The following is a 143,651-nucleotide window of genomic DNA, read 5'->3' on the forward strand; positions in this document are numbered from 1 at the left end:
CTACCCAGGGATAGGAGTGTAACGTTACCCAGCCAGCCATGAGGCCCGCCAAGTAACTTGTCCAGGAACAACAAATCAGCCAGTGACAGAGCCACAGCTAGAGTCAGGTCCCCGCACTCCATCTCCCACAACCAGGGGTCTCCAAGGAAAGTCAAGACACGTGCCCTGGGGGCTCTGGAGGTGGCCTCTTCCTCCTCCTGCCCCTCCTGAGACCTCAGTGGGACCTCAACCCTGGACTTGACAGATGACCCTGGCCCTGCTCGTCTCCTGCCCATGCTTTCCCAAATAGAGTCACATTCACAGGACCTAGAATTTAACTCACGGACATTGCTTCTGGGAGCCACCCTGGAACTGGGCCAAGTGAAATTCAGGTCTCTCTCAGCTCCAAAAGCCTCCCCCACAAAAATGATGACGAGCAAGCAGCGCTCTCTCCCACAGAGCACGCTCCCAGGTAGGCACACAGGAAGCAAGCGGGAAGCTGCTGGAAGATGCTCTAATTGGCAAGCATTTGCACAGGCGACATTCTGCCTTCCTCATTTCACAGGGTGGCACCCTGAAACCAATCTTGGATGTGCTTAGTCTAAGAAAATTAAAACCTAATGCTGGCAAGGTTGTGCCGAGACTCGCACGTCAACCCACCCCTTATTCCTAGGGCGGGCTCAGGGACTCAGAGAACAGATCAAATCGCTGACTGCTGTGTGGATTAGCGAAACTCCTTGGGGCAAAACTGTGGCAGCATCTCCCAAGAACCTGGAAAAACAAAGGGGCCCTCTGGCCAAAAAGTCCACCATGGGAATTGATCCTAAGAAAATTATCCTGCGAGCCCACCCTCATCCCAGAGTTAGGCAGTGAGTAACCAAGCCTTCAGCAGGAGACCAATGGTTTTGCACAGACATCCCACAGCCATGAACATGACAGGAAAACAGGGGAGGCAGAGAAGGAAGCAGGAGCATGGGCTCACGTGCCTTGCTGGGGTAGCCAAGAGTGCCAAGCTTTAGCGTTACTTCCTGGAAGTCCATGTTCAGGATGTGTGAACTTTTATACTGGAATCATCCTTTACAACAGAAACATGACTGAGAGAACAGTGCTTTGTTTTGTTTTTGTTTAAAAGAGGTAGATTTGCCAGCTCTCAACTTGCCTTGAAAGCCCCAGTCCTCGTAGGGAGGGTGTGGCCCTAAAGAGCTCCCAGAATCCTCTGTGAACTACGAGAGACTTTTCTCCTGCTCTTTCAAGAAGGCCCCAGTGCTGGGCACAACATACTCGAGTCTGCAAGAAGCAGAGGAAATCTGCAAGGTTTGCTCTCTAGCCTTTGGTAACCATCCCCGACATGCCCCCATCCAGCTGGGCCCGCAGGGACTGGTCCTCCACCCAGGCAGGGCTCCGGTTTCTACACTGCATGTAGTATATACCCTGCAGCAGCGCCTGCCCCATGCGACCACCCCCTTAATAGCACCCACACCTGTGACCACTCACCTGCAGAGGAGCACCTGCCCCGGCCTCGGCTTCTACACCTGGATGGGATCACCGGTAAAGCTCTGTGGGTCGCACACCTGCTCTGGCGAGGGGACCAAGCAGTCACAGGCATCATGTTGTCTGGGTTGGTGACCAAGGTCCGTCCCACAGCCCTGCCCCTTCATCTCTCTTATCCCCCCATCCACCAGCTTTGTGGGCCCTGTTCCTCTTGCCACCTCCTGGGCCAAGACCCCAGCAGATCCGTGAAGGGTCAGGTCAGAGTGCCCACAGAGGACTTTGCCCTGTGGTTCTCACAGGGGGTCGCATGAAGGAATCTTCCTTCCCAGGCTCCCCAGATTTCAGAGTGGGTGTTGTCACTCTCCAGGAGGCTCCCCAGAGCTCTGTGAGACTGGTTAGAGGGGGAGAACTGTGTGTGTGTGTGTGTGTGTGTGTGTGTGTGTGTGTGTGTGTGTGTGTGTGTTCCAGTGCTCCCTACCCTCTATCCCAGCCTGGTCCTTGTGCCCCACCCTCTTCAACCAGCATGACTGGCCTTACTGCAGGAGAAGGGGAAGGGAGATGGAGAACTGAGCACCCCGACACACACACAGACTGCCTTCCAGCCCCTCCTCGCCCAGCAGCCTCCTTCCTCTCTCCCTCTCCTCTCCTGCCCTCCCCCATCACCGCCAGGCCACCTGGATCTGCCGCTAGGATCAACCCTAAGTCACCCAAATGCCAGGGCCTCCAGGGTGCTCTTGTCACCCAGGCAGAGGTGACCTAACTACTCGTGGTACAGACCCTCTGGCAGGGCTACCTCTGACCTTGCCCCGCTGAACCCCTGCTGGGCTGGGCCTGCACTGCAGGAAGCTGGGGTCCAGGGCCTCCTCGGGAGCTGTCAGGTGGTCACCCAAGTAAGAAGCATGTGAGATGTCCTGGCTCAACCACCCCATGAAACAGGGCTCCAGCACGCCAGGGTGGGTAGTGTGGAACCACAAAAGGTAAGCAGATGGTCCTCAGGGTGGAGCCATAAGGGGGCCCGCACCACCCCATCCCACTGGACATAAGCAGCCAACGCCCTTGTGTTGTATTTTGAGAGTGACCACCACGGTTCTTTGTCTTAGCTGAGTTGAACTAAGCCTTTAAGGGGCCGAGCTGCCTTGTGGGTGGGCAAAAGAAAAATACCACGTACCACTCAGGGGTGGATTGACTTACACAGCGGCAGGGGAATCCTGGAGCTGGCATGCTTGCTGCCTTTTCAGGTGTCCCACCTGGGCTTCTGCCACCTACAAGGAAGCCAAACGCTGCTGGAGCTGAGATGAAGCAGGCCCCAAAGGCCTGGTGCTCAGGCGAGGCATGGGGTGCAACTGAAGGTGTGTCAGAGGACAGCTTGTCGGGAGGAAGCCCCGGGTGGGAGGCCTGGCCACGGTGTCCTGGTCAGAAGCCAGGGGGATCCCGACTCCAGGTTTGCGGTTTTGACCAGGAGCTACCAGGAGTTCTCTGCCAGAACCTGTAAGATTAGCCATCAGCGTTACTTTTTGCACCACTACCCTCTATGAGGAGCAAGTGGAGGGGAGCCTGGAGGCCACCAGACAGAACCTGGGCCTACAGGCCCTGACACTGCTGTATGTAGCCAGAGAGAATTCAATAAACTTGACCTGGTACCAAAGCCTCATGGTATGTGAACTAACTCTTCCTGCACCCACCATCCTGCCTTTTTCAGGAGTTACTTGCTAAAGAGTGATGGGTTCTTTAACCCGAGAGAAGCCTTCACAAGAGAGGGGGATGCTCCAAGGACACAGAACACCCTTGTTCTTTTTGTTCCTCTCCCAAGAATGAAAAAAAATGAATAGTTCTAGCCTTGAGGACCCAAATAATGACAGTCAGGTGGAGTCTGGCAGTAAACCACACACTTGCCATAAATGAGATCTCCCCCAACAAAGTTTCTGAGATGGACTCTTCAGCATCGCTTTTGGGGTTCTCTCCCTTCCCTGGTCTCCACTGGTGGAAGCAGGTGGAGGAGTGGTGCTCTAGCTCACAGGGGCAACATGGGTAAACGCTCTCATGACCCTCAATGCACCGACCTTCCCTCAGTGGTCCCCAGGTGACCACAGCCACGGCTCCGCTGGGCCCAATCTTTTCTAACAGCCTAAGGCACTTTTTGCTTGAAGAGGTTTCACATGTAGAGCTGGGAGAGTGCTAATGGTTCCTTGGCCAAGAAGTGCCTGGCTCTCACCCATCAAGTTCGTCTAGTGTCTGGCTATGCTAATTTGCAGGCGTTTTATGAGACATTTAACAAGTCCAATTATCCTTGTAGAAGAAGGAAGTCTTGGAGGGAAGTCCAGATGAACCCAGAAATCTTGGGCTTTCCACTACAGTGACTCCATCACCCCATGCCCACCTCAAGCTCAGGCCAGGCAAATGGACTTGACTGTCCAACCTGGGCTTTGGGGTTAGTACTTGCTAAGCCAGGAGACCAACACCCAGACTTTGTAAAAAGTATGTAGCTTGAGACAGGTCCCACCCTGCAACCATGTGTTTCTTCTCTTTAGAGGGCAGTGCCTGGGACTCCTGGCCACAGTCCTGCCTGGCCACCTGCTTCCTGATCACAGTGGCAGCTCATGGGCTCCTGTTATCCAAGGTGACCTGTCAGTTATCCTGTGAGTGACAGGAGATTCTGAAGGTCATAAACTCACACCGTACAGATGCCAGCCCCAATGTCCTGTCAGTAATCATCTAGTTGAGTGGCCTTGCTCCTCTCCAAAAGAGGAATAACTCACAGCATCCCACCGAGAGGCTCTTGAATTTGTAAAATGACCTAAGCGTTGGTGTGTGATGTTTAAGGTAACAAGGAAGACACACAAGAACAAGGCTAGCTCTGGAGTAGGCATTGCTGGCGCAACAATGAGACGCCGCATGGGATAGTCATGTCCTCTGTGGGAGTGCCTGAGTTCAAGTCCCAGATCCTTGCTAACACACACTCCAGGAGGCAGCAGATAGTGGCTCAAGTAGGTGGCTACTGCCGCAAGTCTGAGCTAAGTAAGGCTCAGTTCCCAGCTCCTGGCCTTGGTCTGACCCAGCTCTGGTTGTTACAAGTGTTTAGAGTGTGAACCATTAGATAGAAGGTCTCTCTGCTTTTCAAATAAAAATAGCCTTTTTATAGTGCATCCTAGGATCATTTAGTGGAGAAAACCACCCCAAAGGGCACACCAGCCCCTACAGGTATCCCAGGAACCCAAAGCTCTCAATGAGCACTGTCCTCTGCATGGGCAGCCTGACTTCGCTTCCTGCTGAGCCTGCCTCGCTGCCCAGGGCTGAGCCCCACCTTGCCCACTTCTCCTCATGCCTGCTTTCTAATGACCACATCCGGCAGCGCCCCCAGGTGAGTGGCTCACAGCTCTGGGAGCTAACAACACAGGGTGACTTTGGAGCTCCCCTGGCATGAACCTTCTTCCTCTCCCACATGTGTGATCTGATCATTTGGAGTGTAGACCACTTGTTTGGGGTCTTACTGGCCAGGTCTCCAAGAGGAGTGGTCACAATGAATTCCTGGAGCCTACCTCCCTGCCAGACCATGCACCATGAGCTAAGCACCACCTCCCTGGCCACCTGGCCCACTCTTTCCTGGCTGTGTAGCCAACTCAAAGAAGCTGTGCTTCTCCCAGAACCTCAGGTGATGCATCTGTTAATGTAACTGAGTGTCAGGTGGTGCTTAGCTGAAAGGGCATCTACTGGGGGTGATGAGCCCTAATTGCTCAAGTCCCTGTGGACCTGGCCACCTGCTGCGCCACTAGGGACTTCTCAACTCCTGTTCATCTTCAGAATTTTAGAAACACTGCAAACATCAAACAAAAGGCAGAGCTGTATAAGTGCAATGTATTGGCTTAGAAAAAGGATAGCCTTATAAGGCCCCTGATAAAGCGGGCTTTGCGTGTGTGTGTCTGCCTAAAGTTCAAACTGCTTTACAAAGCAAACGGCTTGAAATAGAGGGTAGAACCCAGTGGGTACACATACTCAGAGCAGGAAGGAGGGCTCCTAGGAGTGTGGGGGCAGCTTTGGCAAGGTCAAGGACGAAGCAGGTGGATCTGCCTTGGAAGGAGACGAGCTCTCTGAAGGCCAGAGGTGCTGCCATGTCACACACCTGAGGTGGTGGCCAGAACCAAGACTCCTACAGTGGCGGTGGGAGCCCAAGGGCTCAGCCCTTAGGAGGGGGAGAAGTCATGGTGTTCCCTAACTCTGTCAGCCAGCCACTCCCTGGAATATAAGGGAACTTCAAAAACTGCATGGGAAACAGAATTGAAAGGTAAGTGTATTTGGGTACAAAAACTTGTGTTGAAATCCACACAGTTCTTCGGTAACATAAGCTTACGGTGAACGCTGTGAGATCTCCCCATGTGCCATGGCTGCTTCCACGCAGGATCAGGACCTCATGCTGAAATTCTGCAGCTGGAGCCACACCCTCCCCCAAGCTACATCTCCTCGACCATTCCTTCTCCCAGAAAAGCCACCGCACACACAGTGCCAGCCGCCGCGCCCCTGAGGACCCTGGCGAGGCCAGGCTGAGGTGCCTGACACTGGTCAGGGAGCTGCGCACACCCCCTCCTCCCCAGTGCAGATCTGCTTGTACAGCATCTCCCTACTCCCATGAACCTTGGATCTGTTAGAAACTCCTTGAGACCGGAGCTCATTCTAAGCCTCTGGCCCTTTTGCTAAGTGACGGAGGCAGGGACCAGTGATGGAGGCAGTGATAGAGCAGGGGCCAGCTCCCTGCTGGCTGAGTCACTGGTCTCCTTTTCAACTTTGCCTGGGCCTGTGTGAAGACAAAACAAGGTCGGCAGTGCTCCTGAAGGTGACCCATGCTGCACAGTTAGAGTGGGATGGTGGCTGGTGAAGCTGCAGCCAGCCTGGGACTGTGGGCACCTCTGACCCCCATCACTGGCCCACAGAACTGATGGCCGGCACTGGCATCAACCCGGGGACCCCGTGAGGTCAGTATGGCTCATGTCTCTAGGTTGATACTGGACAGAGTGGGCTCAGGGGCTGCTGAGCTTCCATGGTAAGTCTGAGGAAGGGCTAGGTAGACAGGGCCAAGGCAACCCCCTGCAGAGGGTGGTCATGTGCAAGGAAAAGGATCTAGGCTCTGTCAGCGTGTCCTGCAGCTTTGCTGTCCTTCCAGGAAAACCAGGAATGGTGGCCTGGAGGGACCTTCCCCAGGCCTAACTGGAAGCAGATGGAAGCAGCAAACATGGCCTCCCTGCGAGTTCTCCAAGCAGCTGCCACCCTTTTTTCATCCTACTGCTCAGGCGTGCCTTCCTCTGAACCCCTCCTTGATGCTCTCCTTCCCATCTGGTAAGTCAGATTGTAACATCCGTCACTGAAAACCCAGCTGTGTGTCTACACTCCCTCATCTGACAAAGTTCCTTATACCGGTTTCCCCTGCTGCACCTCCTGGCTCAGGACCTGTGCGCCACCCTTAGCCATGCCTTGGTGTCCTGGCTACTGCAGGAACATATTTTCTGTGCCCACATGTCCCCTCCACCTTAGCTTCTAGCCCAAAGCTGGGTATTGGGCTCCAATCTTGGAGAATGTTCTTGAGCAAAGAATTCAATCTTGAGATGGATCTAGGGTTTGCTATCAGGATTCATGGAAATAAGTATGATGGGGTGCTTTTCTACATAGAAGTCAGTGTTACTGTCCTTAAAAAAAATTTTTTAGGGGCTGGCCCGGTGGTGTGCCAGGCTAATCCTCCAGCTGCAGTGACAGCATCCCACATAGGCAGGACTCTAGTGCAAGCTGCTCCACTTCTGCTCCAGCTCCCTGCTGGGTGTGCCTAGGAAAGCATCAGAGGATGGCCAAAGGGTGTGGGCTCCTGCACTCATGTGGGAGACCCAGAAAAAGCGCCTAGCTCCTGGCTTCAGACTGGCCTAGCTCTGGCTGTTGCAAAATTAGAGATGGTCACAGATGGAAGAGGCTGTCTCCTCCCTCTCTCTCTCTCTCTTTCTGACTTTCAAGTTAAAAAAAAAAAAAAAAGCCTTTTAAAATTTTTGTTTGAAAGGTGGAGAGAAATATCAAGTACTTCAATCTGGTGGTGCAATGTCCAAATGGTCATCATGGCCAAAGCTGGCGCAAGGATCCAGATATCGCAGAGCAATGGGGACTTGAACTGGTGCTGCAATGTAAGATGCTAACATTTCAGGTGGCAGCTTAGCTCACTGCACCACAACGCAGGCCTCAAGTTGCTGGTTTTTGTTTTTTGTTTTTTGTTTTTGTTTTTGTTTTTAATACTATTTATTTATATTGAAAATTCCGTTTTTTACAGAGAAGGAGAGATGAAGATCTTCCATCATTGGTTCATTCCCCAAGTGGCCAAAGCTGAGCTGATCTGAAACCAGGAGTCTGAGTCTCCAATGAGGGTGCAGGGTCCCAAGTCTTTGCGGTGTCCTTGACTGCTTTCTCAGGACACAAGCATGGAGTTGGATGGGAAGTGGGGCAGCCAGGACACAAACTGGCACCCATATGGGATCCCGGCACATGTAAGGTGAGGTCTTTAGCCATTAGGCTACCATATGGGGCCCTTGAATTTTTTTTCAAGATTTACTTACTTTTATTGGAAAGGCCAATTTACAGAGGAGAGACACAGAGAAAGATCTTCCATCCACTGGTTTACTCCCCAAATGGCCACAATGGCCAGAGGTGAGCCCATCTGAAGTCCAAGAGCCAAAAGTTTCTAGTAAGTCAATATGGGCACAGGATCCCAAGGCTTTGGGCCTTCCACATCTGCTCTCGAGAACATCAGCAGAGAACTGGATGGAAAGTGGAGCAGCTGCGATACAAACCAGGGGCCATATGTGATCCTGATGCTTACAGGGGTACGATTAGACAATTGAGCCATCACACCAGCCCCAAGTTGCTGTTCTTAAACTGAGCAGCAGAGAGACTGGATCCAGCCATGTTTCTGCTGTTAGCCAACTCTGTGCCCTTTAAGCCAGATCCTTCCCCCTGTTTACCTATTAACAAGGAGATGATTTCTGCTGCCCAAGCGCCCTGTGACTCTGATTAAAACTGTACGCCCATTAAGCAATTCAGAAGGAATTATGTCTGGCAGCATGAAAGCCAGCAGCCAGCAAGCAGGAGCAGCCCTGGAGGCTAGGAGAGTCTGCTGCGCAGCCAGGCCCTGCTGGCGGCCACGGTGGTAACTGACGATGATAGAACACAGTCTCGATTTATGGATGCGCGTGCATAAGAAGCCGGAGCAGGCTCTACTTTTAGTCATGTCTGAAATTCCTCCTTGCCAGCCTTGCCAGCCAGAGCAGTCAGAAACAGCCACTGCCCAAAGGAAGGGCCTCCTCCTCCAGAATGGAGAACAGGCAGCCAACTGGGCTCTGTTTGCTTGCTAGCAAGTAAAAACCATCTCTTCCAGGGAGCAGAACCACACAAACCAATCAGAGGCAGAAGCCTGATCAAGCCAGACCCAGGCATAGGGGCAAAGTCGTATGGCACAGATGATCTCCATTAGAGAGGAAGCAGAAAGCTCCTGAACACTCAGACCACTCAAACTCAGGGAGACAAGTGAGTCCTTCCTTCATCTGCCATGTCCTTCTGTCCCCACGCCCTCAGCCCCCACCTCCTGTGTGGAGCAGGTCGTAGAAGCAGAAACTGATCATTGTCCAAAAGACACAGATCGGCCTACCCTCAGGGCTGGGCCGAGAGCCAAACACACAGACACATATACAACCAGCATGGCCCCTAACCCCTGGTCCCTAGCCCAGCGGGGACTATGAGAACACAGATTCCAGGCAGGATCATGCATATGAGGAGTTCTCAAACTTGAACTTACATGGAAATCTCTGGGAAGACTTGGGACTTAACCCCTGAGGCATCCAGTCAGTCGCTTTCAGATGGGGCCCAAATTATCTATTTCTGATAAGTTCCTGGGTGATCCAGCCGCAGCTGGGTCAGAGCTCACGCTCCAAGAATCAGCACACCAGAGTTATGCTGCCTCCACCTTAGTAAGCAGAGGAGTCACACGCAGGCCTGGTTAAGAGACATCTTCAGATCCAGAGGGTCTGGCCCAGGGCCAGGAGTCTGCAGGGCATGCCAAGATTGCCAGGCTGGAGACCACACTGCTCATGCCAGACCATCTGGGGAGCAGAAGTTGGAGAGCGAGAGGAGCTTGGATCACTGTGTGTAGGGAAGGTGTAACGGTAGGTGTCATTAGGCCAGTCTTCGAAGAATGAGAGAGAAAAAGAGGGCATCTGGGGAGAGAACAAAGACAGGGAAGTGGGAGTGAGAGCAGCAGGAATGGGGCAGAGCCTCTGGCCACAGCCACGGGCTGGTTTAAGTGGAAGATCAAGGTTGGGGCCACACAAGTAGGTGCCTTACTCCATTTGCCTCCACCCCTCACTCTGGGCACACACAGTCCACTTTCATCATTTTAACTAATTGTATCGGCATTTAAGTCCATTTCCAGGGTCAAATCCTGACAGGCTGCTGTTTAGACCCCAGTAGTATCTTCTGCGAGGGACACAAATCTGTAACACATGCGGTTACAAAGCTGTTAACGTACAGGCTTAAGGTGGGCACCGCAGGTAGGTCACCACTTGGCTGTCACATCCAGTGTCAGTGTGCCTGATGTGAGTCCCCGCTCCGCTTGCAATTCCAGCTCTCTGCTAATGCATTCCCTGGGAGGCAGCAGGCGATGGCCCACGCCCCTGAACACCTGCCACCTATGTGGGAGACCCACACTGAGCTCCAAGTCCCTGGCTTTGGTCTGGCTCACTCCCCCACTGCTGCAGACGTTTGGGGAGTGAATCAGTGGATGCAAACTCTTCTATCTCTTTCAAATAAAGTGAAAATAATTTTTCAAACTCTCTGCTACATTTGACTTTCTTTTCACGGGGAAGCAGACTTTCTATAAATTAAAACAGCGAGATGTCTCAAATTAACTATAAATGACTGTAAAAATGAACTCTAAAAAGGACCCTGTCTTCAAGGTCAACTAAGACGGGGTCAAACTCATACCCACCCCATACCCATAATGGAATTTGTGATTTTAAACACAGTGGTCCTGGGCCCAGAGTGGTAGCCTAGTGGCAAAAGTCCTCGCCTTGCATGCCCAGGATCCCATATGAGCGCTGGTTCATTTCCCAGTTGCTCTGTTTCCCTTCCGGTTCCCTGCTTGTGGCCTGGGAAAGCAGCCAAAGACAGCCCAAAGCCTTGGGGCCCTGTACCTGTGCGGGAGAGCCAGAGGCTCCCGGTTCTTGGCTTTGGACTGGTTCAGCACCAACCACTGTGGCTACTTGGGGAGTGAACCAGCAGATGGAAAATTTTTACCTCTGTCTCTCCTTCACTCTGTAAATCTGGCTTTCCAATAAAAATAAATAAATCTTTTTTTTTAAAGTAAAAATAAAAACAGGGTGGTACAAGGGCCAGGCAAGCCAAAGTTGGAGGTGTGGGAGGGAGCAGCTGGCATGCACAGTGCCAGCCCTTGCTATGCCATGCTAGAAGCCATGGCTCAATGGAGCCCTCCCCAGAGAGAGAGGCTGTGCTGGGAGGCAGGGCTGAGGCAGGAGGGAGCCACATCTGGGCAGGGGGCCTGTTGCTGGAATGGGGATGGGCGCTAGGATTGGCAGTCGTCTGCTGCTGGGTGCCCTGGGATGAGTCTAGCCTTAAGGGTGAGTGAGTGGAGACGCGGGAACCAGCTGTAAAGGGTCCCCCTCAGCGCACACTACATCACCTCTGTAGTCTTTGAGAGCTTTCTAATGAGGTAGAAAGAGGATCAAATACTTGCGGTGTCAACAGGGATGGATGCTCGACAGAGTCACAGTGCCTGGGGGAAAGAGTCCTCGCTCAGGCTCTGCCAGCAGGACCAGGGCCCCATGCAGGCTGTTTCCACTTGCTCTGGTTAGAAGCAGTTACCTCCAGAGGAGAATGGGATGTCTTCACTCACACCTCCAATGACCAGAGCTGAGTTGATCCAAACCCAGGAGCCAGGATCTTCTTCTGGGTCTCCCACACAGGTGCAGGGGCCCAAGGCTTTGGGCCATCCTGCACCACGTTCCCCCCAGGTCATAAGCAAGGAGCAAACCAGTGGCCATGTGGGATGCCAGTGTTTAGGGGTGCAGGATTAGCCAGTTGAACCAACAATGCTAACCCCAAGCTTCATTATTTTAAAGTAATAGGCAACAAAAAACCAGAAACTTTTAGTCCCCCTTCTTTCTCCTGCTGGAAATGACAGACATGCAGAAGAATATGCCTTGCTTAAGACAGCTTCGGCAGCGATGTCAACACGCATCTTTAAAAGCTACGGAAGTCTCCAGAACGAAGCCAGAAGGCCAATGTGACAGCTGCTGCATTTATGAACAGAGACTCCCCATGGTGGCCAGAGCATCTGAGAAACAGAGTGGATACAGCTAACATAGAGGGCCCAGCTCGACAGTCTAGTGGCTAAAGTCCTGGCCTTACTTGTGCCAGGATTCCACATGGGCACCAGTTCATGTCCCAGCTGTTCCAGTTCCCATCCAATACCTTACTTGTGGCCTGGGAAAGCAGTCAAGGACAGTCCAAAGCCCTGGGACCCTGCACCTGTCTTGGAGACCCAGAAGAAGCCCCTGGATCGACTTAGTTCCGTCCATTGCAGCCACTTGGGGAGTGAATCAACAGATGGAAGATCTTCCTCTCTGTCTCTCCTTCTCTCTGTATATCTGACTCTGCAATTAAAAATGAAATAAGTCTAAATAAATAAATCTTTAAAAACAGAGACAACATAGAAACAAGCTTGAGATTAAAGTTGCCCACTCAGATACAAAACAGACTAATGTTCTTTATGGCAATAAAACCATAACCTATGGGCTTATCTTTTCCAATGGACAGAATTCATTTCATCCCCTTTGAATAAAAACAGTCATGTCACACAGCCTGGGCCCGACTCCAGAATGAGAAGAAAATCCAAGGAGGATGACACACCTCCCAGAAAAGCAATGTTTCCTCAGTGGGTCTAGACTGCTGGTGCAATTCTGAGAGGCCACAGGCTCTTCCTCCTGCCTTCTTTCAAAACCTTGGATGATCTTTCTCAACATCAGATACAAATTTACATATTGGCAGCCTCAGCTTTCGAGTTTCCAACTGGAGTTTGCTCTTAATATTAATCTGCTTTTCACCAGCCTTTGTGTCTGTTTTCAATCAGGAGGAAAATGACCTACAAGCAATTCCAGAACTGCCATAATGTTCCATTATAAAAACTAAAAATATTTTACCATTGTTTTGATACTCACCTTGATGGACACTAAAAGATTTTATGAGCAATTTAAATTTTTTATCAAGACTGAAAAAAAAAAGTCCACCTATCTACTTTGAGTTGACGCCAGCAATAAAAAAAAAAAATCAACTGATACTAATTGTAGTTTCAAATGTTTATATGGGTTTTCAACACTGGACAGGATTCTGAATTGCTTAGTCTCAGCTTCTTCCTCCGGGAAAAATCAGACCTTCTCCCCTGCACTGTGGAAGGCATGGTTGTGTGTAGACTCGTGCATACCTACAACCACGCCAAGGCATTCTTAGCTTTTCACGAAACACCTGCTCACAGACCCTAGCTTCGGTGGGTTTTTGGACTTCTTCAGGTTTTCTGCTTTTTACCACATATCTTCTGTGACTCAGGTGCATGCTTCTATCTTATGATTTTCCAAAGCACCAGCTATGTTTTCTAATCCTAGCCAAGGCTTTGTGTTTCCACTGAGCACAAACTGGCTTTATCTTCTTTCCTTCCTTTTCTGAAAACATGTAACGATGCCTCTAGAATTCCTCTTACACTAGATATGAGACCGACAAACTGCTCCTTCCCGACCCAAGGCCACTTCCAGCTGGAATCGCATTCCTGTAACTTACTGTCAATCTCAAGAAATGCACAAAGCAACAAAGTGTGAATTTATATAGAACTTATTAAAATTCCATACTTAGTTCACATAGCAGTTGTTCGGTTATTTTTTTATTTTGGTTAGACTCTTGAAAAATTTATTATGGGCATGTCAACAATTAATTTTTTATAAATAACAATCTATTAATCTAAATACAGGAAATAAATTCAACATCCTAATTTCAGGCAGGGACATACCCTTAATTTCCTAAACATGAGTTCCTGGCAAGAGAATACCACATGAAACCAACTGGCATTGGGCTGTGTGCTTGAATGAAACCACTTGTTTTTTGCGTGCGCCATTACACTTTTGAAGCACCCTCATATCTAGTCTTCACATTGCCTAAAGATGGTTTTTTCTGTTATGATTTTATTGTTATTTAGTGCACTTTGCATGCAAGAAAACTCATGTAAAAAGCTTGAAAAATTGGCTTTTAAAAATGGTGCAGAAGTCAAACGTGCAAGGTGTTGGACTTTAACTAGGTGATGATAAATGAAGTTCAATGACAAGTTTATTTTGGTGCAAGAAATATTTTAAAATCTCTGCATCTTCCCGAATTATTTATTTTCCATAAATGAAAACCTCTTCATATTTTAAAACTACTGAATTGTGCGCTTTAAGTGGGTGATAAATTACATTTCAATAAAACTTGATTTTTATGCTTCATAAAAGCAAAAAACAGTATACTAAATATTTGTGATATTTTAGTTAATACATGATTGTTTAATGAAAATCACACATTTCCTTAAAATTTTTATTGTAATAAAATATACATGATATTGATACTCCTTATTTATACTTTATAAATGGGGTTATATTCAAGTTTTTCAACATGAAGTTAACAATCATAAACACTCAACATTCAGCGATAATGCACAAATCTCTTCTAAATGTCAATATAAGTCAGACAGATTCAGGAGCAAGGATCATGAGTTAATAGTTCCATCAAGTTTAAATTTTCAGTAATTATTTTCAATATTTCTTCTTCGCTTTTCTTCTTTGTCTAGAAGAGTCTGCTTTAAGCTCAAAGTGGCATCATGAAACCCAGGATTTAAGTCTAATACCTTCTTGAAATCTTCCAACGCATCATCAAAATACCCTGTATTTAGAACCAACAAAGAAAAAAAAAAAGGAAAAGAGAAAACAAGCTGAGTATTTCTGTATAATCAACAGGAGAGCTTGGATATGCATCTTTTAGCTTTTAATTGACAAGCTTTCACTCGTCCGTGTATGGCAGTGCGAATACATCTACAACCAGCAATGGGTTTATTTACGGGATTTAACAGGCAAGTGGCATAAATGAGCATAAAATGCCAACAGGTTTTACATAGTTACCATAAACTAAGAACCAAATTTTACATAATTATCATAAACTAAGAACCAAAAATCCCTCCCGCACCCAGGACCAGCTTCCACAGGCTCAGCCGGACTGCCCTCCGCAAGCCTCGGACAGACGCAGCGTGGCTTCCTGTACTCCCAGCTCTGACCCTGGCAAGATTTCCTGCAACTTTCCTCCTTGGAAATAATAGGGCACCACAGGTGACAAAGGCAAAACCCAATTGGCTTACCCAGTCGATAGAGGATTAGCCCGCGGTTGTAATAAGGAATTTCGAAACTGGGACGGACTTCTATGGCTCGCGTGTAGTCATCCATGGCTTCGTAAAAATCAACCCTCAAGTACTTAATTTGCCCCCTGTTGTTATATGCAGTGGCCAAATCCTCGGGGCTGCATTTGCTTGGAACAAAAAATTCTACATTAGAGAGAGCATGGTAGCAAATGCGTTTCTGGTCAGATTTCATCGTCTGTGACATGCATTATCTCTAAGGAAAAGTCCGACAATAACCAGAAAACTCAGCACCCCATCCCAAGGAGGTGACCTCCAGGGCCGAAGCCACCTACCTCCTCACCTTGGCTGGGTTCTGCAGAGGCCAGGCTAGTTTCCCGCTAGGTGAGCCCGCTCCTTAACGCCCCTAGGCTCAGGACCATTTTGGGGGTGCCTCTGATGTGGCCAGAGGCTGCCCACCCCGTCCTGGCCCCCCACGCCCTCCACCGCCCCAGCTCTACTGTCTACAGCAGATTCTGCCATCTCACGGCCCAGACAGCCGGACAGCAGTTTCAGTTCAGCGGGTCACAGCCTCCCGCCTTCGGCCTCCCCAGAGGACAAATCAGCCACCCATGGAACACTAGGCTCTCTGGCCCAGGAGGCAGGGACCGTGTTTCCTCTCTGCCCAAACTGATCCTCAAATTGGAAACAAGAACACCGGTTAAACTTGTCATCTGTTGTACCTTGTCATGCAAAGTACCATCCTCAGAAAAGATGTGGGAGTACAGCAGGCACCACTGTACCTCACTTTTCTTTCTCAACACATTGGTCCTTGAGGTGGCACGCAGGGGCTGTGCTGCCGCCCCCGTGGGCAGTCCTCACAGCCCGGGACCTCCTTCAAGGCTGGGCTTGCTGGTAATGGAGAGCAGCTGCTCAACCGTGGGCCATCTCTCTGTTCCTTGAGCCAGCTTGGGGAAGACGAGGTCCAACCACACTCTGGGTGCTTCCCACACCCCATTAAACCTAGAGTGCTGGTCATGCCTTCATCTCAGTTACAACACTAGGGGAACCGCTGACCAGTAAAATGGAAGGACAGTGCAGCCAGAGCTGTTGTGTTGTGTGTAGCAAGTTAAGCCTCTGCCTGCACTGCTGGCACCCCATGTGCGCTCAGGTGCTCAGGTTCTAATACCAGCTGCTCCACTTCCCATCCAGCTTCCTGCCAATGGCCTGGGAAAGCAGTGGAGGGTGGCCCAAAGCCTTGGAACCCTGCACCTGCGTGGGAGATCAGAAGAAGCTCCTGGCTTTGGACAGGGCCAGCTCTGGCCACTGTGGCCATTTGGAGAGTGAACCAGTGGAGCGAAGATTTCTTTCTCTACTTCTCTCTCTGTACCTCTGCCTTCAAATTTTTTAAATGCAGCTGCAGATCATCAGTAAGGTTTTAGTCATTAAAATCTGAAGCTTCAAAACTTTGTTGCAAACTCTCAGAGGATCGCAGAATGCTAGATTTAGAATTAGAACTCACCAGGACAAATTCTGACCATCTATATTTCACGCAGAAGTTTTATTTCATATTTTGAAAACTTGTGCCAACAGTTAAGCTGAATCGTTTTCAATATTGAGATCTGTTTTGGTAACAATAGTATTTCTTGCAACAAAATGTAACCAAGTTACCAAAGCCAAACATGGATTTATTATTATTATTATTATCGTTCTCATTATTAGTAGCAGTAGCAGTATTTGCTAGCTTTGGCAAAGAAAGAGTACATGGAAGTTGGGTTCATGGCTAAGGCTGCACCTTTGGATATTAGACTGTTATAAACTAAAGTGAGAGGCACTCAGAGACAGTAAATCTTTGTCAAACACAATTCAATATCTCAGTATTTTAAACATGAGGTAGGGAGGAAAGCTGAAATGACAGAAGCTGGTTCCAATCCATGAGATCCTCGAACATTCTGGAATTGTAGGGAAACCGAATGCTCATCTCACCTATGAGAAGAAGCTGAGGGGGAGAAAAGGAGACAGAGCCCGCTCAGGGTGTGGCCATGCCCAACTGCCCTCCACCAGGGCCCTGCAGGCCTGCACCGCTGTGTCAGCAACGCTGGTGACAGGCAGAGAGGACACTCCCCGCAGGCACCTGCGCACCAGCGCTGCGACGCCAGAAGAACACAAGATGAGCTGCAAGATTCCCTGAAATCTACCGGACAGGCTGTTGCACCTGGAAAAAGCCCAGGGAGGGACTGCTCTCTGCGCTGCCTCATCTGGAGAAAGGACGTTGGGTGTTACCATCTGCTCGCCTGCTCCAAAACTTCTGTTTCGCTGCTGTATTATGGAAAGGAGAAAGCAACTGTATCTTGCGGGTTTAATTCCATGAGCGTTTCATATAAAAGAGGTCTTTAGTGTCGAATCTCAGACAAAAGCTGAGCAAAGAGCAAAGCCTGGCGCAACGCGTGCTACACAGCCCTTGAACACCGCAACGCAGCTGTGGACACGCAGACACCTGCAGATTCACAAGCGAAAGCACCCAGACATCACACACTTCCCAGCAGAGCTTCAGGTGCCCACCTATGCGCCTGCATTAATACTAAACGTTAAGGTTTAAACACAGGGGCGGATGCAGCATTGTGGTGCAGCCACCCGCACGGCCAGCATCCCGTTCCACAGCACGGGACCCCGTCCAGCTTGCTGCTGCTGCACCTGGGTAAACAGAGCGAGGTGGCCCAAGCACTTGCGGCCCAGCCACCCACCCGGGTGGGTCCCCAGCACCCACGCAGGTGCCTGCGCTCCCCGACGGCACCGCACCCGCCGCCTCCCCGGGAAGGCAGGGCGCTCCGCGTCCGCCTCGCTCCCGCTTCTCGCGATAGTTACCTCCCGGGCTCGGCGCCGCCGGGGCCCGCACAGGCGCACTGGCCGATGTACGCCGAGTACAACGCCTCGGCCTCGGCGTACTCGCCTCTGTCGAAGTGCGCCTGGGCCAGCGCCACAGCGGCGCGGCTCTCCGGCTCCGGCCGGCCTGCCATGGCGCTCGAGGCACTGGCCTGAGGAGCCGCTGCCGTCGCCTGACGGCCGGGCCCGGCGCTGAGGAGAGGGAACCGGTGCCTTCCGGGGCCGCGGCGTCTCGCGAGATGACCGGGGAGCGCGTCGCCCGCAGGTGGACCGTGTCCAGCGCCGTCCCGGGGCCGGTTGGCCGGCGGTCCGCGGCCGGGGACACCCGCCCGGCCGTCCTCCAAAGGGGCTACCGTGTCTCCGCGACCCTCGGCAAGCGCGCCCCCTGGCCCGGAGCTGGAATTGACCCTTTGGGATTTTGTGAGGCTTCAACAGCAAGACATTTTAAAAACGGCTCATCGCGGGTCCTTAAAGCTGTTTTCACTTTGCAACCCATTTCAGCACCTTCTTATCTGGGAAAAAAAGAAACTTAAGATCGGAAGTGCCCTGGAGGTATCATTCAGCATTGACAGGAGCAAGAACACAAGTTCACAAGTTTGCACCTTTGGGGGCAGGTTTAGGGAATAGGGAGTTGTTGGCACTTCCAACCCCAGTCTCTGTGTTTCCTTAGGCCGGACTTGCTCCAGGGACCTGAATGCTGGTTGGTCTCCAGGGTCCCCTGCATGTCCCGCCCCAACTAGGACAAGTCCAGCCTGCAGAAGGACTAGGCCTCTGCCACGTGGTCCTGCCATCTACCCCAGGGGCAGATGGTCGCTCTCTTTGAATTGATTAGTAAGTTCAGCTTAGCTGTGAGTTGGCTGGCTGTTCCTTCTGTTTCTGCCCCTTTCCCAACATTTGGTGCCTGTTTTCTATGCCACGTTCCTAACCAACAGGATATAAACTCTTTCTTTTGCTACTGCTCAGTGTTTTTTTCATTTGTCACTACTAAAATACGTTTATTAATGTTAAATAAAACCACACAAGTATAATTAAGATGGCAAGACTACAAAAAGTAAACTGATTTTCTGTCAAGAAGATAAACAGAACCACAGAGCAGAAGGCCCAGAAGCCACGTTCCAGATCAGCCCTTGTTAAGTCATGTGACATATGAGGGTTCTTCCAAAAGTGCATAGAAAATGCACATGACTAAAGAAAAAAAAAGACTATGTATGGTTTTCAAAATGTTTGCAAAAATGATTTTTTTGATTCAATTTTCCATAAGCTTTTTTAAAAATGTATTTATTTCAAAGGCACTGTTGCAGAGGCTGAGAAGGAGTGTGGTGAGGTAGGCAGCTGGTTCAGGGTCACTGAGCCGGGAAGCCACTCTCTCCTGCCACCTGTGCCGCTCCCCTACCGGGAACCTCAGAGGGGGCCAGCCTTGCATTCTGACCACACCACTCACAAACTGTTCCTCTTGGGGTTTTAATTGACTAGATTGCTATATGGACTTGTGATTTGCTATTTCTAGTGGGCCCTATTATCACCAAGCTTGGTTAATAAAGACTCCTTAATAAACTCAGACTTGTCTGGTGTAATCTCACTCGCACCCCACAACAACAGAGACAGATTTTCTCATCCGCTATAGCTGGGTCTGTCCCACATAAGGGGCTGAGAGTGCCCTCAGGGTCTCCCACACAGGCGCAGAGGCCTAAGCACCTGGGCTGCGTTCCACTGCAGCCCATCAGCAGGGAGCTAGATAGGAAGTGAAACAGAACTCAAACCAGCGCCCACATGGGATGCCAGTACAGCAGGTAGCAGCTCTACTTGCTTTGCCACAATGCTGGCCCCTTCCAGGAAAGAACGAAAAAGAATATAAGGGTAAAGAACAAATCACTCAAATGAGTACTATTGGAAGAATTAATCATTTAGAGGAAAATACATTTATGAATATTTAAGATGAGTTGACACAATAATCAATTTCAGGTGAATTTAAAAATTAATTTTAAAGAAACTCAAAAAGGAAGAAAACATAGATAACTATTTCAAATAGAGGCAGGCCTTCCTGAACTTAAATAGAAAGGAAAAAGTTATAAACCATCTCCTAGAATTAGCTATAAAGGTCAAAGAGGAAGGGAATTTGTGACTTGTAGATTGTTAGTATAGAGTTTTCGCTCGATACATATTTATCAGGCAACAACAATGTCCCGGATGCAGTTTTGAAAACAGTAGACAAAGGAAGTAGTCTCTGCTGTCACCGAACTTAGACCGGAAAGAAAAACAGACAATCGTTAGAAAATCAGCATGCAGTCAGTGTCACACAGAAAAACAGCACAGCAGGTGACCAGGTGTCCGCTCCTCTCTGTCAACCTGCCTCTCCAATAAAAACAAATCAAGAATCAAGATCAAGTGGCAAGCCAAAAACTAACAAAGTAAGGAAACAAAAAGATTATGAAAGAGATAAAAAAGTAGAAAACGATCAAAACTTCAAGGTTAGTTCTTTGAAAAGATGGACAAAAACTAATAAACCTGTACTTGAATTAAGAAAAAGAGACATTACTAAAATCTAAAATGTGAGTGGGGACTTGAGTAGCTATGAGTCCCCGCTGTTCCACTTCTGATCCAGCTTCCTCCTAATCCTTCTGGGAAGGCGGTGGACTGTGATGTTGGAAGCGTTTGGGCCCCAGAGCCCACGTGGGAGATTCAGGAGAAGCTCCTAGCTCCCTGGCTTGGAAGCAGCCCAGCTCTCGCCATTGTGGTCATTTGGGCAGTGAACCAGCAGATGGAAAACCCCTCTATGTCTCTGTGTTGATTCTGCCTTTCGAATAAATAAATATATTGCTTAAATTAAAAGAAAGTAGGGATATATTCAAGTTCACAGAAATGAAAAAGAATGATAAGAGTACTTATGAATCGCTGTACGCCAAAAACTTGGATGAGATAGAACAGGCAAATTCCTGGAAACAAAAGGTCTACCAATAATGAAGTATGAAGAATGGAAAATGAAAGTAGACCTGTAACTGGTAATGAGGTTGAGTCAGACAAAACAAACAAACAAACAAACAAACAAACAAACCTCTCAGCCAAGAGAAGCCCTGGACTTGCTGGCTTCACTGATGAATTCTACCACCAAGCACTTAAAGAAGAAAGACCTCTAATCTTCTTAAACTCTTATTTAAAGGAGAGAAACTCTTCCTAACTCATCCTATAAAGCCAGCCTGGTCTGCTATAGTAGTCAAAGAGACTAGAAGAAAATGACAGACATTATCTTTTGGAATATTGAGGCAAAAATCCTCAACAAAACACTAGTAAATTCAATTTAGTAGCATATTAAAAGCATTATATACCATGACCATTGGCCAGTTATCCCTGGAATGCAGTGATAATTCCCCAATGGAAATCACTCACTGGGAATACACCACAATAAAAGGAAGCAGAGACGCGGGAAAACTAGCTGATCATCTCAATTGATACAATAAATCCTTTCAACATGCAAAAAAATCAGCCAGCTAAAAATGGGCTGCATCTACTTCGACGTAACAGAAGCCATTAAATCAGGAACACCACTCCTAAGCAACACAGCACTGTAAATTCTAGCCCTGGAGATTAAAAGGTAAAAACCACATGAATTAGAAAGGAAGAAGAAAGAGGATCTGCTCTCAGGAGTGATATGCTATTATGTGAGAGGCCTTCAAAAAGCCCACGAAAAAAAAGATATTATGAAAACACTATGCCAGATTTTAAAAAATAATGCACTGAAATAAATATGTATTTCCTAATTGTAACATCTGAACAGGATCCAATTTGAAAGACAAGACGTTCCTCTGAGAAGAGCAGGAACTCTGCTGAACTTGAAGCAAGGATAAACACAAGCTTGAGTACAACAGTGAGACCACAGAGGTCTTTTTTTTTTTTTTTTTGACTTATTTTTGTTTCAAAGCCAGATATAGAGAGGAGGAGAGACAGAGAGGGCCTGACCACAGAGGTCTTATAGAAAGTTTAAGGGGCCCGATGCAGTGGCCTAGAGGCTAAAGTCCTCGCCTTGAACGCGCCTGGAATCCCATATGGGCGCCAGTTCTAATCCCGGCAGCTCCACTTCCCTTCCAGCTCCCTGCTTGTGGGCTGGGAAAGCAGTCAAGGACAGCCCAAAGCCTTGGGACCCAGCACCCGCGTGGGAGATCTGGAAGAAGTTCCTGGTTCCTGGCTTCAGATTGGCGCAGCACTGGCCATTGAGGTCACTTGGGGAGTGAATCATCAGATGGAAAACCATCCTCTCTGTATCACCTCCTCTCTATCATCTGCCTTTCCAGTAAAAATAAATCTTTTTTTTAAAAAAAGTTTATGTATGTAATTCCCAAATCAACCAGCGGTTTACCAATAAACGTCGCATTTTAAGAAAGACCAAGATGGGGCCTGGAGCTGTATCTTAGTGGCTAAATCCTCACTTCACAACTGCCAGATCCCATATGGGTGCTGGTTCCTGGTCCTTCCTGGTCCCAGCTGCTCCACTTCCCATCCAGTTCCCTGCTTGTGGCCTGGGAAAGCAGCAGAGGATGGTCCAAGGCCTGAAGACCCCACACCTGCATATGATACATGGAAGAAGCTCCTGATTTCAGGTCTGCTCAGCTCTGGCCAATGTGGCCACTTGGAGAGTGAACCAGTGAACCAAAGATCTTTCTCTCTGTTTCCCCTTCTCTCTCTTTCTCTCCATCTCTCCTTCTCTTGGTTTCTCTCCCTTTGCAATAATAAATAAATAAATCTTAAATAAAAAAAAAAAAAAAGGAAAGGAAAAGGAGTGAAGTTAGACCAAGACTGGAGTTCAAGTTCGGCTACTCTGCTTCCCATCCAGCCTCCTGCTCACGTGCCTAGCAAGGTAGTCGATGGTGGCTCAAGTACTTGGGCTTCTGCCACCTACATGATATGCCTGGTTGGAGTTTCTGGTCCCTGGCTTCAGCTGGGTCCATCCCTGTATACACAGCCATTTGGGGATTGAACGAGTGATGTCATCTCAATCTCTCTCTCTCTCTCTCTCTCTCTCTTCCCCAAGTTTCAAATAAATTCTTTTGAAAAAGGTAAATTACATTTTTTAAATTTTTTGTATAATCTTTTTTTAAAAATTTTGATAATCTTTACATAGTTGATTAGGGCACAAAGTGCCAAGGGTTACAGGAAAGTGGTAAGATCATTGTTTCCACATTTTTGTGTGTGTGTATCTGAGGTAAAGAGGGAGAAAAAAGGAGATTAAAAAAAAAAGAGTGATGACAAAACAAAACTGCAGTAGTAGACAGTCCAGTCAATTTGCAAAAGGAAGAACTAAAGTTTACAGATCCTAGCTGAAGAGCACAGTTAACTTTCTGTTCCATGGTTAGCAAAAATGCGGTGCTCAAATAAGCTGCAGCTAAAGCCTTTATTGAAGCTTTGGAACAAGTAGAATCAGAATACTGAAAGATTTCTCCAAAAAGTTGGAAAAGGTTGGATGGTTTTAATAATACAACCCTGAAAAGAAAACACAGCCATGAAAATGGCTACCAAGAGGTCAGTCACTCAAAGCCAAAGCGGACCAGTCAAGAGGCAAGGACATGGCAACAGTTTTGAGGGGTGTTCAAAACATTAATACACTTATTAAAAGATTTGTTTGAAGGATAAAGTGACGCTGGGTGTGGCAATGGGAAGTTTCCATCCACTTGTTCACTTACCAGTTGGCCAGAAGAGCCAGCACTGGACCAGTCTGAAACCAAAATTAGGAACTCCATTGGGTCTCCCAGATAGCTAACAGGAACCCAAGTACTTCAGCCGCAATCTGCAACCTTTAGGGCATTTGAGCAGGGAGCTGCATCAGAAGCAGAGAAGCCAGGACTCGAAGCAGTAGTCCAACATACACTGAAGGCATCCCGAACAGCGTATTAACTCATTGCACCACAGCACCTGTCTCCCACAAAGTGCTTTTTGAGTATCAAACACCCCATCTGAGAGTTCCTTCCCCAGATGCCCACAATGGTCTTGTCACAGGATGAAGTCAGGAGCCAGGAACTCAATCCAGGGCTCACATGGGTGGCAAGAACTTGATTACTTGAGCCATCATTGCTTGCCCCTCCAGGTCCACATTGGCCAGGGACTGGTATAGGAAGTGTACCCAGCCTAGGCACTCTGATTTGAAATGCCAACATCTTACCTCTGGACCAAACGCCTGTCTCCATCAAGGCAATGCTGGATGGCTTTCTTGGGACCAGAAGGGAATGTTTGAGACTGTCAGCCATGAAGCAGAAAAATGCCCAGGGATTTTCACAGGAGTCCCTTCCACAGTGGCACTCCTCACAGAGCAAAGGCAATTTTGTGAGAACTATGATGGGACATTATTAGACATCCACCTGATTTGGTTTCTGTTGCTTTCATGTTATTTCCTAATACCAAACAGCATATTTGAAGGGTGCCTGTTTTTCTTCAGTTAGTAACAAAATAAGGTAACATTGTTTTTTTTCCCAGGCCCTCAGTTCCTTAGTGATGGACTAAATGGGTTGGATTCATTGCTTAGAAAAGTGTCTTGGGAAATATTAAATGTCAGTATTTTTGCAAAGGTTCTGTTGAGACAGCAATATAGGGCAGACCAGGCAGGGTGCACATTCTTTTTCTTTGATAGGAGGCATCTCAGAGCTCTTACCTGGCTCTAGTTCCCGAAATGAGGCTGGAAATGAGAGGCACAAGTTTCACCTTGGGTGAAAAATGGTACAAAACTATTTTTGGCTAAGAGGGAAGATGGGCTTGGGAACTAAGGGCCCTGTCTAAAGTCAGCAAACTCAAGGGGAGAGGAAGAAGCTAAATTCATATCTTCAATCTCAACACAAAAGATTTGATGGTGCGGCAGCAAGTTCCCATTTCTTGAGCAACATGCAAAGAGATTTGTTAAGGAAACATGTGAAAATAGAAAGTGGTTTGCAATATTCCATGGCTGAGGTTTCATTTTGCACATCGGCATCCATAAAATACTGGGGAGAATAAGCACAGTGGATTCAGCCAAGTGTGTTGGCTTCATTTGACTGGCAAGGGTTATGGAACGGGAACTCGCCATGGATTGAAACATAACCATATGCTCGTAGTGATATGTAATTGCTTTAAAGCATTTGCTTATGAAATGCCTTTGCATACTTTGCTTCATTGATCTTATACTTGGTGTTTTTTATTTACGGATGTTATGGATGATAGGAATACAAATGTTCTCAGCCTTGCCTGAGCTTTGTGGATTTTGCACTTTAATCCTTTTGGGTGGTTTTCACTTCGCCTCCTGTAGTTTCCTCTCGCCTTTGAACTGGTCCGTCCCCAGCTGATAACAGAGGAGCACCCTGCACACGTTGCTTGCTGTAAGCTCTTCCAGCAGCTCTCTGCTCTTCAGTATGCTGCCCTACAAACTCTAGCTTGCTTGACATTCCTAGACTCCTAATTAGGTTTCCTGAACTCTGGGAGAGTCTGAGGATTCACTTAGGTTTTACTTTCCTATCTTGAGCCCTAGAAACTTATACACATTGACACAATTTTAACTGGGTCCACCTCATTTGTTTTTGTATTTAACAATCTTCAGTTCTACACTGCCTTGGCTCCAGTCTCTAAAAACACATCACTTTGTTGGGCTCCAGAGTTATTTCTGGTGATCTGTGTTACTCCAGCTTCGTAGCATGTAATTGTACAAATAATCTCTGTGATTGTCAAATATCTCTTCAACAACAAAAAACCTGTGTGTGGGGGGGGTTACTATAATTAAATCAACAGTTCATCCCAATGGCATTTTAGAGGTGATGTGTTATTCAGGATTTTATAACAGCTCTTCTAGGTATAGATTGCTCATTTAGTACATTTTTCCCCCCAGGGGTAATGTACTCATGAAAAAATCTCTACAAATAATATGAAATACATATTACATGGAAAATAAAGAACAGCCTTAAGAAAAAAAAAAAAGGTGTCCTGTGGTAGGAGTTGTGACACAGCTCAAAAAGCCATTACCTGTGATGCCAGCATCCCAAATGGGTGTTGGTTCAAGTTCTATCTGCTCCACTTACAATACAGCTCCCTAATGTGCCTGGGAAAGTGCTGGGGCCTCTACATTCACTCAAGAGACCCAGATCTCTGTTTTTAAACCAAATATTGCTTTTTGAATATCTACTTTGATGTGTACACTGGCTCCTTGCAGGGAGGAAAGCTCAGCAGGTCTCCAGGACCACCCCATTCTGGAGGTTAGATTTTTTTGACCTGCATGGGTACCTATAGCTGGGCCATGTGGCTCTCCCTAGAAGGACCTGGGCAGCCTGGGTGCCAAAGCTGGTGGGTGAAGCCCCTTGGCCACTCGGTGGTGCACCCTCAAGGTTAGAGGGTCTTAATTTACAAGGGTATGATGGAATTTCACAGGTGATAGTGAGAAATGACCTGTGGTTTTCATGCCCATGTTGGGAATTACAGTTGAGGAATTTCCATAGATAAATCCATAACATGTGTATGTGAGTAGGAGACTGACATCAAATTGGTTTGGAGGGGAGAACAAGCGTGAGAGAAGTGAGTCTGATAGCAGAATCTGTGGGGGCACTGTGGGCTCACACCCGTTGAACTGCGATCTCTGTTGGCTTGCCCAAGAACTGCAGATGGAGTTAGACCTTGCTCGGGAGCTAAGGGGGTACCCCAGCTGGGTTGGGGTTTCCCACTGGTGAGAATGAGAATAGGATTGAGAACAGCAGGCATGGCTGTACATGACTAGACTGCACAGACGTGGGTGTACACTGGGACTGTGCAGCGACAGATTGGGCTTGACTCCAGCCCCCACTGGTACTCACACACCAGGTACTGCTGGACTGCAACACCCAACAATAAGAACCAGAATGGGTGTGGCCAGTGAACAAGACCCCTGTTCTTATCAGGACAAGAGGTGGACAAAGTCAACCTGGGTCAATGACCCACTGATGTGCATGAGAACTGCCACTGGGAGAAGACTGGATGGAGGAGCTTGGGAAACTCCTTCACTGGAATGCAGTCCCTGCAGGTGAAACCAAGAAGCAAGGCAAGGAGCAGCCCAGACAACGCCAGTTACAGTACCTGCCAACATACATGTGGGTCAGGTCTGGGGACAGACCAGTGTGTCTGTCCATAACACCCACTGGCAGATCTGAGAACCAGAGCAGGGTACAGGAGAAGCCAGATTGGACTGCAGCATCAGCCAGTTCACATTAGGACCAGGACAACAAACAGGTTGGGCTGGGATAGGCTGCAGCACCCACCAGCAGGAGCTGGAATAGAGGCCAGACTAGACTAGGCCAGGCTGCACAATAAGATTGTGGACGCTGAGGTGAGGTAAGTCAGGTCAACCTGGGCCCAGTGGGAGCCCAGTATGTGAGTCCCAGGGACAGGGAATCTGACACAGCTCAGGTAGCTTGGCTTAGGACCTGGGGCCCACCTGTATGGTGGGGGCTGGGTTACTGAACCCCAGGCACAGGGGAACTGGTGGGGCTTGGGCCACTTGGGCTCAGATCCTGGGACCCACCTTCTAGGTAGCTGTTGGTTTCGTGAACCTGAGGATGGTAGATATGGCAGGGCTTGGGTCTCCTGGCCCAGGAGACCTACTAGGTAGGTGCCGGGTTTATGAGCCCCGACCCCTGGGTCTCCTATCCCCGGTATTTGGACTCGCCTGCAAGAACATGTCCTACTTAATGAAAAAGGTTAAGCAATGGACACAGGCCCTGTGGTAAAAGGAGAATATGGCAGCTCATTTGGTGCTCTAACAGAAGAACAGAACTGGACAACTAACCCAAACAAACGAAGACAACAAAAAATCTTGGCAAATGGAGCCAATGGACATTGGGAGGGTGAAAGCATCCTTGGATCTGTGAAATCGGCAGCATTTCAGAACTATCCAAACCACCTGGACAGAACCCTTGGGATATGTATACACTGAAACTCTGGGTTGATATGAGATGGCGGTTCTTCATCCCTGGGTGCTGGGATGTGTGGAAAGTCATTAATGGCTTCCCCCTTTGTCTCTCCCCTTCCCCCAGGAAAAAAAAAAGAACTGGTATCTTGTTATAATACTCATATAGCAATTTGAGTCCTACGGAAAGCATTTAAATTTAGAAGAAAATATCAAACTTCTCCACAATGGTGGGACTTATTTTGTATTTCCATAAGCAGTGCATCACTTTCAAATGCTTTATATCTTCACCAACACCTGTTTTGTCAGTTTCAGTTTGAGCTACTGTAGAGGCCATGAAGTCCCTCATTTTCCTCTAAGTTTTGCCATTTAAACTAGGTAAAACAAAAAAATAAGTAAATAACCCTAAACAAATCAATCTTGTCTTAAAGGTCTTATTTGTAACACATCAATTTCTTCAGTTTTACTTTTTTTTTCTGTTAAAGTTAACTAAAAATTTTATTTTTGAAAAATGTTAAGATTTCGCATCAATAATAAAAAGTTGATTTCTAACTTAACTTACATTCTTTTATTTAAAATATTTATTTACTTATTATTTAAAAGGAAGATTTACAGAGAGGAGAGACAGAGAAATCTCTAATTTGGTTCTCTCACCAAATGGCTGCAATGGTCAGAGCTGAGCTGGTCTGGGAGCCTGGAGCTTCCTCTGGGTCTCCCGTGTGGGTGCAGAGGTCTAGTGATCTGGTCTTCCTTCTGCTTTCCCAGGTGTATTAGCAAAGAGTGGGATTGGAAGTAGAGCAGCTGGAACTTGAACCATATGGGATGCTGGCACAGCTGGTGGAGGCTTAAGCTATTACATCACAGAGCCAGCCCCACTTTACTGATATTCTTGAGCATTTTTCAAAATTTCCTACCATCAGCATGTTACTTTTACACTCTAAAAAACAATGAAAGTTAGTCTCTTAAAAGAAAAAAATTGAGAAAATAATCATAAAAATAGACAGCAGGGGGCAACATAATATTGTTCTTTTCTTTTTAGAAACTGGCAAGGTTTTGAAGCTACAGCATTATTAAATTTCACGCTCTTCATTTATCTTATGTGGTAGAATAATGTTTCCTTTTTTTACATTCTTAGTACATAATGCCTTATCACTAGAAATACATATATACACACGGTAAAACCAGAGCTTTGCCTCATCTCCAGAGAATACTTCTCTGTAATTTTAATTATTTGACATGTGCCTAGTGCCTTGGAAAAAAATTCACCACGTTTTGTTTGAAAGGCAAAATGACAGCCACAGAGAGCCCTTCCACCTGCTGATGCATTCCTCAAATGCCCGCAACTGCTGGTACTAAACCAGGTTGATGCCAGGAGCTCAGTCCACGTCTCCCATGTGCGTGGCAGGAACTCAAGTACTAGAGCCACCAGTAGCTGTTGTATAGTGCTCACTAGCAGGAAGCTGGAGCAGAAGCAGAGGAGGACTCAACCCTGGACGCTGATATGGGATGCAGGTGTCCCCAGTGGTGGCTCAACTTGCTGCACAACAATCACCCCAGAGTAGTACCTGATGGAGTTTGGTTTTCCCCCCATTTGGTATCAAAAAGGATATTGCATGTCTATTCTACTTCCTAACCCCCTTTTTCCTTTTCCATTTGGAGTCAAATAACCTCTTAACCAATGTCTATGAAAATATTTACAAGAAATTAAGGCAAGCTCTGTGTTACCCATAAGTCATAAAGGAAAACAAGTCATTATTTTCAGGACTTGTACTTTTCACTTAATACTTCATAAGACCTAGGATTTCAGCTCTGGGAATACACAAATACCATATCAAAATGTATTGGAGCACAACAATTTAAACAAATTAGCATTTGTGAATGACAGTGAGTGCACTGCTAGGTATACTGTCTACAGCTTTATAAGTTGATTCATTCCATCACTTTAACATTTTGGCCTACCCTACTACAAAATGTAACATAATTATAGGTAGGTTTTATGATAAAAGAACAACTCAGCATTACTCAAAGTGAGCCAGTTCAGGTCCACTAAAAAGAGGGAGCATATCAGCTTCTTTTAGACTTCTCAAGGTGCTAATTCTGTCTCCCCAACTTGTTTCCAAGTACTTGTCTTATGTGGATGATTTTGCTTCTCTATGGCAGGAGAGAGTTTGTTAGTGCTGCTGGCTTAAAGTTCCCTTCATGATGAATAATCCCAATTGAATCACTTCATTGTATGGGATGGGTTCTCGCCCTCTTAACCATTTTTGACAAGAATCCATGAGATAATATAGTGGTAGAAACGATGTGTCTACTCATGCATGTATATGGACATACACACACATGTACATGGTAAGCAGGAACAGAGGTTCTAAAGGGTTTTATTGTTTTTTTAAAGACCTTTTGGTTTCTGAGTTAAAACTGAACACAAAGTTCAGTTATACAGGAACTCAAGGTCTATAGGAAATAATCAGTTGAAGGAAAAATCACAGGGCTCAAACAGCAGAGAATTCATGATAGACCAGAAGCTCCAAAATAGAGTTCCCAAAAGATAAATTAGAAGCTTGACAAGTCAGCAGATGATTCCGGAATTCAAGCAAACAAGAATGTAACCAAAAAATGGCAATAAAGTCTAGAGGCATGACAATCCAGCAAGGTCTCAGCTGATTCCTGGGACAGTGAGGGGAAAAACAGACACTCGGGCATCCGCCAACAGAGCAAAAGCCACAGCTCTGGACAAACTGTCCTGCAGGCGTGTTTCACGTGAGTGACCCATCCCTACGACCCAGACATCTCTTTCATGAATGAGGCAAGGAAATTCAAAGTCCTGTAGAGAAACATAACGAGATTCAACAGGAGACAGCCTCTTAGGTAAGTCCCTTTGCTAGGACTTGGTTTTTTTTTTACATAAGCAAATATTCCATCCTACAGAAGAAACCAAGTAGGACAGAGGAAATTCATTATGTTTGATTTAGATAAGTAATTTTTGAGACATTTTAGACTCAGTAAATGGAACACATATGCATGACAGAAAGAGCATGAAGCATTAAAAATATAAAAAGCAACAAAGGCACTGAGTACTCATGAGCCACTAAGTATGCCTGAACCTATGAAGTCCTCAGTATGTGTGGGGTCTTGATTCAACCACCCATTGGTCATACTGATTCTGGCCTGCCCTCTGCCCAACAAATAAAATAAAGTCAATCCCTGCTCAGCAGACTAGCTGGCAAGTCACAGCTCTGTGGTCAGGTGTACCTGCCCTGAGGCTCCTCTGTCGAGCAAGTGTGCTTTTTGGCCTCAACACTTGCCATCTGATTGAGTTCCCTGACTCAAACCTCAAATCTTGATGTCTTTGGAATTTTCTGTTAGGGGAAAGCTCATACAATCGAATGAGAGGACACAGAACAACGTCCAATCCTGGATTCATGTACTGTGTCCTTTCTAATACTCAGCATTCTGCCCAATATTATTAGCCTACCCTATCCCTTCCTTTTTGAATTTAAATTGCTTCAATAAGCTACATGTTTAAAGCATTCTCCCAAGCCTTTTGGTTCTGTGACCTCTGGGATGGACTGCCTGGTAGCCTGTTTGTGGGCTACCACTGCACCAAAGTCACTGCTTACAAAGCAAAGAACACAAAGACCTCAAAGACTCATCTCATTTTACTTAGCACATGAGCCCATGGCTACTGGGAATACATTACATTTACAGAATAAATCTGAGCATTGTGGTTACAACACCAATGTAGCACTTTTTTTTTAAATTTATTGTCTCCGAGAGATATCAGGCGATTAATCTTGATGAAATTGTGCTAAATCCTGATGCGAAGTTACTAAATGAGAAGATGTGCATTCACAAAACAAAATAAAGAGAATATAATTAACTACATAAAAAGGTCAGAAGTAATCCACTGCCGATCACAATTCTTTTACATTAATGATACTAAACCGAAACAGATGCCAATCAAGAATCACTCCTGACAGCAGAATTATTTCAGTGTAAGGTCCAGCCTACTGACAATGTTTTACCGAAACTGTAACTACAAAATAGATACATCTTTGTGAAAATTCTTGTCATTGGGCCCTGCGCGGTGGCGCAAGTGGTTAAGTCCTCGCCTTGCACGCCCGGGATCCCATATGGGCACCGGTTTTAATCCCGGCAGCCCCACTTCCCTTCCAGCTCCCTGCCTGTGGCCTGGGAAAGCAGCTGAGGACGGCCCAAAGCTTTGGGACCCTGCACCCACGTGGGAGACCCGGAAGAGGCTCCTGGCTTCGGATCGACATAGTATCGGCCCGTTGCGGCTCACTTGGGGAGTGAATCATCGGACGGAAGATCTTCCTCTCTGTATCTCCTCTCTGTATATCCGCCTTTCCAATAAAAAATAATAAAAATAAATCTTTAAAAAAAAAAGAAAATTCTTGTCATTATAAATACAGTCAAGTTTTCTGCTCAATGGAATGAAGGAGTAACTATAAGATCCTATCTTTTGAATGAGTTGGAGATTTTTTAAGGATGAAGAATAAGGCTCTTAGGTACAATTCAAATTATAAAATGTTCCTAGGGCCCGGTGCAATGGCTCAGTGGTTAGATCCTCATCTTCAATACCTCAGGATCCCATGTGGGTGCTGGTTTGTGTCCAGCTGCTTCACTTACCATTCAGCTCTCTGCTTGTGGCCTGGGAAAGCAGTAGAGGATGGTCCAAGGCCTTGGGACCCTGTACCTGCATGAGAAACTTGGAAGAAGTTCCTGGCTTCAGATCGGCTCAGCTCTGGCCATTCTGGCCACTTAGGGAGTGAACCAGCAATTGGAAAATCTTTCTATTTCTCCTTATCTCTTCCTTTCAAATAAAAATGAATAAATCTTTAAAATGTTCCTAAAATGCCACCTCCTCACTTTAGAAAATATAACACAGAAGATATTCAAAAGCTAAGGCCTGTGTTCTTTTCAACACTGCAACAGCTAACTTCCTGGTAACACAGCTTAATGTCAACTCTCTGGATCAAATTTCACCCCATTCCCACACCTCCTTTGTCCCCCACTCCCAAGATGTTTAAATGAACTAAAGCTTTGATACCATAAGAAAAGTATTTCTTATTTGAAGTATTTTCCTGGAATTACACAACCAACTAGAAAGATAGGAGAGACAGAAAATAACACAGATTGCCATACAATTTATATAAAAATCAGCCTTATTATGTCATAGTTATAATTCTATATGTAGTTATATTGTATTGTACTACCATATATTTTGTGCAAAAATATAACTATAAAATATAGGATTTATGGAAATCAGCCTTAACACACTCTTAGACACACATATATTCACAGTTATTTACACTGTCCATTATTCCTTAGCCCACTGAACTGTGGCACAGGGGACAGAAGTTGTAGTTACTTATTTCCTGAGCAAGAACGCAGTGCTTGCACACATTGCACATCCAGAATTGATATTCGGTGATGGGGCTTCCTGTGGCCACGCAGGTGGGTAGCTTCCCCTCTCCACTGCAATAACAAAGAGAACGGAACAATTATACTTTAAAACAGTACCTAATGAACTTAAAAACTGAATTAAAGAAAACTTCAAATAAAATGCCATGATTTCAAAAAGTTTTTGTTTTCCATATGAAAAATTTTTCTCCCAAAGAAAAAATAAAGTATTAACATACTTGAAAGACTACATTAAATAGAAGAAAATGTTAGGGTGAATTACTTCAAACTTCAGTCACTTCATTATATCAGTCTTTGTGCACACAGAAATCCAAGTTTCCTGCCTCTGTGCCCCCTTTACCAGAGGCTCAGAGGAAGAGTAGTGAGCTAGGCAGCAGGAGGTCCACTAACGTGGCTTTATACATTCATCTGCTCTCAAGACAACCCAGTCAGGCCAGTCCACATCAAGCAGCATCTGCTTGCAATGTGGGACGCCAGAAGATCAAGCAAACAGCTACCCATGATCAAAGCAGCTTTCAAAAACCGTGTCAGCTCTGCCAAGAGCCAGCCAGGTCACTAGAAATGGAACGATCCTGGGGGTCAATGAATTTCTGGGTTAGAACCACAAACGTCCACAAGCTAAAGAGCCATTTGTTCTGCTTAGTTCCCAAAGCATCCATCGCTATGGATGGATGGCCTAGGGTCAGCCACATCACAAGTAAAGCTGTATATTTCCAGCTAGAGACACCTTCTGCTCTGTACCAGCCTCCAATTCCAGCCAGGTATTGGGGGTAAGTGGGACGTCTCCCCTTAAAGAATTCCACAGCTGTCTTACAATGTCTCTTCCGGTATCCCATGTGAAAAGATAAATGTTCCTTGGCCTCACATACACTGGCCAGGCCCTAACACCCACCTAATTATCAACTCCCTCCTGTCAACTTCTATCTGCCTCCCAGTGGGAGAACTTCTGGATTTGGGTAACAGCAGTTCCTGAGTGCCCTCAAGGTCCCCTTCTGCTGGAGCCCTGCCTTACCGCAGGCCCCTACTTGGCTCCTACTCAGCTCAAAAAGGCCCAAAGAGTCACCCTAGCTCCTGAGAGCAGCCAGAGTCCCCGTGAGCAGAGAGGAGATTGGGGGGCACAGGACTAGAAGTAGGCCTGACTATCTGCTCCACAGCTCCTTATTGGAAGAACACTATACAATCAGAAGCATTTCTTTTCCCACAGCCATATATATTATTTTTGTTTGTTCTTTTTACATTCTGTTTCTCAAGGCCTCACTAAGCAGTGTTTTAACTAACTCTTCCTAGGCCAATACAAGCCTCTGCTCATGCATGGTCTAGCCTAACCCTCCCACCAGTACCACAGAACAAAAGCCTGGCATATTGGGGCTGAGCAGAAGTGACCCCAGCACCCCACCATAGCCAAGCGGACACTCCATCCAAGAATGTTTGCAATGCTGAGTCTGCACAGGTCAACACCTGCCATGATGATCTACCTGCCACCACAGAGGCACCCCCTCAAAAAGCTGCTCATCAAAAACCACCCACAGACTATGTATTCCTATGAACCTCAGGAAGAACTCAAGCTACCTTATCAAAAGGACTTCTAATAAGTAACTCCTCCCTCCATTCCTATGTCATCCACTCATATGCAAAAAGTATTTTTTTTTCTAATTAAACTTTTAACCAGCCCTTTCTGCAGGGATACCAGCCTTTTCAGAGCTCCCACTGTGTCCCCAACCACTGTGAGACCGCTGCCTAGAGAGCACTGCACCCAAACTCAGCTTGAAGAAGCTATGGAAGAGAACAATGCCCCTTTTCCTTTAAACATTACAACAGGGAGGAATGTGAGGAGTGACTCGAACATCAGCCCAGCAGACCCCTGCCATTTTGGACTTGACAACATTTTAAGTAACTGTGCCCCTAGGTCTCCGCTTCTTTAAGATTCATGCACCTTTTAGGTTCAAATTTTGTTGTCTGCCAATCAACTGTAACTTCATAACCCTATTCCAACCAATCCACTATAACCTTATGGCACCGTACCTGATGGCCTTATCCACCAATCCCTCGTGGCCCCTCCCCTCGTCCTTACCCACGGCTGTACCTACCAACCCCCTGCAGCCCCAACAGTCCTATCCACCAGTCCCTTGTGGCCTACCCACAACCCTACCTACCGATCTGTCATGGCCCCATGACACCCACCCCAGCCATAAAAGGGCACACTTGCACGTGCATGCCCCTGCTTCATCTTGCTCCCCCCTTCTCTCTCTCTTCCCTTGGAGCCCCCTCCTGCCACTATGGCAGGAGATGGCTCTCTTATTCCCTCTCTACCTCCACTCTCATCCCATGGCCATCTTCCGTGCTGGAATAAAACCTTCTGCATGGTTCAAAAAGAAAGAAAGGAGGAAAGAAATCCAAGCTTCCACCAGGGGCAGAATTGTGTCCACCTCTAGAGTTTGCCTACCCTTCAAGAAGGCTGTCCAGTTCAGATTTTCTGCTATCTTTTGGAGCGTGTTTGGTGAAGATTTCTAGAGCAAGATCTTCATATTGCTGCTTCTGCTCTGGATTGAGAGTCTCTAAAGATTCCAGCTTAATAAAAGCTTTTGAACAAGTACCAAAGGCTCCGCTGGCACAGGCACAGAGGGCCAGCAGAGAGTAGATCTCCACCGCAGGGATGATGTCTTCATAGTCTCTCAGGTGAAGAGCTAGGGGAAAGCAGACAACCTGGTATTGTTAACAGTCATGATAGGAACGGACCTGGCAAAGAATCCTGGGAAGCGGGTACAGTTTAACTGACACAAATGTTAACAAACTTAAGGGAAAGCAGGCTGGAAGGCAGGAGTGCTGTGCTGCCCAAGGGCTGTGAACCTGTGAACAGCCTGGGCTCTAGGAAAACAAGGACTGCCATTTAAATGGTGCGCAAGGTCATGCCACTTTATGAAATTCAGAAATACAGACAATAAGAGATATTGATGTCAAAACAACACCTTTTGTTCCACTTACATTAGAACTGTCTGTGGCACTCGAGACATTACTTTTTAAAGTACATACATATATATATGCTTGGTACATATGTATATCAAAAGAGATCAGAGAAGGACAGGAAGCATTTGAATGGGCAGCCAGTGTATAATGTATGTTCTTTATACCAAGCTCAAACTTCTTCCTGTCAACTATGTGTTGCTTTCTATGTAAAAAGAAATGAGTTCAAAAAGAGGAATTCACAAAACAAACTACATATATTATAACCTCAAACACATGACAACAAATCCGTAGGGGAAGATGCTATGGAAACTACTAAGCAGGCAGACAAAAGGAGCTGTCTCCCTCACACTGAAAGGACTCCCACAACGGGCCCACCTGTCTTGAGCGCAGTATCGACGTAGCCCTCGTACAGCTGCCTCTGAGCCAGTATGAAGAAGTGGTACGCCTCGGCCCCTCGCCACGCGTTGTCTGTGAGACGGTTAGCTGGGGACAGAACCTCCTCCTCCAGCAAACCAGCCAGAGCAGAGGTGGCCTGCAAGTACACAAAGCCACTCTTTAGGCCAGTACAGACACCACCGTGTCAACTCCCACCTCACCAGTCACCAAAACAAAGGTAATGTCTGAGTTTACAGAGCAGTAAAATTTCAAAATGAGCAGATTTTTTCTCCTTTTTTATTTTAAAGGCACAGAGATAGAGTTCTTTCATCTGCTGGTTCGCTCCCCAAATGCACGCCACAGGCAGGCTGAGTCAGAGCGGTCAGGAAGTCAGATTCCATCAGGAGGGTGTGACACGGGTGGCAGATGCTCAGCTCCCTGAGCCACTACCTGCTGGTTCCCACAGTGGGCCTGAACAGAAACTGGACCAAAAGCAGAGCAGCCAGCACTTGACCCCTGCACTGCATTATGGAATGCAGGGGTCCCAAGCAGGCCATTTAACCACTGCGCCAAATCCTCACCCCTTTAAAAATGAACAGAATGTATGATTACAAAACCATAAATATATAATTAAATTTTTCCATTGTAGTTCACAATTTTGTCAAACCCATACAACCATATTTTTAAATAGAATTGATTCAACTTTAACTGAATGTAGGTCCATTGACAAACTCCTAGATAGTCATACGTATGTACATATGCATATTCCAAGAAAGTTTTTAAAACGCACCGACTAGGGATAGCATTTCCTGAGGTCACGAGGCAGACATGCAAGCTGAACAACATGTCCATAAAGATAAGGAGATGGAACTTCTTAAATTCTTACATACTTCGGATGATCCGATGTGATCTAACGCTACTGACCGTTCATTCTCACCTCAGAGTTCTTTCCTTTCCCTTTTCCTCGCTGAGCGTTTTTGATTTGCTCGTGGTATTGCTCTATAAGCAGAGCTGCCAGCACGTAGAGCTTCTTGACGCGCAGCGGTTTAGTTCTTTTCTTGGCCTCCTCGTCTGCAATCTTTACATGTTAAAAGGATTGAAAGAAGATATTTATGAAGCTATACTTGTGCAAACATGACCATTCCAAACATTTTAAATTTAATTCACTAAAAAAGGAAGATGGAATATAAATATCACACATTGATGGCAGGTATTTAAAAACCTATTTTCTTTCCTTTGGTGCTTCTAAGTACTTAAACCTCACATCAACACCAGAGCTCACACAGCCCCCACCGGTGAGTTACAGAAGTGCGGACAGAATGGGCAGCACTTCCTATAACACAGAGACTCTAAAATCCCATGTACATAAAGATATCCTACACACGTCCAAATTTACTTAATTTTGAGGGAGATTTTTACTCTTTAAGCAAAGAAGAGAATGTAAAGTTTGCACAAATGATTTCTGCTCCACATGGACGTTATGAAAGCACAATGTTTAGAACCCACACACTGGAAAGGACTCAAAACTCGATTATCAACAGGATTCAGTCCCCAGGCAAGGGGAACTGTACTTTGTGGTGTCAGTAAATACTGTAACTTGTAGTTAATTTCAGTACTGAACATACACGTGTTTAGCTATCAATAAGCTGTCAACATAAATAGCTTTGCTGGTGAAAAGAAACAGCTCTAAATAGCGTGACCGCGCTAGGAACAAAAGCAGAGGGATTTCTGCCGTAACAGCAAATATGTTTCCACCAAAAATGGAAGATGTGTCCTTAAAAAAGCCTTCTAACCAGGACAAAGCAAACGCTCACCAAGAAGCTATATTACCTTAAACATCAGTTTGGCAGCATCAAAAAAGTAATTGGCTTTCCGATAGAGTTCTATGGCATCAAGAGTTTTATTCTTCTCCAGTAAATGAGATGCGTACCTCGCTAACAGGGACCCGATTTCCTTAATACTATGACTTTTAGCCAATTCAACAGCTTTGTTCCACTAGGACAAAACAAACAAACAAACAAAAAACCTCACTCAACTATTTATAATTATAAATTGAACAAAAGTTTACCACCATAAATAATACACCTCAAAATAAAAACTGATGAATATCTTCACCAATCATTTAAAATCAGAGTGATTCTGAGGTCAGTAAGCTAAATACAGGTCAAAATGAGAAAAATGATCTAAGATTCACCTGCCCCAGATGAACACCTGGAAGGAAAATTTCATGTTTAGGATCACATTGACCTTCCAATTTCTTTTCTTTTTTTTTAGACAGTCATACAGAAAGGAGGAGAGACAGAGAGAAAGATCTTCCGTCCAATGATTCACTCCCCAAGTGACCACAATGGCCAGAGCTGCACCGATTTGAAGCCAGGAACCAGGAGCCTCCTCCAGGTCACTCACAGGTACAGGGTCCCAAGGTTTTGGGCCGTTCTCTACGGCTCTCCCAGGCCACAAGCAGGGAGCTGGATGGGAAGCGGGGCTGCTGGATTAGAACCGGTGTCCATATAGGATCCTGAGTGTGCAAGGCAAGGACTTCAGCCACTAGGCTACTGTGCCAGGCCCCAACCTTCCAAATTCATTTTTTGTACAAACTTGGAAAAAGAGATTTTTACAGTGAAACAAAATATGCAAGTCCAGTTATGAAAACATCAGATTTAACATTTAAAAATTATTCTCAAATAAATGAAGCTTTATAAAATAAGGAAAATACTTAAAAATATTCACTGACAGTCAATAGTTTCTATAATTCTGTAATTTTACTTAAATTTCAGCTCCTAATATCAAATATGTTTTCTGTAACTGGCAAGAAAAATAGATTTGCCAAAATAAATATTGATAAAGTAACTCAATTCCCTACTAGGCAGTGACCAGCCATTAACTGGTCCTTCTTTGGAATCAAAAACCCAATCCTAATCAAATGCAGAAAATTAAGAAATTCCTTCCAGACACACACTTGCCAAACTAACAGCACAGGGTTTGTTCACGTTCCCATATCACCCCTCACGGTGGCACTTCAGGAGCTACGAGCAAGCTCCAACACTTTCTTGGCTCTCAACTTTCAGGAAGAGAGAGCATACAGGGCCGGCTCTTTTCATAAAATTCACAGGGCTCTGCAGCCCTTTCGGGGGCGACGACCTCGGCCACTGCGAGCCGCGACGGCGCTGCACAGACCTGCACCCGGTGCCTTACTTGGTTGAGGTGCACACAGCTGTCTACCGCTGCTTTGGGTTGATTACATTTCAAAAACGCAGTCACCGCTTGTTCACACATTCCAACTCTCACAAACATTTGCGCTATTTCCTGGAAAGACAAAAAGGGTACTGTCAGATTTCACAGGCCAACGAAATCACCTATATTTTAACTTAGCCAAAGTCCACAGGGACCCATGATACTGCCTTTACAGCGGGTACAGCGGTTTTTCTTTTCAACAGACGTTGGGGCAGGGGCTGTGAGTCAGAAGGGATAGATGGTTCCATAAAACCAGAGCAGGCTTACACTGCCAGTGCGATTTTCAGCCAGGTCCTGAAGACACTGCCCTGTATTCTTGGGCCAGTAACCAGTCTACAGAGACCACCCTAAAATAACCAGTAGCATTACTCAGTGCGAATCAGCAATTCCAAAGCCCAAGGAAAACCTTCCATTTACAGAGCTCACAAACACCCCCACAAAGAATGCCCTATCTGTCAGTAAGGCAGTGAGACCCAGGGCAGAGCTTCCGCTTGGGGTGGGTAGGGGCAGGAATCCCGACAGTAACTCCCGCCTGGGGGGCTGCAATGTCCATTTTCACAAGATTATTTTTTTCCCTTTCAGAATATCTAATTTATCTCCCTGCCCCACTTTTACAATAGTTTTGAAAATACCAAAGTATATTTTATATCCAATGATTTTTTTTTTAAATATTGCTTATATCCTTCTGATGACAAAGTAACAATTCTAATAGGAAAAGATTTACAATACACAAAAAAGTAAAGTCACTCATCATTTTACCATTTGCAGAGGCTTCACTCAACAGAAAGGTGCAATCTCTTACAGCTCCATCCAATGACACTGCGTATGCGTGGGCTTCGGGAATTCATGAAAAACCCTGAGTGCTTTCAGTCCTTTATGCGCATGTGTGCTTGTACGCAAACCGTGATCACACTAAACACAGTTTTGCACTTTTTATTTACCACTTAAATATCATGTACATCTTCCTTTATTAGCAAAATTCTAAAATGGTTTAAAATAAGCATTACTACTTAATTTTCGATTCTTTTAGTTACTTAATTATTACGTTTATTAGTGCTTACTCAGTAATATTACTACTCTGGACTTCTACAACAATATGTGTTCTGCCTCCTCAGACACATGTGACACTAACACATGACACACTAGTGCTTCCCCACACCCAGGGCCCTACGCCACTCAGCTTCCTTCCTGGTCAAGAAAACACATGGGAATGAGACGAAGTGAGTGAAACTGCCATCATCAGAAGCACAACTGTTCTGAATCATAGAGAAAAACACATGATCACATTTCCATAATTGACACTTGTCAACCAAATCAACAAATAAAAACTCCCAACTGACATGACATAATGGTTCCAACCCTGCAGTCGGAAGCTAGAGTTCTTTTCTTAATTTATATATATATATATTTTTTAAAGATTTATTTTTATTATTTTTTTATTGGAAAGGCGGATATACAGAGAGGAGAGACAGAGAGGAAGATCTTCCGTCCGATGATTCACTCCCCAGGTGACTGCAACGGCCGATGCTATGCCGATCCGAAGCCAGGAGCCTCCTCTGGGTCTCCCACGCGGGTGCAGAGTCCCAAAGCTTTGGGCCGTCCTCGCCTGCTTTCCCGGGCCACAGGCAGGGAGCTGGATGGGAAGCAGGGCTGCTGAGCTAGAACCGGCGCCCATATGGGATCCCGGGCGTGCAAGGTGAGGACTTTAACCACTTGCGCCACCGCGCCGGGCCCAATTTATATATTATTTTTATCTGAGAGGCAGAAATACAGAGAGGCAGACAGAGAGGGCCTCCATTCTCTGATTCATTCCCCTAAAATGCTTGCGGCACCCTGGGGTGCACCAGGGCCAGACAGCAGAGCTGGGAGCTCCACTCCAGTGCCCTGGGTGAGCTATATCTTGCGCTATCTGGGCTGTCCCCCGTGGGCTGCACTAGCAAGAGGCTGAAATCAGACACTGGAGGCCCAGGTACCATCCCAGATACTCCACTACAGGAAACGGTGACTCCACCAGACACCCACCCCCAGGGCTATTCACTCTGTAAGCATTACTCAGCTTAGCAATATGTTAGATAACACATAAAATACAAACTCATTCAAAGTATTCAGTAACTACTTAAAAGAAGCCTAAAAAGAACATTCAAAAGACAGAGAACTCTGCTTTGTGGCCTATTTTTAAACATTAAAATGTTCCTGTGAACCTTCTAAAATTGAGCTGCTTTGAAAGCCTAAGCTTAGCAAATTTCAGTTTCAGATTATTCTGAAACAAATGTCTATCATTTAATCTATAAATACTTCATGTTTTCAGTTAACTTACAAGAGTAATTTTATTAAAATTGAAGAGATTATAAGATTATGATCATAGAAAAAAATTATGACTTGTTTTCCAGCCATCTTCGAGCACTCTACAATTACGTATTACTATACAATTAAAAGCATGTCTAAGAAACTATAAAATTATAAAATAATTTAAACTTTTTCTTATTACAAAGGGTAATTCCTAACTGTAACAAAAAAAAAACCTCTATAAAGTAAAATTCAACTCCAAATACTACAAACTTCAAAAATTTCAATCCAAAAACTACACTTTGAACTACTTACTGGGAGCAGCTTGTGGTTCTCTGGAAGTGAACTGGCAAGATTCTCCAACCCTTCATAGTCTTCTAACATGTAGTAACATTCAGCTAACCGCTCCTGGTTCCGGCCCTGCACATAATACTGCACAGCATTCAACCTACAGAGAGAGAAAGAAGACAATCTACAATTGTTGTCAATCTGCTTCACTTTGGCCAAAAATGTTCCTTCATTGGAGCTATCAGTAGTAGCATCACTCGATTCAGCATCTTGAGTCACAGACAATATTTGAAGCGTACGTACATCTGGGGAGGCGCAGAAAATCTGAAGACAGTGAGGTATATTTTAGTTGTAACTTCGAGTGTTCTTGGGAAATGTTGTTTTAATTCCCGGTGACACAAACACTAATAAGTACATCAAAGTGGAAACTCAAGCATAAAAGACAATAATTTCTGGAAGCTAATGACAAAACAAATATAAGACATATTTGTAACTTAGTTCAGAAATAAATTATCTGTCATCTTAGAATTGTACACTGTGGCTCGAACAGCAGAGAGCTACCCAAAGCTGAATGTAACTTCTAGCTTTGTCAACTCCAAAGCTCCCAGCGCTCATCCCCTAATTCCAAGGATCTCTTAGTCTGTACTGTGCATCCAGACCTACTTGAGTTTCCAGATCCACAAGGACAATCTTCTTTTCCCAGAATGATTTCCCAGCACTCAGGAAGCTACAATAGTAAGTGCTGTTTGCACGCCCCACGTGCTCTGGATAAGCCACGTACCACTTCTGTCGATCCGCAAAGTAGTCTCCGATGGCATTGTGGGCTTGTTCAAGCAGACTGTCATCAGCGTCACCAGAGCCCGTCTTCAGGAGCTGGAGTACTCTGAACCAGTCCCCCAGTTTCAGCCGGAGACTGATAGCGAGATCTCTACAAACAACAGTATTCACTCATCTATCCATTGGACAAATATTCACCCAATGTCTACTCCGCACTAGGTACAGCCCGACAAGCTGAGAGCACACATTAGTGATTAGACATTCTAGGCCCTTAGCCTGACCAGGAAAGAGGTAATGCAGAGAGCTGATGCTATGGTTTGAAAGAGTCATCTCCAGAATGTACACTACATTTTTAAAGATTTATTCATTTTTATTGGAGAGGGGGATTCACAGACAGAAGGAGAGACACAGTGGCTGGAGCCGAGCTGATCCAAAGCCAGGAGCTTATTCTAGGTTTCCCACACAAGTGCAGGGTCCCAAGGCTTTGGGCCAACTTCTACTGCTTTTCCAGACCACAAGAAAGGAGCTGGGTGAGAAGTGAAGCAGCTGGGATACGAACTGGCGGCCGGCTGCACTACTGAGCCATCTTACTGGGTCCTATACACTAAATCTTAATCCTCGCTGTGGTAGCACTAGGAGATGGGGCTTTTCAAGAAGAGCTTAAGTCCACCCTCATAAGCTGATAAATGCCTTTGAAAGACGTTTCCAGGGAATGTCCCTCCCCTTTTCGCCCTGTTTTCTGCAACAGGAGAGTCCAGTACTCAGAGCACCTTCTTGGAAGCAGAGAGTAGGCCTCATCAGACACCAAACTGCGCGTCTTGCCCTCAGACTCCCCTGCCTCCACCACGAGAAACAAATTTCTACTCTTCCCACACCCCCCAGTCTCAGACGCTGTGTTACAGATTCACAGAAAAAGTCTCTGGAAAGAAGGCAATTCCTTCCCTTTGGTTTCCCGGACTTCCAATTTATTTAACAACTGATGAGCTCAATAATGCTTCTTTTCAGTAATTTTGTAGACATGATTAAGTTTACTTCAAAATCAAACATATACACACATGTTGGGTTTCATATTTCTTTCCAGGGTTTAAGTTGTATCAGTCATCTCTTGGGAGTAAATAATATTAAAGAAAGCTTGGCATGTTTATAGCTGAAATGAAATTCATATGCACTTTATATAAAATAAAACATGAAATATACACAATAAACTCAAGCCCTTAACTTCCTTTGATTTCAATTTTATGCCTTTCGACAACAGAAAAGTGTTTCTTCTAAACTTAAGAGGGGAACAGAACTGATAACGACGACCCAGGGGACAAATGGCCAGCGCCCTAGTCTGCGGTCCTATAATTTTTCCCACCACATCCCAGCATCTCCCCCTGTCAGTCATTAACACACATAGAAATGGCCTATCATAAACCACAGATTAATGAAGGGCATGTGGCCTCTCTCAGTGACAATACAGACTGAAATAATTTTATTAAAAGAAATGGTATCACATGTTTAATGTAGATCCTCCACTGAGCAAAAATCACCCCTGCACTCACAAACCCCTGGGGCTGCCCACGGCATCCCAGCTTACCTCCTGTCCATCTCAAGGTACATCCTCTCGGCCTCTTCAAACCTGCCAAAGTAGGCCACAACTTCGGCCTGCTTCATCGACTCGGTCTGCAGGTTGCCCAGGCGCTTCACAAACTTGATGCCTTGGTAGTCTTTGCAGCGCACAAACGCCTGCTCTGCCGTGTGCAAGTCCAGTTTCTGGAGCGCTGCTTCAGCAAGCAGGCGCCTACGGTAGGAAAAAGAAACAGAAAGGCCCATTGCAAATTACTGATAAACTAACTTTGGATCAGAATTCAATCATATACCTATGGTTTCTTGTGTAGCATGCTAGGAAGCGACTAACATACGCAAACATTTGTCATATAATATTATGCTTATAGTAAGTATTTTCAAACTTCAAGTGAGTTCCTGTATTTAAAAAAACAAATGACCAAGAATAGAAGTTGGTCCATCTAGAAGGTTTGCATGAGAGGACAGAGCTGAGATTTTCAAGCCTACAGCAGGCATCTTGGCAGGCTGGCCTTTGTTGTTTTTTTTTTTTTTTTTTTAGATATGAGAGTCTTTATTACTATACATCCCCTTAAATGAAAAGCCATAAAACAAAAACAGGAAGAAAAAAGAAATTAACAATGCCATGAAGTTAAATAACATGCTAAATAATGTGTCACTGAAGAAAATCAAGAACCTTCTTGAAGAAAATGATGCTACTGCATTATCTACTTGAAGACATTAAACTTAAAAAAAAAATCAAAATCCATGATACAGTTTCCGCTCATCTTTGTTGGTGAGATGTCTCCTGTAGGCAATAGATGGGTTGTTTTTTTTTAAAAAAAAAGAAATCCAGTTCACATTATGGGTCGCTCCAACTAGGTTGCAGCTCCCACTGGTTTATATGTGAGGGCCAAGTGTGTGCTGGGCAGAATCAAGCTGGACTGCAACACCCACTGAGTAGAAAATGGGGCTGCAAACAGAACTGACCCAGCAATCGCAACCACCAGCTAACTGGGGGATGGACTGTACCAGGCCCCGTACTTGCAAGTACACAAGAACCTGGTCTGGGTTCACCTCAATTGAACTGCCAGACTCAGATCCCTAACCATGAAAAGACAAGAGGACAAATCAATAAACTACTCCAGCCATATGTTGGCAGTGAAAAACAGGATAAATGGAGACTCCAAGATAGACAAGATATGTCAACCAGTGGATTCTGCAGCAATTTCTTTGTGCTTGGAATAGCGAAATTGGCAGCAATTCAAAATGTTGAACTATCAAAACCACTTGAACAAGACCCCCAGAGCACGCCCAAGATTGGGGCCCTGGGATGGGAGGGAAACTGGGTGGGGCCTCTCCCCTTACCTCCCTTTTTACCCCAGATATTGGGGAAAAAATGTGGAAATGATAGTCTTACCCACTTTCCTGTAGCCCTTAAACCCTTGTGCCCTAATTAACTGTGTAAAGATTGTCAAAAACAAAATTTTAAAAATGGGAAAAAAAAAATCCAGTTCGCTAATCTATAACATTTCATTGATGAGTTAAGCCCATTTACATTCAGGGTTAGTATGAATGGGTGGTAATTTGGTCCTGTCATTTTAGCAATGGGTTGTTCATTGATTTAGTCTTCTGTTGTCATTTTACTGGGATGTTCTTCCCATTTGCCTTTGGTTTTGGTAGGTGCTATTCCTCTTCTCTGTCAAGAGAACATTTGTAGGGCAGGTTTGGAAGACGCAAATTCTTTTAACTTTTCTTTACTGTGGCAGAATTTTATTTCATTTTCAAAGACAAAGGAAAGTTTTACTGGGTATGTTATCCTGGGCCGACAATTTTTTTCTTTTAGAATCTGGAATATGTCACTCCATTCTCTTCTTGCTTGTAGAGTTTCCTGTGAGAAGTCTCCTGTGAGTTTAATTGGCATTCCTTTATATGTCAGTTGATTTTTTTCACGTGCACATCTAAGGATCTTTTCCTTATGTTCAATTGAAGAGAGCTTGATGATCATGTGTCTTGGTGAAGATGGCTTTTGGTCAAGCCTGTTGGGAGTTCTGTGCCTCTCCTGGATCTTGTTTCCCAATTCTTTCTCTAGATTAGGGAAATTTTTCCTTAGTATTTCATTGAATACACCCTTAACCCCAGCTTCTCTTTCTGCACCTTCTGGGACTCCCATAACTCTTATATTTGGCCTCTTAATAGTGTCTTTCAATTCTTGAATAGTTTTTTGGGTCTGATCCAGCTCTGCTTCCAGCTTTTTTCTTTTTTCCCTCTGGTGACAGGAATTGTCTTCTAATGTTGAGATTCTTTCTTCTGCCTCCTTCATTCTATTTTGGAGACTCCCCACTGTACTTTTAATTTGCTCCACTCTATTCTTCATTTCTGATGTATCATCAGCCTTCATTTGCTTCACTGCTGTTACTTGCTGTGTAATATATTCCCTGAATTCCTTGAGTACCTGATTCATGTACTTCTCGTTATTGATAAGTAGCTTTATAAGAAGCATTTTCAATTCTTTATCTCCCATTTTCTCAATGTCTTCCTCAGTAAACTTTGAGGTTGGCAAAGGGTTTTGCTGCTTTGCAGGGGAGTCTTCAGTAACATTCATTGTGCCACTGTTTCTTTTGCCCTTGGTCATTGTGCTTCTGGTTATCAGATTCTTCTTTTTGGGATAGGTTTCTAAGCTGTGTTACCCACAGATCTACAGTTCAACTTTACTTATTGCAGTTGGTACCTGGTACTTTCTTTGCAGTCACTTGTACCACTCCCTTGGTACTGATCTTGTCAGAACCTGTTGGTCGTTAGGTCTGAGGGCCACACAGATCTATTTTGACCTGTACAATGCCAAAGTCAGTATTGTTTCCCTGTGGGACACTGCAATGCACTGAGCTCAGCAAGTCTGTTCCCAGCTCAGCACATGTGTAGCTCACTGTTTTCCCCACACGTACAAAATGACACCCAATTTGGCTGTAGGGGATGGACTGGGTTGTTAAGTTGATCCTGTTCCCCGCACTGCCTGTCTGGCACCTGCTGCTCTGTGTCTTCTCTTGGTCAAATCAAACAGACCAGCAGGACGGGCAGTTCTTTGAGTTGAGCTCCTGAACTCCTGGTAAACGTCCCTTCCCACCTTGCTGCTGGTGGAGTTCTGGCTGCCGGTGGAGTTTAGATCGTGGCTCGCTGAATGTCGCTGGGGTATCAGTCACTGCAACACCACACGGGTGCGTCTGCTGCTTTCCTGTGTCTATCAGTGAATGTATTCAAAGATACAGGATCATAAGGATGTGGTTATGGTCAGCCTTGGAAGCTGCTCAGTTAGGCAGGTTTCGTGAGCCGGAAACACCAGATGCAAAAGTATCTTTGGAGGTTTATTCCAACGGCGCAGGAACGGGATAGAAGTGGTGGGAGATCAACGGGGAAAAGAGGAAGGTTGAGGTAGCGGGAAGGCCGGAAAGAGTGGCCTTTGTTTTTAAATACCAAAGTCGGGGGTGTGGGTTGTCCTCTATGAACTGAGATGCGTCTTCAATTCCAACCTTCTCAATCAACGCTCGACTATCTCGCAGGGACCGGATCTCAAAATTAATGATGTAATCCTTGTTTGGAAGGTCTGCATTCTAAAGTAGAGATAAAAACAAAGGAACTGAAATGGTTGCCTCTAGAATACATCTTTTTACAATTAAGAAACAAAACAAGAAACTTATTTCAAATTGGAACCACATCCAAGAAGAAGCCCCTTTGCTTGAGCCCTGGGTGGTGTCTGACGCACTAAAAGCCTGCAACCACAAAGGAAAGTTCCTTGCGAGGCAGACATGAAGTCCACTGGAAGTGGGCAGTGGTGGTGAGGGTGGGGCGCCATCAGCTTCACCCCTGTTTTTCTGGATTTGTGACGGAGAGCAGTGGGGATCCCTGGCTGCGCCCACTTCCCTCAGCTGGATCCACTTCCCCTCTGGGACTACTGTCTGCTCCTGCAGAGAGCAGGCTGGCCTCCACAGTCACCATGTGCAAGCTCCAAGACAATCCAAGGAAAGGTGAGCTGCAAACATACTCCCACCCATTCTCCACAAGCACAGCCACTAGAAATAAAGATAAATCCTTATGGATTGCAAGTCCAAAGGAAAAAACAGTAAGGAAAGGACGTGAGGTTTGGATCCAAGCAGATCTGAGCTGAAATCCTAAGTTTATCACGTCCTGCATATGTGACAACTCTTTCTAGAATCTTCCCTTCCGCTCTCTCTTCACCCAGGAATTCAGGAGCCAGGCATATTTATCTTTTCAAGAACTTAGGGCAATCAGCAACTAGAGCTATGTTTTGAAAACACAACTGATGATGAAACCAAACCCAGCCAACCCAAAGATTAATTGACACTAAATACATATTATAAATACAAAGACTGGCAATAGCTTTAAACTCATTTAAGTATAAGCCTAAACAAATGGAAATTAAGATTACAAAACAAAAGTTTTCAATCAAGGGGCCAGTGCCATGGCACAGCAGGCTGAGCCTCCTCCCATGATACCAGCATCGCATAAGGCTGCCTGCGCCAATCCGAGCATCCTAGCTGCTCCATTTCTGACACATCTATCTACTAACACACCTAGGGGAAAAAGTAGAAGTCAGCCCAAATACTTGGGCCTTGGCACCCATGGGAGAGGCTCAAGAGAAGCTCCTAGCTCCTGGCTTCAGATCAGCCCAGCTCTGGCCATTGGGGCAATTTGAGGAGAGGACCAGTGAATAGAAGATTTCTCTCTGTATCTCCTTCTCTCTCTGTAATTCTACCTTTCAAATAAAAACTAATCTTTAAATAAATAAATATATATATATATATATATGCATATATATACAAAAAGAACAAAAATGTAAGAATATCATCTTTGGGTAGGAAGTCATTCAATATTACAAAAATTAAATCACACAAGGGTACTTCAAAACTTCACAGAAAAATGAAACTAAAAATTAATTTTTGTGCCCAAATTTTGAGGTTCAGGCAAACGCAACTTAAGTCCAAAACCTTAGATTCTCATAATATTTCTTCTTCATTGTATATTTCAGGCTTTTTACGGTGAAAGATCTAGAATTACTTAAAACGTATTAAGTTAAATTTAATACTAAAAAAGTAAATTGTAACTGCTTAGGATGCCATTTTTATAAGATCCATCCTGTCCTTCCATCTAATCTATCACAGCCACATTCCTGTATGCAGCTTACACCTGTACGGAATGATACACCATCTCTGACACCAGCATGGCGGGCCTGCTGCTCAAGCGACCAGTTAAGCTGCGTGTGTTCCACTCTGCAGTGCTGGGCTCCAGTCCCAGCTCCAGTTCCTCACCCAGCGCCCTGCCCAGCAGACCCTGGCAGGCAGCAGTGACAGCCCAAGGAACTGTGTGAATGGAAGTTCACACTCTCTATTCGACTATCTCTCAAATAAACATTTTTAAAAGTCTCAGGGCAGGCAACTGTGACATAGGTGACACAGCAGGTCAAACTGCCATCTGAGGTGCCAGTTCAAGGCCCGGCTGCTCCACTTCTGATCCAGCTCCCTGCTAATACTCCTGCAAAAGCAGTGGAAAATGGCTCAAACACTTGGCTCTCTGCACCCACGTAGGAGAAGCTTCTGACTACTTTTAAACTTTATTTTCAGCATTTTTCTGTATTGCTTGACTCCTATAAAATCGCCAGTTACTATCATCTCCAAAGCAATGAATGAAGTCACGATTCATTGTTTTAAACATCTATTTAACAAACACTTGGGGAGAATCAATCATAAACCACACCCTTCTCAGATGCTGAGGATTCAAAATAGTTTCTATAAAATCATCAGTAAATAAATGCCGAGAAGACACTCAGCCATCTTAGCTTGATTCTACTTACGTGTCTCTGTTTTTAAGAAGGCTACTGGGGGTTAAAAAAAAAAAGGACACGACAAAATCATATCTTCTAAAAATAGTTCTCAACACTTCAATATTTGGGGAAAGAGGAGAAGACAAACAACATTTCTACACATGTGGGGAAAATATTCTTTGGAGTTACTGTACACAAGTTTAATAAGTAATGAAACAAGCCTATTAGCTTGAAGGTGATACACCTTACACCAGCACAGAATCTATTTCTTCACTCATTACAGAAGCACCAACCACACACAGGCCCGTGAGAATTCTATCATCTCAGGTAGTAACAGACTTGGACTCGAGCTCTGACGTTTGACATCTGGCAGCTCCTGGCCCTCTCACTGCCTCACCAGAAGAATCCAGAGGCTCCCCGCCATGTAGTCAGCTTCAAACAGCATAAGCTCCTTCTTGTGGACCCAGGCAGTGGGGACTCAGGCTCAGACTGGGAAGTCACGGACTCTGCACCCGCTCACCTCCCCCTGACGTCACACTGCCTGGTCTGGACAGAACACCCAGTCCAGCTAGCAACTGAAATACAGTTGCTTTTTCAAAATTACCTTCAATATCTCATCCAAAAGAACAAGCTTGATTTCCAAATCCTCAAAGTTACAGATATATCCAGAGGTCTGGATGGGTTCCTTTAAAGATAAAAACACGTGTTAATGTTGCATCATCCAAAATGTCCTCTCTTTAACAAATCATGATTTTAAATTTTACTGTCAGATTTTACAAAAAGATACAGAAAAAGCTGTAACATCGCTGCACTCATAAGCACCAAAATGCTAATGAACAGTTTGTTAAACAGACCTAGTTTAAGCTCTGCGCTAATTTATTATAAATAAATAATAGGCACCAAGACATTCTACACCTAACTGTTTCAGTACATACCTCTAAAAGAACAGAATACTCTTTAGGTAGCCATATTACTATTATCACATCTTACAAAATTACCATTCATTCACTAATAGCATGTACTAATTTGGCCCTTATTTCTCAAATTAACATAAAAATGTTTATAGATTGCAATAATTCTAGTTCATACAACACTGTCATTATATCTAAGAAATCGCGTTCCGCACAGCAAAGTCAGTCCTTTATAATACGAAGCAGAGCATGTTTCCCACCTAAGGCTTCATTTGCCAGTATGTTAATTAATTAATGAATGTAACATGTCCATCTCTTATCCCAGAGTTACACGGGCTTAGAAAAATAGTGGGGGTGCACCTGGTGCATATTATATTACAATATGCATGGTATAGATACAAAGTAGCTGCCCTAAATTTTAAGTAAATTTGGACAAATATTTACATAATTCAACATTTTAAAAATCCAGCTTCTGCGTGAATTACATCAACACTTTTTATTTTTTAAAATCACTAGGTAACTCTCCACACTTCATTTAGATGTGGAATCTGAACTCTTAAGAGTGCAAGGTATTTCCTTTACCAAAAAAGCATGTCAAGCCTTACTGATCCACACTATGTAAGAACATTCGTATTCCTATTCAGCACACAAGCTGGAAGGCCTTCTAACACATGTCGTACAGCGGGGACCCGAAGAGCCCTGAATTAGCCACATAATTTAGCACACTTGATCTACTTATGTATGTTGCACATCAAACTCTAGCTAATCCTCACAAATTGGACAAGTGAGTTAAAATGCTTCTTATAAAGAATTTGTGATTTAAGAGGTTGATGCCATGGTATAGCTTACTAAGCCTCCGCCTTCAGTGCTGGCCTTCCACATGGGCATCAGTTCATGCTCCGGCTGCCCCACTTCTGATCCAGCCCCCTCTTCACGGCCTGGGAAGCAGCAGAGGATGGCTCACGTCCTTGGGCCCCTGTATTCACACAGGAGATCAGAAAGACTCTTAGCTCCTGGCTTTGGATCAACTCAGCTCTGGCCATTACAACCATTTTGTGACTCTTTCTTTCAAACTAAATTAAATCAAGATAATAAAATAAAATTCATTTTATTATGCTGCAACAGCCAGAGATGAGCCAATCCAAAATCAGAATCCAGGAGCTTCTTCCAGGTCTCCCAAGCAAGTGCAGAGTCCCAAGTACTTGGGCCAGCTAAGGAACTGGAATAGAAGTGGAGCAGTTGGAACTAGAACCAGCTCTGATGTGAGATGCAGCACTGCAGGCAAAGGATTAACCTTATGAGCCATGGCACCAGTCCCTCAAGTAAGTAAATCTTTAAAAAGAACTGAGAGACCAAATGTGGCAGAGATGATGGGGAGAAGCTTCCATCCTCTTAGCCCCAAGGAAGGCTACGTGTCTCTCTCTCTCTTTTCTACCTACTCACTCACTTTCTATTAACTGTTCAGAGGTCTTCTGAGAAGACACAGGACAAGGCAGCTGCCAGCCAGCCTACTCAAGACCCAGAAAGTGTTCTCGTATTGTCCTCTGGGGCATGTCATCAGTATCACATATTTTTAATTATATAAATCACTCAAAATTAACAGTTCTTCTTAAAAAGGAGAACAAAAAACAAAACACAGCAACACGATCTATAAAAAAATCCAGACAGTGGTAAGGTCATAAAAACTCCCTCTAGCTCTAAATCTAACAGAAAACGAACTACATGCCAAGCCAGAAAACAAACTCAAATAAAAATAATCTCAAAAACCAGAGGCTGTTCCATTAAAGCTACTTAAGAAGCACTTTCCACCCGGCCAAGACTTCACTCTGGCCACGTATGCTGTGCACACATTTGAGCAGCCAGCCATAATACATACTCGCTTCTCCTGGCATCTGATCTGACGTAGTCCACATGGACCAAACACAGAAAAAGGACTCCCAACATGCAGAAGGTATTCTGCTCCCGCGCTCAAGGCCATGCTGTCCACACTCTCACTGCGAGGGTCCACGACCCTTCAAGCCTCTGTGAGAGCCCATTGTGCCTGGCTCAAATGCAGGAGCTCTGAGCCATGTCTCAAGGTCTTAAAATTACAAAGACCCTAAAACTCCTAAATGCTTTAACAGAGCTTTTGAGAGCAATTTACATCAGCTTATTTGCCAACCTAAAGATCCCAAGTAAGACACAAATGGGGAAATGGGAAAACAATTGGCGGTATTAAACAACCAATCAGTCCACTAAGTAACCAACCATAGAAGGCCTTCAGCAGCTCAGCGCCCAAGCATGCACTCTCTTCCCAAGAAGGAAGCAAACAAATGGACATTACAAGCATTTTTAAAACTCAACCCTTACTATTTACATTAATGGAATACAGCCAGGGTAAAGGGAAGTCCAAGTTGAAAGTGCATTTTTAATTAGTAATTCAATAATTGTTTGAAAGATTTCTCTGCTTAATGATGTTCTGATTGGGCTACCACTCAAATTACTGTGCATCCACTAAACATAATAGGATATAGTTGGTCCAAAATAGACTGACGGGAGACTCCAAAACATAAAAATTATTGATGCTCCATCTGCAAAGCCAGAATTCCATGTGGGCATCATATCATATCAAATCCAGCACCCTCGTGATCGCCTGGCAAAGCAGTGGAGAATGGTTCCAGTCCTTGGGCCCCTTCACCCATGTGGGAGACCCCAAGGAAGCTCCTGGCTCCTGGCTCCGGATCAGCTCAGCTCCAGCAATTACAGACATTTGGAAAGTGACACAGCAGATGGGTCTCTTTCTCTGTGTGTGTCTCTCCTTCTTTCTCTGTAAATCTGCCTTTCAAATAAAAGTTAATGAATCTTTTAAAAATATATACGGATGAGAGCACTAGAACTTAATCCAAATGAGGGTTTAACAATGACTGAGAAAGGAGCTTCCCCGCACCCAAGAGTTTAATCATGGTTCACATTTGCATATTCCCAAGACAGCATGGATCAGTGGGTGTGCCAGTCCATGTAAATACAAAGTAAGCACAGAGAAACGTAGACAAATAAGCACAGAAGGTGATGTTGTTTTTTCAAAAATTGTGGTAAATAGGACTAACGATTTTCTTTTTAAGTTTTGATCAGAAAAATTTAAAAAAACAACAACAACTAATGTTAGTCACCTCAGTTGCATCATCCAAAAAGAGCAGAAAATACCCACCAAGTACCCACGAGTGAAAGAGAAGATTTAAAAGTAAGTGTTATTTTACTTCCAGTTGAGGTCAAATATTTTTAAATCCCACAGAAATGTTCCTATTTATTTTCACAAATTCATGCAGACAGTACCAACAAGCCTCTTACAGAAGCAAGGGGAGTGCCAAGCTTTCAGTGTTGGGCTCAGCTGGCAGGCTCTGGTTCTGACACTTGGACAGCTAACACTTTTCCCTTATAGTTACCTCGGGATCCAAGTTCCTGAACACATACATTCTTGTCTTCTCCATCATGGCAAACAGATCAGGGTTGTCCTTGGCCCACTTCATGTCCCACACATCTTTTCGCTCCAGTTTTAACAGCTCGCCAATGACTTGCTGTCCTGTGCTGTCCGTCACTTGGGCATCCAAGTCAAAGAAGGTTAGAACTCCTGAGATGTCGATGATGGCAAGACGACTAAGAATAACGCAGTTGGGAGGGAGGAATAAAATTATTTTCAGCCATCATGAGTGTTATTATCTATAATCATTCTTCTTCAAATCAATCTACCCAAATCCTGAAATATAAATGGCTTTCAAATTTGTTCTAAATCTGATTGACAAGATAGGCTCCTATCCATGTGGCTTTTGTCTGAGATGGAGGAACAGGCACAAAGAGACAGGATTTACTCTCCCAACTCACACACGAGCAGGGGCTGGGCCAGGACCCAGGAACACAATCCAGGTCTCCAACACAGGTGGCCGGAACCCAGCCACTGCCGCCTTCCAAGGTCCATACTGGCGAGAAAGGCTAGGGAGCCAGAGCAGTGACCCAAACCCACAGCTCCATATGACACCCTAACTGGTGTCTTACCTGCTAGATCATCATACACTCTCCATTCTGCTGTCTTAGAAGGAGAGTTATCCAGAGATTAAAACAACTGACATAGAAACATATATATATAATAACCTCAGTACTTTTAAGAATAAATCATGCACTAGAATTCTCATACAAAGAAACGGGCATTTAAACTACAAACTACATAGCAAAACCACATTGAACTTTAAGACAACTTACTAACAAGCTCATCTGATGTTATACTTGTTACACAATTTCAATCTTTAACTTCTAAGTCTAAAATTATATGACAATGGTGTCCAGACTTACCTAGAGCTGCAATTCAAGGATAGTTGATAGGCTCGACAGTTAAGGGAATATTTTTGAATCAAACCAACATTAGGAAGACTGTATCTCTGAATGGTTCCAGATTCACGGCCCTGCGCAAGTTACTTTCTATTATTAAGGAAATTTACCTTGGTAATATTACACTACAACTATATTTCTCAATACAGGTTCACATATTTGTTCACAAACTAAAGAGATATTGTCATAAGATATCCCCAACTCAGACACTGAATCATATCATTAAAAATGTGTTTACCTCTTATATTTAATTAAAACTTCTTAAAGAGGCTGAAGGTAGTCTAACATTGTTTTTTCACATGATGTTGAAGAATGAAGTCAAAACCTAGCTCATTGGTAACACACAGAAAGCACAGCTCCCAGGGCTGGGCTCCGGCTTCCGCAACCTTCCGCAACGGGACACAGCAGAAGGCCCCACACAGCCAATCCCTCCCTCTCCCTTTTTCTCCAGGGCAGCATGGTTCTCATGAGGGGTACACCAGGAAGAATGCTAGGCTCCAGCTTGTTTCCCAAAATAACATCAGTTAGCAGCTAAAGAACATAACTTGAACTGGAAATACACACTGTCCGTGGAAGCCAAATGCAACAACCTCCACAGACAGTAGTGAATCAAAACATTTATTTCTAAAACTCATATTTTCAAATGCTGGAGCTCAAGAAACAACACTAAATACCACTGATTCTACTTGAAAACTTCAGCGGTAATTTACCAAGGAATTCTCTACTTTACAGGCTGGAAAACACACCACCTCTTCACTCTCAGTCTTATGAAAGTAGTTGAGCCAAAGCACTCTGATCGATGTATCAGGCTATATAGAGGAGGGAACCCTCCCAAACCCATGACCACCACAAGCTGCCACACCATCGGCCTCGGCCAGGACACATCCAGGTCAGGTTACAAACTCCAAGTGTGCTGTATCTTCTCAGCTAGCACCATTCCAGTACTTCTATAAATAACTACTGTTTTCAAACGACTTATAATTTGAAGATTTTCCTATAATGGATTTAGTAAAATCTGAGTTACCCAAATCCAATACCCATTTTTAGTTCATTTTTATAATTTAAACAATAATTATTCAAAACAAAATTTCCACTACTCACCACAATCAATGTCCTATCAGAAGCAGTAATGGCACATATTGGATCCCTTGTGCCCTAAAATGAAATTATTCAATCATTGTTATTTAACAACACCATATTCAATAACTAATTCAGGGCCAGGCAATATGCAATTCGCTAAGAATATGTCAGCAATATATTTATTAACTTAATATACATCTATTTATTGAGCACCTACTATGTAGCAGAGTTTGATGGAGAGAGATGGAATGAACGGTGAGGAAAGGAGGAACACAGAGTATTTTTTCGAGAAGTTTAGCTATGAAGGATGAAGCAACAAGACAGTGGTTGGAAGGCAACACATGGAGACCTTGGTTGTTGTTAATATGGGAGAGATTCCAGTACATTACATGGAAGGCTTGGAGAAAGGAGCTGGTTGATAGTCAACACAGCATTTCCTAGCAGTTCCGCAACAGAAGGGACTGTTGTTATTCTTGTGTTCCAAGATCTGACAATCAGTAAATATTCAACAACATTGAGCAAACAGATGAGTATGCGTGTGCCTAGACTGACTCCCACATACACTCATGGAGGTCATTACGTCTGATATCAAAAGATCTAAGCTTGAATCCTCCCTTTGCCACTTAATTACTTAATCATGAACTAAGTAAAGCAGTGTGAAAGTGTCATTATTCCAATCTATAAAATGGAATATTATGTGAAGCCTCTTCATGTGGTGCCAACATTCCATGAGGGCACTGGTTTGCACCCTGGCTGCTCCACTTCTGATCCAGCTTCCCGTTTGTGGCCTGGGAAAACTGTGTTGGTTGGCTCAAGTTCTTGGGTCTCTGCAGCCACATGGGAAACAGGCATGGAACTCCTGGCTCCTGGCTTCCGGATGGCTTAGATCTGATCACTGCAGCCACTGGAGAGTAAACCAGTGAATGGAAGATATCTCTCTCTGTCTCAGTAACTCTGCCTTTAATATGAAAACAAAATAAAGCCTTTAAAAATGAAGAACAGAGCCTAGTGCAGTAGCCTAGCGGCTAAAGGCCTCGCCTTGCACGAGCCGGGATCCCATCTGGACACCAGTTCTAACCCTGGTGGCCCCACTTCCCATCCAGCTCCCTGCTTGTGGCCTGGAAAAGCAGTTGAGGATGGTCCAAAGCCTTGGGACCCTGCACCCGTGTGGGAGACCCAGAAGAGGCTCTTTGCCTCTTGTCTTCTCTATACATCTGCCTTTCCCATAAAAACAACAAAATAAATCTTTTAAAAAACTGGAGAACGGATGCCATGTTGCTGACAGAGTTGTGAGCACAAGGTAAGAAGCAGGCTAAGAACTTTATGTGTAATAGGCACAGTTATAAACACTCTTAGCAAATCATACCAAAACCAAAAACTGCTTACCAAAAGATCAACACTGCATCATCTTATAAATAAAAGCATATTTCCATAAAGGGAAACTGAACTGTATTATCTATCAAAATATGTACATTCATTCATTAAGTAATATTGTATAAACTTATAAGTAAAGGCAGATCAGCCTACCAGCAAGTGATAGATAAAAAGAGACAGGTGCTGAGAGAGGATGAAACCATAGAGGAGGAAGTATCTTCCCCGATATTTTTAAATAACGTGGTTTCTAAGTAGTACCATATTGGCCACCGATCCTCACCTATCATCTTTCTTAAAGTCACCTACCTGCAAGGCTTTACTGTAATCCAGCACCCCATCCATGGAGCCAGAAGGAGTATCATCAACATGATAAATTCTGTAAAAAAAAAAAACAAAAACAAAAAAAAACACTAAATTTCAAAGAAAGCTGAAGTTTACATTTTTTCATAATTTCTAGAATAATTAAAGGATGTTAGAATATCCAAGATATTGTCATATAAAAATCCTGACATTTTACTTTTCTTAAGATTTATTATTTTTATTGTAAAGTCAGATATACAGAGAGGAGGGGAGACAGAGAGGAAGATCTTCTGTCCAATGATTCACTCCCCAAGTGACCACAATGGCCGGAGCTGCACCAATCCAAAGCCAGGAGCCCAGATCCTCTTCTGGGTCTCTCATAAGGGCAAAGGGTCCCAAAGCTTTGGGCTGTCCTCAACTGCTTTCCCAGGCCACAAGCAGGCAGCTGGATGGGAAGCAGAACTGCTGGGACTAGAACTGGCACCCATATGGGATCCCAGCACGTTCAAGGTGAGGACTTTAGCCGCGAGGCCACTGTGCAGGGTCCAAACCTGACATTTTAAAAGGCTCCTGAGAGAGCTAAATCCCATCAAAGTAGAACTGACCCACCAGACGTTTACCAGCTGGGCCTGTAAAATGTCCCTGCCAGCCGTGCCAACGTCACGTGGAGCACTGGATCACACTTTCCCAGGGAGTTGTACTAAGCCTGAGTGCTTCACGTCACACTCCGCTTCACGTCGGTCAGCAACAGCTTCTAATACAGAAACTCTTTCATTTGCATACGTTTCCTTCAATTAATGTGTTTAATAAAAGTAAAGCTTAGGAATGGACTGGGGGATCACTAATAAAGTGATGCTGGTCCTGAGTCAAGCGTCTGTCCGAGCTAGACGCTCCCCTTTGTGCAGCCGCTGAATGCAAATGCTCAGGCGAGCCAGAGCGCAGGGCAGCACAGAGGCCCTGGGCACGTGAGCTCCCTTCCCCGGGGCCGCACGCAGGGCAGCACAGAGGCCCAGGGCATGTGAGCTCCCTCCCCCGGGGCCGCACACAGGGCAGCACAGAGGCCCTGGGCACGTGAGCTCCCTCCCCCGGGCCACACGCAGGGCAGCTTTGCTTTGCAGAGGCATAGAGCAAATGACGTCGGTAAAGCGCCTGACTGCAGACTCTGATTTATAATATGCCTGTAACATAATTACTGGAGAGGCACATCATTTCACGTATTTTAAATGCCATGAAATGTTAGCGCCATTAAATTCAAACCACAATCATACTTTCATCAATATGAGATCAGATTTTCAATGCAGTTGAATATATTACAACAGAAACACAGACAGATTGACGCATAACATGCATCTTCATCTTAACACATTCCTGTAAGGTACATACAGTCCTACTTAATGATCACAAACCGGAAGCCAAAGAGGCTAGAAGGTCCCTCCAGAGAGCATGTAGCCCAGATCCACCCTTAAACCAAGAAAGGTGTCAGAACCGCCAGTCTGAGTAAAGCGGCTGGTTTTATGTAAAGAAACCTGGCTTTATATTCCAGCTCTACTTATCAGCTGGTGACCTTGGGCAAAACACTTGAGTTTGCATGCCTCAGTTTCCTCTCTGTAAAGATAAGCAGCAGGAGTGTGAGACAACATCCTGAAGCCTCCAGACCCGTGGGCTGTACACACCTTACAGAGGAGACAGCCAAGGTCCAGGGTGAATCTCCCTGAGGCTATTAAAACTACACAGAAGGGCAGGCACAGTGGCTCAACTGGATAATCCTTTGCCTGCCAGCGCCAGCATCCCATACAGACTGCAGTCCTTGTCCCAGCTGCTCCACTTCCCATTTAGCTCCCTGCTTGTGGCCTGGGAAAGCAGCGCAGGATGGCCCCAAAGCATTGGGACCCTGCAACTGCATGGGAGACCTGAAAGAAGCTCCTGGCTCCAGATTGACTCAGCTCTAACTGTTATAGCCATCTGAGGAGTGAACCACCAGATGGAAGATATCGCTGTCACTCTTGCCTTCTCTCTATAAATCAGCCCTTCCAATGAAAATAAATCAATCTTTAAAAAAAAAAGGGGGGGGGCCAGCGCAATAGAGCAGTGGCTAAGGTCCTATCCTTGAACCCATCGGGATCCCACATGGGTGCCAATTCTGATCCCAGCTGCTCCACTTCCCATCCAGCTCCCTGCTTATGGCCTGGAAAAGCAGTAGAGGATGGCCCAAAGCCTTGGGACCCTGCACCCGCGTGGGAGACCCAGAAAGAAGTTCCTGGCTCCTGGCTTCAGATTGGTGTAGCACCAGTCATTGCAGCCACTTGGGGAGTGAATCATTGAATGGGAAGATCTTCCTCTCTGTCTCTCCTCCTCTCTGTATATCTGCCTTTCCAATGAAAATAAATCAATCTTTAAAAAAAAAGGGGGGGAGGAGGGAATCCTGACATCTGCATCAAAGTCAACTGGAGATCATGGAAAGAAAGAAAACCTACAGAGCATATTTAGCTCAAAAATGTGTACTATGAAAAAACTGTATACAGACTTCCAATTGTTTTACACCAAAGTAAACTTAATTCCACACTTCAAAGTACCCTCACGTAAGTAAATGCTGCTTTCTTGCTTTTAGTAAAGGTTAGCCTCTCTTCAGCTTGCTGAGCGAGGCCACAGGTTCGGCATGCCCCAGCTCTGTCCGAACATGCAGGGATTTCAGCCGTGGCTTCTCACTGCTCCTCGGAGGATCCTGCCAACACAAGGAACAGCCCAGCTGCCCTCAAGGACCCAGCGTCCTGCTGGCTAGTCTACTGAAACACAAGAAAGAACTTCTACCCCGTCTGGAGAACAGACTCAGCCTATCTTCCAACTGTTTCTTCCTACCTCAACGTGATGAATTCATAATACCTAGAATACTTTCACAGAGGCGGGCGGGGAGGGAGCGAGCATCATTTGCTGTCTTAGCACGTGAGTGAGGCTAAGGGAAGGGAAACGGAGGCACTCAGCATGGCGGCTCGGAGGCCACTTGGATGTCCACATCCCATGCTGAAGAACCTGGGTTTGTGCCCTAGTCCCACTGCTAATTCCGGCTGCCTGCAAATGAGCACTCCGAGAGGCAGCAGGCGATGCTCACCTAGCGGGTCCTTGCCACCCATGGGGGACCCAGACTGAGTTCTCAGCATCTGGGCCACACCTGGCCAGTCCCAGGTACCATGGGCATCTGAACAATGAACTAGTGTTCTCCAGAGTGTCCCTGCCACAGATAATACCATAGTGCCCACTACTCCAACATGTCCCACGGGCCTATTCTGCATCTACACTGTTTTTTCCAATACATATACACATATATGATAAAGTTTAATTTATAAATATGCTCAGGAAGAGATTAACAATAATGAATAATAAAATAAGATTATAATTATATTGTAATAAATTTTATTTAAAGTTAATGAATTTTTTTTTATTTCTGTAAGTTACCATTTAGCATTTTCAGATTAGGGTTGACAGCAGAAGATCAAAACTGTAAATGAGAACCTGCAGACAAGGGGAGGCTACTCAGGAACTCACAGTAAAGGCATCTTCGCCCTCAGACTCACCCTGGCTCCTAGCAGCCCTCCACGTGGCAGAGTCCTCCCAACCCTACATACCAGAACCATTCCAACTCAGCCTCCTGGGAATCCGAGGGCAAAGGAAGGAGCCAGGGCCCAGCTCTCCCCACACACACCTGCGTGCGTCTCAGGCCTGCCATCCTCCCGCTGCAGGCAGTCACTCTCCCGCAGTGACCGCAATGGGAACCCAGGGGAACGAAGCTTTGGGCAGACACTCGCTCCCAACTGCATAACTGGATTCAGTGCAGCGCAATGACCCCGATATGGTGAGACCATTTCCTTGTAAAACACATCTCCAGCCTCTGTTTCTGAAGGGCATTTTTTTTCTTTTTAATTACACCATGCTACCTCTTTTTTATTCTGGTCAACTTTAAACAAATCACTTTGAAAGATATTGAAGTAAAAAAAATATTTTTTATTAAGCAAAGGCATTTTATATTTCTTAAGCATGATAACCTACCCATGTCTAACGTGAATGTGATGCGAACGAGCCACTGGAAGAAACAAGCTGAGAACCCTACCTTTCTCTGCCTTCCTTGCGGGGCCGTGCCATCTGACTGATCTCCAGTACTGTCAGCTTCTTGGCCACCCGGTACTGCCAGGTGTAAAACGCCTCCTTTGAAGCTGCTATCACATGCGTTTTCGTCATTGTAACAAACAATGGTACTATTAAGAAGAGCATGAGGTTAGTTAAGTTAGGTATACAACAACAGAATATTTGCACAGCAGAGGACTTCAGAAAAATGAATCTAACACCTCGGCTTATACACAGTACATCTGCACGCGCTCTCAAAATACCACAAACTCTCTGAAATCAAAAAAGTTCACACACCAATATAAAAACTTAAAATAGATCAGATTTAATTCCAATAGCTAAAACTATGAAACTCTTAAAAAATAATACTTGAGAATCAGTCTTCATGACCTTGGCTTAACTGTGGTTGGTTTCTTAGATATAACACCAAAAATGGTAGGTAAACTGTGCTTTATCCAAATTCATAACCGTGTACTATCAAGGACATCATCAAGAATACGTAAAGAGAACTTACAGGTCAGTGATCAAGAGTCAAACAGCCAAATTTAAAACTGGGCAAAGGTTTTGATCAGAAATCTCCCCGAAGAAGATACTCAGAGGAAAAAAAAAAAACCTTCCTTAATGAAGGGTCACTTTAGTGTCTGTTTTCTAAATTCATGAATAACTAACCAGTGTAAAAGTTCATTTCTTTATAAATACTATGCAGAATAAAAGAATGATGTTAGTAGGAGCTACTATCTATGGATTCTTGTCCGAGTCCAAATTAAGATCTTTATGGCAATTGCTTCTCGGCCTTTTGGCTAAGACCAAGTGAAGATCTTTTCAGCAGCACAACTTTGAAACCGAACAAAGAAAAAAAAGCCTCGCTGTATGAGGATTAGTGAAATAACTACTCAGGATCAAATTTTAAATTTGATATGCCAAAGAGCTGGTGTGTCTAAGTCATATTAAAAACCCAGTGGCTTGTTACACTTGTCACAACTTATTATTATTATTATCATTATTATTATTATCATTATTATTATTATTATTATTCAAGATGTGTTCTACCATTGACCTCTGCGGGGGTTGGGGGGAGCCAGAGGCCTTTCCTGGCCTCAACAGGCAGGCACAGCTCTGGGTACACTCAGCACAGCCCCAGGCTCTGCTCATCACTGAATTCTAACGCACTGGCTAAACATAAGCTTCACTACGGATATGCCGATGCTAGTAACTACAGGGCCTTTCCACGCTGGCAAACCTTAATGATTTTCCAATAAAATATAACTGTTTACCATATTTAAACTTCCTTTTTTAAAATTCCTTTTTTTAAAAAATTCCTTTTTGATACATACTAAATATATTGTTAATATATTGTTAGCCTGATTAATTCAAAATTAAAATGTGAGTGGTTCAACATCAGAGTCAGACTTCCTGGACTCAAGGAGCAGGCGCTCCCTAACTGTGGACTTGGATAAGCAGGATTTCTCTCTGAACCCGGGTGAACTCCCTGGAATCTGAAGATACTAACCATCAGGCCAATCCTACAGAGCTGTCTCCAAGTTTTAAACGAGACTAAAGCAGTCAAGGACGGCCCAAAGCAACCCTGCACAAAAGGGGAAAACCCAGAAGAAGTTCCTGGCTCCTGGCTTCAGACTGGCTCAGCTCCGACTGTTGCAGCCACCTGTACAATGAAGCAGCAGATCTTTCTCTCTCCTTCTCTGTAAATCTGACTTTCCAATAGAAATAAACAAATCTTTAAAAAAAAAAAAACAAATAAAACCAGACTAAAGTGCAGCACAGTGCCTAGAGTAAGTGCTCAGTCATGTTAAAGCTAATGTTGATTTTCAAATGTTCATATGCCAGACACTGTTCTACACGAACTCAAATTCACTTTTATCATTATCACCATTTAACAGACGAAGAAATGGAAACCTGAGAGGTATCACATGTCCATGTGACACAGACAGCAAGTGCCATAGCGGGCTGCAAATCCAGTCACCGTGTCTCCTGAACCTGTGCGCTCAGCCCTTAAAGCACAGTTCCTCATTACAGGTTAAGAAATACCAGGCCCGGTTGCTGCTATTCTCACTGTTACTATCCACAGAAATTCTTGCAATAACACCAGTCAACATAAGAAAGAAATGCAAAAACATCTGTAATCAATGGTGTTTAAAATTAACATGATCAATGATTTCAGTAAATTCATATGGGTAGGTAGGATCTACATAAAGTTTTTGCAAGATCCTTGCTGAAAGATATATCCCAGTCTAACCTTCTAGAAAAAGATCAATTTTTAATATACAAGGTATCTTGGGAAGAGAATACAACCAAGCTAAAAGCACCTGTTGCCTCTCTCAACTATTTGATATCTGAAAAGAAAAAATTAATTATCAGAAAAAAATTTAAGAAAATAATTATATTTCCATTCACTGAACTTAATAACACTCAAATATTAGTGTCACTAGTTACTAGTTATGCAAGGATGTGAAATAACTTAAAGCAATCTCAGAACGTCACATTGACTTGCTCACTTTGTAAAGAAAACTTCTCTGCTGTCTGTACCAATTTCCAGCTTTTTATTTCTTTTTTTTTTTTAAAGATTTATTTATTTTTATTGGAAAGTCAGATACACAGAGAGGAGGAGAGACAGAGAGGAAGATCTTCCATCCATTGGTTCACTCCCCAAGCAGCCGCTACAGTTGGAACTGAGGCAATCCTAAGCCAGGAGTCAGGAGCTTCCTGAGACAAGCTGAGACAAGGACCCACTGAGTTCTGCTGTAACATCTTACGTCCTTAGGCATCAACATTAATTTACCCAATGCCTAGAAGAATACCTAGCACAAAGCAGTAAGTCATTGTTTGATGGGTTGACTATTTTTCTATTACTTATTTAGACATTCTATAATTATTATTAATTACTGAAATAGCATATACTTGATGGTTTGCCAAGTAAATGAATTATCACTTTTATTTACATGACCAAATACAGTTTTTATGCCTTCAATAAGCATTACAGACTAAGCATAGTATTAATGATGGGACTACCAAAATTAATAAGACACAGATGTTTTCAGTAGTTCAAAGTCCAGTGGGAAGACAGACAGAAGTCAGGGATGACAGTGCAGGGCAAGAAGCGCTCTAGATAAAACACACCACATGCTTTATGGGGCTCAGCAGAACACTGGAAGTGGGACCCTAACTCCTCCATGCAGACTGCCAGAGTCCTACAGATTGAAATGCTACTGCCACACATAAAGTTCTTTTTAAAACCTTCACAGTGGCAAGCATTTGGCACAATGTGCAAGGTGTTATTTGGAATGACCTCACTGCAATTCAGAGTGTGTGGGTTCAAATCCAGCTTCTCCAGTCTTAAGTTCTGGGTACCTGGCCTAGGCCTGACCCAGGCTCAAATGTTGGCAGGTATTTGAGGACCGAACCAGCAGATGAAAACTCTCTGTCTCGGTCTCTCTGCCTTTCAGATAAAGTTAAGCTAGACAATAAACAAATAAACAGTTTCTTTTTAAAAACTTCTATCAGAGTGTTAAACTGCTGCACTGCAGTCGGACAGAGCCAGCATCCCTATCAGAGCGCAAGTTCAAGTCCTGGCTGCTCCATTTCACAATGGGTTCACTGCTAATGCACCCGGGAAACAGGGCAGATGGCCCAGGACCCTCAGGGGAGACCCAAGTGGAATTCCAAGCTCCTCACCTGGCCGTGCCCTGACAGCTAGAGCCACCTGGGGAGTGAGCCAGCAAACAGAAGGTTGTGTGTGTGTGTGTGTGTCTCCGTGCTTTTCAAACAAATAAATAAATCCCCCCTACCCAAAAAAAACTTTTACATAAATTGTCAGGATGAAGAGCAAAAGGAAAAGCAAAAATAGCACCTTCGGAGCAGTAACAATCACATACAAGAATCTTCTTTGTTTTAGCCTCTAATCCACAAGAAACTCTGGCACAGAAAACCGAAGGAGGAACTTTAGAGGATACACATAAAAACAAAAATGCTGGGTCTCTGGCTGTTTGGCCAGTGAGAGAACTGTTCGTCCAACCAGTAAGACTGCAAAAAAGTTTCAAGAGTCAAAAATACAAATCACAATGCCCTCGAGTGTTTGCCAGTTTGTGAAGGGGAGGATGCGTGCGAGCTTTACTTTTAAAAGAGTCTGCTGTGGCACAGGGTACTCTGAGCTAATTCTATCATCACATCATCAATTTTAAAAGTGCATAATCTGAAGACTGAGAAAAACACATTCTTTACACTAAAAACTTAAACTTAAATATTAAGTTAATATTAAGTTAAATATTAAACTTAAAAAAATATTCACATGACAAGAATCTACAATAATTTAAGCCTAAACCTTTAAAGAGAGAATAAAGGGCAAACACTCGGAAAACAGACATTAATACTTGCGTGTTCAGTCTGAAAAAAACAACAACAAACCAACTAATTCTTGGAGTCAAAACACAATTCGATGGGTTTTTAACTTTTTGATCAAATATTTTAAGAGCAAACTGTCACTTTGCTAAGTTACAGTGAATGGCAGCAAAATATTTGCTAGTGATTTTTAACAAACTACTTAGAACGAGGTCTAGCATGTTTTAAGGGGCAACCTTCACAACTATTAGATAGAGGTAGAACTAAAGTCAAAAGTCCTTTGAAAACAAAACGTCAGGAATTTTTAAAGCTGCCCCGATGAAGAGATTGATTTCATTAGAAAAATCTGGAAAGGGCAAGCTGATTTTTACAAGCAGCTGAAGTGGTTTTATGGAGCAGGGATATTTACAAGCAGTTTACTAATAATAAAAGGGGTTTAATGGCAAAATTCTTTCTATAATCCCTAGTTTATTACATGCTAGCCATTACACTGTGTACCAATTCTTGAACAACCGTATTTCCCACCCAGCGCAAATGATGCAGCACAGCAGGCATGAAGTTATTTTGACTGTTTACAAAAACTTCTAATCTATGCTCTGAACCAGGATGCTTGAGAACAAAGTGTGGTGCTATTAATTATTTGCCATGACAACAGATATAAACTGGTTCTAGGCCTGACAACCAGGAAGTACAGTCATCCTTAGGGAATATCACTCCAATTGATGGTACTATTGTTAGATTTTTAAATTAGTATTACAAACCAACCCTAACCGGAAAGGAAAGAAGTTCCAAAACTTCCCTTACCAATATCAATGTATTTGGGATCCAAGGGTGTGCCAATGGAATTACAGAGGACAAGCACATACTGTGAACAAATAACACAGAAAGAGTATCAGAACTTCTGTTCAGGAATAATAATGAAAAACAAGCTTAAAATAAATATCATGCTTATCTCTTAAGTATCACTGAGCAGCAGCTGATAAAACTGTTCAGTGCAGAGAATAGCACAGAAAGAAAGGGAATATACAGCAATAAAGAGATAAAAATTAAAATTCAACCAAGGATATTTTCTTAAGGACATGTCCATATTTAAGAGAACACTTAACAAACGCAAGCACATTATCATTTAAATGTCTAAAATTCCCCGACTGGCTATTGCTTCAAAATTCATTTTTACCCCACAAATAGCTACATAAGAACCAACTTAATTCGTTACCATTGCACCAAATGTTTCCATGTCGTTCTCCTCCTTTGAAGCAGTACATAAATGACATGAAAAATTCAGAAAAAGTTAATACAAAGAAGACATAGTCCAGTCTGGTGAAAGTGATACATAAAAAAAAAAAAAAAAAATGCGAACTAGGAAAATCATCCAGCACCATGAATACTTGGTTAGATTGTTCTCCAACGCCTCCTTCTATCTCCTCACTGTGTTTGTATCTTGTACTGGATGATTATTCTATGTAGATGTTTTTCCTGACTTAGGAAAACAGTTTCACATAAACCTTATCCTTCTGAGTATAATTTGTTTAGTGGCTTAGGAAGCTAATCCTCCACCTGCAACTGCCGGCATCCCATACTAGCCCCAGTTTGAATCCCAGGTGCTCCACTTTCAACCCAGTTCCCTGCTTATGGACTGAGAAAGAAGTCCATATGGACCCTTTGCACCCACGTGGGAGACTCGGAAGGAACTTCTGGCTCCCAGCTCCAAATCCGCTCAGCTCAGCCATTTGGGGAGTGAACAAGCAGATGGAAAATCTCTCTACCTCTCACTCTCTCTCTCTCCGTAACTCCTTCATGTAACAAATAAATCAATAAAAAAAAAAAAAAACTTGTTTAGTTTCATAAATATAAGCCAAAGAGTAAATTATACAACAACTTCTATCACAACTTAAATCCATTACTGGAATAAGCTTATTTCTCACCACAAAATACTATAAGTAGCATTTTTAAGTTAACTTTCATTTTGTCGTATTCATCATTTTAAGAATCAAACAGTTCCACAAGACTTTTTAATAAAAATGACTATCTCCCCTAACTATTCCCTAACTCCCTGTAATGCGTCCTTTTGCCATGGACTTCCACGACAGGCCTACAGTGTTCCTCCTCACTTTGTGGCTGCAGTTTCACGCTTGGCTTGTCACCTTCCCACTCTCACTAAGCACTCTGCTTCCCTCCACCCATCAGCCCTCTGCCCCCACTTCCTGTTCCACCGCCCCTACTCCTAGCTTATGCATCCGCCTGGTAGCAGTCAGTAGATCCTAAAGAGGTTTCTTGGGGTTCTGCATTGTCTATAGTGTTTTTCCTGCATGGTCTCTTGCTTCCTCCAAGTTCCTTTTTACTTGTATTTATTTTGGATGTCTGCTAAATGAGATGTTTTCTTCAAATGTCTGATAATCCTTGTCTACCTGCTCATATTGAATGTGAGACATGGAGCCTGCATTGTGACACATGAGTTGGGCCACTGTACGCCACACTAGCATCGTGTACCAAAAGTCCAGTTCAAGTCCTGGCTGCTCTATTTCTGATTCACCTCCCTGTCAATGTGCCTGGGAAAGCAGGAGACAGCCCGAAGGCGGGGACCCCTGCCATTCATGAGGAGACCAGATAAACTTCAGGCTCCTTTCAGTCTAGCTCAGCCCCACCTCTTGGGACCATTGGAAGAGTGAAGCGGAAATGGAAGATCTCACTGTGTCTCACCTTCTCTGTCATTTTGCCTTTAAAATAATATTTTTTAAAGGTGACAGGACCAACATTGTAGTTTAACACATTAAGCCCTCACTTTTGGGAGAACAAAGATGGCGGAATAGGGTAAGGCCATATTTAATCAGACGGAGAAACATTTAATCAGGATGAAGCAGAGAGGACATATTTCAGGAAATAGGAAAGCACAGAACAACAGCAGAGGGGTACCTGGAGACTGACAGACACAGAAAAGCAGCAGGCACAGAAGTGTGATGTTGCAATGAATGATATTCCAGCACGGCGATCTAAACTCCACCAGCAGCAGGAACTCCACCAGCAACCAAGTGGGAAGGGACTTTCACTGGGAGCTTGGGAGGTAAACCCAGACGAAGTACTCCGTCCTGCTGGTCCCTTTGCTTTGACCAGGAGCAGAGACAGCGCAGCTGCGAGAACAGAGTGAATTTCATAGCCCTGTCAGCCCCCTAGAGCTGAATTGGGCGCCATTTTGCGTAAGGAGAAAAGGGCAAGGGAAACAACTGAGCATGCTCTGAGCACGGAGTGAGCTCATTTCTGACTCAGTGAACTGCAACAACGTGGCATTCTACAGGTTCCATTCGGGGCATGTCTGGATAGCCCTCGGATCTGACAGCCAGCAGATCAAGAACTGTTGTGGTAGCATTAGGGCACCATTTTGCGCACTGTGGCAATAGCTTTGGGACTGCAGGGGACAACAGAGAATTGCGCATGTGCTGAGCTCGCGAGAGCTTGCTGAGGTCCCGCAGGAAAATAATACCAACTGTGACATTGTACTGTTCAAAATAGGTCCGTCTGGCACCCAGACCTAACGTCTAACAGGTTCCGACAAGATCAGTACCACCAACAACCTAACTAGATAAGACACCTGGTGTCTCTCTGGTCCTGGAACTCACTCCAACCAGAAAAGGGAGAAAGGTTGCAGAGACAACGGTGCAGCCTCAGCACGGTATCACAGGAGGTGGAAAGTGGTGAGCCAAGAGCTGGTGCTGTGGAGACCACGGTGGATATCTGACATAAGAACCCAGACCTGAAACTCACTGGAGGTTGTGGCACAAGTGGCTGCAAGCAAAAAGTTGTGTGTCAACTGCAATAAGTAAAATCGCATTGTAGACCTGTGGGTGACACAGCTTAGAAACCTGGCCCAAGAAGACTCTGCTAACCAGAAGTGCAATGAGCAAGAGCAAAAGAAGAGACAAAAGCACAATGAATATTACTGAGCACTCCCCTGCAAAGGAGCAAAACCCTATGCCAGCCTCAGAGTTCACTGAGGAAGACATCGAGAAAATGGGGGACACAGAATCCATAGACTCATTTTGAAGATTGTGGTCAAAAATGAGAAGCTCATGCAAGAGTTCAAAGAATTTAAGGAAGCAGTAAAGCAAATCAAGGCTGGTATTTCAGAAATTAAGAACACAGTAGAGCAAATTACAGTACAGTGGAGAGTCTCCAAAATAGAATGAAACAAGCAGAAGAAAAAATCTCAGAATTGGCAAATATCTCCTGTCACCAGGGGGAAGCAAACAAAAAGCTGGAAGCAGAGATGGATCAGGCCAAAAAAAGTATTCAAGAATTGAAAGACACTATTAAGAGGCCAAATATATGTACAGTAGTTATGTAATGGAGACTGACAACCAGATGTGAGGATACAGTGTGGTATGCATTTCTGTTTCCAGACAAAGATGGACTTACAGTGAAACTGTTTTTATTATATTTTGACAATAGGATTCTGGACTCTCTGCCATTGTCCATGCCCACAATGATGAACATATGACTGAGTATGAAGAACTATATGTTAGTAATGATATAAAGGAATGGGGGGGGAGGGAGTTAGAGAGGGGATAAGGGAATATGGAACTGTATCATAAAATGATAGCAATAATAATAAAATGTGGGGAAAAAAAGCCCTCACTTGTGAACCAGCGTCTCAGATGGGTGCCAGTTTGAGTCCCAGCTGCCCTACTTTCTATCTAGTTCCCTACTAAGGTGCCTGGAAAAGCAGTAGAAGACGACCTAAGTACTTCGGCCCCTGCACCCACATGGGAGACCCTGAAGAAGCTCCAGGCTTCTTGTTTGCTGCAGCCATTTTGGGAGTGAACCAATGGATAGAAGATTATCTGCTCCTCTCTCAGTAACTGCCTTTCAAAAAAAAAAAAAGTGAGACAGCAGCAACTCCTTGATATTAATTTCTGCATGAAGGAGCCAAGCCTGACTGTGGTCTTTACTGCAAGGCCGTGAGGCAGGGCTGTTTCCTCTGGGATTCCCAACCTCACAACCTCCTGAGGTCTCTATCTCTTGACCTGGACAGATTTGGCAGTGCAGACTGTTCCAATCTCCAACCTCAAAGCTCAACGCTTGGTCACCCGTGGTCAGGACCCATGAGGCACAGGAACACTAGGGCAGCAATGAACAGAAATGCCTGCGTTTCCAGGCCTGCTCCCACCAGGGTCCCCCACCACTCGCACAGTACCTAGGGCCCTTCAGCGCACAGCCTTTGCAGTCCACCGGGGTCCCCCACGCTTGCAGGGAGCCTAGGGCCCTTCAGCGCACAGCCTCTGCAGTCCACCCACGACACAAGCCCAGTCTGGAGAGCTGGGGGAAGGGCAGCTATGGGAGTCGGCTGTCCTGGATGCTTTCTGCACCCTTCCTGACACTTGCCATCTGGCCTCCATGCTCGCTGCCTTCTCCCGCCAGGCACCCTCAAATCCTGCACCTCTCAGGGATTCTATGAAGTCAACTGGAGGGCTTAACATTCAGCTTTGTAAAAGGGCTAAGGTAATCACTGCTAATCCACCTACCCTCCGACCTTCAAAATCCCACAGCCATTTCCTCTCCCTTCCTGGTCCCTATGGGCTTATGAATTTTTTTTAAATACTTTTAACTTTGTTTTAGTATACTTCAAGAGAGAAAAAATTAAATGTGGCTGTTCAAATTATCTCCTGTGAAGAAAATATAATTTAGAATACAGCCAAAGGCATTAATAGTCCAACTTGGAAATATTTACATACTTCTGCAAATTGTCAGTATACTTTCTTAAAAGATATTATTTATATCATTTATTTTATGCTATAAGAAATTCACTTTTACAACAGTGTAACGCAAACCAATTACGCATCTCAATGCCCAAAGCTACCCAAGTTACTACAAATGGTCATTTGTATAGAATTTATATTAAGCATATGGATACATATTCATTTTTGCTTACCAAATTTTAGCTTGGAAAAGAAGACTAAATATTTCTAATACCTTTTAGAGACAACAAAAACCCACAGTAGTGAACTGATCTGTATTAACTGCCAAGGATCAGCTGACTGGAGAAAAAAAAAAGTCAGGGGACACAGAACAAACGGAGTCACATAGTTTTCCAAAGCAAGTCCCGACAGAACCAACAGATCTGATGTTTTGTGGCACTTGCCAGCATGGACACCATACTTCACAGGGCCAGTTCCTGTGACCCAGCTCCGTGGCTTGTTAGCCCAAGGGAGACTCACCTGGGGATGGTTTTCATCTGCTTTCTTAGCCAAAACACAGAAATCACCGCAGGTGGTAATAGAAATCAGACTCTTCACGTATTTAACATACTTCTCATTGTTTTTCGTATCCCAAAAGACAACACAGTACTCCGGTCGATCAGGCCTGGTGTATGCATAAACTACAGTGTTTGAACAATAACCCCACTAGGAAGGGAAGGAATGGAGGGAGGAGGAAAGAAGGGAGGAGAGAAGGAATAGTTAACACCGGGAATGAAAAGTCATATTTTACTTTTATTCTAAAAATGCTGCAGTTAAGTGGGTTAACCATCATGATAAAATACATCCTTCAGAAATGGAAAACAGGACTGATGCTTCAGCTTAATAACTTTCCTCACTAAAATATCAAAAATTCTAAAAGGAAAAAAAAATTCATGAAACTAAGAATGTTCTGAAAAATAAATTTAACTTTCCTTGTTTTAATTTGTAGGATGTAAGCTTCAGGATGGAATATTTTCAAAAGTCAGTGACAGATGCTGAGGTAAGCAACAGCTGGAATGACTGTAACCAACAGATTTTATTCTGGGTCCCAAGCCAAAATCAAAAACCAGTAGTTTGTCCCTTTTCCCCATCTCCATTTTTAGGGTGCTCATGTTTCTCAGAGTGTCATATTCACATAGCTTATAGTCAAATAATTCTACACAACTTATTTAAAACAAACAAAAATGCGATTTAGACCTCACCCAAGTTCCTATCAGGAATATTGCAAATAACTCTTGTAATTGAACTGCTTGGGCACTTCTGATAACATTATCAATTGATTAGAATTGATGCACTACTAGCTTTCCCCTCTAACTCTTTCCAGTATATTTAAATGGAATCTCAAATCTACAACTCAGTGTCCTTATCATGACTCCATTTATTAGACTTACAGGAAATGTGCAATTACAGTACAGATTTCCCATGTACCCCTCATCCGTATTCTCCTATTTTTTCTTAAGGCTTACTGATTTTTAAACGCAGAGCTACAGAGAGAGGGACAAAGAGAGATTTTTCATCTGCTGGGTCATGCCCCACGCGGCCACAGCACCAGTGCCTAGCAGGTGGCTGTGTCCCGCAGGGCGGAAGCTCTTCCTGTACAACCATGATGCTCATGGCTTGCAGCAACATTACTCGCTTAACTTGCCTTTCAGACCCAGGGTTGGTGTTGGCATCTCACTGCTCACCTTTCATCCCTTGCTCTGCCCCTCAGCCTTGCCTCTCCTCTGTAACAAGCCCTTCATCACAGTCTCTTCAGTTGCCCCTCTGAGTGTGCCATCTGTTTCCTGCTCAGATCCTGACTCTTGGACTAAAGCATTATAGCAACTTTCATCAATTCTGAAGTCTTCAGACACACAAGCCTCCCTTTCAGTTCCAGTAAACAAAGTCAGCAATATACTTTTTTATTTATATTTTTTTTTAATTTTGATGATCTTTACACAGTTGATGAGGCTCAAAGGGTCAAGGGCTACAGGAAAGTGGGTAAGAGCAATATAGTTTGAGATAAAACAAAATCATTTAAAAACTATTTTTAAATTGCTGTTAATACGTACCTTATAATCAGGTCGAATATTTGCAAAGTATATGTAGGAGTCGACAGCAAGTGCGATTTTCAGTCCGCCTCCTTCCCAGGACAGTGCAGACATCTGCTTTCCAGGAACTTTCAAAGTGCCCAGATGCTGGGGAAAAGAGTCACGTATAACCAAAAGAGTCACAATTAACTCAAATGCCAACTACCACGACCTCACAGAAACCAAAAGCAGCCTGAAAACTATTTTAGGAAAGGTTGCTACTCAGTTCAAAATGATTTCTCTTGAATTTTTATAATGGCAAGCATGCATTTCTTTAGGAGAAACTGACAAACTATTTCCAAAGAATTCAATATTAAATGTCAACAAAACCTAAGATGCCATAGATTTAAATATACATCTTTATTGTTATGTAGAACTAAGGAAAAACATATTGCTAATAAAAATATGCTAACCTTGATTATAAGATGCACTCCCCTTTCAGAGTTGAAAAATTTTTTTTCTTTTTAGAGTCAATGGAATTCTGCAACAGTAAGCTCCATCCTGACCCCCCACGACCCCTGGGCGTCCAGTCCTCTCACCCCTCTGCTCTCCACACTTGCTCTTTGCTCGGCTGCCCTGCGGTAACGGCTTCCTAACCTCAACTCTGACCTCTGAGCCTTTCCCTCATTCTTAGGTTCTACCCCCAAATTCAACTTCTGCTCTGCTGTCACATTTCATCTTTCCAGGACACAAATCTGATCACATCCTTCCCTGCTTTATAAGTTTGGATAATTTTTAAAAATCAATTGTGCACACCATCCCATTCTTTAATTTTGCAAAACCTTTTACTTCTCTGAGCCAAAATTACATTCTTTGGCTTAAATACTATTTGGCCATAATTACCACGTGCTCACTCGCAAGAGAACTCCGGTGCTTCCCTGCCCATGGCCCATATAATGCCGCTTTCACGTGAAATCCCTGTCAGCCCACCCCACCCCGACCCTCTGGTCCCATGGCCACTCGGGACATTTCCAGCCATCCTTCATGACACAATGCAAACACTGACCCCTTGGGGAGTCCTGCCTTCTTCCCTCCCCCTGTGGTTCCAGAGAACTAGAGAGAGCTCCTGCACCTCGCCCTTTAGTAGGTTACTTGGTAAATAAGTCTTCAAGCTTGTCTATTAAGTAAACAACCTGTGCATTCAATAACGAGGGATCTTGAACAACTTAATGGAAATGTATATTACCAAAAAACTAGACACAACTTTCAAAATATTATTGCATGGCATTTTTCTACAAACTTTTTTTTTAATTGGAAAGTCAGATATACAGAGAGGAGGAGAGACAGAGAGGAAGATCTTCTATCTGCTGATTCGCTCCCCAAGTGGCCACAATGACCGGAGCTACACTGCTCTGAAACCAGGAGCCTGGAGCCTCTTCCGGGTCTCCCATGTGCTTGCAGGGTACCAAGATTTTGGGCCATCCCCAACTGCTTTCCCAGGCCACAGGCAGTTGAGCTGGATGGGAAGCTGGGCTGTTGGACATGAACTGGCACCCAATGGATCCTAGTGCGTGCAACATGAGGACTTTAGCTACTAGGCTACCACATCGAGACCTCTACAAACATTTTGAAGTGTACTTTATTCAAATTCATTTCTTCATAAACTAATATATTGTGTTTATGACTAAGTTAATGAGTGAATAAATACACTTTTAATATCACTTTTAAAATTTTTTAATCCATAGCACTTATTTGACAGAACAGTATAATCCCCAAGTTTTCAATAAACTGCACTAATATCCCATGTTCTTAGGGAGATGAATTCTATAGTCAAATTTTAATTTTTTTCATTGGAAAGTCAGATTTACACAGAGAAGGAGAGACAGAGAGAAAGCTCCTCCAACCACTGGTTCATTCCGCCACTGACCGCAACAGCTGGAGCTATGCCAGGATACAAACCGGCACCCTAATGGGATCCATGCAAGGCAAAGACTTTAGCCACTAGGTTACTGCGCCAGGCTCTATAGTCAAATTTTAAGTTTCTATGGTCTTGAATATTGATTCCCTCCTAAACTGAAATTTAATTATCACTATAACTGTGGAACGTGGGGCCCAAAGTGGTGGGATCCCATATGGGCGCCGGTTGGTATTCCGGCTGCTCCACTTTCCTTCCAGCTCCCTGCTTGTGGCCTGGGAAGGCAGTGGAGGATGGCCCAAAGCCTTGGGACCCTGCCCTCACATGGGAGACCCAGAGGAGGTTCCTGGCTCCTGGCCTCAGATCAGTACAGCTCTGGCCATTGCTGAATCATCTGACAGAAGAATCTTCCTCTCTTCCTCTCTGTATATCTGACTTTGCAAAAAAAAAAAAATTTTTTTTTAATTTTTTTTTTAATGGAGCATTTAGGAAGTGTTTAGGCTCGCCCTCCTTGTAGGCTTCCTGCTGCTAGGAAAGCGTGACTCCACAAGCCCTTATGTTTCTCTGTCCTCGGCCTGGTGATGGCTCAGCCAAGGCCCTCAGCCGCTGCCTCTGTGCTTATCCCGGAGTGCTCAGCCTCCAGAACTGCGAGTCAGTATGTTTCTGTTAATCATAAATTGTTCAGGGCCTGGCAGCGTAGCCTAGCAGCTAAAGTCCTCGCTTTGAACGCGCCAGGATCCCATATGGGTGCCGGTTCTAATCCCGGCTGCTCCACTTCCCATTCAGCTTCCTGCTTGTGGCCTGGGAAAGCAGTTGAGGACGGCCCAAAGCCTTGGGACCCTGCACCCGCATGGGAGACCTGAAGGAAGTTCCTGGCTTCTGGCTTCGGATCGGCACATCACTGGCCATTGAGGTCACGTGGGGAATGAATCATCGGACTGAAGATTATCTTCTCTACCTCTCCTCCTCTCTGTATATCTGACTTTGTAATAAAAATAAATAAACCTTTTTTAAAAATCATAAATTGTTCAGTCTTTGGTTTTCTGTTATAGCAGCACACAGAGAACTAAGATAAATGATTAAACCATTTAGCCAAGGACCCAGTGGGGGGAAAAAAACACACACATACACAAGGTTGTAATGTTCGGGAGCAGGGATCCTAGCTCTCTGAACCAAAGGGGAACAAGCCAGTTCTTACAGCACTCCTGGTGTTAGCCCATCCCCAGCAGGAAGAAAATAAGGCCATCTGCAACTGTAAACCAGCCAGGTGCTGACAACAGCAAGGGAAGCCCTGAAGCAGCCTTTCCTTGCTGCTAAAAGTGTTTAATCTTCACAACAATATCACGTTGTGCCTATTTCAGAAAATAAACAAAGTGAGTCTCAAAAGTTAGGCAATGTCTCCAAGTGAAACCAAGTTGAATGGGAGTTGTGGCCAGGCTGACCTGGCTGCCAAGCCCCACACGCTGTTAGCCCCTCCACGGCCAGGACCACCTGCAAACCCCAGGAGACCCAAGGCCTCCAAACAAAAAGAAAACCAACTCTTCCCTGAGTTTTCCTCAAGCTCACATCTTTAACTAACTTGCTTCTATCTTCTCTATCTTGACAATAACCAGATAAATCTCCCATGAACCACCACCCATATTTGATGCCAGTGTCACAGGCCGCAGTTTTACCCCTAATGCCACATCCTGGCTCCTATAAGTATTTTAACAGTAGTATTTGTGCATTGACGTTATCTCCTTAGAAGAAACAGTAAGGACCCATATGCCTTGGCTCTATTGTGTGAACTATGGCAAACTCTAAATGGAATATTCTTGGAGTTCAATAGCGTTAGGCTATAGTTTTTTTTTTCTATGTGGTCACTCTATTGTGGTGACCTCTATTGTCACTCACTCACAAAAGGCCGAGGTTACTGTGCCCTACGTAACCAGGCTGCACTGGTATTCACTTCCCAAATGAACGCAAAGATTGTAGCAGAGCCAATCCGAAGTCAGGAGCTTCTTCCAGGTCTCCCACATGAGTGCAGGGGCCCAGGGGCTGAAGCCATTGTCTACTGCTTTCCAAACCACAAGCAGGGAGCTGGGTCAGAAATGGAGCCGCCAGGACTGGAACTCACACCCACATGGGATATTAGCACCACAGATGAAGGCTTAGCCTACTACACAATGTGTGTCAGCCCCAATACTGCTCTGTAGTAACATAAGATTAGTTAAGACAAGTTTCGTAATAGAATTGATTACTTCACAACAAATGAAAACTGTTATAAATTTGACAACTATGCTTAACATCTATGTGTACTTAAAATACCATTAAAACCAGAAAATTAATTTAAAACAACTATGTTACTTAAGAAATTATTCAAAAAAACGCCAACTGTGAAAAGAAATATATAATCAAATTATAGAAAAAAAAACATTGAAAATGTTACTTCAAAGTAATTTCTATGTCAAACTTCATATATTCTAATGACTGCCTAGTAAATTCTATGATAACAAAGAATGCTTAGAATACAAAGCTGTTATTCAAACATGCATTTACTCTTATCGCTAACATTTAATCTCGCCATTATTAAAAATGTCCCTGAAAGAAAATGTGACAAGTTTATACCTTCTCCCCGATTCTTTCACCCCTAGCTACTCAAGCATCTTTAAATGGAAAGAGAAATGTTTCAACTTTTACCTCTCCAAAGGGTGTATAGAACTGCACAATGTTGACATCTTTGTCTTGGGTGGCTGCCCTCTGGGTGCCCGCCACAGCCAGCACACTGCCAGTATGGTTCCACTGGGTGCTTACTACATGCATGCCAGCATCGATCAAAACAGGGTCTGTTCAACAAGAAAACGGGCGGGGGAATTACAGAAACACTGAGCTAGTGGTTTCTTTAGAAAAGAAAAAGTTTTATTTATTCTGTGTCAGAAAGGCAGATAGAGAGAGAAAGATCTTAAATCTGCTGATTCACTTCCCAAAAGGCCACAGTGGTAGGTGAAGAGCAGATCTGAAGCCAGGAGCTTCTTCTGGGTCTCCCACACGGGTGCAGGATCCCAAGGCTTTGGGTCAGCCTCAACTGCTTTCCCAGGCCACAAGCAGGGAGCTGGATGGGAAATGGAGCAGCCGGTATCCATATGAGATGTTGCCGCTTGTAGGCACAGCATTAGCCAATCCAGCCATCCCACCAGACATGTGCTATGGTTGCAATATTTGCTTCCCACTATCCTTCCAATCCAGGAGTGTAGTCCTCAAAATGTTACGTTAAACAAGGTAACTAACAAGACGGAAGCAATTCAGATATGAAGTTAGAGGCAGGGCCTTTGGGGTGTGACCTGACTGGATTAGATCATCAGACTGGAGCCCCCATTGCCAGGGCACTCCCTGTCTGCTGCCAGGTGGCACTCATCTGTCAGCAACAACGCCATCTAGAGGCCAAACTAATGAGACCAGCCTGATGCTGCAACTGGACCTACCAAGCAACAAACAAGTTACTTACTTGGGTCATTCTGATGTCTCATTATCTGGCACCTTCCATTGTCAAAACAAATAGCAAGGCAAGGGCAATCGGGCTCGACGTATCCTTCTGTCCCATGGTACCAATGAATTCCAGCAATACTGATCGCTCCAGTAACATTTACCAAACAATTCAGCTTCATTTTCACCTACATAAAATTGGTTAGGTTAGATGTTCTACCCTTTACAACAAATGAGAGTAGTGTATAAAGGATCAAATAATCCAGTCATCTTCATCAGTACACATTTTACTGACACACTGCACCCCCAAAATCTGCATAATACTATATGTAAATTAAAAATAAACACTTAAAAAAAATACCAGGTCGCAACTTCAAGTTTAATCACTTACTAGTTTACCAACCCTGGATAAATCATTACACCTAAGCCTACATTTGTCTCTATGTGCAAAATGAAGAATAATAATTTTTTAAAGACCCAGCAAATTTTTGTGAGACTTAATGACTAAAGGAATATGAAACTACTACAACAGCAGAGTCCGAAGTATTCTACTTCTACCAGCGAGTGCATTTCTGTGACATCCTGACCTGTGCTAAATACAACACTGAGTTACCAACGGATCAGAGACGCCGCACAGTGAACTCTTGCAAAGCCACTGTTTTTCTCCAGGTTAGGATGCTGTCTACTTTCCACTCTCTCTGAGGACGTCTCCTGCTCGTTTCCTAAGTGACTTAACCGTGGCAAGCCTCAGCCTTCAACTTTGGCTTCACGTGCCAGGAGCCACGGATGAGACGTGACGTGCCATCATGCCCTTCAGTCCTCTGCCTCGATGCACGGACAGCCTGTCCTTTCCAGCTACCGGACAATCTGGACTAAAAGCTCCACTCACATGTGTTACATTAATTTGCCTTTATGAAACTCAGGCATCTTTAAGCAGAAGAAAACAAATTTTAGTGATTGGAAAAAAAGATAGAACCAGAACTGAAGACTTTAACAGTAGAAACCATCACAATAAATAAATAAATGTATAGATGTACAGAAATGTGCGATATAGTAAACTTATATAAATAAAACTAACGAATATTATACTTACTATAAAATTCCCTTGATTATCATAAACATGTATTTCCCCATTTGCCATCCCAAAAAGCAAGACTTTGCTATCCGTAGACCACGCGACATGGCACAGCTGGATGCCCTTCAGGTCTTTGCCCCAAATACGATTCCCTAAAAGAAACCATAAGCTTGATTATAAAACCTCAAAGTTACAATTCTGCAACTAATACTGTCAAAATCTTTGTTCCCTAAAAAGCTTTCACATTTTTTTCAGCATGCATACAGTTATTCAATTTATCTGGTCAGTCAATGTTTATTGAGTACCTATATGAGCTAAGGACCCCACAAGGCATTTGAAATAGTTGCTATTTCAACCTTTTTGCCTTTTCTTCCAAATTGCACATTTCACTCCCAATTAGCAGACATGTCCAGCTTCTGCTTAGAAAAAAATAAAAGTTCTCAAAAAAAGAAATTCCTGATTCACATGTTCATTCAGAATATAACTGAATCCACACTTAACATTTTTGCTTTTGCCTCTAGTACAAAGCAAGAAGAATCTCCCCAAACGGTTCCCTAAACTTTCCACCCCTCCTCTGACCTCCCCCAACCAGCGTGAAAAGATTTCCTTCTATAGCTTCTTCTCATTTCCCCTCTCCTGTTAAATTCATCTCTCCAGGCCCTTTCTTGCAAACCGCCTGTTCCTCTTCAAAACTATCTCAAAACAAACAAAACCTTCAATCCTAAATTGCCCCTCTGACTACAAACCAATTCCTAGAATTCCTTTCCCAACCAGATCTCATGAAACAGCTGTTCACACCAATAGTTTCTACTTCAACTCCCATTAACCCTTAACCTATCCAATGAGCTGCCTTGATGGGGGTCCCCAACTGCCTGTTCTTAGAGCCAACTAATACTTTTTTCTAACCAGCCTCTCCTTGACACTTTCCAGGATCCAAGGAGTCCTGTATCCTTTTATCTCTAGGACTCCTACTTCTCAGTATCCTTTTATCGAATTCTCTTTCTTCAATGTTGCTGTTCTCACCTCTACAGATGGCTTTACATCTATTCCAATATTTTGAATTCTGCAAATGCTGGTGATTCCTACAACCATACCTCAGACCAGATACTTCCGATTTGCAAAAATACATGCCTAACAATTGCCCAGATACACTTACTTGGATGGTCTCTGACATGACAAAATCAACATGTCCAAAACAGAACCTTACCTCAAAACCTAACTCCACATTTCCACTTCTGTGAGGGGCACCTCCATCCATACGGTTGTCAAAACCAAAACCCTGAATGTCACCAGAGACACTTCCACCTTTCCGTTCCTAAGATAATCAAGAACAAGGTCCTATCCATTCTACCTCCCAAGGATCTTCCGAATCTACTCGCCTCCATTTCCTTGTCATAGCCCTAACGTAGGCTGCCTTCTACCCTCATCTCGTAGCACTTTCCTAACGGATATACCTGCTGCCTAGCCTTCCTTTCTCCACTGTCCACATGCACTCACTGAGATGTTTCTAAATAATCAATCTGATCATGTTGATCCCATTCTTAAAAGTCTTCGCTGGCTTCCCAATGCCCTGAGAGTCACCTCCATTCTCCTTACCTTAAATCACCATCTGCATCAACTGGCTCCTGTTTGTACCTCTAATTCATTACACTCAACAGTTCTCAATTTAAATCAATTGTTTTACATATCCCAAACAGGGCTCTCTAAGTTCAACCTCTCTGTATCTCCTTAAATTCAATTTCTTGAGTCCAGTGTGGTAACCTAGTGGCTGAAGTCCTCGCTTTGCACGGCCTGGGATCCCATATGGATGGCAGTTCTAATCTCAGCAGCCCCACTTCCCACCTAGCTCCCTGACTGTGGCCTGGAAAAGTAGAGGAGGACGGCCCAAAGCCTAGGGATCCTGCTCAGATCCTCCTCAGAAGAGGCTCCTGGCTCCTGGCATTGGATTGGCACAGCTCCAGCTGTTGGCGGCCACTTGGGGAGTGAATCATTAGATGGAGGATCTTCTTCTCTGTCTTTCCTCCTCTCCATATATCTGACTTTCCAATAAAAATAAAATAATAAAAAAATTGTTTTAAAAAGTTGTATTCCTTAGGCATGAGACATTCTATGCACTGGCCGACCTTGTGGCTAATGCACAGACATCACTTTGTCCAGGAAACCTTGCCTGATACCTCTAGGTCTGCACGAGGTGGAACATTCACATGTTCCTGTATTTTGCCTGGCTTTGCACTGAGCCCAGAGTGTTAGAGTTGCTTCTTATCTATCTCTTCTGGAATACTTAGCACTGTAGTATCCTTAGTTCCTAAAACTACGGCTGTCACTGTAGAGGCTCTCAGAAAAACAGCTGACTACATGAAGTTACACACACATACACCCATGAAAAAAAACAGAAAATCAGGTTAAAGTATTTCTCTGTAGACACAGCATGACATCCAACAAAGCTGCAAGATTTGTAGCAGACTCAGATGGAGCTACACACTAGAATTTGAGAGTCAGGTTTTAAGGCAATAAAATAGAACATGCTGAGTTCTACTAAAAATAATCAGACTTACAATTTCATACTCTTTTTGAAACAAAAGTTTAAATATTTATATAGTCTAACCAGTATAAATTATTTTAATAGGCAGACATATTTACAACCATGCTGAAAGTAAATTCGCTTTTTTCAGTGCCACTGTAGAAAATCAGATCTTTTTTTCTTCAATGAACTTAAAAACCAATGGCTAGGACCAAAAGCCGATTCTTGAATGTCATCGAAATGCACATCAACAGCTTCTGTCAATTTTTTAATCAGAACCCTAACATATGACAGTTAACTTGAAACTCTAATGATGAAATGCCAGCCACAAGCGGGCTGAGTTCCCTGCAATGCACGCATTACCGTCCACCGAGCCGACTATCACGGCCCCGTCCTCGTAGACGATGCAGATCTTCTGCCCGTCAGCATTCCAGCTCATACTCCGAACCACGGATTTGTTCCGATTGTTGATCATCTCCTCGTACCAGGAGCCTGTTTTCACAAGTTCAAAGAGTTACAAGTCAAAATTTTCATATCTGTTAAGCAGTACTTAGGACATGAAAACATTCTACAAAGTACACTGTGGGATAAACAATCACAAAGTTTTTTACAACCTGAGACATTAAACTATAAAACCATCAAACTCAACATACAAAAAAAAAAATGAAATATAGACTTAAGCTCAAACTAATAATTGCTTCGGTGACTGCTGCAGAAAATATAAGTAATAGCCATCCTTTTCTTTGAATTAAAAATAAAACTTCCGGGGCTGGCAGGATGGCTCAATTGGCTAAGTGTTCCACCTACAAAGTGCTAGATCCTATATGTGTACTGGCTCATGTCCCGGCCATTCTACTTCCCTTCCAGCTCCCTGCTTGTGGCCTGGGAAAGCAGTGGAGAATGGCCTAAAGCCTTGGGGCCCTGCACCCATGCGGGAGACCCAGAGGAGGCTCTTGACTCCTGGCTTCAGATAGGCTCAACTTTGGCCATTGTGGCTCTTTGGAAAGTAAACCAGCAGATTGAAAATTGTTCTCTCTGTTTCTCCTTCTCTCTGTGAATCTGCCTTTCCAATTTAAAAAAAAACAAAAAAACAAAAAAAAACCCTTCTGGAGCTAACATTGTCGCACATCAGGTTATGCCAGCAATTGTGAGGCACAATCCCTTGTGAGTTCCAGCTGCTCTACTTCCAGCCCAGTTCCTTCCCACACCCCTGCCACGCAGGGAGACTGGCATGAAGTTCCCAGCTCCTGGCTTTGGAATGGCCCAGCCGTAGCTGTTTCGTTCACTTGGGGAAATGGAGGCAGATGGAGGTCCCTTTCATCTCTTTCTCTCCCACTCTCCCATCCCCCACTTCTCTCTCTCTCTCTCTCTCTCTCTCTCTCTGTCACTTTGGTTTTCAAATAAATAAACCAAAAATTAAAAAACGAAAAAACAAAAACTTCAATTATTTCTGAAAACAAACAAAAAAACTTTTGATTTTTCTGTAAGTCTAACTTTTCCCACTTGAACAACATACTTCAAACCATAACGAAAGAAAACCCAGCATGACAGCTATCCAAGGCCACGTAAATCCTCCACTGATTACAAGCATATCAAATACAGCACATTAGGGGGAAGGCCAAAGCAGGACTGACAAAACTGTAAACAGCTCGTATTACAATAGTGACATGCATCGCTAATACTGAATGACAAAAATATTCCAACTGCAAATGGGCTGGAATGAGATGTGAACTGTTTTGTAACATAAACATGCTAGAGGCAAAATACAGGGATGTTTTGTTTTTACATTTTTTAAAGGTTTTATCATACTCAAATATAAAAAGTCAGGCCTATAAGGCAAGGAAATAATCACATAAACTCCTCTGGCAGGACACAGACCCGGCAGGTAAGCGCAAGAAACATGATAGGAAACAGCCCAGAAAAGGCCATGGAAAGCTACCCACTGGCATACAATTGGCAGACGTGGGGGCAAGATCAGGGTGAATCTGTCCACGTCATCCGCTAGCAAATCCAGGCACCAGTGTGGGTCGACCCAGGTTTGGTCGCGACAAAGACTAGTGCACAATATGGAATGCCTAGGTGAGGTTGCCTGTACCGGAGGGGACCGCAGCGTCCAACCAGTGTGAGAACAAGGAAGGAAGGGGGCAGAGCCAGCAGGGGAATAGGGAGGGTTCCTTTGCTGGACAGCTACTGCCGCAGGAGAGCATAGGCTGGGATGGGGGCAGACTAGACTAGGCAGAGCTACCACACCTGCGTGCCTCATGTGGACTAGATCAGGGAAAAGCCGGGCTGGGCAGATTATTCCTACTGGTGCAAACAAAATTAAAGTGGGCGAGGGTTGTTTGGGCTTAGACGCAGCATCAGCTGGAATCTGGGAGTGGGAGAGGCCTGGGAGGGAAATAGTGGGCTCATCCCTCTTGGGTTACCACTTCCACAGGAGGACATAAAACTAAGATAGCGGCTGGGGTGGAATGGGGTGTGGGACAGACTGGACTACTGCTACACTTACTGGCAAACCAGGCTAGGCGTTGGGCCTGGTGGGGGTTATTGTGGGTCGCTCCAACTAGGCTGCAGCTCCCACTGGTTTATGTGAGGGCCAAGTATGTGCAGGGCAGAACCAGTGGAAGTCGGGAGTGAAAACAGAACCAACCCAGCAATTGCAACAACCAGCTGATTGGAGCGATGGACGGTGCCAGGCCCTGTACTTGTTAGCACATACAAGAAGTTTCTTTGGAGATCTTTCTAATCTAAATGCTAGACTCAGAATCCTAACGAAGAAAAGAGAGAAGACAGAACAGGTCAACCAACCATCTCAGCTATGATGGACTATGTCAACCAGTGGATTTTTCAAAGACCTCATAGTGCTTGGAGTGGCAAGATTGACAGCGATTCATAACTGTTGCAATGTCAAAACCATTTGAGCAAGAACCTCAGAGCATGCCCTACATCCGGGACCTGGGGAGGGTGGGAAATTGGGTGGGCCTTCTCCCTTAATACCCCCCCTTTAAACATGAAGGTAACAATATGGAAAACATACTAGTCTTATCCACTTTCCTGTAGCCCTTGAACCTTCTTACCCTAAGTAACTATGTAAAGAATGTCAAAATAAAATTTTATTAAAAAAATTTAATTAAAAAAAAAAGAAATAATCACATAATTTGGGACGAGGAGAACATATGCCAGTATTGCGAGTTATTTTTCTGGTAACGATGATGTAGCCAAATTCATCCTTCTCTTGTACTTCTATGTGAACAAGAGGCACAAATTGTGAGCCAGCAGTCAGAGCTGAACTAGAACGTGCGTCCACAAAAGAAAGCTAACTGATCCAATGAATCAGGGTGTCAGATTTCTGCATAAACACATAAATTTATTTTTGGTTGAATAAGCTAACAGCAGTCACCAACCATGCAGAGATGAATTCTTATTGGAAATCTAATGGGACAAAAGAGGACGCATTTACAAGTAGAAATCACTCTCCTGCTACTGACCATGCTCATTCTGGAGCTGGGGAGCAGTCACCTGGCTCACCTTCTCAATGCAGTGTCACCATTCAAAGGAAAGAAGAGAAAAACAGGCAGTAGTCAAACCAGAAATATCCCTGGGCAGTGAGGATCCACGCCTGCTGCTGGGCAAGAGGGCCTGTTTCAGGGATGTTATTTCCCCAGCCCAACCCAGGGATCCAGACTCCAATCTTTGAAAGCTTAAACAGTGACCTTAACGCACCTTTATATAACATCCACACAATGATAAGCCCATTTTGATCACTAGTAGTCAATTTCTGATACTGTTCATTCCACGTGACAACTTGAACACAACCTAAAATAGAAAACAACTTTGAGACTTTAAGAAGACCATAACTAATTTTAGAGTTATATTTTTACATACCTAAACACCAAAACAATGTTAAAATCAGTATGGTTCCTGTGAAACTGGACAGTCTTTAAATATCACTTAACAAACTTAGAGGAGGGACCAGTGCTGGGACACAGTAGATGAACTCAGCACCCGGCTTCTAAAAGCTAACTTCAGTTCCAAGTTCCTGGTGCTCCACTTCAAAGTCAGCTCCCTGCTGACACACCTGGGATGCAGCAGAGGATGGCTCAAGGGTTCCATGCTGCCCACGCGCGAGAACAGAGTGGAGTTCAGACCTGGGCTTTGGCCTGACCCATCTTTGGCTATTTGAGCCATTTGAGGAGTAAATCAGTAAATGGAAGATCTCTTTCATCTTTCTCTCTCCTCCCTCTCTCTATCACTTCGTCTTTCAAATAAATAAATAAATCCTTTTTTTTTAATTTATAGTTCCTGATATCACTAATTTTCTACACAACATATAATAGCACTTTTCAAATTTACCTGTTTCACCCCGCAGACAGCTGTCACAGCCTGCTGTAAGAGCTGTCACATGTCTATGCAATCATGATTTACCCAACTGGCCTCTCTCTGCCTCACATGACAACGTCCCCAGGACACCATCTGAAGTACTCGTCTGGGTTCTATTTTTTGTCTATATGTCTTTTTTCTTTTCCATATCGTGTAGAACTTAGACTGTTAGAATCTATATGTCTTGATACTTTCTACCTCTCTATCCCCATTTTTTTTATTCTGTTAGTATGCTCTTCTGTGTATATTACACCCCTAAGTTCAACGAATAATCGATTTATTTTAAATTTTTTCCAAACTACTTTGATGTACATTTCCTAAGATTAATAACACTTTATTTGGAACCAGGGACAGAGTACAGAAAGATTATATATGTGACTTTCATAGCATACGACAGTGTTTCTCATAAGTGAGAGCTAACACTTTTAGACTTGTTTGATCAAATAAAGATTTGTTTAATCATGCAAAAAGTATTGAACAAGTCCCACCATATGAATTATAGCTCACTAAAAATGGTTATTTTAATATCATAATGTCAAACTGATAGTATTGCAATAAGTAATATGTCTCTAAGTACCTAAGCAAAACACTATTCAAAGATGACTTTAATAAGGATGCGCAACTTACCACTGTGACCTTCAAGAGTCTGATTCATGGAAAGGTTGCTTGGGGCTGCAAGACCCTTCAGTTTTGCATCATCTAGAAACAAACCATAATATAAAGTATTATGATACATATATAAAAGTAACCAATTCTAAGATTTTGACATTTCTGGAAGGTTGGTTTTTTTGTTTGTTAGGTTGTTGGTATTTTTTATGGCTATTCCTGGTAGATAATACAGATTGAATATTCCTGAACCAGACTTCTGATTTTGGTAATCTGAATATGAATCATGATATATCTTTGAGATGGGACCCAAATCTGAGCATAACATTCTTGTATGTCTCACTTACACCCATTATACATAGAGCCCAGAGATAATTCTATACATTTTTTAAAAGATTTATTTATTTTTATTACAAAGTCAGATATACAGAGAGGAGGAGAAACTGAGAGGAAGATCTTCCGTCTGATGATTCACTCCCCAAGGGGCCGCAATGTCCAGTGCTGCACTAATCTGAAGTCAGGAGCCAGGAGCTCTTCTGGGTCTCTCACGCGAGTGTAAGGTCCCAAAGCTTTGGGCCGTTCTCTACTACTTTCCCAGGCCACAAGCAGGGAGCTAGATGGGAAGCGGGGATGCCGAGATTAGAACCGGCGCCCATATGGGATCCTGGCACGTTCAAGGCGAGGACTTTAGCCACTAGGCCACCACACCAGGAACCGTTTACATTTTAAAAATGTTTACTTATTTATTTGAAAGGTAAAGCAACTGAAAGAGAAGAACAGATGAAGATGGAAAAAGAGCGATGGTGTGGCCACTGATCCATTCCCCAAGAGCTCACCTGCTGTGACCACGAAGGTCTCCCAAGTGGGTGTTGGGACTCAAGCACTTGAGCAATGACCTGCTGCCTTCCCAGGTGTGCATCAGCAGGGAGCTGGGACAGCAGCAGAGCAGCCAGGACTTGAACCAGATACGTCAATTTTAAGTGTCTCAAGTAGCATACACATTCACCTTATATGATACTTTAAATAATTGTGTACAAGAAACAAGGTTTGTGTATCACAGCTGAGAAGGCCTTTTTTCACTGGGAAACACAGTTAAGTCACAACTGGCTTCAGCCTGGCTGCTGTGGTTTGGGGAATGAACCAACAGAGAGAAGACCTCTCTCCATTTGTCTATCTCGTTCTCCCTCCCTCTCTTTCTTGCTCTTTCATGTGTCTCTCTGCCGTTCAAATAAAACAAAAAGAAATTGACGGAAAAAATGAAGAGATGTGCTGAAAGCGGAGATGAATTAAGGAAGCTATTTGGAAGATTCAGAGCTTAATTTTGGGAGTGGGTGCTTGGCACAGTTGTCAATCTCACAGCACAGTGCCTGGTCTGAGTCCTTGCTATTCAACTTCCAATCCAGCCTCCTGTAAACCAATCCAGGGAGGCCATGGCTGATGGCTCAGGTACTTGGGGCTCCGCTGCCCCCACGGCAGACTCAGGGCACGCTCCAAGCTCCTGGCTTCAGCCTGCCTCGGCCTCTGGCTGTCACGGGCATTCAGGGAGTAAACCAACAGAAGGAAGATCTCCCTCCATGGTTTCTCTCCCTCTCTGTGTCTTTGCCTCAGAGAGATTGCAGTAGAAATCAGAAAACGCAGGCGTGGGCTGACTTACGGAGCATCACTCCATAGATAGTATTTAAGGTCACAGGAATGAAAGAGAAAACCAGACAGCAAATAAGGACAGATAGAAGCCAAGACCTCAGGAATTCCAGTAATGAGAAGAGATGACTCCAGTGAAGCATCAGGGACCTACCACGGAGGAAGAGGTAGGGGAAATAACATGTTTAGACACAGCAGTAATTGAAAGGATCTGGATCCTCCTGTCTTAAAAATCAATGTTCAAAAAGCAAGAAAAGGTCAGAATGCTGAGAGATAAAAATAACCTTCCCTAAAGTTCAGAACATGAAAGTCACTGATGAAGGAGTACTCAGCACAGGAACTGGTTAGGCAGATTACAGTACAGGGACACGATGCGGTACTAAACGGCACATGGGTGATTGGCTGATATAGAGCATTTGTGGAGCGGTAATAGCTTAACTAATGCATGTTAGCAAAGCTACAAAACAACATGTTTAGCATACACAGTGCTTGGTAAGTAGTAGGTATGTAATACGGGGGTCATTACAGGAAGGATCTGCTACCCCACCACCGTTATTACTTTGACCTGGTGAGAATTCCCCCAGCCACATTTCTTATAATTATCTCTCTCAGCATGATTCACCATCATTACTAAGTTCCAGAACAAATCACTTATGCCATGTCCCAAATCGCCCGTGGTTCCTGCTCGCTGAGACCAACGAGTACTCTACCAGTGACTCATCAAACGTGCCCGGTGGGAGAGCAAAAAGTTGTTGAGAAGCCTGCCCTCTGGCACAGTGAGTTAAGACATCTCCTATGGGGCTGGCATGGTGGCGTAATGGCTAAAGTCCTCGCCTTGAATGCACCAGGATCCCATATGGGCACCGGTTCTAGTCCCAGCAGCTCCACTTCCCATCCAGCTCCCTGCTTGTGGCCTGGGAAAACAGTGGAGGATGGCCCAAAACCTTGGGACCCTGCACCCCCGTGGGAGACCTGGAGGAAGTTCCTGGTTCCTGATTTCAGATCAGCGCAGCACCAGCCGTTGCAATCACTTGGGGAGTGAATCACTGGACAGAAGAGCTTCCTCTCTGTCTCTCCTCCTCTCTGTATATCTGTCTTTCCAATAAATATAAATCTTAAAAAAAAAAAAAAAAAGACATCTCCTACGGTGCCTGCATTCCATATCAGAGAACCAGTTTGAGATCTGGCTGCTCAGTCTCCAATTCAGTTCTCTGCCAATGCACTTGAGAAGGTAACAGAAGATGATCCAAGTACATTGGGACCCGGCCATACACACAGGACACCAATGCAGTTCCTCGCTCCTGGCTTCAACCAGCCCAGCACAAAGTACTGTAACCGTTTGGGGAGTGAGCCAGCACATGAAAGATCTTTCTCTTGCTGTCACAGTGCCTTTCAATAAAATAAATTTAAGAAAAAAGCAAAAGCAAAAACAAGAAAACCCATCAGGTGCTGGCAGGGTGGCACAGAATGCTAATTCTCGGTGTGTGGTGCAGGCATCCCCCTGTGGACATTGCTTAATGTCAGCTGCTCCACTTTAGATCCAGATTCCTATTAATGTCCTGGAAAAGCGGCGGAGGATGGTCCAAGTCCTCAGGACTCTACATCCATCTGGGGAACCCAGAAACTCCTGACTTCCAGCTTCAGATCAGCCCCAATCCAGCCATTACAGCCATTTGGGGAGTGAATCAGTGGATGAAAAATCTGTCTCTTCTTCTCTCTCTGCAATTCTGATTCCCAAGTAAAACAAATAACGCCATTAAAAATGCCTTCAATGTTAGATAAGATTCACATATTTTTTCCTGTAACTAAAACTTACCACAGATTTTATGTAAAACAAGTATCTAATACACACATAGGAACATCTTTATTGTGGAGATCTGTCCCCTGACCCAGACCATCAGATGCCCAAGAGACCCTGAACATCATATGTTCTCAGCACACTGAGAAAGCAGTAGGAAGCAGACTTCCTGTGGAGACTGCAGGCCACCTTGCTGGTTAAACGTGCCTGGAGAAGTGTGATGTCTTTATCATCTTCCTTTTTTTTTTTTTTTGAGTGATTGTGGCCTAAACATCTCTGAGTACAAAGTTCTGTTAGATTCCTCTTTCTGGTTAAATCTGCTTGTTTACTAGTATTGGTCCCTGTAGCTCATGTTTACTTATCCTGTTGCCTGAGACCGGTGACTGTTTTCCAAATCCCTTGTGATCTGCTGTGAGAGTAGCTTGTACGCTACTGTCCAGGGAACTAGTAACTTTCATCTGCCTGCACGCCCTGCAAAAATTATGGTACAAGTTGCCCAGTGTAACTCAATAAAGTGTGCACTGGTTCATCTTGCCTCGGCATCCCCTGTCTCTCTATTCTCAGCATGGTTCACACCTCGAGTCCCAGTTCCCACTAGAGGGACCCCCGAGACTTTATAAACATCTAAGAAACACAGCAGAGAAAGTTTGGATTTAATACAGTTAAGAAAACTACGGTGTTGAGGTTCTGAACTACAAAAACATCAAAAGCCAAATTTAACTTGGTACTTACATCATCCAATCTTGTCCTTTGTTTCATATCTTTAACCCAAGACATCCAAACAAATATTATCTTTTTTGCTTATGCTGTCCATGAGCCTCCCAGCTCCCCCTTTACAGGTTATGTGATCACAGGTAAGTCATTAACTACATCAGAGCCCCAATTTTCTTTCCAGTAAAATCTAATGAAATTGTGAAGTTAAAACATCCAATATAGAGAAACAGTCAAGCAGTGGTCGTGACTGCTACCGTGGCCAAAGCGACAAGGTAGTCTTTCTCAAACTGTGGTCTGAGGACCAGCAACGCAGCATCACTAGAAAGGCAAGCTCTTAGGCCTCATCCCGAGTCGACTTGAACAAACTTCCTCTGCCAAGTCTTATGCCCAGTAACAACTCGGAGGCAAGGATGCCAGGAGTCCCAAGGCTCCTGCAGCGGAACCCCTCACTTCACAAAAGCCAGGAAGTGAAGTCTGCAGGCATCCAGTAGCCTGCTCAAAGTCACTCAGCAGTCTCATGGCAGAGCAGAGAGCACCACGCCACCCTCCTTAGCCCTCCTCCACACTGCGCAAGGGAGTACCTGGACCCCCAAATTGGAGCCACAATGGGGAGCCTGAGAAGTATAAAACCTGCTCATTCACAAAAATCTTAAGCCCATTCCATCATCTGTTCTTGCTGCGCCAGGTGCATGGCCATGACCACATCCGACAGGTAACAGATGCTAACATGTTTACTGCACTTCTAGCCACTCAGGACAACAATGAGATTGATGCCAGACAATATAACCACTCCGTTTTCTTTCATGCTTTTCCATATTCCATCAGTAACTTAAGCAAGAGCCATGCAACCCTTACACGTAACATCGTCTGAACTTTACCGCACAAACACTTCAGAAAAAACATCAGGCAATGTTCAGGTTTGCATTCCTTTTAAAAGAAATCAGAACTCTGTAACTGACAAATACCCCCGATCAAATTTCACAGTGCCAGTGACACCAACAGACTTCCTGCCAGCCTCCAGCACTTGGGCCCACATTCACCTACCCGTCTGTGTCTCCAATTTCAAAACTTTGACTAATCCATCTTCACCCCCGCAGGCTATGAATCCTTGGTCCTTGTTCCAGGATATACATTTCAACTTGACGTTGTTAGGAATGGCGATCTGTAAAGGCAACCACAGCCAACTTCTCACCAGAGAGATCTAGAAGTCTGCTAGAGATGAAGATGGGGGGGCGGGGATCTTGCAGGAAGAAAAACGCCTGGCTTTGCAAGAAAAAAGAACATGGCCACGGTCCGCTGAGCTACCCTGCCTCTTCCAATAGGGAAACTGGGAAGAAACGCGCTCACAGGGGTATGGCCAGGGGCGCGGAGGCAGCCCACGGGAGGGTGTAGCGGGATGGGGTTTTGGAATGGTACTGACGGGGCGTAATTGCTTCCATCCGTTTGTTTCTTTCCCCACACAAAACGTAGGCCACTTCTTTTTCTCTCTCTCTCTCTTGCCTAGCGGCCCACTATGTATCCAAGAATTTAAATCGCCCGCATCTGCAACAAGTGGAGGGGGGAAGCCAGAGCAGCACCTGGCGGATGACTCGTCCTGCTGACCACCCACAGGGACCTAGCCGCGGACAGGAGAGTCCGGCGGAGGGTTAAACCCGGGACAGGGACCAGCTGCCGCTCTGGGACCCACAGGGGGGAGGTCTAAGGTTGGACACAGCTGGAAGCTTGGCACAGGGATGGCGAGGCCGCTAGGAGGGTTGGGGGTTCGGGAGACTCCAAGGCTTGGTGGGAAGGATGCGGGAATCGCCTGCAACCAGCCGGAAGGGAGGGAAAAGCGAGGGCGCCCACTGGAAAACTCACTTTCTTGCTCAGGTAGAAGAACATCCTGGGAACCGCGGGAGGATGACGGCCGCCGCCTAGGCCCGCCGCAGCAAAAGCAGGTCTACGTCTCCAGGCGCCAGGACCAGCGCCTAGAAGAAACTCCCGTCGCCCTGGCAACCGCCGCCACTCGGCCGCATCCGGGGCGGCGAGAGACACTTCCGGTGTCTCCCTGGAGTCCCACTCCGGGTGTTGTGCGCCTGCGCAGACATCGGTGAGCCTTGGAACCATGGGGCTGGGGTGCGAGCGGCTGCCAGGGCGGGTCCCCTCGCCTCTAAACATTTTGCTTTCTGCCCCAGCTGCTCGCGATCTGCCATTGCCGCCCAATGACCTCCCAGTCTCCCGCGGGGTGTCGTGAGCTGTCGGTGTCACTGAGGAGGCGAGGCGCCCATCCCGGCGAGGTTCAGAGCATCGTTCTGGAAGCCCCACCATCCCCTCACTCCTGAGGAGTTGCTCCCTGTACTCAGTGGGATAGACCCGGCCGCCGACCCCGGGGAGGGCAGGCATGCGTTTCCAGACCTTGCTCGCAGAAGCTTCCGTAGCAATTCGGAATTAGAACACTTTGTTTATTGTTTAGGGAATTTTTTTAAAACTTTATATAGGATTTTTCTTTTCTCTTTAAGTAAGCTGCTGCCGCAGCCCCAATCATCCTTACAAAGGAATACGCGGGACTACAAGTAGGGAACAGCCTCCCACTTGAAAATATTTCAGCTCTTCAGTAATTTCTTACCTTGTTTGCATATCCTATGTCTTTCTCTTCCTCCTCTTGTTTCCGCATTTTCTTTTGTCCTTTTTAGAAGCCTGAGAGGTTCTTACCAAAGTTTGCGGTCGGCACTGTTGAACTGCAGCTGTGTAAGCTAGCCTGTCTTTTGAAATCTTTCCCCATCTCAAGTGATCTTCCAATCTCTTGACCTGAGTCTGTGGCATCCCCACCGTTCTGGGATTGAGCATGGTCCCTCTGCTTCGCCAGTGACATCTGTTCTCACTGCCACCTGCAGTGCCTTTCCTGGGCTGCCATTGAGCTCTGTGCTGCCCATAGAGCCTTCTGCCACGCCCTCCTCCCCAGACGTCTATGTAGCCCCTGCCCTTCCTAACCCTGTGAGGGCCAAATCCCAATCCTGACCTCCTGCCAGTCGCTGACATCTTTGTGTTTCCAGCACTTAGCTGTAAATACCTAAAATACTTGACACCTGTTCATAGGCTCCCTGCACTGTCTGGGGAAACCCATCAGTGTCCTGCCAGCGCAGGTTTTCTAGTTAGCTGGTCAGATGTCACTAGGTGAAGCCAGCCAGGCGCATCTCTCCCTGCCTGCTTGTACATGAGCTCTCGTTTGTCCCTTGTATTCCACCACTGCTCTGATACAGTAATATATATTACTCTAAGATTTATTTTTATTGGAAAGGCAGATCTACAGAGAGAAGGAGATGCAGAGAGAAAGATCTTCCATCCACTGCTTCACTCCACAAGTGGCTACAGGGTCAGAGCTGAGTCAATCTGAAGCCAGGAGCCAAGAGCCTCTTCCAGGTCTCCCATGCCGGTAAGGGTCCTAAAGCTTTGGGCCGTCCTCTACTGCTTTCCCAGGCCACAAGCAGGGAGCTGGATGGGGAGTGGAGCAGCTGGGACATGAACCAGCACCCATATGGGATCCCAGGCTTGCAAGGCAAGGATTTAGTCACTGGGCTGCCACTCTGGGGCCACAGTAATATATATATATTACTGATTTTGTGTTCAAGTAAGTTTGGAAAATAATATTCTAACTCTAGCTCATACCTGAAAAAATTTTGAAACATAATAACAAAAGTTTCATAGAATACACACTGCCTTGGTTTATTTTTCATTTCTTCTTTAAATATATATATATTTGAAGTTTACATCTATAGGTTATGCTTGCCTTTCAAGATTTACATTAAATTCATTTACAATATACACATACAATAAAAATCTTTATTTAGGACCTAGTGGTGTGGCCTAGTGGCTAAAGTCCTCGCCTTGAATGCGCCAGGATCCCATATGGGCGCCGGTTCTAATCCTGGCAGCTCCACTTCCCATCCAGCTCCCTGCTTGTGGCCTGGGAGGGCAGTCGAGGAGGACCCAATGCTTTGGGACCCTGCACCCGTGTGAAAGACCTGCAAGAGGTTCCTGGCTCCTGGCTTCAGATCAGCGCAGTACTGGACATTGCGGCCACGTGGGGAGTGAATCATTGGATGGAAGATCTTCCTCTCTGTCTCTCCTCCTCACGGTATATCTGACTTTGTAATAAAAATTAAATAAATCTTTTTAAAAAATCTTTATTTATCCCAAACTTGCATTTTAACATCAGGATGATGATATTAAATTATAGGAAGAGTCTCCATAATCTCTCCTTCGACAACAAATGGCTATATATTCAAAACAATGAGCAATTCAATTTAATTTAAGGAAACAGGCTTAAGAAAGCTTATATGTCATCATAAAGCAAACATGACAACAATGTATAAAGATAGTAACTTTTATTAAAGACTGTACAAACCTAGGACACAATTTAAAGGACTGTTTTGTTCCAAAAGTTAGAGGTACCAGATACAAGGCAGAATGGCTTCTCACTGACATTTCAAAGGCAACATTAAATTTTATTGCTTGTTACAGAAACTTTATAAATACACAATTTTCTTAATAAGGCAAATTGATCAAAATAGATTTGTAGATTTTGTCATTTTTAAAAGCTTAAAACCCTAAATTCATACTAATGCTGTTCACGTCTACATTTCTAAGACCTGAATGATTGAAAGTGGCATGTGATAGTCGCTTGATCTTGTAATCCACTTTTAGACATGCATATTGCAATCGTTTCATCACTTCAATAATACGCAAAAGCCTAAAATATTTAAAAAATTCTCAATTATATTCATTTCAATGTAACTATATGAGTCTCTTCATGTATAATTTGCATTCTCAGTAACTAAACTGGTTCATATTATAAATACTATCAAGAGAAAACAGATCTAAAGTCTCCATGGTGAAGATGTTTATCTTACTAATATAAACATTTAAAAATTAAATGGCTCCATTAGTAGATAAAGAAAGAGACACTAAACTTTTTACTCTCTTTCCTTCCAAACATTTCACAGTTGTAGCACAGAGACACCAAGAGTTGCTCTTAATAAAGAGTTTACTAGCTTGGAAAAAGGACACTGGTTTTCAGAAGATGCTCATACTATGTATCCAGTAATGTTCAAGCATTTATAAAAGCAAATTATTAGCAGGAACACTGAAGAGAATGAGTGCTGAGTGCACCACTCACTCCACATTTCCAGATGAAACTTTTGAGCAATTTAACGATGCATTTGTCCATATTCATTTCCTTGCAACTTCTCCAAAATGCCATCCAGTGGGTAGTTGTTAAGGCAACACTATTTATCATTAGAGGTTATAAAATGTAACGCTTGCAAAAACTTCAAAATAAAATAGTTAACATCTTATTGTAAGTGGGGGGAAAAAAAAGAGCAAGACTTTCTCACTGCTGGCGTAACTTAATCTAAAGCTTAAAATTCTAATTTTCAGAGCTCAAGATAAAATTAAAGCACCACAGTGACTTCAAATGTTTTCTTGCTCCTATTTAGCTCTACAATGGTTTTGGAGGTTAGTGGAACAGAAAATCTGGAAATTAGTACAATCAGATTTTTTAGTGTTGTTCTTTAATGGATGATAAAATCTTAAATGATATGTAAAATGTGATGATGCAGCCTAAATGTTTGTAGCTATAAGATAATTTCTGAAAGGGTTTGAACACTATGAGCAAATTTTCTTAATCTCTATGTTCTCAGTATTGTTTGGAAATTATATTTTGTCATGTAATGTTAAAATGCAAAGTGTGATTAAAAATGCTTTGACTTAGAAATTTAAAAAAAAATGTTTTTGGTCACATAAAATTTAGTTTGCAAGTCACGTCTTTGTAGGGGTAAGTGGAGCAATGACGTTGATGAAGTTCGGATGAAAGGAGTCATGGCACTGTTTCTTCCTTTGCTTCCTGGATACCTTACTTTCCCGGGGAGTGCACCTCAGTAGTTCAGGGTGAGTGAAAGGGATGCCTTTCTTGAAAAACACGAAGAGAATGATGACGCTGAGCGGGGAGATGGGGAAACAGAAGGCCAGTTGGTTTCAATTAGCATCATGAGCAAGTGAAGGATTTGGAAATGGGTTCCTTTAAGACTGTGCACCCCGGTCTTTGGATATTCCTAGGTTATTTCTCCCACATTATGGGTCCCATTCCTCTGAGGCGTAAACGAGCAGCCGTTGCTGATAACAAATCTATAAAAAAAATACTTCTCCCAAATTGTTTCTTTGACTAGAGAATTTTGAAAGTCTCTGTTAGATACTGGAATCTGCCTTTTGATCACTTTACAAGCCACAGTGAGCAACTCTGTAATCTGGATACCAGACCCCGTTAATAAGCTGATTTATTCTGTGTATATACAAATTACAAACCAAGAAAGCCCTATTAAAGAATTATAGTATAGCCCACTCATCTTTACCAGAAAAAGGGGAGGGGGCTTAATTGAAAGCATACAAAAGAACTAAATGATCTAGCTTTAGGGAAAGAGTTGGGAAGCTCTTACATATAAGTATTAAATGAATAAAAATGGTATATCACTGGAAAACTATAAAAAAACAAAACTATTCATTACTACTACTTGTCCTAAAACTTAACCATAGGACACTTGCCTGTGGACTGTCAGAAAATATTGGGCTCAGTTGTAGTAACCAGTTTGGCTTCAAGCAGAAGCGTAAAACTTTCCAGAAAGGATATGTTTGGTGTTGAGTCTCTGAAGATAGGAGCTAACCTTCTCCTGGAACGCCACCGAGGCTTCACATCCACAGGCATCTTCCATGGAAATGGGACTCCGAACTTCTTCAACAGCTAAAGATAGGGATAGCACACAAAACGTTAGAGCTGTCTGGGAAATACAACAGATCAAGAACCCCACAATTCAATATTTTTCATTTTGAAGGACGCATATCTGAAGGAGTAGCAGAGAGGAAGATATCTTCCATGTGCTGTCAAACACCCCAATGCCCACGAGAGCCAGAGCTCCACCAGGCCAGTCAGTAGATGGGGACTCCATCCAGGGCAGAGCCCCAAGTTCATAGGTCATCATCTGCCACCTCCGGGGCACATTAGCAGGAAGCCCGATGGGAACCCTGGAGTAGCTGGGTCTTGATCCAGCCCCTCCAATGTAGGATGTAGCTTATACCACTGTGCTGCAACACCCACACGCAGCGTTTCTATTTGCATGACTTAGCTAAAGGCATTTTCCAGGAGGCAAAAGGATATAGGGCAAAACAGGAGAGAATCCTTTGGAAAGTGAATACCACAGAAAAATTTTGTATCAGGAGACGCTGGGGAAATGTGTTTGTCAGAACCACTTGATGGTTACATGAGGATTATTACATTATTCTCTTTCTTCGTAATTGTCATAAATTATCCCCAATAACAGAGAGTGTGGTACTGGATTGATGAAAAGAATAGAGGATTCAGAGGTAAATTTACATTGATGTTCAATTGCTTTACAACGAGTATATCAATATAATAAGGGATAAAGAATGGTCTTTTTGACAAATGATGCTTGGATAACTGAACAGCTCCAGGCAAAGGAATGAACCTGGACTCAGATCTCAGATGTTTAAAAACAACAATGAGCCCAGTGCAGTAGCATAGTGGCTAAATCCTCGCCTTGAACGCATCGGGATCCCATACAAGCATAGGTTCACATCCTGGATGCTCCACTTCCCATCCAGCTCCCTGCTTACAGTCTAGCAAAGCAGGTTCAAGGTCTTGGGATCTGCACCCATGTGGGAGACCCGGAAGAAGCTTCCGGCTCCTGGCTTTGTATCGGCTCAGCTCTGGCCATAGCGGCCACTTGGGCGGTGAACCAGTGAATGGAAGATTTTTCTGTATATCTGCCTTTCCAACAAAACATAAATAAATCTTAAAACACACATACACACACAACAACTAACTCAAAACACAGTCCTAAATAAAAAGATTTAAAACCAAGGGAGGAGAACAGACTCACCTCGCCTCTGCTGAACTGTTTCTTAGGGATACCAGAAAGCAAACGCAACCAGTGAAAGAATAAACTGGACGTTATTGAAAACCTTTTTTGCTTCAAAGGCCATTTTCAAGAAAGTGAAAAGATAAGCCCCCAGAATAGGAGAGAAAAACCATCAATCACATAATATTCTATGTCTGGAATGGGTAATCCACTCAGACACACTTAGTTCTCGCCGGGCTCTGGGGGTTAGGAGGAACTGGGCCATGACTGTCAATACAGTGTAGGTCTCTCATTATCATAATAAAAATCTTCCAAAGTTAGAGGTGACGATAGTGAGGCTCTATCGATGTATTTTAAAAATACCACTGCAATTGCTGAAATGTACTTTAAACAGTAAATTGTGGGCCCAGCGCCATAGCGTAGTGGTTAAGGTCCTCGCCTTGAATGCGCCAGGATCCCACATGGGCACTGGTTCTAATCCTGGCAGCTCCACTTCCCATCCAGCTCCCTGCTTGTGGCCTGGGACAGCAATCAAGGGCGGCCTAAAGTTTTGGGACTCTGCACCCACATGGGAAACCCGGAAAGAAGTTCCTGGCTCCTGGCTTTGGATCAGCGCAGCACCAGCCGTTGCGCTCACTTGGGGAGTGAATCATTGGATGAAAGAGTTTCCTCTGTCTCTCCTCCTCTCTGTACATCTGCCTTTCCAATAAAAAAATAAATAAATCTTTTTTTAAAAAAGTAAATTGTATGGTAGGTAAATTACATTTCAACAAATTTTTTGTTTAAACAAGAAGAGTAGGCATTGTGGTGCAAAAGTTTAAGCAGCCACTTACATCCCCAGCAGCCCGTATGAGAGTGCCAGTTCAAACCCTGGCTTCTCCACTTCTAGCGCAGCTCCCTGCTAATGTGCCTGGGGACACAGAAGATGGTCAAGTCCTTGGGCCCCCGCCACCCACTTGACCAGAATGATGGAGTTCCTGGCACAGGAGAGTGACTGGCAGATAAAAGATTCTCAATCTCTCACTTCTCTTCAAATAAAATTGAGCAAGCTATTAAAAACTGCACAGAAGTGCGAAACTGAATGGTTGACCCTTTCTCCCCATCCCACCTGGCCTGTCTTCACCATCTCAGTAAAGGCACCTCATCCTCCAATAGCTGGAAGCTGAAGTCCAGCAGGCACCCTTACCCTGCCCCACTCCTTCCCTCATGTACCAGCTTCCAGGTGAGCTCCATGCATCCCACCTAACGACAGATCAGTCTCCCTCCAGGAGCCCTGGCGCAGCCTGCCTCCGGCCAGACCACAGCAACAGCCTCCCGGCCATTTTCCCTCCAGCTTTCCATCCTCCCCAGTCCACTCCTCACACAGGTGCTGGAGTGACTTCAAAACAGAGACAACATTGTTGATTCACCTCTAAAGCCCTCCCAGTGGCTCCCCGCAGCCCTTGAGATAAAACACCAACTCCTTTCCCCAGGGCCCAGACAGCATGACAAGGCCCCTGCCTGCCCAACTCCCCACACTTGCTCCGACTGCCTGTACTCCCATCACACAGAGCACCTGCACTGCCTCTCCACGCATGCACAGATACCACACGGGACCGTCTGCCCCAGCACTCTAAACACCAGCCTCCCCACTAGTTCCCCCAGCTCTCGTAAGCCATCTCTGGGAGACCCTCTCCCACGGAAGTGAGCTCATGTGCCCCTGCTCTCCCAGCGTTCTGTGCTAGTGCCCAAAGCGTGGTAGGTATTCTAATATGAACTGAATGGAAAAAGAAATGAGTGAAGGAACTAGAACATCATATTCTGTGCTGAGAGAAAGAGGAAATTCAATAGAAGAGTAGCAGAAAAAGGAGATAGAAATGAAGCCAGCTGGAAGTTCAAATTACAAACCTCCTTTTGGAATCTTTGACTTATGAAAAGCAACTTAGATCTAGGACACATAGATGCTATGAGACATGTAAATAAACACTACTAAGATGGACTACGTCAGTCAGTGGATTCTGCAGCAACTTCATTGTACTTGGAATGGCAAGACTGGCAGCAATTCATAACTGTTGAACTATCAAAACCACTTGAGCAAGACCCTCAGAGCATGCCCCACATTGGGGACCTGGGATGGGTGGGAGGCTGAGCGGGAGGTTGAGTGGGGTCTCTCCGTTTATCTCCCCCTTTACCCTAGATACAGAAAAAACAGAGAATGTGGAAATAATAGTCTTACCCACTTTGCTATAGCCCTGGAACCTTTGTGCCCTAATTAACCATGTAAAGATTATCAAAATAAATAACTCCAAAAAAATGATTCAAAGGGCTAAAAAAATAAACACTAGTAAACCTGCTGCCCAACTGAAGAATAAAAACCAGATACGGCAAAAGGAACACTATATTTAAAAGGAAAAAGATAAGTACAATAAATGGGATGTTTGCAACACATAAAAACAGCAAAGAAGTCATAATGTGAAAGGTTGCTGTGGATCACCAAGAAAAACACAAATAATCCAGTGGGAAATGTAAACAAAAAGACCTAGGTAGTGTTTCCAGACATGGAACTTCATGACTAATACTCAAAATACCTCATTAGAAACAAGCAACTGGAGAACAACTGGACAGGTAAGTATGTAATCCAGCAAAACAAAAGGATGCGGTCCTTGGGCTTTTTAAGCAGGTGAGGGAAGTGGATCACAGCCAAAGGCGGACGGAGCAAGGATGGGGAATGTCAGACAGTCTGATGAGATCAAAAAGTCCCTGGAATGTCGAGCAGCACCACAGATCTCAGGACAAATAGAACAGAAAAGAAGTTTCTGCAAGAAGGTGAAGCAGAACAGTATAACCAGGAGCTGGGACAGTGGGGAATGAGCAATTATTAAATGGATACAAAGTTTGACACAATGAAAAAATCCTGGAGATAGATGCTGACAATTTTGTACCACTGAATGTAGCTAAAGCCACCTCACAATATGCTTAAAAATGATCAAAACTGTAAAGCTGATGTGTGTCTATTCTACCACAATAAGAATAAAATCCAGTCTCAGATCCTCGCTTTATCTGGAGCCACCTGGGAACCCCTGGAGCTGCTGACCGAGAGAAGGCCACAGCTGTGCTCATTCCCAGCTGTGCTCACTCCCAGCTGTGCAGGGCCCACTGTCACCTGAACACGTCTTCTGGTCTTCATTCAAGGAGTAGCCAGGAAAGCAATCGCAGTGGTAGGACGCCGTGCCATCGCTCACACAGATGTGCTGGCAACCATGAGTGCCCAGAGCACACTTGTCTCGCACTGGTCAGGAGAGGCACAGAGAAGAGAGCAGACACAGTTAGCCCGGGAGAGAACATCGCAGACTTCTGGGAGAACAAAGCTTCAGGTTAGTGCCAGCGAGGGCCAAGGACAAGCCCTTTGAAGGACAGCACATCAGCCCCAAGTTCTCCTTGCCACGTCTCACCTCCCCTGGCCTCGCTGACTGTCACGGACACCCCTTGCCTTCCTTTCTCTTGCGGGTATCTGAGGCTGCCTCCTCTTCCTCCTAACATACAGGGCCCCTGGGTTCGATTCTCTCCTCCAGCACTTACCTTTGCCTTCCTGGGAACTATCACCATCTCCAACATCAGCAGCTACTCGTGGGCTGTCATCGCCACCACCACAAGTAATTTACCTAATTGTACGGGGAGCTAAGTTCAAGGCTGAGCAGACAGACTGCTGTGCTAGGGCCTGCTCTTGATGGCTTACAAAGTAGGACAGAGAACGTGGGCCTGGAGATACTCACAAGCACACAGACACACCCACAGACAGGGAGAAAAATGATCACAGTGTTAATGATATTAACAACCATGATGGACACGGCTGGTAAGGAAGTGCACATTGTCTACCACAAGGACATAATCTGTCAAAGAGAAGGCAGTTGGCCCCAGTCTGAGTGCTGTCCAGGGCTAAGCGCCAGACCAGCCCTTTGTGCAATCTGACCTAGGACAAGCGAACGCAGCAGTTCCCCTTAAGGAAAACTCAAAAGATTCCCTGGGAGCCGCAACCTCTTCCTTTGCCACTGCATCCCATGGCTCCCTATTGTCCGTAGAACAGCTTCATGTAAGGTGCAAGGTTCTGTGCAAAAAAGCACCTTTCCAACCCTAACATGGGTCACCATCATGACCATTTAGATTGTGTCCAGCAAAATGCCTCCTAGTAGAATAGTGCCTCATTTCCTCACACCCTAGCTTAGTGCCTGCCCTACAGATAACCACAGGAAGGGCTTCCAACCCCTCAACTGTGCTGGAGCTCCACATTTAATTCACAAGCCTTCCTGCCACACACCAAGATAAAGCAGGCCAGGAGGGATGGTGAGACTCATGGGAGATGCCTCAGCTTTAGAACAGTTATTCACTATTTAAAAATATTTGATACAGGGTAACTCAACCTGTCTGTGCCTCAGTTGCCTCCTAAAGCTGCTGCTGCAAGGATTAAAGGGATGAATGCATCTCAGATGCCCAGGACTACACAGGCCCTAAACTAGGCCCTCGGGAGTGGTGGCTGCAGCTACCTGGGACTAGGTCCCGCACAAGCCAGTCCCTGCCCCATGCTCTCAGCCCCTAGCCTGCCTCTCCTCTCTGATCAAAAGCTTTGCCACCTCTCAGCGCCCACTCCAGTCCCACCGCCCGGGTTCCTCCCAGTCTCTCCACACTCCACAACCCTCAGCTTCTTAGCTCCTTACTCTCAGCTTTCTGGAGGAGTTGGTTCTTGGCACCTGGGCTGTGATTTATACTTCTGTCAGTCCTCACAGTGCTTGGTGCAATCCGGGGCACAAAGCTACTCAATATGCACGGACTACATTTTCCAAGAAAGGGAGTGGGGATGTGTTATATCCCTCCTCTGTGTTGACAAGATCCTGGGACACAGGACTGTCTGCTCAGGAAGAGGAAAAAATACATCAAATCTAAAAAGTACGCCAAGTCTAAAACACCACCTCAAGAACTGGTCATTTCTCTTAGGCACATTGTTCCATTTATAAATCCACCCTGTTCTGCCAATGAGTTTAAATCAAACTAATGAGGATTAGCAGTCCTGGCGCTGGCTGCTTAGCCGAATCATAAGGCTCAGCTTCACCAAGACTAATCATGTAGAAACGTCAGGGAATGACTCGCTGTAGATTTCCTGGAACATCTGTGTGGGTCTAATTCAGGCCTTCACAAAGTCTCCTTTGCTAAAACGAGTCAGCTTTAAGATGAATGCTGCAGCAGAGTTCCAGGCCAAGTTTTCACTGGAAAGCCATCAGTTCCGCCTATCACACCAAGTGGTTCTTGTCCAACCGACTTCCTCTGAAAAATCCCATTGGCTTCAAGAGTCCCCAGTGTGCAGAGCAACAAGTTTTTACCCATTTCTCAGTCATTTTCGGAAGAGACCTATGTTTGCAAACCCCACTGGGCTCAGCACCCTCTGGGCAGGAAGTGCTTCCATCCACAAGCATGGGAGGGTATCTGATCCCATTCCCTTGAAGCACCTCTCTCCTGGCACGCTGGCTCCACTGCCCCGGAAATGACCAGAAAGAGCTCGCTGCACGGAGCTTACCTGAACACGTCTTCTTATCTGCATTGAGAGCGTAGCCCTCGTAGCACTCGCAGTGATGGGACCCGTCTCTGTCATTCACACAAAGGTGCTGGCACCCATGAGCTCCAGCAGCACACTTATCTTGAGCTGCCAAACAACGGTGCAAGAAAAGAGAAGGAAAATGTGAGTCTCCTATTGTCCACCGATAGAAAACCTCTTATTTGCAACCCGAAATATGCAAATGAAAAGCATTTTGGAAACTACCCAACACGATCAGCACAACCCATTCGAAGCAGAGGTTAGCTGGGTTAAATAAATAGTTATTCTCGGACCACAGCCAATTCCTTTTCAAAATCAACACTGAGCTTTCACAATCTAAGTAGCCTAAATGTTTTCTAACACATTCCGTTTGGGTTCATTGCATTTATCTCAACTCAGAGGGATATCAATAGCTAGGTGGTTAACTGTTCTAGACATAAAACTGAAGTTTGAAGTTCATGCATCTTCATCAAAGAAGCAAATGAGTCCGTAAGAAAGGCACTAACCCAGAGCACCAGCAGAATTGGGACCCAAATTTGTACTCAGTTAAAAAATATTTCGGTCTGGCGGAAATTAACTCTATCCTATTTTCTTTTTTAAAGATTTATTCATTTTTATTAAAAAGACATTTGTAGAGAGGAGAGACAGAGAGAAAGATTTTACATCAGCTGCTTCACTCCCCAAGTGGGTGCAACAGCCAGAGCTGAACTGATCTGAAGCCAGGAGCTTCCTCCAGGTCTCCCACGTGGGTGCACAGTCCCAAGACTTTGGGCCATCCCCTACAACTTTCCCAGGCCACAAGCAGGGAGCTGGATGGGAAGTGGAGCAGCCAGGACATGAACTGGCAGCCATATGGGATCTCGGTGCATCCAAGGCAAGGATTTAGCCATGGAGCGATGATGCCAGGCCCCTCCCCTTTCTGTTAACTCTATCTTTCAAATAAACTCTTACAAGCTGGCTTCCACGTGGCAGTTGGTCATAAGCCTCAAGCCCAGATTTCCTCAGTCTATGTCTTTTCTTACTGCCCATCTGGAAAGCACTGGAAAATTATTTTGTAGGATGGCTCTCAGCCCGTGCTTCCTCATGCTTCTAAATTTCTAGCGAGATCACTACAAATGTGCTGCTGTGTTCTCTCCTGTCAGGCGGAGCTGGAAGTCACCATGCCTCCTCGTTGACAATGTTAACGTGGACCACCTGGTGGAGGCAGCGCCTGCCTGTTTTCACCATTGTGAAGTCACTATCTTTCCCTTTGAGAGTCATAAGCATCCTGTGGGCTGTTACTTGATTTTAACTGACTAAACTGGCATTCAGAAAGGCTGTTCAGACTGAATACAGAGGAAAGGGGCAACACATCTACCCAAGTGAGCAGCTAGACACAAGCATAACCATTCCTAACAGAAAAAGCACGGGCAGGCACTTGGTCTAGCGGTTAAGAAACTAGCCAATGTCCACATCCCCTATCATAAATGCCAGGGTTCGAGTACCAGGTCTGCTCCCAATTCCACCTTCCTTTGTGGTACGCCCTAGAAAGCAGGGAACGGCTCAAATTGTTGAGTCTCTCTCACTCACATGGGAAGCCCAGACTGAATTCCTGGCTGCTGGCTTCAGCCTGGTCCAGTCCCAGCTATGGTGGGTATTTGCAGAACGGGGGATCTCTGTCTCTCTGACTTTCAAAGAATAAATAAATAAATGCATTTTTATTAGGGGCAGGCATTTGGCACAACAGCACTCTTTCTGGAACGCCAACATCCCATATGAAAGGCCTGGGTTTAAGTCCCAGTTCTACTTTCTAGTCCAGCTTCCTGATAAGTCATCATCAGTTGCCTCGCAGGGTATGCCTTAAGTACTTGGGTCCCTGCCACCCACACGGGAGACATGGATTAAATTCCCAGGTCTCTGCCTTGGCCTGGCCCAGATCCAGCTATTGCAGGCACATGGCAAGTAAACCAGCAAAGAACGATCTCTCAATTAAAGAAAAAGGAAGTTAGAAAGCCCAAACGTGGCAACAGAAGATAGCAGACCGAGACCCCAGGCCATGTCCTCTTGCAACCCTGGGTACAGAGACAAGGAACTACTGCAAAGACTCCTCCTCCACTCACCCGAGCATGTTTTCCTATCTGCATTCAGGGTGTAACCGTCGTAGCACTCACAATGGTAAGAGCCAGTTCTGTCATTCACACAGATGTGTTCACAGCCGTGAGTGTTGCGAGCACACTTATCGATAGCTGACACATGAACAGGTGGAAAGGAAAAGCACGTGATAAGTGAGCCAGTTGAGGCCATTTGGGGGAATGAACCAACTGGTGGACGACCTCCCTTTCACTCTCTACCCATCTCTCAGTAACTCAGCTTTTCAAATAAATTAACAAAAGGACTGTCCCCAAACCAGGAAGCTCCCAGCACCCCTCACCTGAGCACGTTTTCCTGTCGGCATTCAGGGTGTATCCTTGGCTGCACTCGCAGTGGTGCCGGCCCTCCCCGTCGCTGATACACACGTGTTGGCACTGGTGGGTGCCCAGCACACACGGGTCCAGAGCTGTGCAAAGGAGTAGGGGGCGGCATCGACGGTTAAGTAACAATTCAAACACTATCCCAGGCCTCCCAGACATGGCTCTGCCTTCACATTCCTCTCCAATGCTCTTAACTTCACACTAAAAACTATGACTATTGATTTTCTACCTCTGACTTCTTAGAAGTATCAGTTGGCAAGTAGGAAGGTCACTCATTTTAAAATGACAGATCCTGTTATAGACTATCAAAGAAGAAAGGGAATTTTGAATATGAATCCATGGATCACGTACTTGGACAATTTATCCAGCGTATCCACCTGCCCATGAAAAAGACATCTGCTTCCCTGGCATACATAACAGGGAGACCCATCAAGTCCTGCCTGAACTACCAGGAGGTAGTTGTCCCACTACAACCAAAACCTGGTTTCCCAGGGTTTAGTAATTTGTGTCACACAGAGGCAACGCACACACGAGCCTCTGGACCCACCACTCAGGCACACATCGGGAATTGCACACATGTGAACAAGAAAATGGTAGAGGACAGTTCAGGGAACTGCCTCCAGAAAATGCAATGTGGGTTACAAAGTTCACATGGCTGTGTCTGCAACAGCAAGACCCTGGTGTCTGTAAGAATGGAATCATGTGTTAAGCATAAACAAGTTTAAAAAAATAATAAGGGGGAACCACAAAATTAATGCAATTAGCCAATGTACATTTTTTTTTCTCCTAGATCCATTTACATCTGATTAGATTTTTCCTAGTGATTTTCATTGAAAGATGAATCACGGGCCAATGTTGCGGTGTGATGGGGTAAGCCACCCTTTGTAATGCCAGCATCCCACATGGGCACCAGTTGGAGCCTCAGCTGCCCCACTTCGAGCCAGCTCCCTGCTAGTGTGTCTGGGAAGGCAGAGGGTGGCCCAAGGGCTCGGGCCTCTGTACCCATCAGAGAGATCTGGAGGAGACTCTTGGCTCCTTGTGTCAGCTCAGCCCAGCCCTGCCAGTTGAGGCCATTTGGGGGAATGAACCAATTGATCTCTCCCTTTCCCAGTAACTTGGTTTTTCAAATAAATTAAAAAAAAATTTTTTTTAAGTAAGAGACTGTGCTCAAACCAGGAAGCTTCCAGCAGGCCTTGGCTCCCAGCACCCCTCACCTGAGCACGTTTTCCTGTCGGCATTCAGGGTGTATCCTTGGCTGCACTCGCAGTGGTGCCGGCCCTCCCCGTCGCTGACACACACGTGCTGGCACTGGTGGGTGCCCAGCACACACGGGTCCACAGCTGTGCAAGGGAGTGAGGGACAGCATCAACATGTAAGAAACGGCTCAGATACTTGAAAAGATAAATCAGAGGCCAGCAGTGTGGCATAGTTAAGCCACCACCTGCAGCACTGACATCCCATATGGGTGCCAGTTGGAGCCTCAGCTGCTCTGCTTCCAATCCAGCTCCCCGCTGGCACACCTGGGGAAACAGCAGTCCTGCCCAGGAGCTCAGGCCCCTGCACCCACATGGCAGACCTGGAAGATGCCGGGCTGCAGTCAGTCATTGGAGGAATGAGTCAGGGGATGTAAGATGAATCCCTGTCTCTGCTGCTACTTCTTTCCCTCTCTTTATATAACTGCCTTTCAAAAGATACACCTTACCAAAAAAAAAAAAAGGTGAATCAATGAGTTTAGTCATGTCTGAGGAACCAAGGAGGGCTGTTGGAGGAGGCTGGCACCCCCAGGCAGGTAACCCAGCCCTTGGCAAAAGGACAAAGCAAATAGGTGCCCAAGAAGGGCCTTTTCACAGGATCTTTTTTTTTTTTTTTTTTTTGCACAGGGAAGACATCTCTTCCCCCCAAACAAGCAGGTCTTTTGTACCTTAAAGGACTCACCACTTGTTACTTTATGGCTTTCAAGCCCAAACCCAGGTGCTGGCTCCTAGACCCACCTCTGCCGCAGGCCAGCCTCCCCAGGCTCTGGCCTACCAGCAAGCATGGGGGGCCTTCTGGGGAGAAAGACACTTTCTTTTGTAACCTGATGCAAGCCAAGGAGATGCCACCAAAGCTAAGGACAGCTTGTGAAAGCCCAGTGTGCTACGACAAGACAGGAGTGTCCTAACCAGGGCTGGCTGAGACAAAGCCAAGCTTTGCCCCAGACCAAGACTTCTTCTTCCATTTCCTTACAAATCAGTCAGTGGAGTCTCCCATGGATTTCAATGGAATGTCTCCTTGAAAGCCACAGTTGTCAGACACTCCTTGCTGTTTCCCCTTCAGCTCAGGAGTGTTACTCGACGGCCGCGAGGCGCTACAGCTCTCTTCGAATCATCAGCGATGAACACGCATGTGCTTGCTGGTTACATGACGTGGACTCAATCATATGGCAAAAAAGATAGCTCTGTTTAAAAATTTGCCTGAACTAAAAATTGATCTACACCTCCTCGGATAATTCCATTAGAGGGCTTCAAAAAGATATCTCCAAATGATAAGTAAGAAAGCATGAATCCCACGCTTCATCATTCTAATCAGTGACTGAAAATAAACTTTGCCCTTGAATCAAGTCTATTCATAGATTTGGCTAATTTATGCTAAAAAAAATCCAACCGGATGAGTAATATTCATCTTCACCCTCTGTGCTAAAGGAACAAAGGCATACACAGAGACTCACGTAAGGATTGTCGTGTTTTCAAAGTCTGCTCCTTGCTGTCTCACAAGTGTGCCTGACCCCGGTCCTCTCCGTCTCAGACCCTGTTCATCCACAGGTAACCATCAGAGAAAGAGCCCAGCTGGGAAGCGAGTCCCTCTCTGCGCATGTACCCTCGGAGAGCAGCTCCGGACCCGAGGCTGCTGGTCCCCGACGGACAGCCAAGGCTCCCTCGTTCTGACATGCTTCTGTTAAACTTTGCGAGGGTGAAGTGAAAGGAAATATTGGGGAGGCGTGGGGAGAGTGCACTGGAGAGGCAGGGGCACTTGAGAGCGGTATCTTTATTTTTGTTTTATTTTTTTCTGACCTCATAGGGCAACAGCTGAATTTTTCGGTTGTGTTTTTTTTTTTTTTTTTAAGACAGCTGGGTTATTTATGCTGGACATTTCCAGGCCTTCCCACTTCTAACGCAAACATGAAGATTTTACAAGCAAACCAAGTTACATATAATGCAGCTCTATACTCACACACCAACAGAGCTGTGTTTCAACTGGTAGAGGTCAACCAAAAAAAAAAAGAAAAATAGCACTGCATAGATTTAACTTTTCCATAAAACTGCTACCAAGGAGAAAATGAATACAACTATTTTATCCCTGGGTACCTAATGTTTGCCTATAATATCCTAGAAAGACCCAGCAACTTACCACAGAAGGTCTTCTGGAATCTGGAGGAAAGTTTCTCAATGACCCCGTAAGTTTCCACGTAGAACACGTGCTCCTCCAGGGGTTTGCTAGCCATCATCCTAAGCGACTCCCTGTCTGCCCGGTCTACCCCCACAGCATAGAGCTCGATGCCAGAGGCCCGGGCCCGAGCCGCCACCTCGTTGACCTGGTCCTGGGGTCTACCGTCTGTCACAATGATGGCCACCTTGGGGATGTTGGCAGCGGGTCCCCGGGCTCCAGCCTGTACCGTGAAAGCTTCCTCCATGGCTGTCTGGATGGCCAGCCCCGACATGGTGCCAGTGGAGAGGGGCGTGATCCGAGCCACGGCCTGTTTCAGGGACTGCTTGTCCGAGTGGGTCTGGAGCTGGAACTCAATCTTCACGGTGCTCGCATAGTTCACCACTGCCACGCGTGTCTCAGTCTCCCCAATGTCCAGGGTGTCAATGATCCGCGACACGAAGGTTTTTACCTTCGTGAACTCCTCGGGCCGGACGCTGCGAGAACTATCGATGATAAACACCAAGTCCAAGGGCCTGCTCTTGCAAACACCTGCAAAGAAGGGTGTGAGGCAGAAAGGGCCAAGTGGTGATAAGACCAACGGGACAGTCCTCACTCCGAGAGGAACGCTAAGATGCCAGGATGCTAGGCAGGGTGCAGCTCCCATTCCCAGCACCATCCCCAATCTGGGTATTGAAAGCCTTGACACTCAGCAGCCCCTGACAACCAAGCACAAAGAGCTAGGGAGTCTCCCGCAATCCCCATCTACAGGCGCTTCGACCTTCAGCCTTCGAGGTTCCTCACAACTCCTGGGAGTAAATGGAGCTCAGACCTTTCTCAGGCACCTGGGCTATTTGACGGGATGAGATCAAGTGTCCCTGAGCAGGAGCCATGGCAGTCAGAGCTGTTCTGTAGAGTCTGCCTCCCTCACTCAAGCACTGAACAAGCAGAAGGTGAAGAGACCACAGCTTGATCTGCCAGACGTCTATTCCACATCTGACTTCCCCAGCTGGTCCTGTGCTTGGGGCCAGCCCGCAGCACCCCTTTCCCCACTCCTGCCTCTTCTGCTCATCCATTCAGCAGGGCTCTCTGTGTGAGAAGTCTGAGCAGCAAAGCAGCCCGAGGCCAACCTCAAGGTGCGTGGGTCCTTTCTACTCAAAGCACCTGGCACATTGTGCTCACACTGGAGTTTGGTGTTCCTCTATTCTCTCCCGTTCTCAGCTCAACTGGTAAGCCCTGGATGAGGACCAGAGAGCTGCTTACTCAAGCCATTCCCCCTTGTTGCTCAACACACACACACACATACACACCCAACCCTAAATGTAAATGAGATCCTTGGGAAGGAAGTGTCAATCAGGGCTAACGCTACCCCAAGAAGGCAATCTATTCCCAAGAAAGGCATTTATTCTTTAAGAATTGAAAATTACTCTTGGATTTATCACACTGCCTTAAGGCACTAGGGAAGCAGTAGCTTGCTTTCAGTCATACATCCAGTGTGACCACAGGTGCCCACGTGACAGCCCTGGGAAGCTGCACATGCTTCCATGCCCATTTTACAGATGAGAACCCTGAGCTTCAGGCAGATGGGACGCCTGAAAAGCAACGGAGCATGGAGGGGGCTCCAGGCTTCTTTACTCCCAACCTTGAGCTGTGTGCTGCATGGAAGCTGCACATCTGTGAGGCCACATTTTCCACCACACACAAAAAATAAATCAACACCAACTCATATTGACCTTGGGCCACCACCAAGAAGTATGCTATATGTCATGTACTTAGTTAAGACCAAGGGAATTTTAAATCTTTCCTTAAAGCAGCCTTTGAGAGTCCCATGGATCAGGAGCAAGGAAGAACTGGGTAAAAAGCCTGTCCTGGAATTGGCGTAAAAGGTAGGGGGTCTTGGGCCCGGCGCAGTGGCGCAGTGGTTAAGGTCCTCGCCTTGCATGCCCGGGATCCCATATGGGCGCCGGTTCTATCCCAGCAGCCCCGCTTCCCTTCCAGCTCCCTGCCTGTGGCCCGGGAAAGCAGTCGAGGACAGCCCAAAGCTTTGGGACCCTGCACCCGTGTGAGACCCAGAGGAGGCTCCTGGCTTGAGATCGGCATAGCATGGGCCGTTGCGCTCACTTGGGAAGTGAATCATCAGATGGAAGATCTTCCTCTCTGTCTCTCCTCTCTGTATATCCACCTTTCCAATAAAAACATAATAAAAATAAATCTTAAAAAAAAAGGGGGGGGGGTGATGAAACAAATCCTTGGATGGCCAATGCTCTGAGAGCCAGAGAGCCTTAAAGAGCTCACACCTGTGCTGTTCCAGTCACACACGCACGGGTCCTTTCTTCACTCTTGGTTTTCCACACTGAACCCTCTCATCAGGGGGCTACACACAGGAGGCAGGAGGCACAAAACGCCCCCGTCAGTGTCAACAGGTTAGCTCATGTAGCAAAGAGACCCTCCAGGTGTGATGAAGTCCTCGATGGAAGGAGAGGAAGGATTCCAGTGGATCCAGAGCAAGGTCCCATCGCGCAGAGGAGGGGTGATGTCTATTTGAAAGGCAGAGTGACAGATGCAGGGATGGGGAAACAGAGGGAAAAGAAGATATTTAAATCACTGCTTCACTCCCCAAATAGACTCAAAGGCGCAGGGCTGGACCAGGGACCAGGAACTCCATCCGGGTCTCCCATGGGACTAGCAGAGTCCCAAGCACTTGAGCCACCTTCTCCCTTCCCAGGTGCATTAGCAGTGAGCTGGATTGGAAGCAGAGCAGCCAGGACTCAACTGGTACTCTGACAGGCAATGCCATGGCCACAAGTCGCAGCTTCATCCTCTGTGTCACAACGCCAGCCCAGGTGAGTTATTTTTGAATCTCACTCCCATTTACCAAACAGCAGTAACTGAATTCTCAAGAGCAGAAAAGGTGAGAAAGGGTTTCCATACTCACACCATCACCAGTTTCCCTCAGTGCTGCTAGAAGCAAGAGCTCACAGCTCAGTCTCTCCCCGCTGACACAGGAGAGTATGCAAAGTGGGTGGACTGTGCTGTGAATGAAGGGATTGGTATCCAAGACAGGGAAAGGCTCTCACAAGGAAACGACAAGACCACTGGGGCAGGGTCGCATCTCTGAGGGACTTGGGCAGGAATAAGGTAAAGTTCATTTCCAGAAGGAGGGAGACTCCCCCGCCCTGGCCACAGTCAAATCTTCTCCCCTTCTCAGCCCCAGCCCCTGCTTCAGCTGCTTTCCCCTCTTCAAACACTGAGACTGACTGATGATGGCAAGTGGTTCTCCCTTAAACTCCTTCTCAGCTGGGCCAGAAACATGCAGGAGGAACAGAACCTGCCAATCAACCTGATGCACGCGCGCAGCATCCTGATGCGTTGGACCGCCAGGGTCGGAGTGCGGGCAGCCTCTCCCAGAGACACAGCAGCTGGTCTTTGGGCAGGGAAAACAGAATCTCCCTTGGCTGGGAGGCTGAAGCGCTGCCAAGAGCCCTCGTGTGGGGTTTGGGAGCCCTGAGCTTTTCTCGGGGCTCAGGTCCTGCTTTGCGGGTGTTTTGGCTGTGACAAGCCTCAAACCTCTAGACCTAACAGCTGAGCCGCCTTGAGAGCTTCGCTCTGCCAATCTCAGAAACCAATGACAGACGGAGAAGCAATGGTCGGCAAAGAACCCAAGGCATCTTAAGGGACTCTGGAGCTGATTAGGAGGAAGAGGAGGACGGGGTTGAGCTGTCCTCCAGGACGGCTCCAGGACAGCAGTCAGCAGCGGACTCCTCGGCTTTCCTTCCCGGCCTCTTCCCTGGTCCCCACGCCCACCCTCCAAGCCGGGTCTCCTGGAGCACCAGAGGGCACGGCGAGGGGAAGGACACCCCCGCTGAATCCTGGACAAGGGCGAGGGAAGACGGGAGAAATAAACGGGACGAGGCGAAGAGGCCGATCTCGAGGATGGGGAGCCCGAGTTTGAGGCCAGGTAGGAGTGGGGCCGATGTGCGAAGGATGCGCGACTCTCCCGCTTCCTTGACCGCCCCCAGCCCAGCCCAGTCGGCCGCCCTCGGCCGGGCCGCCTTCCCATACCTGCCGAGTACGGCGCGGGAGGAGATGCCGCGGGTGCAGGGCTGCCCGCGGGCCCGCGGCTCCCCAGTCTCCGGGAGCCCGACTGGGTCAGGGGGCCGGGGGCCGGATGGCACGGCGGCGGCAGCAGCAGCAGCGTCGGAAGAGTCCAGAGCAGCGGGAGGAGGCACGGAAGGGGCATGGTGGGCAAGGCGAGCACTGGCCTGGGGCGCGCGCGGAGCTGGACAATTTAAAGGGCCCGCGGCCGGGGGTCCCGCCCCGGCGCCCCTCGCCCCGCCCCGGGTCCGCCCGCGGCGCCCGGGGAGTCCGGCCGGTGCATTCCGGCGGCGGGAGCGGAATGTCTGGGGCGCGGCGGCCAGCGGCGAGGCGAGGGGCGCCGGCCCGGGCCGCAGCCCGCGGACCCTCCGCTTCCCCTGCCAACCCCCTGGAAGCCGCGGGCGCACCGCCTACGGGGTTGCGGGTCTCCAGGTCCCACCGCTGCGAGCGCTTGCTCCTCACTCTGCATTCCTTTCCTTTGCCAAAGTCACTCAAGCATTGCTGTGGGCTCCTGTTTTTCAACGAGGCTTCGCAAACTCTAGCATAGTGTACAGAAACGCTTTCATCCCTCTTCAAACAGCCATAAACGTTTGGCCTTGCACGGCCGGGAATAGAAACTCAAGCATGCACCTCCCGCCCCAAAGCCCCGGTGGGCCGCGGGGACTACCTGCACCTCCCACCGTGGCTGGCGCCGTGCTCCCTTCGTGGCCTCTCCTCTCCTGCCACTGCTGGGGCTGGAAGCTGCCCCCGGGGACCCTCTCCCCCTACCTGGAGACAAACGCGCCTTGATGCTTCAAGAGGGAGACGGGCAGTGTTCTAAGGAAACCAGGAAGACTTGTGAAGCCCGGCGGGATTGTGGCTGGGTCTTATTCCACAGCGTCCCCAAGTGCCCTTCCACAAAACATCCTCACCTGGTAACCTGAGGCTCCGGATTTGTACACGGTGTTCACAGCAGATCCTACACAGCAGCCAAGAGGTGAGGGCAACCTGGGCTTGCCTCTGGATGAACACGTAAGGAAAATCTGGCCTCTGTGCACAGCGGCCCCCTAGAAACAGAGTGCCTTGGTGGTTGCCAGGGGCTGGGGGAAGCAGGAATGGGGGAGTGGTTTAACCCTTAACATTTGGAGCCTGGTGTGATGGCTCAATGGCTAAATCCTCACCTTGCAAGCACCGGGATCCCCTATGGGCACTGGTTCATGTCCTGGCTACTCCACTTCCCATCCATCTCCCTGCTTGTGGTCTGGGAAAGCAGCAGAGGATGGCTGCTTAGCACCCTGCACCAGCGCAGGAGACACAGAGGAAGCTCTGGATCAGCTTAGATCTGACTTTTGCAACCATTTGGGGAGTGAACCAGCAGATGGAAGATCTTTGTCTCTTCTCTGTAAATCTGATCTGCCTTTCCAATAAAAACAAATCTTTAAAAATAAAAGCTTATTGGACTCAGAACCCTAACGAAGAAAAGAGAAGACAGAACAGGTCCACCAACCATCTCAGCTATGATGGACTATGTCAATCAGTGAATTTTTCAAAGACCTCATAGTGCTTGGAGTGGCAAGATTGACAGCAATTCATAACTGTTGCAATATCAAAACCACTTGAGCAAGAACCTCAGAGCATGCCCTACATCCGGGACCTGGGGAGGGTGGGAAATTGGGTGGGCCTTCTTCCTTAATACCCCCCTTTAAACATGAAGGTAACAATATGGAAAACATACTAGTATTATCCACTTCCCTGTAGCTCTTGAACCTTCTTACCCTAATTAACTATGTAAAGAATGTCGAAATAAAAATTTATATTAAAAAAATAAATTAAAAAAAATAATAAAAGCTTATGATTTTGGCTTTTGCAAGATTAGAAAGTGACACAGTGATGTGAATACACTGTTATGGTTGAAATGGGGGTCCACTAGTTCCTGAGGCAAACGCTGGATGGCCCCCCCAACTCCAGTCAATAAGGCCCAGTGGTGAAGCCTCCACCTGAGACACCCAGCATTCCGTACTGGAGCACCAGTCTGCATCCCAGCTGCCCCAGTTCCAATCCAGTTCCAATCCAGCTCCCTGCTACTCAGCCGGGGAAGACAATGGACAATGGCCCAAGTGCCCGGGCTCCTGCACCCACGTGGGAAACCTCAATGCAATTCCAAGTGTGGGGTGTCAGCCTGCCCCCTAGTCCCAGTCCTGGCAGCCGTTTGTGGAGTGAACAAGTGGATGGAAGTTCTATCTGTAACTGTCTTTTAAAGAAATAAATAAATCTTTAACATTTAAAAAAGAGATGAAATTAAATACTCAAATTCTTATCTTATGGCTTGGCAGAGGCCTGGGGAGGTGGGATTAAATGAGATTATGACGGTAGTAGTGTTGGTGGCTTTAGGAGGAGGGACAGAGCAACAGAGTTGCTAGGCAGGGTCTATCTGGCCATGTGCTGCCCACTGGACTGTAGACCCCAGCTCCACAGAAGCAGGGCCTCACTGCTTCAAAGCCCAGGCAGGTCATCGTCAGTGTTAGCACAGAGAATCACAGTTGGAAGGTCTAGGTCAGGGCTGACACTGGACCTTGCCGCAGCAGGGTAGGCAGGAATAGCATCCAGGCTGGCTTGTGCCAAGAGGAACGGCTCTGCCAAGTTCTACCTCACTGAGCAGCCACAGTAGGTTCTATGCTGACTCCTGGACCAGGCTGGCTGCCCAGGAACATCGGAAAATCAATTTTTCACAGCCTTTCCCCAAGGGGACCACTGCTGCCTGGCACCAGGTGAGGCTACCCATTCTGATAATGCTAGTCAGTGAATCTCAGTAGGAATTGTATCTAATTCACTGTTAGTCTTCTGCCCAGGAAGATGAAAGAACGGGGAGGAGAAACAGTGGGGCAGGGCAGGGGGAGGTCTGAATGTAAACTGGACACTCTGATCCCGTCTGGACAGGTGCCTATCTGATCTGAGTGCTGTCCTACCCCATTAAACCTCGCTGTCTTGCTTATCATTCCTCTGTGTCACATCTGAGTTCTTGCACAAAGAACTTACTCTACTCCTCTCGACTAAGCAAGCTCATTAGTTTTGTTTTTTAAAATATTTATTTATTTTTACTGAAAAGGCAGATATACAGAGAGGAGGAGAGACAGAGAGGAAGATCGTCCGTTAGGTGGTTCATTCCCTAGGTTGCCGCAACGGCTGGAACTGAGCCAATCCGAAGCCAGGAGCTTCTTCCGGGTCTCCCACACAGATAGGAAGTGGGGCTACTGGGATTAGAACCAAGACCCATACGGGATTCTGGCATGTTCAAGGTGAGGACTTTTAACCACACTATCGTGCCAGGCCCTGTTTTTGTCTATTTTTATCTTGGCCTGCTTTGTAGTTGTTGCTGGAGACTGAGTCCTGACATCATAGCTATACTGAAGCTAAGTTCTCATGCAAATACATTACTGGGTCACTTCCAACAATGTCAATATGCTGTTTTTGCAGTTATCAAAGGCTGGGTTTTTCACTCAGAAACTGGCTAAATCCACTGTTGATAACTGCTGCTCCCACACCCAGGGTCTATGTCCTGTGCTTCATCCTGGGTCCCTGACATAATGGACAGCTCTAGTCTGGGATCTGTTGGTCCTGAGGAAAAGGTAAGGAAAGGTGGCAGAATGACATGTTAGATTTGCAGGTAAATGGCAAATCAGTTGCACTACGCAAGTTGAGTGACTGAGGCTGAGGTCCACAGTGGGCAGGGTGATCCCCCTACTAGAGGGACGGCGAGCCTTTAGGAGCCATAAGAAGACCTGGCACAAGTTGTCTATCCATTGTTGGTCATGGGGGTGGAAAACAATCACCTCTCCCAGAATGTTCCAGGAGGACCTTTTGGTCTCTGAAAATCCGTATCAGCTTCTCAGCAAGAGGCCCATATGTGGGCTGCTCTGATCCTAACCAACGTCTGGCAGCTTTTGCCCTTCTTACCCAAGTAGCCCTGTGACTGAATGTTCCTGTGGCTTGGTGTCCCGGAGTAGGCGCACTGTACCACCCTCAGCCTTGAAGCATGGGAAGCATGCTGAACTTTTTCCAGCAAGCTGCCCCTCTTTGCTCACCATCCACAGCCCAGTTCTAAAGGCTCCCAGGGCACACACAAGCCCTGGACAAGTTGGATCCCAAGATGCATTCCCTCCACGTCCCGCCCTTATCACATCCAGTCGTTCTATTTAAAGCTGCTTCCGATTGAAGTCTGTTCTTACCGTGTGCAAAGGACACCTTTGGGAAGGAGGCTTGTGGTGCACATGTCCTACTGAACTTGAACAGAGAAGATTTCTAAAAGGCAGAGATTTGGGACCTCACCCCCAGATGCTCTGCTTCATATGGTTGGGGGCTGGGCCAGGAATCAGAACTTAATCTCTGGGGACACCTGCCAATCAGAGGAAGTACGTCATATCTGGTTCTGACGGTGTTGGCAGCAGGTCCTGGCCTGCACACTAGGAGCAGGTGCAAGACAACTGCATAGGGTGTCACTGTTTCCTTCTTACAGGCAGGTCTTACTGAGGGCTGTCTGTGGTCATGAGTCTCTTGGGGTCAGGGAGTCCCTGTCCCTTCTCCTCCTTCCCTTTGCCTCCAAGATCGGTCCCTTCTTGAGCTCTTCCTCTTTGTCTTCATCCCACGTCCCCAGGTGTGGGCACTATTGATTCAGCTCACTGGACACGAAGGCTTCTCAGAGGTCACGCTGCTTTCCTCCCAGCAGGTACCCCTTCAATGAGGCGGGGACACAGTCTTGGCTTTAGAGCAAGGCTCCATCTCCTCGGATGCTTCCTTCCCTTTCTTCTGCACTCCACAACAGGATGCAAGTCTACAGTCTCCTTCTGGGTCAGCTTTTGCAAAATTATAATGTATATTTTTCCTTATTCTAAAAGCAACATATACTTACTTATAGGACAAAAGTCCATCTAAGCAAAATCAGACAGACCAAGCATACACTATCACTCAACAAGATGTGTCATTCTTCACTTTCTGCTCACATACCCCTATATTTTCATTAAAGGGAAGCTCAACTGTATATTTTAGCCTCGTAACTTGCTTTCTGTACTTAGTATACAGTAAACATTTTCCTGCTGTAAGTATTCTCTCAACACATCATTTTAATGGCTGTATTGTACTCCTCTGTATATCCCATTAACTCAACCAGTTCTCTAAGGACATCTACTTAAAAAATATTTTTATTTATTTTTACTGAAAAGTTGGATTTACAGAGAGAAGGAGAGACAGAGAAAGATCATCAACCTGCTTGCTGCTTCACTCCCCAAGCGGTCGCAATGGCTGGAGCTGAGTTGATCTGAAGCCAGGAGCTTCTCCTGGGTCTTCCATGTGGGTGCAGAATCCCAAGGCTTTGGGCTGTCCTCAACTGCTTTCCCAGGCCACACGCAGGGAGCTGGAAGGGAAGTGCAACAGCCAGGATACAAACTGGCGCCCTTATGGGATGCCAGTGTAGGCAAGCAAGGATTTTTTGGCCACTAGGCTACCACGCTGGGCCCAGGACATCTACTTTTTCAGTTGCTTTTAGTTAGAGTGTTTTCATGAGTTGGACAACAATCCAACCTGAATATTTGTGAATTCTTCTCAGGAAAAAAATGTTACCAGTGCAGGGTCTGAAGGACTGGAGTTGCTTGGGTCTGTTGTGAAGAATTTACCAATGTGGTTTCAGCTACCATCCCTACACTGCTGACTTCTAAGCCTGCGTCTCTTATGCCAACCCTGCCTTCTGGACTGTGCACTCCCAAGAGAACCATATTCAGGGAAGAACGGAAACTCCTCCTGTCCTGTGAACCCCCTCTTTCCTGCCCCGTTTTTGCCATTATCATCCAGGCCACACAGGCTTACAGCACACCTCCACACCCTCCTTCCTCTCTTCTCGCTAGATCTCCTTGTATCAAAGAAGTTACCAAGTCTGCATCAATCTCAATCTTTGCTGAGCCTCCAGGAATATCTCAAACCACCTCACTTTCCAGACAGCCAGAATTCCAAAAGGAAGGAAGGACAGAGAAAAATGGTGCAAGAAATAACAGCTAATGAATTCTAAACATGAACAAACTGTCTAAAAAGACACAAATTTAAGAAACTTGGTGAACCCCAAATACAAAAAAAAAAAAAAAAAAAAAAAAGCTGGAAAATCAGAAAGCCTAGGTTTAGAAATATCCTAAGCAGGTTGTTCAAAATCAGTGCTAAAAAGGGTTTTTAATATCTGAAAGTAAGTGTTCCAAACAAGGGAATAAAAAAGGACAACAAATTTTTGTTAGAAACAACGTGTGTGAGAAGACTATGAAGTCTTTAAACTTTTAACATTTTTAAAGCACTGAAAGAAGAATCTTATTTATTTATGTAAAAGCCAGAGAGAGAGCAGAGGTCTTCCACCTGCAGGTTCATACAATGGCTGGAGCTGGGCTGGTCTGAAGCCAGGAGCCAAGGACTTCTTCCCATTCTCCCATATGGGGGCAGGGGGTCAAAGCACTTGGACCACGCTCTGCTGCTCTCCCAGGTGTATTAGCAGGGAGCTGCATTGGAAGTGGAGCAATAAGGATTTGAACTGATGCCCATATGATATGCTGGCACTGCAGGGATCGGCTTTATCTACTATTCAACGCTGGTCATGAAAAAACCAAATTTTAAAAAGTCATGCCAACCAAAATGGTGAAGATCTCTTAAAAACAAAGGTAAAAATAACCACACATTTTAAGATTACGTAAGCCAAAATAATTGGCCACCAGCAGAACCATGCTGGGGGGAAAAATATATATTTTTTAAGGGAAATGTCTCAGGAAGAAGAAAATTACATCAGGGAAATGTGGATATACTCCCGAATAGCACATCAGTGGCTAGCCATGTAGTTTAAAAAATACTTTTCTCTTTAAAAGATAACTATGTAACCAAAACAGGAGTCACAGCCAATCACAGAAGGAATCCTTTTTTCCCCAACCCCAATGGTGACTAAAGTTATACAGTTGCTGGGAGGGCCAGGACTATAAACCAGGTTTATAAAGCTCTTTTCTTTTTTTTTTTTAAGATTTATTTTTATTATTTTTTCATTGGAAAGGCGGATATACAGAGAGGAGAGACAGAGAGGAAGATCTTCCGTCCGATGATTCACTCCCCAAGTGAGCGCAACGGCCGATACTATGCCGATCCGAAGCCAGGAGCCTCTTCCGGGTCTCCCACACGGGTGCAGGGTCCCAAAGCTTTGGGCCATCCTCGACTGCTTTCCCAGGCCACAGGCAGGGAGCTGGAAGGGAAGCGGGGCTGCCGGGATAGAACCGGCGCCCATATGGGATCCCGGGTGTGTAAGGCAAGGACCTTTAACCACTTGCGCCACCGCGCCGGGCCGTAAAGCTCTTTTCTCAAAGAGGAGAAACAAAGATAGTCTTCTCCTGGTTTCCAGGTCAAATACTTTTCTTCTCCCGCCTCACCCCTTCCCCGGCCATTCCTTGCTCTTTCACACCCTCAGATAATATTTGCACAGTGACTTCCAGTCTGCCCACCTTTCCAGTTGTTACCTTGTTTGATCCTAAGAACAACTCCAAGAAGTACAGAGGTCGGGGGTTTGCAGAAACCAAAGCTCAGATCCCAGGGCAGAGAACAGGAGTTTGGTGCAGGCAGGGACTCACTTAGCTGGATTTCAGTCTTGACTCATTCCCCCTCCTCCACACAGACTCTCCGATGTGCCCGGAATTCCACATTTTTCAGCAACATTTTTCAACAGGAAAACAAACTCAAAAAAGCAAAGGTACAACTTTTTCTTTCCATGAACTCCAGGGCATTATTTCCAGCACATTCCTTCTTTGAAAGCAGAAAGACTTTTCAAAGTGCTATTTCTGTTTCCAAGGACACTTGGCACAATTCCAGTCAGAACAGACTGGAAACAGACTGACTAGTAAGTACATCACCAAACAGAGGGAAAGCAACCTGCAGTCCATCACTGGGAACCCTCTTAAAAGAAACATGAAATATAAGGTGTAAGGAGACTCTGAGGACTGAACCCACCATCCTGAACCCACCAGTACTGCCTTAAACCCCCTAGTCTCAGTCCCCTTGAATACCTGACTACCCAGCACTACCGTAAACCTCCTAGATCTCAGTCTCCCTTAAGGCCCACTGGCTTAACTTAGTAACCTTTAGGTTTAAACTGTGTGCTCCACCAATCCCCTGAGACATTTGTCCCTGCTGTCCACTTACAGCTGCATCTGCCAACCCCTGCCCTGGTACCCCTATACCCACCTCGAGGTTACAAAGATGCCCCTTCCTTTGTTCTCCCTCTCTCTCCTCCTCCTGCTGTCTCTATTTGCTCTCTCTGCTCTGCTCTCATTTTCTCTACCCCACACTACCTCCCTCGCTGAAATAAAGGCCTCTTGTGTGGCTCACTTGCTGTGTCTGGCATCTTGGGTTTGTGAAAAAGCTAACATAAGGGGCTCGTGTGCCATTACATCCCTAGCTTGTATCAAAAAATTAATCAGAAGCTTCCATGTCCAAGCTATTCCCTAACAGGGACGCAGTGCATGTAACATGAGCTGCAATGATGTGTTCCAGTGCTGGAGGAACCAAGAGCAAGCAGGCCAACCTACCCCTGCCAAAAAAATCCTCCAAGTTCTAATTCACTCAAAGTCTTTGCCAAATGATCCAAGGAAAGAGTATGCCCACTTGCTAAAAAGTGCTTTTAGGCAACTTCTTTCTAAATATTTCAATATGTATAAATACTTTTGAAAACTCAAGAGTATCACATGCCAGCCATTTTGCTTAACATGATACACTGCCTTCACCTGATGAAGTCATTGTTCAAATTAAAGCTCGCCGAGATCACATACCTGGGCCACACTCCCAGGATCCATCAGTGGGAGAAGAGGATGCAAAGCCAAACCTGAGCCTGATACTGGAGCTCTCCAAAACTCTTCTCTGCAGCTTGCCTTACAGTACCTGAGTCTTTGTCATGTGCTGGCCACTGCACTTCCGGCCCCTTGTGAATTACAAATTACTTACAACTCTCAATGACTTCATTGACACTTTTTTTTTTCCAGACGAGAAGACTCATTTCAGAATTCTCATCTCTTTGGAACCCTGCTGTAGCTTCCACTCACTAACACTCAAAGGCAGTCATAGCTCTGGCATCGTGGCATTGCACATAATCCTACAGTGTTCATGCCCCAACTGCTCCAATGCTGATGCAGTTAATGACCTGGTAAGAAGCCATGAAGGTGGATTGAGTGTTAGGATCCAAAAGGAAGATTTGGAAGAAGGTCCTGGCTCCTGCCTTCAGCCTGACTCAACCCCAGGCACTGCAACCATTTGGGGAGTTAATCAGCAAATTGAAGATCTCTCTCTGTGTGCAGCTCTTTTAAGTTCATTTTAAAGACAGTCATCACAATCACATAGGTCAACCCAGGTGGGCCATGTGGCACAGCAACTTGTTGAGATGCCACATCAGCTGTCACAGTACCGGTTTTAGTCAGAGCTGCTCCACTTCCAAATCAGCTTCCTACTGATGTACACTGGAAGGCTAGAAATGACAGCTCAGTGATGGTGCTCCTTCAGCCATTGTGACACACACAGATGAGGCACCCAGCTCCTGACTTGACTGGCACAGATGTGAGCCAGTGAATGAGAAGCTGTCTTACTACTGCTCTATTTAAAAAACAAAATAGAAAAAAAGTCCACTTCTCTGAATTCATGTCAAACTAGTCCCTTCAAGTCCTTCTCTAGAGTGCTTTCATTTTTCATTCCCTTTGGGTCAAAGGTCACTTTTTTTTATAACATTTATTTTATATTTATCGGAAAGTCAGATATACAGAGAAGAGACAGAGAGGAAAATCTTCCGTCCGATGATTCACTTCCCACGTGAGCACAACGGCCGGTGTTACGCTGATCCCAAGTCAGGATCCAGGAACTCCCTCCAGGTCTCCCACACAGGTGCAGGGTCCCAAGGCTTTAGGCCGTCCTCGACTGCTTTCCCAGGCCACAAGCAGGGAGCTGGATGGGAAGTGGAGCTGCTAGGATTAGAACCAGCGCCCATATGGGATCCTGGCGTGTTCAAGGCGAAGACTTTTAGCCACTAGGCCACACTGCCGGGCCAGAGGTCACCTTCTAAATGTGGCTTTTTCCTCCCAAACCCTGTTCTTTCCTTCACAGCTCTTATCACCAATTTATATATTGCTGACCCTGGTGCCTGTGCAGGATGGACTCAAGGATCTCCATGTAAAATCTAAAGATGCTCAAATCCTTTGCACATCTCACACACTTTGAATAATATGTAGATCAACTGTAACACCTAATACTATAATACCTAGCACCAAATATTATATAAGTTCTTTAGGAAATGCCATAAATAGCTGTGCATACTCACTATAAATGAAAAATGTTTTAAATTAAGGTTTATTTGAAAGGCAGAGTTACAAGGAGAGGGAGAAGAGGGAAGGAGGGAAGGCCTGGTTCACTCTCTAATGGCCAGAGCGGCCAAAGCTGGGTGAAGCAGAAACCAGGGGTCTGGATGCCATCTGAGTCCCGCATGGCGCGTTGGGGCCAGTACCTGGCTCATCCTTTGCTTTCCCAGGTATAGTAACAGATTGCTGGATGGAAAGTGGAGGAGCTGGAACTCCAATCGGCACTCACTTGGAAGGCCAGTGTCACACGTAGCAGCTTCATACACTGTTGATATCCCATACTGCATCCCAGTGCTGGCCCCACAATTTTTCCTTTTTCAAAGTAAACTCATGGGTTGGCTGACTCTGTGGATACAGCGGGCCAGCTTCAGTTTAATGCTACTTCATGACAGTAACATTTACTTTTCTGCATTTACTTTTACCAACCCCCCCCCCACTGAGACATGAACTGGTTTTTTGGTTTTTTTTTGGGTACTATTTCAGCCATACAGACAACAGATTAACTCCTCAAGCCACCTTTCCCACTAGACCATAGTGCCCACAGTGCCAGTGAGAAGGCACGTGCTGGCAAGCACAACGCTAGGCACCAAGAGCCTCAAGCTGAGTGATGAGAGCCTCCAGAACACATGAAACCAGCTTCAAGCCTTGGTCACAAGCGTGAGGGTCAAGAGAATAAAGCAAAAGGGACAAAACCCAGAATGGCACAAAAGACTAAGAATGGTGAGCCCATATATGCAATCTCACTGAAATGTTTGCACATTTATAGACAGATCTACCCACTGGCTCACTCCCCAAACAGCCACAATGGCTGGAACTGGGCTAGCCTGAAGCCAGGAGCCTTGAGCTTTTCCCAAGGCTCCCATGTGGGTGCACTTGGACCATCTTCCACTGCTTTCCCAGGTACATTAGCAGGGACCTGGATTGGTTGTGGAACAGTTGAGATGTGAAGCAAGCACCGATGAGAAACCAGGCACCATGGAGGCTTAGCCTACCATGCCACAGACTTCACCAAGTCTAAGTTTGGCAGAGATCTCAAGAGCTTACTCACCCTGCTTCCTGCCCGCGGATGGATCCTCTTGGCTCCTATGAATTTTGACTATTATGAGCAACTCAGGTAAGTGGAGTCAAACAGTATGTCTTTCTCTATTTTCCCCCATGCAGGCCATATTTTCCTGAAGATTCACCCTTGTTGTAAAATGCACCTCTTCTTTCCAAGGGCTGAATTACACTGCGTCACATGCATGCCTATCCTCTTTATCCATTCACGTCAATGGAACTGACTGTTCCCACATACTGACTGTAGTGACTAGTGATCTTTGGGATACAGATTTCAATTCTTTTGGACTAATATCCAGAATCAGGATTGTCAGAACACGTGGTAGGTAGTTCAGTTTCGGGAAGATACCTTCATACTCTTCTCCATAGCAAACACATCATTTTGCATTTCTAGCAAAAGTCTGATGTATTTAAATGTTCAAACTAGTAACACTTTTTTAAAATAAATTTTGTTCCTTTTAAAAAAAAAATTTATGTATTTTTATTTGAAAGTCAGATATACAGAGAGGAGGAGAGACAGAGAGGAAGATCTTCTGTCCAATGGTTCACTCCCCAAGTGGCTGCAACGGCTGGAGCCAAGCCAATCCAAAGCCAGGAGCCAGGAGCTTCTTCCCGGTCTCCCACAGGGGTGCAGGGTCCCAAGGCTTTGGACCATCCTTGACTGCTTTCCCAGGCCACAAGCAGGGAGCTGGATGGGAAGCAGGGCCGCTGGGATTAGAATTGGCAACCATATGGAATCCTGGCATGTTCAAGGTGATGACTTTACTCACTGCACTATCATGCCGAGCCCAAGTAACTTTCGAAGAGCTATTATTAGTTAGGTTTTAGGTTAATATCTAAATATTACTATGGCCCCCCAAAAAAGAATAAAATATACAATAAACACTTAATGGACCTGATTTTTCTGTTTGAGAGCATCACAGTCCATGTATACATCCTTATTTACATCTTCTCTTCAATGCCCCAGTGGCAGGGACTGAAACCAGGAGCTGGGAGGATTCCCAACTGGGTGCAGGAACCTGACCAGCACAGCCATACCTGCTGTTTCCCAGTGAACGTGCTGGCTGGGCGCCAGAGTAACGGGCCAGCACCAGGTATCAAACCCAGGCACCCTGAGGTGGGACACACAAGTCTGAACCACTGAGCTGAATGCCATCTTTCCCATCTCAGCTTTAATGCAGGAAATGTGACCCAGCAAGTGTGAAGGAGGATGAGAGAGTGTTGTCAGGCAATTCTGCTAACCTCCTGAACTAATTCTGCGCAGTTTTAGCAAGATGCAATGTAGAATACTTTAAGGACAAAATGTTAACCGCAGTGTCTTTAAGCTGCCAGATTTGCATTTTCTTTGGCTCTCTATCCTTTAAAAGAAAAACAGTATATTCAAGGTGCACAGTTATATATTCAAAGTATATACATTCCCCTAGTGAAATGACTGATAGTCAAGTAAAGTAGCCTACCACCTACCACCTTCCACCTGTCCATCAAAATCTATCCAACTGAAAAATCCGTGCCCTCAGTAATGTGACAGCCACAGAGGCTGCTGCATCTGTGAGGCAGCACCAGCAAACCTTTCTACTAGGAAGCCCAGAGATACAGCTGTGACCCGGATGATCTGCTGCAGGTGTTCTGCCATGTGCTGTCAGCTGCCACAGGAAGCGCAGCCATTCTGACCTCTACCCCAAGAGAAAGGTCAATGTCCTTCCACTAGCTATACACACATGTGTCTTCTGGCAAGCCCCAGCACCCTTAGCCTCAACGGTTCCCTGCCATTACCTAGAGAGAAACCAGTGAGTCCGACAGCTCATGTTCACCAGGTCTCTGACTGTGGCCCCAGGCCACAAGAGATACACCAGTGGCTAATCTAGGTTTGTCTACACATACTTCACTATACTCACACAATGACAACAGTGCTGACACGTTTCTCAGACATATGCCCACTGGCAAGAGACACTGCATATTATAATGGAAAAATGTTAGGCTTCAGCTACAAAAACAACTCACAGTTCCTTTTCAAAAATGGAAACAGTAAATATTCAAGAGATTTATTAAAGCATCTTATCACAAAGATGGAAAAAATACAAATTAGAAACATGCAACCATTATCTTTCAGTCAACCAAAATGCTGTTTTTCCTATTTGCATAGCTAACTTCAGATCTTCAATCCAACACACTCATCCTGAATATGTAGTTCATTCTTCCTGAAGGTACCAGGGCAGCCAATGACCAAAATGCACATCATTATAGAAAGAAAGTGCAAAGTTTAAAAGGAAAATACGTGGGCAGGACTCCCACCCCACCCGCCCCGCCATTAAAGGCATATGATGGCACTTGCTCCTGTGTGACCTAGATTGTCCTGAAAAAGTATTAACATGTAACACACTTTACAAAAAGACATTGAATAGATGTCCCAAAAAGCTCCTTAGTGTTTGAAAATAAATGCTTAAACAAAACAGAAGACAATGTATTTGATACCAAACAAGTCTGAAGAGCCCTGCACGGCAGCATTCTGTAGAATAAAACAAGACAGAAGGCTGGCATGGGGTTTATTGACAAAGGCACAACGTCCTCAGGCAGGCAGGTAAGGAGGCGGCGGGTCCTTCTCAGGCATCTTCACAGCCATTTCATAGGTTGGCAACACATACTGAAGAGAAAAGAAAAAAAATGATCAGAATTGCTCTTGAACTAACCTTTCTGGGATAAATCAGCTTTCAGACTCCGTGGAGTGAACAAAGCTACAGAGCAGAAAAGTAGGGATGCTACCAGCTCAAGGGCAGAAATGCCCACACGCCCTAGAATTCTACCTGGCAGTGAGATCGCACACTCAGACTGATGTGGAAGGACGGATCCGTGCATGCAGGCAAGAAGTGGAGGGGAGCAGGCAGGCAGGATTCTGCCCCTCGACTGCCAGGACTCCTGGCCAGGCAGGCGGTGCTGCTGCTCTCCCCTTCTGTCAATGTGTCCAATCGAATCCCAGGGCCTGAAGAGCTGGGCTGAAGGGGGCCTTGTATTCAAAGTATATACATTCCCCTAGTAGCCAACCCAGCTACACAAGTCTCTTGAAGACTGGAGTCACAGTGAAGCTGTAGTCAAAAGACAAGGAAGCCTGGACAGCCACTGGGCTCAGTGGTTAGGACTGGGACACATGCAGCCCTATTAGAGCACACTGGGTTTAGAGGCGGCCTATTCGAGCCCAGCTCTCTGCTAATGTGCACCCTAGTGGGCAGCAGAGATGGCTCAAGTATTTGGATCCCTGCCACCCATGTAAAAACCTGAGAGGAGTTCCAGGTTCCTGGCTGTGGCCTGACCCAGCTCCCAATGCTGTGTCTGGGGAAGTAACGCAGTGAACTGGACGGCTGTCTCTCTGCCTCTCAAAACACACACAACGCGCTCCTGTCCTGTCCTCTCGGGTGAGGGCACTCCTGTCCTGCACTACAAGGGCAGCACCTGTGAGCCAAATGACTCCGAGGGGCACAGGACAGCCCCGTGTGGGTCACGTGGGCTGAGGTGTGCGTCCTTAGACTCAAGGAATCACAGGATCCATGCACACACCTCCCCTCAGACAAAGCAGACCCCCTTTTGGGTCACATAAATGTTTATTCAAAAACAACATAAACTTCAGTCAATGAGGCCGCAGAAGGCCCAGAGGCTGAACAAGTCTAGCATGGCTGCTTCCTGTCTTACCCTTTCCACAGACAACTCTGCAGGGGCTGAGGCAAGATGACTCAGTCTGAGCACAGTTGCAGCATAAGGGCAGCAAAGGCTCTCCCTACCCCACATGTCCAGCTTCCCAGGGCACAGAAGACAAGCACAAACACCAGGTCTTCTGGAACAATCAGCAACAGCTTACACAGTGGCTAACCTGTGGAGGTGCTTCAAAGGCAGGGTACACGGCAATCTCTGGCATGTTTCTGCTGTTGATATATTTATAGCAGTTCCAAACACAGTAAATTAGATAAGCCTAAAGAATAAAAGCAAAACATAAATTCAGCAAGCTGCTACAGGACACAGGTGACCCCAGCCTGTCCCAGGCTCTCTCTGGAGAAAGGCCTCCACAGCTCTGCGGGCCTCACACGGGCCTCACACGGGCCAGTCCCTTCCTCTACTTGCTCTTATCCAAATGCCACTGGTTTCCAGAGAAACCAGAGCTAGGGTGTTCAAGCCCATCAACCGCAGTCAACTGTTGTAATACAAAAGAAACGTGGGGTTTGAGCCTCAGGAGCAACCCCTTCGGAAAGCAAAATAGGCTTTTTACACTCAGGAGACTCCTGACATGTCCAGCCACACCCTTAAAGTAAGACAGAGCACACTCCTGGGAGCCAGCCCTACTATTGCACCAGGACACACAGTGCCACCAGAAATCCTCGGCAAGGCAGTTTAGACGGGCCATGGTCTCCGCAGCCCTCGGTGACTTACCTTAAAGACGATGAAGACCACACAGAACATGAGAACAATGAACAGGAGGCAGCTGGAGTCCAAGGCCAGGAGGTCGTCTTTGTAGGGAAAATCAGGCTATACATACATACACACAAATTACAGGTCAGACACAGCTCTGTGATAAACCAGAGAGACTTCAGCAATACAACAAAGGACACCAAAGCTGGGAGTGATACTCCACTAGAAATTGATCACGGCTTTGGCACTCTAAAAGCCCTCTGAAGCTCCTCACCGTTAGTCCATGCTGCTAATAAATTAAGTTTGCCTGAAAATCTGAAGAGTCCACATTAGCCCTGCTTTTTGTAATTCACTCATTTCCATACTTCTGGCCTTTGGAAGAACACTACGAGAGCGCCCTAGATCTGCCGCTGGACCACTGAGTCAAGAAGCAGGAGGTACTGGGATTCACTCAAGTTCCATGGGCCTTTTAAGCCTATCTGGAGAAATGCTTTTTTTCTTCTAACAGTCTCATTGGTCCAAATTCTCCATAGGAAGGAGCAAAAGGCAGTTTGTCACTAGTTAGCAGGGACCATTACGTGACTATAGTCATATTCACTTAGATTCTCACTCAGCTGTGACTATGTGTAATAAGATATTGAGCTAAATCAGGGAGACAAGAATCTAGCATTCTGGTTCAGTGCACGAAGCTGCCTCTTGGGATGCCTGCAGCCCACATCAGGCTGTCATTTTGAGTCTTAGCTGCTCAGCTTCCAACCCAACTTCCCACTACTGCACCTGGGAGGCCCAGGTACTTGGGTCCCTGCCACCCGTGTAGGAGACCAGGGTGGTATCCTGGCTCTGCCCAGGCTGCTGCATCCATCTGGGGAGTGAACGAGCAGATGAGAATTCTCTCTTGCCTTTTTGTCCCTCTCTGTTAGTCTACCTTTCAAAACAAATCTTAAAAAATAAAAGCAAAACCAAAAGTATTTAATACGTTGGCCAGCAGAGGAAGTGCTTGCTAGTCTGGAGTACAAAGTGAACAAAGCAGAAAACACTGGGGTGTGCAAGAGGAATAGTGGAAACAGGCAGGAGAGAAATCCCACCAGAAACAGGAAGCAGGACAGCAGCCCCACCCCATAGCCCAGGGCCTCCCTGGCCCACACTGCACTGAGAGCCTGCGTCCAGAAATAAAGGGTGCATGCAAAAAGGGGTCAGAAGACAGGGCAGCACTGGGGTGACTTTGCACGAATGAGAAAGTGACCCGAGAGTGATGCTTAAGAAGCTGCTGACCATGGCTGACCTGACCACCAATCCCTGCCCCAGCTCCTGTTTACCCATCTTCACCTCTTGCTTCCACGCCCCGTGGGCCTGTTACCAGAGCTACCATTGTTCTCTGACTGGACCAGGTCTCCCTTTGCCCTAAAACATTTGCTTCCACACTTTCTCTTAGGTTCTCCTCTCTTACAGGCACAATGATCGCTTTCCAGCTCTGGTCTGGTACCCATGTGATACCCACCCACACAATAGCCAAACATTGTATTTTGGTCATTGTCAATTTCTGATTCCTTCATTAGAAAACAGGCTCCACTGACACACAGCCCACAATCTGAACTAGTACTTCTGTGATATCCATCTTCACCAACTTTTACTAAAAATAAAAGTCAGGTTATCCAACTGCTATGATAAGAAGACATTCTATTTTCACCTCATTGACTTCAACATGCTAAAAGCAAGAACAATTAATGACACTTTTAAAAGCAAAATGGAGTGAAAAATAGTACCAAAGGTTGAACCACAAATTAAAATGAAAAGAGGAGCCAGCACAGTGGCTCAACAGATTAATCCTCCACCTTGCAATGCCGGTATCCTGTTTAGGAGCCATTTCGTGTCCTGGCTGCTCCACTTCCCATGTGCATGCAGCTCCCTGCATGTGGCCTGGGAAAGCAGTAGAAGAGAGTCCAAAGTCTTGGGACCCTGCACCCACACAGGAGACCCGGAAGCAGCTCCTGGCTCCTGGCTCCTGACTCTGCATCGGCTCAGCTCTGGCTGTTGCGGCCACTTGGGGAGTGAAGCACAGGACGAAGGCTCTTTCCCTCTTTCCCCCTTTCTCTCTATATCTGCCTTTTTCCAATAAAATAAATCTTTCAAAAATGAGAAAAGTAAGTTTAATTAGGATTCATACTTACTAACTGATCCAGATATTCTTTGATCCTTGGCAAGTAAGTGAGAGAACTGATAGCGACGAGACAACTGAGGACGAAGTCAAAAAGCCGGTAACAGAAGAATGGGATCAGCCAGCCTGCTTGATACTGAAGAAGGAAACACAGCCACGTCAGGGCGTCACCAACAGGAAATGGCAATGGGACACTAAAGATCAAACTGGAAAGAGCATACTTACAAAAATTGCTCCATATACCAGAACTGAACTGATTATAAATGTAAGCACAGCGACGGCAAAAAGAACACAGACATTATCTGAAAAACAGAAACAAAAAATCCAATTAAGCTATATATACAACAAAGAACAAAACACCTGGGCTTGCAGTAATGCACCTCCAGGATTTCAGAGTCATTTTTGCTGCTACACAGGCACTGGGTTAGGATGCAAACAAACCAGGTGCGCTGTGAGACACAGGTGCCCAGCAGCATCCAGAGCCTGGCAGACAGATGGATTATCCCACACAGAGGATGCCAGCACAGGCAGAGACCACCAGCCTTGCCTGGAGAACCAAGTGGTGACATTAGGGTGAGTCCTGTGACATGCCCAGGGTTCAGCTGGCAGCTGACACCTGCTCAAAGACACACAGACAGCACCTCTGCTTTAAAGGAAATATAACCTGGAACTCAAAGCCTCACTATCAGACACCTCCCTGTTCGTCCCAAGCTCCTAAACTCTTGAACTCTGTTTCCTTCACTTTGGATTCTCAGGCACACAGGTCAGGTCTATTTTGTTTGTTTTTGAAAGACTAACTTTATCTATCTGGAAGGCAAAGCTAAAGGAGAAAGAATACCATCTTCTACCTAAAATGGTTTACTCCTCCAAATGCCCACTGACAGCTGGTCTGGGACAGGCTGAAGCCAGGAATCAGGAACTCCACGGGGGCTCTCTCAGGCTGCTCCCCTGGGCCGTCTTCAGCTGCCTTCAGAGACACATCAGCAGGGAGCTGGACTGGAAAGGTGGCCAAGGTCTGCCGGCACTCCCACACAGGATACCAGCACTACAACAGTGAAACCTACTGCGCCACACTGCCAGCCCAGGCTTGACTTCAATTCTCTCAACTTCCAATTTGCTATTCCAAACACACTAAATTTTTTCAAAAATATCCAAATAATCCCTAACAACAGTAAGCTGTTTCGCTAAGTTAGTTAGCATCAATCTTTGATCAATTCTGTGAGTCTGGACTGGTATTAGGACTCTGAGGTCACAATGATGATGATGAAGATGAGTAAATGCAGACTATCCACAGTACTGGATCAAGGTGTGTATAACCGCATCACTACGGAACCAAACCTCGACCTTCAGCACCAATCTAATAAGAACATTACTTTTTCTTAGGGGACAGCTAAATGTTAAGGGTTTAAAGAACATCTCTGCTCTTGCATGCGAAATGCCACTTAGAAGAACTTAGATATAAACAAAACATGAATTCAACATATTAAGCTACAAAGCAAAATTCTCAACTTCAAAGAAATGGAAACTATCAGGCCCAAGTAGGTATTTTCTTCAGAAATAAGGGCTTTGGGGTAATTAAAGTCATCAAGAGCACTGTCTTTGCGTCACAGCAGTTAACGCACATACAGCACGCACTAAACTTAGCAGTAAGGCTAGACAAGAGCGCAAAGCATCAAGCTTTTTTTCTACATTTCAATTATTTGGAGAAACAAATGACAAGGGAAAATGCTCCAATTGGCAAGTAACATAAAATGTTAAAATGTTACAGCTAACAGTTAAAATTTTTAAAGTCTCCAAATGAGACTGCCATTAAAATCTCAAAAACAAGTATTCTTCTGTTCCTGTTATTTCGCACAGTTGACAAAAAAAAAACCAAAAACACAGATTATACTAAGAAGTTGTCAAAAAAAAAAAAACATACACAGTAGGAACAACTGTTAGGGTTTTCATACTATTGTTTATGACGGTCACAAAATTCTTCCTGGTTCCTGTAATATGAAGGTAGCCCAAGGACAATGAAATATTTGAATAAAAAAAAAAACCAAATAAACTTCCATACAACATACACACAACTTCATAAATGAGTCACAGAAGACCAGAAATGTAATGCTGTTCAGAACTCTTAAAGGTTCCTGGGTAGCTCTAGCCCCAGTTTCAAATTTTTCTTCATCTACTAAACAACAGACAAATTTAAAATTGTGTGGTCCCAAGCAAACATTACCACCACAGACATTCAAGTGATATGTACTATGTATTTTGTGTTAACAGTCTATCTGCTCCAGGAGCAAATCTTTCATCCCATTTACCTGGTACGGTCAAAAATCCAGTACTCCTTTCATTAGAAATGTTGTATTACAATTCTAATGAATATCTTTGGAAGATCCATCTTTCTGTTTCAGCAGAGTAACTTAAATGTAATTTAACTCACGTTAACCTTATTATGCAACTTATTTAATAACCCTCTGAAATGTAACTCACACTTAATTTAATCAACCCGCTAAAACTAGCAAGAGAGATTTCCTTTTCAGCTAAAAACCTACCAGCCATCCTCTCCGATGAGTAGTAATTACCGATGACTTCATACTGAATGTTGTTGACAGCGGGCATTAAGTTTGGATGAGTCACTTCCACGATCAGCAATATTGCCATCAATAGGTTGACCACCTGTGGAAGACAGCGTTTCATCAATGATGCTTACTACTCCCAGGAAGCAATCCTCACAGTCTAGATGTCTTCCCTCTGTGGGACACCACCTGGAGATGACGCAATACGCAACTGCCACTGTGAGGAAGTTTCACAGTACTTCATGAAGCACATAATATTTTTAGGATAAAATGGCAGAAAAACCAAAACTAAAGAATCACCACAAACTGTCACATGCAGAGGTATGTATTCATCCACCAATTTCAAAATTTGAATTTGAAGAAGGTATAATTCGTCAAATTTATTTATCCAGCCAATAGACTTTGAGGACCATCCCGCAGCCAGAGAGAACCCCTTCTCCCTCTGGGGGACACTCCAAGGCTTTTAGAACATTCTAAGATTTTCACAGGCTGATCAAGCCTCCCTGCCAGGTAGTGCTGCTCTAACTAAATGCCCCTGAAGGCAGCCTCCAAATGCTGTCTTTTCTAGAACAAACGTTGAACACCAGAAACCATTCCTCTGACCAGCATATGTTCCAGCTCCAATTTGATGGACATACTATTAAAACAAGGTGCAGTCAGCCGAGTCAGGACAGACTGAGTACCCACACTATAGCTGATGAGTTTCAACGAATGCTACCTTAGGTTGCACTGGCTTCCTAAGTGTTCTGAATGTCACAAGAGGAGCTCCTGAAAATACCTAACTGCTTTTTACACCTGCTGCTGAGCCACCACTTGTACCACTACAGCTGCATTCAGAGGGTCCAGCAAAAGTCTCTCACGTATTCATAATCAAATTTCATCCTATTACAAGACTTCCTGGATCTGCATTCTAACACCCTACAGATTTTCTCTCAACTTCCCACATCTGGAAAAAACAAAAACCATTCTTCATGTAATCAAGATCTCCATCCAGGTCATAAACAAAAGGAAATAAGACAAAGTCCAGGACAAAGCTGCCAAGGGGCCAGCCCTCCCTGTTATCAGGGACATTTGAACACTGCTCTCTATCAAGTCCAAAAGAGTATCAACATCTTGTTGAAATCCCATCACAAATTCCCATCTGGTGAATTTACCTTGTCTACCGGGGCTGTGACTCTATTTACACAGCAAATTACCTCCACCTATGGTCATTAGTGATTTTCCACAGCATCCCGGGAGGCTCGGGCCTTTTAATGCCCGGAAACAGGCCTGCTGGAGATTTAATCAGGGATCTCACCCAGCACAGTGTGCGTCCGCTCTGAGGGCCACAGCCTCCTCCTTCTGTGAAAAGCTGAACTGCTGACACAGTGAAGGGATGGCACAGCCTTCCCGCAGCAGCAAGCAAGCCCGGTTATCTACTTCCCCCCTGCTTACCCAACAGAGAAGTACATTTTCTTCATTAACAGCTCCAGTCATTTCACAAATTCTAGCTGAGGCAGTACTGCATCTGCAGGAGAGAGTACTTAGGGTTGCTCTAGGTCACCTGGCCTGAACCTTCTGACGTGCTGGAGCCTTTCGTGCTGCTTGGGACTTGGGGGCAGCCCTGTCGCTGGGCACCAACCCTGCAGCTGATACTGACTCCCTGCTGTCCAGCGCCACCTGTACTGATGACCACGTGAAGGAGCTGGTCACACTGTATGTAATGTGTTCCTTGCCTGGTACAAAGAAGTGCTGGGCAGGACCCCGAGAACACCGGAACCAGTTATTCTGTGTCCCAGGGTAGCAGACTTTGGCATGTTGGATTGGAAAGAAGCCTGCCTGGTGGAGTCCTGGGCAGGAGACAGGAGGCTTCAGAATGGCCTTGGTGGAAGACCAGCATGCCTCACATTGCTCTTGCATTTACGATGATTGTGAACAAGTTTCTTCTGAGAAATAACTCAAAGCATTTAACAAACAATTGAAAATGACCTTAAGAATCTGCAGGACTGGGTCAGGCTGAAGCCAGGACCTTCATTCTTGTCTCTCTCGTCGGGGGCTGGGACCCAAGCACATGGCCCATCGTCTGTTGCCTTTCCAGGCACATGAGCAGGAAGCTGGATTGGAAGTGGCACAGCCAGGATTTGAACCAGCACTTCCATTTGGGATGCGAGAGGTTTAACGTGCTATGCCAATACACAGATTCCCTACTGATTCGCTTCTGATTATAGCTGGTGTTTCCATCATGCTGAATGTTTCGAAAACATACATAAAATATGGTCTTATAAAGTCTTTCTGAAAACAACCAACTATGTACAAACTATTCCAGAGTATTTCTGATTCATTTTGTTCATTACTTTCTGAATAAAGTAAAGCTTTGTTCAGGCAAGGTTAAGTTTTGAATGAAGGAACATGGAGGATGTAGAATGCAGCAGGGACAAGGGACACCCCACTCGACGCACCACATGAACCTGCAAGGCGTGTGGATTTAGCAGCGGGCTATGTGATGGCTCTGAAGCCTTTAACAGCCCTAATGTAAGTATACAAACAAGTTACAGATGTGCAGGAACTTGCTGGGTGCGAAGGAGCAGTCCCAGCCACGGACACACCCAGCCTCCTGAGACAAGCCCTTTCTGCCCTTTCATCTCACTGCTACACATCCTAGAAGATTCTTTGGAATCTTTTTGGGAGGAGATAGTTCACTTACTGTTTCTTGAATCTCAAAAAGTATACTAATTAATAATTTAGTTACTATACAGGTTTTATAGGCTGAGACATCGTCCTCCTCCCTCAGGGTGAGCATTTTATGCAGGGAGAAAACAAGCTGCTTGTACTAGAACGCAATCAGACTGCTATTTAATAAGCGCCCACAACAGACATACGGAATCTTCCCCATGGAGGCATCTGAGTTAAGCACTAAGAGATTGAGGTGAAATTCGCAAAACTGTTCATGGTTAAACCTGGCTCATGAACAAATGGGGAATCTTTACTATTTATGGCTTAAAACTTCCTTAATAACACTTTGGGAATGTGACTTAGGAAAGCAATGATTTCAGAACAGAATAACATATTCAAAGGCACTAAGCCACAAAACAATGGATTTGAGAAAAGACTGAAATATCAACAAGCCGCCGTCATTGACAGCAATTAGGAGCTGGTGACAAAGGAGTACCGACAGAGGAAACCTGCTGGCATCGATCTGCCTGCTGAGAATCAACTCCAAGGGTGAAGCACCTGAACAACCAGGGACACACCAAGAGAAAGCACTGCTGCAGATGTGCTGCAGATGTGCAGAGTGTTTTACGCGCAGTACTAACCTTCCTGCCCTGCAGATTCTTAAGGTCATTTTCAGTTGTTTGTTAAATGCTTTGAGTTATTTCTCAGAAGAAACTTGTTCACAATCATCGTAAATGCAAGAGCAATGTGAGGCATGCTGGTCTTCCACCAAGGCCATTCTGAAACTTCCCGTCACCTGCCCAGGACTCCACCAGGCAGGCTTCTTTCCAATCCAACATGCCAAAGTCTGCTACCCTGGGACACAGAATAACTGGTTCCGGTGTTCTCGGGGTCCTGCCCAGCACTTCTTTGTACCAGGCAAGGAACACATTACATACAGTGTGACCAGCTCCTTCACGTGGTCATCAGTACAGGTGGCACTGGACAGCAGGGAGTCAGTATCAGCTGCAGGGTTGGTGCCCAGCGACAGGGCTGCCCTCAAGTCCCAAGCAGCACGAAAGGCTCCAGCATGTCAGAAGGTTCAGGCCAGGTAACCTAGAGCAACCCTAAGTACTCTCTCCTGCAGATGCAGTACTGCCTCAGCTAGAACCAAGGAAGAGCGTACCCTAACAAGGTAGACAAGGAGAGAAGGAGCCTTCTACCCCACTCACCCCCAGATTATTTCATCTCTGTAAAGAAGCTTCTGGCAACAAAAGTCACTGATTGGACCAGACCTCTCTGTTTAGAAGCATTACACTACACTTGGGTCTAGACGGCCTTGTGTATTGGTGTTAAATGTCTCTCCAGCTATGTAGAAACAAAACTGCTTTTGAAAGTCACTAGCAATATCATTATTAACAAAACCACGGAACTTCCTAATCTTTAAATTATATTTGAGAGGCAGACACACACACACACAGAGCAAGCTCCCATGCCCTGGTTCACTTCCCACACACCTGCAACACTCAGGCCAAGGAAGCCCACAGCACGGCCAGCTCTCCCAGGTGCTGTCCTGCGTCATCCACACTGCCACCCAGTGCTGGACACCGGCAGGAACTTCCTGCCTGAACGCAGGCCTCTGACTGCTAGGCTACACCTCGGGTCCTTCAGCCCTTGCCTTGAATTGGACACCACCAACCACCTTCCCCTTCTCGCTTGTATTTTGATCTATGCTTCAACGGTCCCTGCAATGCCACCAGCATGTCAAGGGGAGATGCCAAGTTCAAAACAAGGAACACACAAGCTCTACCACGTGGCAGGTAACAGCAACACAAAGGATCAATGGCACCTGCCCTGTGATTCATTCCCTTCTTAGGTCATCCGAAGCCATTTGCGCACATGGTCAATAAACCTCGGCACACAGCCGGGGATACCAGCAGTCGGCAAGGCTCTACCAGCTTGAGAAATCTCTGCCAAGAGCCAAGAAAGAGGAAGCAACCCTTTCCCGCATCTACAGCTTCCAGGGAAGACATCCAAATCCACTCCCAAATTCCTAAGATGAATACTCTTCACTACAGTTTTTACCCTCCGCACTTGAAGTTTCCTGTTGCAAACTCGCCCTTATCCTGCAATTCTTTTCATTTTTGAGCTGAGCCCTTCACGCCAAAAAATCTGCCTGGAAGACGGAGCCATCTGTGCTTGGATGGCTAAGACAGGGCGGTGGTTACTTTCTTCTTGAGGAATTTAGAAATCTTCTCTCCTGTGAATGGGGGGAAGATCCAAGGAGAAACAAGACAGGAAGTTTGCAGGCACGACTGGACTTGCTTCACCCAGCACGAGGGAGTCTCTCCGAGGGGGAGAAGGGCAGGGCTGAGTCAGGGGCCTGAGGATCCTGCGGGGAAAACAGAGCTAAGGACGAACAAGAGAAAGTAAAGCCAGCCTCTCAGTCAAGGGGGAGGGCGGGGAGAAACCAGGCAGCTGGGTCACTAACTCTTACACGCCCAATTTTACAAACTTGGCATCTCCGATTAAAGATATGATACAATTAGATTTATACAGATTCAAGGTTCGATTTTTTTCAATGTACATCAATGGAACAAGACTGGAAAAACAGAGTGGGCAGAAATAATGTGGAAGTCAGGTGGTCCCCTGGGGCCGAGCCATGTAACAGTATCTGCTCAGCTGCATTGAACGGTTCCCAATGACTTCCAGACGCTGGGCAGGGGAGCAGCCAGCACACAGAAAGGCGCACAGGGCCTGGGATCAGGCTTCCCCTGTCCTGCAGGTCACTGACCACCGGAAAGTGCATTGTGTTTGCTGTCACTCCCTGCCACCCTGCACAAAACCACAGTCAGGAGCAAGCCAGACAGTAGGAAGTTTGTCCGAGAGTTCAAGTCCAAGTAACCTGAAACTGCCTTAAATAGAACCACACTTGCATGAGTCACAAGTTAGCTCTGAACGTGTCCAGATACTGAAGAGGTGGGTGGCACGAAGCCGCTAGTGTCTTCCTAGTGTTAACCCGACTGCGACAGAAATCCAGAGATCCTGGAGCCCAGGAAACGCCAGCCTACGTGGCCCAACACAACAGGGCCTCCCAATAAAACGGGACGCGTCGGGCCACGAGCAGGGCAGGGACAGCACCCACGGAGAGGCTGACGAGCAGCTGATGTGGCTCCGAGCGGGTCTCCGGCTTCTCCGCGAGGGGAGGCAAGCTCGAAAAGGGGACGCAGACACCCAGGTCCGCTCCTCCTCGCCTCGTTCGAAAGGAAAAACAAAACCGAGGGAGGGCGGGCAGAGCTGTCGATCAGATGGCGGAAGTGCGAAGGGAGTCCAGACAAGGTTGACTCCCACAGCTCGGCACTCCGGACCCTCCGCACGCTTCCCCCACCCCAAGTGTTGCCATGGGAACAGCCCGATTCCCGGGCGCGCCTGCTCCCCCAAAGTCCCCGGACTACTTGTACAGCAGCGTTCCCTCACGGCCTGGGGCCGGGACCCCCACTTCCCGCACACGCTCCCGCCCGAGCGCCCTTACCATGTACCAGGTCCCCAGGATGATGGTCCCGGTGCGGACATGACAACAGCCGCAGCACCGGGTGCTGTAGAACCGGTCGCCGCGGCTCCGCTTGAAAGTCATGGACACCATGGGGAGAGACTCGCGGGCTTCGCTGCCGGCCCGGTCCCTGGCGAAGGCTTTCCGCGGAGCGGTGGAACGCGGACGGTTGAGTCACGGGCCTCCGGCGCCAAACAACGAGTCCCGCAGCCCGCTCCCACCCCGGGGCCCCACAGCTCCGCCGCGCCGGCGCACTGACTGCTCGCTCGCGCACGGCCTCCTTTACGCCTTCCTCCTTCGCACACACGGGCCAATGGGGAATCGAGAGCGGGAGGGCCCGCCTCCTGATTGGAGAACCGTGGAGACTGACAACAGCTAAGGGCCAATCAGAAGTACAACGGCCCTCAACGCGGAACGGTTCTCGCCTATTAGGGAAAGGCCGCCTCGGTATTGAGGCTGCTCCGGTAGTTCACCGTTCCCAAAGGGAGGCCGTCTAGAAAAAGGACATTTAGTGAAAGGGGTGAAGTGCAGGACGGGGAGGGAGCGCGAGAAGCTCGGCTGAGTGATGGCTCGGCCACGGTTGACGTCGGAGGCGTCACGGGACCGCGGCTGCTCACGTGACCCTGATTGTTGGGCTGGCAGGGGGTGGGGCAGCAGTCCGCACCGTCCGCCCCTCGGAGCCGGAAATGGGGCTCCCCGAGGGCTGCGGGTGACCGCCCTCCCACGCTGGACGCTTGGTGAGGGGGGGGGGT

General features: G+C 45.6%; 4 protein-coding genes across 5 annotated transcripts; all 4 read right to left on the reverse strand.

Annotated features, from left to right (window-relative positions):
- Nucleotides 1-13,308: 13,308 nt before the first annotated feature.
- On the reverse strand, nt 13,309-17,980 carry TTC32 (tetratricopeptide repeat domain 32). Its single transcript, XM_040992871.1, has 3 exons — nt 17,771-17,980; nt 14,930-15,096; nt 13,309-14,460 (listed from the first exon to the last, which is right to left on the reverse strand). Exons 1-3 carry the CDS (start codon nt 17,920-17,922, stop codon nt 14,321-14,323), a joined length of 459 nt encoding a protein of 152 aa, XP_040848805.1. The 5' UTR covers nt 17,923-17,980; the 3' UTR covers nt 13,309-14,320.
- Nucleotides 17,981-32,821: 14,841 nt separating this feature from the next.
- WDR35 (WD repeat domain 35) lies at nt 32,822-94,751 on the reverse strand. Of its 2 annotated transcripts, XM_040993934.1 has the most exons (28): nt 94,616-94,751; nt 93,803-93,920; nt 88,627-88,698; nt 87,343-87,435; nt 83,983-84,111; nt 81,117-81,250; nt 80,046-80,211; nt 79,241-79,386; nt 74,689-74,814; nt 73,118-73,303; nt 68,125-68,157; nt 67,713-67,773; nt 62,542-62,686; nt 58,446-58,515; nt 56,787-56,840; nt 55,650-55,759; nt 54,749-54,959; nt 51,020-51,100; nt 48,051-48,187; nt 44,614-44,817; nt 43,039-43,185; nt 42,285-42,417; nt 39,645-39,755; nt 38,280-38,444; nt 37,387-37,527; nt 36,450-36,606; nt 35,554-35,794; nt 32,822-33,164 (listed from the first exon to the last, which is right to left on the reverse strand). In XM_040993934.1, exons 1-28 carry the CDS (start codon nt 94,637-94,639, stop codon nt 33,014-33,016), a joined length of 3,546 nt encoding a protein of 1,181 aa, XP_040849868.1. In that variant the 5' UTR covers nt 94,640-94,751; the 3' UTR covers nt 32,822-33,013. The 2 variants fall into 2 exon arrangements, with proteins under 2 accessions (XP_040849868.1, XP_040849869.1); XM_040993935.1 differs by lacking the exon at nt 68,125-68,157 and having other exon boundaries at nt 94,616-94,742.
- Nucleotides 94,752-97,207: 2,456 nt separating this feature from the next.
- MATN3 (matrilin 3) lies at nt 97,208-116,320 on the reverse strand. The gene is made up of 8 exons (XM_040994140.1): nt 116,143-116,320; nt 112,066-112,632; nt 108,639-108,764; nt 108,328-108,453; nt 106,211-106,336; nt 103,808-103,933; nt 99,420-99,530; nt 97,208-98,000 (listed from the first exon to the last, which is right to left on the reverse strand). The coding sequence occupies exons 1-8, from the start codon at nt 116,318-116,320 to the stop codon at nt 97,945-97,947; spliced, it is 1,416 nt and encodes a 471-aa protein (XP_040850074.1). The 3' UTR covers nt 97,208-97,944.
- Nucleotides 116,321-129,635: 13,315 nt separating this feature from the next.
- LAPTM4A (lysosomal protein transmembrane 4 alpha) lies at nt 129,636-143,179 on the reverse strand. The gene is made up of 7 exons (XM_040992872.1): nt 142,882-143,179; nt 136,695-136,818; nt 134,380-134,456; nt 134,168-134,290; nt 132,021-132,116; nt 131,467-131,565; nt 129,636-130,248 (listed from the first exon to the last, which is right to left on the reverse strand). Exons 1-7 carry the CDS (start codon nt 142,990-142,992, stop codon nt 130,174-130,176), a joined length of 705 nt encoding a protein of 234 aa, XP_040848806.1. The 5' UTR covers nt 142,993-143,179; the 3' UTR covers nt 129,636-130,173.
- Nucleotides 143,180-143,651: the final 472 nt, after the last annotated feature.

Source organism: Ochotona curzoniae, unplaced genomic scaffold (genome assembly GCF_017591425.1).
Source record: "Ochotona curzoniae isolate NIBS_2020 unplaced genomic scaffold, NIBS_Ocur_1.0 contig_883, whole genome shotgun sequence".
Lineage (NCBI taxonomy): Eukaryota > Metazoa > Chordata > Mammalia > Lagomorpha > Ochotonidae > Ochotona > Ochotona curzoniae.

Excerpts from the sequence above, each read along its gene's own strand:
- LAPTM4A (XM_040992872.1), bottom strand. The coding sequence starts at position 142,992 with ATGGTGTCCATGACTTTCAAGCGGAGCCGCGGCGACCGGTTCTACAGC. Across the intron at positions 136,819-142,881 it reads TCCTGGGGACCTGGTACATG|GTGGTCAACCTATTGATGGC; the intron begins GTAAGGGCGCTC and ends TGTCTTCCACAG. Across the intron at positions 131,566-132,020 it reads TGGTCTTCATCGTCTTTAAG|GCTTATCTAATTTACTGTGT; the intron begins GTAAGTCACCGA and ends TTTATTCTTTAG.
- WDR35 (XM_040993934.1), bottom strand. The coding sequence starts at position 94,639 with ATGTTCTTCTACCTGAGCAAGAAA. Across the intron at positions 51,101-54,748 it reads TCAGGAACTTGGATCCCGAG|GAACCCATCCAGACCTCTGG; the intron begins GTAACTATAAGG and ends TTATCTTTAAAG. Across the intron at positions 35,795-36,449 it reads CGATACTGCGCTCAAGACAG|CTCTTCACCTGAGAGACTAT; the intron begins GTGGGCCCGTTG and ends GCTTTCCCCTAG.
- TTC32 (XM_040992871.1), bottom strand. The coding sequence starts at position 17,922 with ATGGCAGGCCGGCCGGAGCCGGAGAGCCGCGCCGCTGTGGCGCTGGCC. Across the intron at positions 15,097-17,770 it reads GGCGGCGCCGAGCCCGGGAG|CAAATGCAGCCCCGAGGATT; the intron begins GTAACTATCGCG and ends TTTTGTTCCAAG. Across the intron at positions 14,461-14,929 it reads GCTAATCCTCTATCGACTGG|GGTATTTTGATGATGCGTTG; the intron begins GTAAGCCAATTG and ends TTCTAAATACAG.
- MATN3 (XM_040994140.1), bottom strand. The coding sequence starts at position 116,320 with ATGCCCCTTCCGTGCCTCCTCCCGCTGCTCTGGACTCTTCCGACGCTG. Across the intron at positions 108,765-112,065 it reads ATTCCAGAAGACCTTCTGTG|CTCTGGACCCGTGTGTGCTG; the intron begins GTAAGTTGCTGG and ends TCCTTTGCACAG. Across the intron at positions 106,337-108,327 it reads AGATAGGAAAACATGCTCGG|CTCAAGATAAGTGTGCTGCT; the intron begins GTGAGTGGAGGA and ends GTTGTTTGGCAG.